The following is a 144,179-nucleotide window of genomic DNA, read 5'->3' on the forward strand; positions in this document are numbered from 1 at the left end:
AGCATTTCCAACTTTGCAGCCTTCTTTGTGGGAGTGGAAAGGGAAGCTCAGGGGATCCTGTCCTCTCATTGTGTAGGACCCAGCAGCATTCAACAGGGCATGCTTTAGATCATGACTGTATGGGTAAGCAGGGTCTGTTGCCTGTTTCTCCGTGACTCAGAGAAGGCATTGCTCTCTGTGCTTAATTCCACTGTTTTACTGGCATAGTCTCCAGACACCAGGTCCAATCAGTGACCTGTTTGTAGGAGGCTCCAGCAGCCCTTTACCAGAATATTTTTTTTCTGTTTGTGATGGAGACCAAAGGGACACTAACTCTGTCCCTGAAGTGAGAAAGGAATGTGCATGTGAAGGGGGAGGGCAGGCAAGCATGGCCAGAGAGGAAGATCAGAGTTCCTTGTCCAAGATAGAAGCTGTAGAGAGGTCATGAATAAAGGCTGCAAGGAAAATGGGCTGTCCATGTCCAAAAGCTGCTCATGCAAAGTCCTAGAAAAGCCATAGAAAATGGTCAGAACAGCTATTGCATCTTCTGCTTTAGGCATTTCAGGAGTTCAGCAGTCTGAGAGCAGAAAAGGCAGGAACTGTAATTCATGTCAGAGAGACACATGTGAGTTGTACAGGCTGGGAGGCTGTGATGGATGCATCAAGAAGGAGTAGCCAAACAATCAGTAGAGGTACTTTTTTTTCCCTTGAAAAATGCCACTTTGTCAAAACTGTGCAAGGGAGAAAGGAAATAGTAATTTCAGAAGAGCGTGTTGTGCAAGGGATTTATTTCAGTGACAAGTTTCATGCCACTGCTCTGCCTACTGCAAAAGCAGAGACTTGGTCTGAACAGTGGTGAGACCACCACTTCTTCCACATCAGTGTGCTTTGCTCTCTTCTGGCATTTCATAGTGAGCTCCAAAAGGTCTCATTTTCCTTTCATGTGGGGAAGAAACATAACTTTGAATGCAAGATTTTCTGCAGAGTAGATTTCTGTTCATCTTAGCTCTAAAACCGACCAGCACTGGGTGAGTGTCAGAAACCAGGCAGAGGGGACTAGTTGTGATTATGAGTCTGGTCTCCACCCTGACTCAAATCAGGACTGCACCAAGCAAGCCCAGTAAGTCCTGTGTGGCAGGCATAATCAATAGGGCAAGAAACCTATAGCTAAGTAGGATTTGGACTAGATGTTAGAAGTAGCCTTTCTCAGCTGATGGTGGTAGAGAGCCACATTTCTAAGGGAGCTGTGAGATGTACAGTGCTGCAGGTGCCTGATCAGAGATCAGAGCATTGGACGAGCCTTGTCAGTGATGATGAAGGTACTGCTGGCTCAGTACATGGGTGACTTCTTCAGGGTCCTTTGTACCCTGTGCCCTGTGATATCAGCTCATCTATTTTTGAAAGAGGTTGGCTCTTAGGGTGAAATGATAGCAAATCCATCACAACTCTTGCCATGTTGTTCTCTTGATGGATTACCTTTGATATTAACAATAAACATGAGCCTTGCCTTGACTTACAGCCTCCAGATTTCACTCTGACTTTGCTGGATTGAGACAGTCCCTCCTTTCAAAAATGTTCTTACTGAGAGGTGAGAGATTTATCAGTCAGGGCTAAGTTTTCGCTGTCATTTTCTTGGATATTGGGGCTCTCAACCATTTGTCTTGTGGCTAGATTTTCAGCAACACCAAACTATTAGCGGCCATGGTATTAAAAGGCTATATATAGGTGAGTACCCAGAGCATTTTCAAGAGTAGCCCCATGTGAATCCCTGTAGATGTGCTATTACTGCAACCAAGAGACCAAACTGCTCATGTCTTTCACTATATTCGCATTCTTTGTAGTCCTCAGACCATCTTTGTTCTGCCACTTCTGAAGTATGGTAACCAGACCTCATGACTTGTGGTACTGGTGTTTGCTGCACTGGTACAAATGTATTTGTACAAATTTGGTAAAATGAGCATTGCTCATTTTTCTCCCTATTGCTCCATCCATGTAAGCATAGGCTTGGGCTCTCCTAGCTGCAGTTCTGTGCAGAAAGCTCCTCTTAGCTGTATCTCTCTCATGGTTCCCAATTCCCAGAGTCACTGCTTTCTGAAGAAAAAAAATTGCCCAGTCTTGAAGTAATACAGACTGCACAATTTATCCCCAGAGATTTGATCTGGCTGTGTTAAAAGGAAACTTTTTTTCTATGAACTCAGTTTCCATGTCAGTTCAGTTTATTCTCTTCACCAGACTTACTGCGATCATTAATTACTACTGCATTAGTCTTTGTATCCTTGGCAAACTTAGATTTTCTTCCAGACCACTGATATCTTTATTGGTGTCTGGATTGCAGCAGCTCTCGGAGACCAGGGAAAGAGGACATGGGATTTCATTTTGCTGGAGAGATAGAGGAGATGATTTATGGCTGGAGAGGGAAATAAATTACAATGCAAATAGCAAGAGGTGTGCTTGTAAGCCAGGGGTTTGTGGGGGAAGCAATGCATTCACCCAGATCCTTTTTACCCAGCACTTTAGGTCATCAGGGGATGAGGGAGTCTTCAAAGCTTGTCCTGGCTGCATGACAGCTATAATCTCACATTTACTTTTAGTGTTGAATATGCTCTTGCAGTATGCAGGAGAAATAAGCAGGTTTTGTTAAGTAAGATACAATCTGAATGCATGTAACTTCAGAGGCATCCTTAGGGCAGGATTAATGTCCCAGCACTCCTGGACTGCAGAGCTGGATGGCAGTGGGAGTACCAGATCTTGCCAGAGTTGCTGCTTTTCTTTCGAGCTGTCCAGTCTGGAAGGATGCTTTGCTGAGCAGTGGGCTGCCCCAGTGAAGCATTGCTCTGCTGACCCAGCAGGATTTGAGATTTGATCTAGCTCAGGCTGCAAATCCTGGGCTTGTGGATTAGGAGGCTGGATGAAGGGACAAGCAAAGTTTGGGTTTAAGGAACTTTCCATGGCTTCTTTAGGTGTGCCAGAATCCATTATGTGCAGATAGACAGATTTACAGGTCTGGAGAAAGTTTGATATTTCTCTTGACAGTTTCTGGCCCTTCCTCCCCCTCTTGACCTATGCCAGTGCTACAAAGGTGTATTAAGGAGGTGGATCTTCAGTCTCCAAGCCTTGACCTGCTGTGGAGCAGATGGTCCCACAGCCCTGCTGGAGGAGCACAATAGGGGTTTCACTCTCCCTCTTTCCTTTTTATCATTCTCAATCACATAATCTGGTTTGTTTGCCTCAGCCAAGATCTAATCAGGAAGGATCTCTTTGACTTTCAGCAAAGTCAGCTTGATGGAAACTTTAAATTGAAAGACTTTTCCTGATACACTTGAAAATGGTTTTGGTTGAAATTGGTGTCTGGCTGCATGGTTACAACATGAAGAGTTTTCCTTTCTCCCAGGGAGAGGGAAAAGTTTGGGCAGCCTCTCAGACCTCCTGAACCTGGGCACCTGGGGGCCCTGGGCCTGGAGCTGCACTCTGGGGTTTCACTCCCCTCTCTACCCACACCACACCTTCATGCAGGCGACATGGAAATCCAGTCACAAGCACGTTCAGTGTCCGTGGGACCTGGGCATCTCCAGCATTATTGAAACTGTAGGCTAAAATGGGCTACAGGTTGTCATCAGATAGGATGTAAAGAGAACAGTGGGGATGGCTGACCTCTCCTCGGGAGAAGAGTGGGAACTGTCTGTTCCTAAAAGCGCCACTATCCTGAGGTGTGGGGACTGAATGTCTGCTCTAGACAGAGGAGCATGATGTGTGTGTATTCAGCCTCAGGCTCACAAGTGGGGTTGTTCAGTGGTGGCTATTCCACCTATTTCACTTCAAGCTTCTGCTCTGCATTGAAAGCATGAGGGATGTGGTCTTTTTCTAACACACTGTGAATGCAGATGCAAGATCTGGAGTGAAACCTCAAGTCCACACTTTCTTTTCTCTTCCGGGTTCCTGTGGCTTAAGGCTATTTGACAGGTAGCCATAGGTGAAAAATCCCCAAGGAAGTGGATGGAGAGAGTTGCTGGGTGTTGGAAGAACCCCAGTGAGGAAGAGGAGGAAGAGGCAGGAAGAAAGGAGGAGAGGCACCTGCTGTCCTGTCTTTTAAATTCTCCAGTACAGGCAAGAAGATACTTGAGTTTTCTTTCCAGATGCATAGGTGGGTGTTTCTAAGCCTGGAGCAGCTGGTGTCTGTGTGCCAATGGCTCAGCAAGGGTGGGCTCTTGGCTCTGCCTTGCACAAGGTGACCTGCAAGCACAGTGTCCATCCTTTCATCACTCCTTGATGATCCTTCAGGGAGGAGATCCTTCAGCAAGGCCTCATTCCTGCACAGCCCTTTTGACTGAAGTGCTGTATGGGAGCTGTCACTGGGCAGGTGTTTGCAGGCCCTTTCTCTTGGACTACTGCCACTTAGGAAGCCACAACTGAAGTGTATCACTGCAAGGACAGCAGCTTTTCATGTCCTGATCCCATTGGGGAAGGCAATGACATCATGGTGGATGAACAGGACTGTTGGGCTGAGGTGATAAAAACAGATTTGTGATGAGCCCACCTTGAACACGCCCCATGTCTGGCTCTGGCATGTGGGACAGGCACTGACCTGTCTGCAGGGAGGTCTCTATTTGTGGGAACAGTTTGAGATGCTCCCTGCTACTGCTCCTTTTCAGGCTTCATTTCAGGGAAATCCCAGCAGGTGCTTTCAGAACCCTGGAGACAAAAGTCTATTCATCCATATAGGAGGCTTCTTGAAGAAAAATGCTTTACAACACTTTAATTTCTAGACAGCCACAGTTCCCTTCAGTGAAGTGAAGGTTTCTTGTGTTGCCCTGCCTGCACCTCACATAGGCAACCAGTCAACAAGGAGAAATAAGAGCTTCTGCTAAGTAGAAAACCTTCTCTTAAGAAGGAAAAAAAAAAGTGAATTTATAAAATCCTAGTAGAATTATTTCTTTTTCTAGCTACAGTTGGTTTTGTCGTGTTGGTACTGCTTGTGGCCTGCTTTTTGCAGTAGTGGTTTCATTCTGCAGCGTGCCAGCTGTGTACCTGCCCCTCGCTTTAACACCTAAACAGGGCCAGCTTCTCCCCAGGCTGGAGCTGGATTGAAAGACACCAGCTAAACTAATAAATACTTCTTGTGATGAGTTGCAAATTTTGTTTAATTGAATCTTTGAAGGCAAAAAAGAGAGTGAAGGGCCCATTAAATGAATTATTTCAATATAGCAATCAGGTGATGCAGGCTTTTTTGTGTTTATTAAAAGGCCAAGTCAGCTCTAAGCTCAGCTGTGCGAGAACAGCCCAGAAAGCTGGCCAGTTCTTGTACTCTGCTGCTGTTTAAGGGCCAGATCTCTCTCCCTGAATAGCATATTTAAAGTGGCCATGTGAATTCTTATTAGGAATCCAAACATAGATACAAACTCATGCATTGTAAACAGAATTACCCTGCACAGAAACCGAGCAAAATGCAGCAAGGTCTTGTCTTTTCTTTATCAGGTTACCCAGGCATGGTTTTTTTCAAAAAGTCCGCCCACGCACAGAGACTGGGGAATGCCAAAGCTGCATGAATTTTAATTATGCTAGACATGCAACAAGGGGCTACCTTGTAAAGAATAAAGTTAATAAAACATGGATATGGGCTTAATTCTGCTTAATAAGCAGCCCTGGCAGTGCACATTTTAGATGTAATTTACACAGCGTGGAAATTTGGTACAATTCTTAAGAGGTGTCTGCATGCAGACTTTCAAACTCAACAGTGCCTTCCTATTGGAAGAGATTTGTTGCTATGCTGCTGTAAAATGGTGAATTAGGCCATTCATAATTATTGGCCAGAGATGGGAGTCTTTCTTTTTTTCCCATTCAACTACAGCAACGTGCACACACATTTTAAAGTGGTATTAAATGTAAATCTCTTCCTTAATTTTCATGTATGCATTTTCAGTAGCTCTGCAGATAAAACAGCAAAAAAACCCTGCATATGTTTGTATCTGTAGTTAGCTCTATATTGTACAGAATTAGTAAAGCAGAGATATGCCTAATGACTGAATCTACAGAACACAGCCCATGGCTTTTGAAGGCTCTATGAAAAATAAACAGGATATTCTGTTAGCAACCCTGCGGGAATTATTGCACTTCACTAAGGAAAGATGCCAATAACCTCCGTTTTGACCTAGATAGATCATTCTGTTTAGGAAGGTAAGGGAATGTAATTCTAGATCTCTTCTCTGCTCAAGTCACCAAAGCCCTGACATTCAGCCAGGTCTTCATTTAAACCTCAGCACTAAGGACAGAAGAGTTTATTTATCAGGAGAGTGAAACCTCAAAAATGGTGTCTTGAAATATTAATATTGGTCATGCAGAGGCTCCTGCATGTTTGGGGTGGCGATATTTAGTGAGCACAGTGAGTCTGATCCTTCAACAGCCACATAGAGTCTAACCCTCTGCCCGTTCCTCTGTGCCAGATGGGGTCTTTCTCCACAAACTGCAGGAGGGGCACTGGCATGTCTCTCCAATGTCATCAAAACAGTCTGTCTTGGTTATTTTATGAATTGGTGCTACTGTTGCATTATATTTTTCATAAGGTGCTCTGTGCAGCTTTGCAGACTGGTACTGAAGTAGGGAGGAAGCCCAAAGAGAAGGGGCATGCCAGAAAAATTGCCATAAATAACTATATAATATTTTACATAAAAATAGGTTTTAAAATTATTTTCCTTAAGGAAAAATGCCATATTGGCCCAGTTTGCTCAAACAATTCAGCTTCCATTGGTAGTAAGGAGAAACAGCCTGTGAATCTTGGAATTGGTTTGGTTTGGAACAGTGTAAGCTGCACAACCCTCAAAGAGGAGTAGCTGATACAGATGAAAATGCAAGATGTTTTGAGACCTGTTTACCCAAATGGAAGGAGAGAACTTTAACTGCTAGGAAGGAAAGCACATGGAGGCTTTTCTGTTTCACTTGGCAGCCCACCAAAGGTAATGTTTCACTGGTGAGAATGACAGCACAGGAGCATGATGACTCTGGCCTTCCATTCTCCAGCTCAAGACCACTCTGGGCTTCCTTGGTGTTTATAAAAGCTTGGGCTCTTCAGAAAGTTTTGTGCAGCTGGGACATGATTTGACCCATGCAGATGTACAGGTCAGTAATGTCACCAGGAGCTCATGGCACTGTGCCTGTGTTCAGAACCAAACCCTGTGGACTCCTTGGCCATCTGTAGATAAAGGCAGACCTGCATGTTGGCAAATGCTACACTACATTCAGTTTCACAAGCTTTGGCTTAATTTAATTCAGTCACTGCAGAAGCAGGAAAGACCTGGAGAAGTCTTTCTTCCTAAGAGTTGCAGCAACTCTCTTTTCAGATCCACAAATCTTCAGGAAAAAAAAATACTGTGACCAATTTTATCACTGATTAGGAGCATTTTTAAGTGCGGAGCTGCTGCTCCAAGTTTACAGCTGCACAACAAAACAAATTAGTCGCACGTCAAAATAACTGGAACTTATCTAATGTGGGGTGGATAAACTGGCATTTTTTCACCAGATTTGAAGACTACGGGCAAAAAAAGTATCTTTATATATAGATGGAAAATCTCTTTCTTGAGAAGATATGAAGATATGCTCACATCCTTTGAAGATGAAGCTTTGGATAATTCACTGGCATTTCAGACAGTGATTCTCTGATTGCAAACAGCTTTCTTTAGGCCATGCCTGTACCTTGTACTGCAATAATTCTTTGATGTCAAGTGAAATAATCCGATAGAGAAAATTAAAATCTGAAGCATTTTAGCTACAGGAAAGGGAAGAAAAACCTTTATTGATTGGGATGATGAAATCTGCTCCAAAAAAGTTGACAATAGTTAAAAAGAGATCAACAGCCTGGAGAACTGATTCCACCTTGTTTTGGTATGCATAGAGACTAAGAGTAAAAATCAGGAAGTAATGCCAGATTTTAGTCAATCATTATGGACATAGTGAGAAGTTGTTTCAGTTGTCTTTTTTCTCCTATACATAAAAATAATTTAGAGCTGAAGTTAGAGGTGAAGAATTCAGAAAATTCTGAGAACTTAGAAGTGAAGTAGTTAAAAAGATTACTTTGCTAAATCTGGTAATTCCTAGGGCATGTCACCAAGTGGTCTAAAATGCTCTTGTCATCTGGAAACATGCATCACCCGTACACCTTCAGGACTGGCTTAATCCTGTCCTGCCACTGTTACTCGCCAAAGTGTAGCAGTGTTCTCTCTTCCCAGCCGAGATCCCCTCTCCCTCCACCCCGACGCCTGTGCGCTCCCCTAGGTAGGTCTTGCTCGCCATCTAACTAACCTGGCAGCTACCATTGCTACCTGTTACTTGAATCTGAAATCTGGAGAGCACCGTCCTTGTGCAGCAGCAATTACTTCTCTGGATAATCAGAGATGTATCTCCACCTTCAGTTTTTTTCGGTGCGGTTTTGTGGCTGGAGATGTGCGGGAGCCGGCCCAGCACCTGCTGATGGCGGTGTGTGGTGGGGACCGCTGTGGCCGGGGGCAGCCAGCGGTGCCCACCGCCGCTGGAGCCGCCCGCACGCCCCCGGCAGAGCAACCCTCGGGGTGCCGGGGCTGTCCCTTCTCTCTGCTTCCACGGAGAAGCAGGGAAAGCCACGGACACGCTCGGCTGCCGAGGCTGGGTGCTCGGGCGTCAACAGCAGTGGCCAGGGAGGCAGCCGGGGTGGCTGCACGAGTGGCAGGCGGCTCTGCCGGGGGGCTGCGGTCCCGGGGAAGCCCGGCTGCCGGCGGGGGCGCGGGTCTGCCCGGGCGGAGGGGCAGAGCCGCCGCGGAGCTGCAATTGCCTCGCTTTGCCTGCGCGATATTTCTCATCCAAACCTCGATCACGTAGGATTGCGTAGAAGAGGGCGAGCGGGAGCAGCTGCAATTCTCTTTGAGCCCGAAGCCCGGAGCCCGGCTCCTGCCCGGCCGCCGCGGGGCTGCGGGGCTCCCCGCCGCCTTGGCAACAGCCCTGCGCAGCGTGGGCGTCCGGGGGGGCTTCCCCGGCCCCTCCCTCCCCTCTCCTCCCCCCTCCTCTCCTCGCCTCCCCCCTCCCGGCTCGGGCAGGAGGATGCAGGCGGGAAGCGGGCGCGGCTCGGCTCCTCCTCGCCCCGCCGCCGTCGGGCGGCACCGCGGAGCATCCTGAGCCCCGCACGGAGCAGCAGCAGCAGTGGCAGCCGCACCCCCCCGCCCTTCTCCTCCTCCACCTCCTCCCCGCCTCGCATCGCTCCTCCCGCCGCCGTCCTCGCCGCGGCAGCCGGGCCCGGGGCCACCCCGGTGCCGAGTGCTCGGCGGCCGCCCGGTCGGCCGGACGATGTGGGTTGCTGCCGTCGAGAAGAGCCGGTGCCGGGGCAGAGGCGGCGAGCAGGGCAGGAGAAGCTGCGCCAGCCATGGCGCTGTGAGCCCGGGGCGCCGAGCTGCGGCGATGTGAGCCCGCACTCGCGGCCGGGCGCTTCTTTTTTTTTTTTTTTTTTTTTTTTTTTTTTTTTTTTTTAAGAATTTAATTTTTTCGCCTTCTTTTTAATTTGTTTGTTGGCCTGCTGCTTTTTCCCGTGGCTGCTTTTTCCTTCCCCTCCCGCCCTCTCTGAGAGCAGAGTGGGTAGGGGGGGAGAGGAGAAAGAGGAGGAGTGCGAACAGAAATGCAGCGCGGCTCTCCCTGAGCCCGGCCGCGGAGCCGCGTCCATGTGCGCGCCCTGCCGCGCAGCGCCTCGGAGCCACCTCGCCGGGGCCGGGGCTGCCCGCGGCCCGAGGGGTCTCTGACTCATCCCACAGCCCCTCGCCGGAGGGCGGCCGGAGGGAGGAAGAGCCGCCGCCTGCGCCCGGGCGGAGCGGAGCGGCACCGCGCCGCAGGGACCCGCGGATCCTCCGCGTCCCCCTATCCTTTGGACACAGCGGACCTTCGCCAGCGGGGCGGCCGCTCCCGGATCTACGCGGCGCTACCAGCCCGGCCGGGGGTCTCGCCGACGGCCGCCCGCGCCGGGATTTGCGCTCCCCGGGGACAGACCCATGGGCGGCGGGGTCCGGCGTCCAGCCATGGTTGTTAGCCCGGGCGCCCTGCTCCGCCTGGCCGGCTGAGCCCTCCCCGGCGGCGGGACTCGGGGCTGCAGCGCGTTTAGCGGGTCGTTCCCGTCCCCGGTCCCCGCGGGGCGCGGCGGCGGCTCGGCCCCAGCGCGCCCGGGCGGCGCACCCCGGAGCGGAGCGGCGCGGGGGGCCCATGAGCGGCGATGGCAGCGGCTATCGCTAGCTCGCTGATCCGGCAGAAGCGGCAAGCGAGGGAGTCCAACAGCGACCGGGTGTCCGCCTCCAAGCGCCGCTCCAGCCCCAGCAAGGACGGGCGCTCCCTATGCGAGAGGCATGTCCTGGGGGTCTTCAGCAAAGTGCGCTTCTGCAGCGGCAGGAAAAGGCCGGTGAGGAGGAGACCGGGTGAGTACGGCGGGCCGGGGCCGTGGGAACCCGCTTCGCGGGGAGGGCAGCCGGGATGGCTGCCCCGGGGCGCTCCCGGCACCTCCGGCTACCGCTGGGGACGAGGCTTGCTCCGAGCTGAACTTTGGCCTGGGTCCTGGCAGCTCTCCTCCCCTGGTCTGATGGGATGGGTGAGCAGTGACCTGCTGCCAGCATCCCTTCACGACTGTCCGGAGTGTGAGCACAGAGGGTCCTCTGGCAAGAGTGGCCCAGCGGTTTCATCTGTGGAAGCTTCACCCAGAATTGTATTTTTCCACTTCCTCGTAGATAAGTTTTTTAAATAGTCTCTCATTTTCTGCATGGAGACAAGAAAATCGATAAACTGAGGATCAGTTAAAATTGCGGACATTTGATTACTAAATCCATCAAGTGCTACTTCAAGAGCTGAGTTGTACAGGGAATTTCATTAGCTTAGAAAGCTTTGTTGATGGCAGCCACACGATGGTTACACCTGATACTGAGTTTGTGAGGACCTAGAAATGCTCTTTGGGGTAGTCCTTTTTGTTTTTTTTCTTTTTCTACTTTTATCCTTGTGTATTCTCAGTCTTGGTTCCTTGTGAAGAGCTTCACCCTAGTGTACACCCTAGTGCTCACATTCCCACGATGAAGTCCCACCACCCACAGTTTCAGTTCTGAGCATTGCTTTGGGCTCTCAGCTGTCCTTGGTAGGCGTGAGAACTCAGCACCTGGCAAGAATAGGCCCTCCATAATTTCTGAGTGGAATTATGATTTATGTCCTGCTTTATTTTTTTTACTGCTATAAGTCACCATAAAGGTAAGAAAACAGAGATTGGTTTGAGAAGCTATGGTGAAGATGTAGTTTTCTCAGATGTTCATCAGTATAATGGTTAAAAAAGGGAATACTCATTCACTTAGCTATTGAGGATGTACCATTAACCTGTGTAACCCTCCTGTGTTTTCCATAAACATTAGTATTATGTTTATTGATCAGTCTCTTCATGAAGCCCCTTCTCCACAGCTGAGGTCTGTTGGTAATGACTCTCCACCAAGGTTTTGGAGGTAGCTAAGGCTGTTGTTCTTGTCTATAGACTGATGTACATGACCTGGACTCATCTGAGCAAGGGAAGGAAATGGGACAAAGACTCTCACCATAGAAGGCCACTTCTGTCAGCAGTGTTGTCAAACCAAGGGGAAAGAATATTTACTCTGTATTGCTGTCAGTGCTCCAGATTCACAGGCTGTGAGGCAGGGACCATACTTAGCTACGGGAATGTTTGAAGACTCAATGCATGGGTTAGGCTGTACAAACCCATTTCTTTAATGGTTTAATGGGTCTGCTTTAAATCAGGTATCACAAGAGGCTGTAAAATACTTAAAACATAGCATGACTTGAAATACTCAAAAGGGAAAAGTTGCCTATTGTTTTTTTCCTACTCAAGTTATGAGGAGTGGTGGCTTGCTGGACTATCCTGTATATTAGTTAATCTGGGAGCCAAGACCAGAACACGGCTCTTGCCCAAAAAATTTTGGCATTTTGTCTCAGGAATCACTCTTTGCAGGATCAAGAATGGTAACTGGGAGTCTTACTGATGTAATTTTTTATATTCCTCTTTCTCTCCATCTTAATCTGCTATTAAGTGCAGTCTCTTAAGGATTGAAAGGCCTGGGAAGTGTAGATCTGTTAGCTAGATTTCAAGATGCTTTGTCTCATGAAACTTTTAGTGACTTTCAGCAGGATGTGGTTGGGAAGGCTTTTATTGGTCCTGCCCCAGTGCTCCCAGCTGGTCCAATTCTGCTTCCCTGGACTCAGTAAATGCCTGTGAATAATCAATGAATTTTAAGAATTCCCTCAACTTTTGTGGCCTTTCATGCTGAGGAATATTTTTGATAACTTACAGACAAGAGTGATTTTAGGGAATCTTTTTATTGACTTAGAAGGAGGATCAGTGCTACTCAGTGTTGTAAAAATAGAGCTGCTCAATCTTCAGAGCTGTCAGTCAATCGCTTGTAACCAGTACTGTATTCATCTTATAAAATCAAAGAACTTGAGGAATGAAGTTGCTATGAGAAAAAATCTCAAGTGTCCTTTCCTAGGCTATGGACTGGGTCTGCTTTAGTTCCCTGCATCCATCTTTTAACTAGGGATTCATTTCACTGATACATTGTATTCCTGGTCTTGAGCGATCAGGAGGCAGCACAGAGTCTGCTTCTCGCATTGTTTATTCAGGGGAGTGTATTGTGCCCAGATAACTTGCTCATTTCAGAACCCAGTTTCTGCACAGAAAATGACATGCAAATGAATTGAAAGTGGTTTAGAGAAATGTGCATACATTGTGCAGTGACCCACAACCCCAGTGATTATTTGTACTTAATGATATGCTGGTTCAGTAGTTTGCAAGTCACTGAGGGGAATGAGAGAAACACCCCTGTTCAAGAGGTACAATTGTATTTGGAGATGATACAGTGCTAGGGGATCTCTCCTTACCTTTTTAAACATGACCTTGTCCTATGACTATGGGGAGTAACTGTCAAAATACTTCGAATTTACAGAGTGGTTTTCATCTACCACACTCAACAAGCTCTACCAAATGGAGAGGATTCTTCCCATTTTACAGAAGTTGAGACCAAGTCCATCTGTGGAGCAGTTACCTGACACAGAAACCTAATTCCCAGTGCTGGGACCAGCAAGCCACACTTAGGGCCCTGCTGCCACTGAGCTCAGGATGTAGCAGCGGTGGAGCTGTAGCTTGCTCATTACACAGATACGACTCTGGTGGAGGTTCATGTTCCCTTTGCTGTTTGCTTCTGCAAAGTAACTGTGTGAGCTTACATTGATTAAGTAAGCTGTTTAATACAGGTTTTAATATGTGGATCAAACAGTGCTGTAACAAAAAGATTCAGTGAAGACGTGGGTGAGCAGTTACTTGGTACTGGTTGGCACCTTGTGCTCCACTTTGCAGCTTGTGTGAAGTGAGAGTGACATACTCCTGCTCTTGTATGGATGGGAAGGGAGAATTTGCACCCTGGAGCAGTTGAGTCTCGCATACTGGGCATGAGTAGTCAGAGGTTTTGGCAAGCTATAGGGAACCAGATCCATGCAGGGATAACTTGTGTAATCAAAGCTATCTGCTTCTGGGGAAAACAGACTGCAGAAACATCTCATTTGTTGGTTGCAATAGACACTGTGTTGTAAAATGAGAACTAATTTTGTCTGTCTTTTCAATGGGTAAAGGCAGCTGTCCCACATGCACACTGTGTTCTTTTAGAGCTCTTGGATGTGTTTTGCTCCAAGATGACTTACTAGTTTAAGATAGGCCAAATAAGGACACTGAGTGCTGTGGACTAAACTGAACATTTGGACACGGGCTTAATCCCATTATTGTGAGTTAATACAGGTCATTTGCTGTGATTGTGCATCTATAAATTATATAGTTTGCTCTGAACCATAGTGACTTGATAGAGGATTCAATAGAAATTGTATGGCATGGCTTGTCAGTGCAGGTTCCAGAGGTGGATTCTTCCTCAGGGACTGATGGATCCAAGAGTTGAATGCAGGAGATGGGACAAGGAGCTCTATCCATATGACTTCCCTGCCAACAAAGAGTTGAACCAAGTACTTTCATCCCCTTTGTGTCTTAATTAAAGCATTCAAGCGTGTCCCTTCTTCAGCTGTTTCATAGCAGTCTGAAAAGCCTGGGCTTGTGGGTCCAGCTGGTTTGTGGAAGCTGTCACTGTTGCTTCACCAGCCATCTTCTCAGACAGAGCTCACCCCAGAGAGCTGGGGTAGAGGTGGCCTTCCATCATGCCGTGGCCACTGAACAGCAAAGCTGAGCAATTTGGCAGCCTTGCACAAAGGGAAACAGGCTAGAGCATCAGGCACAATATCTGTGGGGATTGCTAGAAATTTTATCCAAGTGAAGCCCACTGAAAGGGTGTTATTACTTGGGGAAATCATGTTTGAATTGAGGCAGCTTTGGGTCAGGCAACGCCAGGCACTGTGTAGCATTGTCTCAGTCCCCTCAGTTGTTGCTTTTATAGGTGAGTTACCAGCTCAGAATGCAGAGCTCATTTTCAAACAGGTTTTTCACCCCAGGGGAAAAAAAAAATTGTGGTTTTTTAATTCCTTTTTTTCCCCTGTCTGGTACATAATTTGTGCTCTTCCAGGGAAATATGCTTTTCCTTAAGGATATACAAAGGATTCTTCCAAAGTGAAGGAAATGGCTTGCACATAGGAAAAAAGCAGTAACTTAAACCATGTTTTCCATTTGCCATATTTCTCATTTTGAATAATAAATAGAGATTTGGAACTTAAAATATATGGATATAGATACTTTTGCAGCAGTATAAGTAAAATATAAGGGCAACTTTAGTTGAAGGACATGGAAGGACTTTGTTCATTCAGAGAGTCATTTAAAGCATTTGAAAAGTCTGTCATCTGCAAGCTGTTAAATTCCCCGACTTAAATCCTAAAGTCCTTTCTGATTTCATGCAGGGTGAAAATAATGATTGAAGCTCAGGGTATAAAAACCACCTTTTTAGCTCATAGTCCTTGCCTGCTTTTGTGGAGTGCTGCATCTCAAAACAGCTGTAATACCTGCCCAACCTGTGGAATTGTCCACTTTGTTGCTACTGTCCGAATGCTGGCTGCATTACCCAGGGCATAGCTGCTCCCTGCAGGAGAGAATTCCATCTGGATCCCAGCCCTCCTCTGTGTCCATGCGTGTCTGGGTGTGTGCCCAGCTAAGGGCGGTCCATTGCATTCTTCTGCCTGCTCCCCTGCAGAATTTGGTGCTGTGTTCTCTGTCTAAGAAGTGGCTGACAGGAATGGAAATGGCTGGAAATGTGACATCACCTGGACAGCAAGAGCTCATAGAAGTGCTAGCATGAGATGTGGGCATGGATGTGGGCATGGATGCCAAGTCTCCAGCCAGACATGAGCCTGGATAACACCAAGGGGAAGGGCACAACCCTGAGGGCATACATCCTCCTTGGTCGGGCCACTGCTGTAAGCTCCTTCTGCACCACCCATGCTAATGAATGCCAGCATAGCCAGGAGGGAGGAAGAGGCTCCCTGCCGCTGATGACAGCTCTGCCGATGGGTTTCATTTTACCCAGCTGGTCCCTGGGGTGGTATCGCACACAGTCGTCACTTGCAGATGTGGTGGATGTCACGGTGGGTGGCTGTGCTCCGTTACTGGGGTCAGATAGCAGCTCTGAGCTCTCAGTGCCTAAAATCTGGGGAAGAGCTGCAGGTTCCTGGCTTTCTCCAGAGCATGGAAAGCTGAGCTGCCAGCCTGCTTCCCAGCACAGCTTATGGGCGAGCATTCAGTCAGTAAGCCGCTTCGTACTAGTTCTGGACTGAGTATGGTTGATGCCAAGAAAATCCGTGGAAGTTGTCCAAGCTCTGAGAGGGATGGATATCTTCTGTCCCCATGGCCTCAGGGGTAGCTGTGCTTGTGAGAGCAGTGGAAATTGTTAGCCGGCAGAGGCTCGCCATTAGATCAATACAAGTGATTGATTCCTCCGTCACCAGCCAAATGGGAGAGTCAGGGCAAAAAGTGGTTTGTGAGTGATTATTTCCCTTCACCATAAAAGATCCATATAAATCAATTTATTGTTGACTGATACAACTGTCGGGTTTTTTATTTGGCGTGGGGTAATGGTGCAGTTTCATTTAGAAGATTCTGATATGTGTATTTTTCTTTAACTTTCAGGTATTCTTCTAAATTAAATGTTCCTTTGAAGTATAAACCCAAAAGCTTGAGTTCCAAAAAATACCAAAATGGAGACAAGGTTTTCTTTCTTCCTTACTTGCTTTGCTGAATTCAACACAAATTTAGAATAATTCCAGTAGATCAGATACTTTGTATTTTAACAGATAAATTACCTATTAACCAAACCAATCATCAGCTTGGGCAGTGAGGAGAGCAGAGCTGCTATGGCAGCTGATGAGGCTGTTTGAGAGATGAACATACTCATGGGTCTCACTGTGGTGGGGAGCAAGTTGGGCAAATGCAGTTGGGCTTATCTGCTTTCCTTCCTTCCCCTCCCCGAAAAGGACTACCATGAGCCACAGTGGCCAGGTAGGTGTTTGTTTCATCCCCATTTGTGCCATTTATCTATCCTTCTGAACGGTCATGTGCATATTGCTTCTGAGATTTTTCTGCTCCTGCACAGTTGAAATCAAGCTGTGATTTGGTATTAAAATCAAAGGAAGAATTTTATCAGGCAAAATATGTAAGAGATTGACATCCCTTTCATATTTGCAAGCTCCATGTCTTGGCAGAAGGTGACCAAGAACATAGACAAGAGCAGGTTAGAGAAAGCAGCTCCAAAGAACTAACTTTTAAATAAAGACTGATCATTGAATACAGATACGTTTCCGTGTGTTCTGTCACAGTGTCATTGCCATGACTGCATTATTGTTGTGTCTTGATCTTGGAAATGTCTTGAGAAGTGACCTGTACTGAAGTCATCTACTCCATGCAGTCTGCTGAGGAGCAGTCCCTTCATACTCTGTTTTGTTTAATACGTGCTTCATCTCTATTCCCCAGCTAACACAAGATTCTTCATGTTACTGTATTATCCTTTCTTAGCATAGAGTAAGCTACTACACCTATTTTATCTTCGCCCTCTTCTGACATGTAGCAGAATCCTGAAATAACTTGGCCTTTCCAGAGACTGGTTTTACTTTGCTTCTCCTAAAAGCTGTAGGAGAACCATGGATGCGCTCATGGGTGCCTCTCATCCAGCTTGCAGGAACTGGGGCTTTGTGCTTTGAGGGAGTCAATGCAGAGACTTGAGTTTGTGCAGCATGGTCACAGGGCTGTAGGGCTACAGCTTCTTAACAGTACCTCTGAAAATAGCAGCTACAACACATTTCTAAAATGGTAAAGCAGAAGGCATCTTTCTTGAGAGCTGTGGAACACGACTGTGGGATTCACTGTTCAGGCAGACCACTCACTTTGGCTTTTCCAGCCCCCACGCTGCAGCTCACACAAGTAACTGTGTTCGTTCCTAGCACTAAAATGAGGCTTTCTGACAGTCTGATGGAGCTTATGTGGCTGCTGAGAAAATGCACCTGGATGCAAGCTGGCACTTGTCAAGCACCTCTTCTGTCCTGTGTTCATTCCAGAATGCCCTGGCTAAAGGTGACAGATAGACAAGGCCACGAACCTGGAGGCAGGGTAGTGACCTGAGTCCTGAGCCTTTCCAGTCTTCTGAGAGGAGCTGTGGCTGCTTGCTGGTGTGATGAGGCTCCATGCAGCACCTCCAGGCATTTTTGCTCTCTGCCCTTTCCCTGTGTAGTGGGCTGCCCTGGGAGATGAAGGTTAATGCTGGAAGCAGCAGCCTCACAGAAGGGGTCTGTGCAGCTGTGTTGCTGCATCTGCTCTGTGGCTTTGGGTTGGTCATGAGGAGCTGACTGTTCCTCTGTGCTGGGATACCCACTGAGGAGATGCTGCTTGGGGGTCTGCAGCTCTAGGCAGAGCTCTAAGTTTAGAAGACTGTTGAGCTCTTGTGCTCAATAGCAAAGGGGGAGGTAGCAGTAGCAGCTCCTCTCTTGTCTTGGCAGCATGTGCACCTGTTGTACCTGAAGTTTTGTGTGGGAGGTGGAGTTTTGTGCAATCCCGTCTGACTTGCATCAGTGCCCCCTCCTCCTTCAGTGTTACCAAGCACAAAAACAAACTCGATTTCCAACAGTGCTTGGCTGGCCCTGCTGTGTTCCTGAAGAGGAACCCTCAGCTGCAGACCTCTGACATTTCACTGGCCAGAAGGTGGGCAGCTGTGGTAAAAGGAGAGGAGCAGGTATGCTGTCATCTGTGTGTTCCTTGTCTTTCTTCCTGGGACCTTTTCAGTACGGTAGTCCTTGTTTGGAGTGTGCAACTTCAGAGATAGATGTCAGAAAATGGCTGGTTGCCTCTCGTGGTGGGGCTGTACGTGAGGGTGAAGATCCAGGGCTAGGTACAGCCACTACAGTGGTGGAGGGCACAGAGCTTCTCTCACATCCCACAGCAGCATCCATGGAGTGCTCTATGCACTCCTGTCTCACCTTCCCTCCAGCAGCCTGCTCTGTTAAGGGCATGTGTTACATCCAGTGGACAGCTACATGCTGTGAACTGGCAAAATAACCACAGAGAGGCAATGTAATTCTGTTACTTGTGCCTCTTCTCTGTCTGAAACCTGATTGCAGTTATGATAAAGATAAAATCCCCCTCAAATGTTCCTTTCTTGAGATACTTGAGCATTTTGGATTGGAATGAAGGAAGAAAAGAGAGGTCTTGGGGTTAATAGAACATGCTCACTTAATTGATATTTATCTAGAATAGCATAGTTGGCTGTCTCCTCCCTTGTTGGCTGCACAGATAGTTTCTTTGCTTAGCAGTTGCCACCCATGTTTCCTCAGCTGCCAAATAAATACATTTCATTCATCCCCCAAAGCAAAACTGTTTGCAAAAGGTCAAGTGTATGGGTCTGCTGCAAATGAAGCCAGGCTGCAAAAAGCCAGTCCACATTTTCCAGAACATTGAGAAGCAGTAGAAATTAGCAAAAAGACAGCTGGTTTTGGCTTCCAGCTCCAGCTTAGGGGTGGGTTGCTGAAGGGTTCCCTGGGGTCCCTGGGCTGCAGGAGATGCAGGGATCAGATGCTGGCAGGTGAGGGGCCTGGACCATCCACCTGCTCCGTAGCTGGAGGTTTTCTGGCACAGCTCCTGTAACTGGAGCCGGGGTGAGTCACCGGCTGCCTCTGGTATTGATCTGCAGCCGTCCCTGCAGTCATTCTGTGGTGATCAGCATCATGCTCTGGCGGGGATTGTCTGTTGCTGGGGCTAAAAGGGCTGGCAGAGCGTGTGGTGTAACCAGTAATTCTCTGCTGGCCTTTACAGTTAGGTGTGGTGCTCATCAGTATGGGCTCTGCCTGCTGGCAGGCACACAGCATCAGTACAGAAACATTTCTAAGCGTTTCTTTTGGCTTTCATTTAATTTCATTCTGTGCCACTCCTACCCTCTTTGCTTCCATAATAATTTTTTCTTCTATTTTTCTTCCTTTCTTCTTCTATGCTACTTTCCATTAAATAATTTCTAAGATTTTAGAGCTACAGCCCCATAGCAGCTCTTGATTAGCAAGCACCAAGTGAAGTTTTAGAGCTTTCTGAGTTCTCCTGGGCAGCTGGGGGAGCAGGAGCTTTGTTCAGAGCCCTGTTGGAGAGGCAGATTTTCTGTTTTCACTCCATCTGCACTGTGTCATCCTCAGCACATGCATCCCTGGAGAGGGAGCTCACTGATTTCAGCTCCCTTCTGAGATGGCTGTTGGGTGGCAGGTGAACCTGCCTGTCTCACTGGAGTCCTGAGGACTGCTTGATAGCAGAAACGAGGTGTTTGTGCTGAGCCATGAGCAATAAAACATCATCGTTATTTAAAACAGAGCTTTAGATGGAACAAAGTGGATGATCACTTTCTCACACCTGGAGCGTTTTCATTAGTTTGAAGAAAACCTTTGGCTCTAATGGAAAATTAAAATCATTATGCAGATTAAAAAAAGGTATATTTTCACAAAGCAAAAGGAAAGAACTTCAAGTCATATGGTGGAATTTTGGCCATTTTTAGCATGATCTTGCTCTTTGAAGTATAATGTTTCAGAATGGCACAAGCAGCACATTTTCATTATGCATTTGGGTGTTGTATAAGATTTGTTAAAATTTAGTAACAGCATCGTTTTGAGTTAAAAATGCTTCCAGACTGCTACAGAAATGCTTAAGCTGCACTAGTGCAGTGAGCAAAAAATATTCTTGTAATACAACCTGACTGATTCAAGCTTTAATTTCTTCCACATCACAGGCTCATTACCTGTTAAATAAAGGAGTTTCACGTGCTCATCCCATTGGAAAATGCTGTGAGATTGCTTGAGGAATACTGTAGCAAAAGAGGATGGTATCACTTGGGACTATTTAAAGCTTGCAGAATTACACTGCGACCAAAATTTTTCCCAGAGTTGTTATGCAGTGATTATCCAGGGCACTTCTGTGAGCTGGTATTGGTTGGACCAGGTACCTTCCCTGAGACTGATAGCATCTGAAGTGATTAATTTCTCCTCAGTGCTTGTTGGAAGTATGTTCTGTCCATTTTCTATTTTAATGAATTTACTATTCTAGGCTTTCAGAGCAGAGTGGAAGTTTGATGTGGTTGTTTCTATAGTATGTTTTATTTGTGTGAGGGACTTCTCGGTGTTTCTGCAGTATTTCAGTCTTGCTGGATTGATAGGGGAAGTGGAGAGATTTAGCATCTGAGAATAGCATAAATCCCAGCGCTGTGGCAGGCCTGAACAGCAGGGATGGTGTCTGCCCTGCTCATGTGAGCACTGTTAGGTATGAGGTGCCTTCAAGGTGAGGAAAGATGGGGACTTTATCCTGGAGTTGGTCAAAAACTCGGAGTACAGAATGTGCTAATGCCACCAAGTCATGGTCACCCAGCAGCAGGGCTGAAAAGGACCCTCGTTGATTACTCCAGCTTCAGTCCAATGCTGATTCCAGATGTGCATTCCTTAGAAGGATGTTCTTAAACCTCTTTTTTTGCATCCTCCCACAGAGAAAATTCTGGGTAGAATGTCCTAATATCCAAACCACATCTCTGTAGGAAACCAGGAGGAAATCTGATAAACAGCGAGGAAGTTTTATGTTGCATTTTGGAGTCAAGAGAACAAAATAAAATCTTTCTAACCGTACATGTGTCAGAGCACTGCCACAACATTCCCCAGGACTTCTGAGCCATCAAACAAGTCCTTAGGATGGCTCTGATATGTAGCTCTGTAGGAAACCTTCTCTCTGGGAAGCTGCAGGCCAAGAGGCACTGCTAGCCTGGCAAAGATGGCTTTGCTGCTTTTCAGTTTCTCCTCCTGTCATCTCGAAGCAGCAAAGCAAGGCTTCTCCAGACATCCTCTGAGCTCACCTTTCCACCTCTCTTGGCATAACATATGTGGGAATATACCCCTTCTTCTCTGATATGAGCTTTGGGCTCAGTCATCCTGAAAGCTCTGCAGTGTGGGTGTTCCCATTTGTTAAATCCTCATGCAGCTCTTGAGCTCTCATTGCTGGCATGGGGAAAATCAGGATTTTACTCCCCATGTTTCCCCTCTGGGGTGTTGGCTCAAGAGCTGGCACAGCACAGGGGGCCAGGGGGAACCACGCTTGGTTGGTTCCTGAGACACGTCTGCACCCACATGAAATGTGCTCAGTGGCTGTGGGCTCACACATAATATTTATGCTCTCCTCTGTTTCACTCTCGGTGAATATGCTGTAATTTTGGCTAATTACACAATATGTCAGGAATAATTGCAGGGTGTTCCTCAAAATAAATAATACATTTTGTATGCTCTGCTATCCATACTTATGAGCAAGCTTTAACCTTCAGTAGCCAAGGCACTGACTGTGCGGAAAAATGACAGCTTAGGAACTGTAGCTGCAACTTATTTTGCATTAAATTTCTAATTTTTTGAATTCTTTTACCTGAAAAAGCTTATCCTGCATAAATTCTGGAACAACCCTACATCTCTTCTGTATGCCTTTTGTTCCTGCCTGGCTTTGGTTTTATCATCAGAGCTGGAGTCAATACAGGTGTAGAAAATTGCTCTTGAAAGGAAAATATTTGAAATTTTGTCTGTTGCTAAAACACACTGGATCAACAAAGCAACATAAACCACATCCTGGGGGAGGCAAAGACAAACGTGGCAGTGAACTGTATGAAGAATTGGGTCTTTTTAGTTTTCTGGTCAAATAAAAGAAGTTTCTGGGGAGAAGAGGATTCAGACTCAATGCAGTATTTCATTGTACTTAGAATGAAAGTTTGGATTTAATCTCTGGCTCTGTTAACATTTTTTTCATTACATTTCCAAAGAAAATGTTATGCCAAAAGAAAAAATGAAAACTTGCACTCTTTTCAGGCCTCTCTTTTTTTTTTGTTAGTGAGATGCAATTTGTATATAGCTTTATCTACTCTTACTCTGAACTTTTCAGCAAAATATTCAGCTAGACAGTTTTACTCAGAAGTAGACAGCAATTCTGTGCCAAAATACCTGGTGGCAGGTGGGCCCTCAGTTCTCATCCACTTTTTGTCTCACTGTCTCACCTGCAATGGTCTTTTGGTTCCTCTTTGGCCCTGCAGTGCTCTGATGGCTGTTTTGTCCTTGGTGTTTGCGCAGAGTGGGTAGCTTGTGTGTCATGTACATTAGTTTGGTGTTTGCCTCCTGGGAAAACTCATCCACAACTTCCTACCTCATTATCCTTGAGCTGTTGACCTTAGGTGGCTGTCACATGGGATCCAGATCTTGGAGAGTGGGTGAGCTGCAGGGTGACTTCTTTACTTTCTAACATCCGTAGGCTGTCCTAAGACCATCCACAGAGATGTAGCAGTGATTCCATGTGGCACCCCTAGTTTTCAATGCTTTACATGACTAATTTCTCTGCCCCTTACCTCAGACTTGTATTAACATCCCTGTAAAGCTGATTCCCTGGATATGGGAGGGCCTGCATAAATGCCACGGACGTGCAATCACATCATTTCCACCTACTCTACAAGTGAGAAATAAGACTTCCCTGGAGGGACTCATCTTGGTTAGAGCAAAGCAGGCCTCATGGAGGGGTGCAGGCAGGCAGCTGTGCTCCATGCTGGAGAGATAATTACTATTCCTCCTGGCAGGCCCTAGCACAGGAAAGAAAATCACTTCGCTGGATGCTCTTTTTGCCTACAAGGTGCCATTCTGCTCTAGTGACTCAGTGACAGTGACAGGAGGCAATTGCGCTGATGGGGCTGTCATCAGCTTGAGCCCATCATCCCTCTGAGTTAGGGAAATGTCATTTTTGGAAGCATGTCCTTCAAACAGAGAGGCCATCTCTGCCAGCACAGCACGTTATTACATGTAATGCATTCTGGAAACACCAGTTATTTTCTGTAGTTATTAGCTGTAGGTGGAGATTTGCACTTGAGAGGAGTAAATACTCGAGTGAACCATGCAGCCCTGCTGTCCCAGAGCCATCTTCTTCTCCAGATGAATACTTTGTAATTGGAGGGTGACCCTACCCCTGCAATCACATTAAACTGAAACTGGGTATGGCCTTTGTTCTGCATCATTGGGAAAGGAGCTGGGATTGGCTGTTTGATGCCTCCAAAACCATAGACCTTGTGAGCAAATCTTGATGTCAGTAAGTCTGTTTCCATATCTCCATCCTACTCACAGGCTTAGTGATGTGCCAGTGTGTTGAGCCAAATGGCTGCATCTAAACTAAAGGGCTTCATGTCAGCTTTGCAAGGTGGGGTGGGATGCCCTGGCTTTACTACAGAGCTCCCTCATGTTTGGGCAGCTGTTGTTACCCACCGTGACTGGACCTGTGTGCAGGCAGCCTGAGGAGACATCCAGATAAACACAAATGCTCCCCTGTGTCACTCATTTCCCTTGGCTCTGCAGTTCTTTTGCTCTTTCCCTGCCTGTTACTCAGGATGCTACAGGCAGCATTGCCCAGGTCATCCTGGCCACCTGTTTGTAGGCTTCCTCAAGGAATACACGTCCTTCAGCTCCAAACAATTTTGCTGAGTTTAGTGACAGAAACTGGAAAATACCGTGACACTGGGAAATAAATGTCTTGCCTCTGCCTGTGCACTGAGTGACTCCTGAGGGAGCTGAAAACGCTCAGCACTTTGCAGCAGGATTTCCCAACTCCGCACCTGCGTGACACAGTTGGAGTGTCCTCCAGGATCCCGCGTGTGGCTCACGATGCTCCGACCTGCTCCGTGCGTGACTCGCTGCAGGTGCAGCCACAGCCAGCCATGTGCAGCATCTGCTGAACGCTTACAGCCACAGTCACTGCGTGGCAGAGTTGGTCAGGGTGTTTGGCCAGAGGAAACACTCTGGGTCTTCAAGGGCATTAGCTCCTTTCACAGCTGCAAGTGGTGTTATTCCTGAGCTTCCCAGTTTGGGTGGATTCAGTGAATCATTGTAGTGAGTTGAGCTATTAAACTTATGTCGATAGTGATGCATTTAATTTGAGACAGCCAAATTACTTCATCTTAACTCCAAATACCCTGGAGAATTTGGCAGCTCCTGGCTGGGAAAACAACCCCAACATTTATCTCCCTCAGCTTTTCATCCCTGAGTTCTTTGCTGATGCCTGTCACCATAGTAATCTGCATGGAGCTTGCTGATTCTCGTGCCCATTTATTACAAGCCTTTTTTAATACTGTACTTCTGAAGGAGGGATTTTGGTGCCCTTCTCTGTCTACAAAATTTGTGTTTGCAAAATTTGGCTTATCGAGTATTCTGGAACCCATCCTTTTTTTAGGGGAGGGGAACTGCAGTTTCTGCAGTGGCACTTAAAATGCGGAGTTAATCTAAGTAAATTAGGAGCAGTTTATGCTCTGACTTGCATGCCGGGCTTGGTGTGCTAAGGATTTGAGTGCTGGTTAGGTGAGTCATAAATCAGCCTCCCATTATGACAGCTGCAGCCTGAATGGGGGAAAATAAGAATAATGGAATGTGTAAATTCCAGGCTAAAATGTTTAATTGCAATAAACAAATGTTTGAAGAACATTTAGGTGAAATATGCTCCTGAGATGTATTATGTTTCCCGTGTTTGCAGTCACATCCTCAGCAAAACTGTTGCACAGGCACAGAAGGGAGTCAGCAGCGTGCTGAGGTGGTTCAGAGGAGAGCTGGAGATGCTTTCTCCCTCACCAGACCGGTGTCCTTAGGAGGTGCCAGAGGGACTGTTCTGGGAGCCTGCTGCTGGCATCTCTCACAGCCTTGCTGTGCTCAGACCAGAGGCACTGAGCTGCAGTGAAAGAGAGCAAACAAATGGGCAAGTCTCCTGTGGAAATTCTGCAGTAGGTGCCTTCCTTGTACCTTATTGCAGGTTGCTGGATAGAAAATCGCTGCTTCCCATCTGAGCTTGCAGAGTCATCTGTTGTTTGACAGCTCGTTGTGCAGAGAGCAGTAACCCCATGAGCTTCAGAGTTTATGCCGTAACCCACACTGAGTACCACTGGCACCCGGCACAGTAACTTCTGAAGTAGATTTAGAAGCAGTTCTGCACCAGTAACCTCAAGTGGAGGCTTGCCTGCCAACCAAGAGCATTGCTGTGCGTTGCAAGAATCCTTGGAGCCAGTGGCTCAAATCCCTCAAAGGTCACTGAGCCCTTCATCTTTTTTAAGAGTTCCTTGAAAAGTGGCCCCTCTGAGTTCTGTGCCATTGACTTGGAGAATTCAGATCGAGGTGACTTCTGTGAGTATGGCTGTGTTGAGTCCTTTTATAATCCCAGCCCAAGGCAAAGTGGGGACTGGCTTGCTGCAGCCTCAGGTCATTGTGTTGCTGTAATAAGGGGCATTCTGAGAGCTGAAAGAAATGAGACCATATCAGACTGCCTTCCATAGTGGAGTTGCTGCTGAAGTCAGTGTTGTGCCATGTTCTTTGCTGCTTCAGAGCAGGATTTGGAGCAAACTGAGCTACCCTACAGTGATGATAAGAGAGTAGGGGTCCTCCCCCAGGGGTTTAGTGCTGCCGCTTTGCTGAACAAAATAAGCAGAGGTTGGTGCCTTCAGTGGGGCTTTGCTAAATGCTGCATTGATGCATAACCTCACAGCTCCTCTGCACTAAGGAGAGCTGTTATACTTCTGTGTTCTCCATTTTCCATTTAAGGGGTGAGTTCCTTGTTCACCTTAAACAGGAGAGCTAAATGAAAAGGTCATTAAAGAGCAATATTTCTATCAGTGCTCTTGCTCTTTTCCCCATAGCTCACAGCAGATATCTTCAGCAATGCCTACAGCTTGAGGGTGAGGGACATGACTCTGCAGAGCAGCTGATTCAGCCATGATCCTCTGGCCTTCAGTGAGCATGCCCCTGGAGATCAAACCAAGTGCATGTGAGCACCCTGCAACTATCATGTCCTTGGCAAGCCCCAGGAGGATGAAGATCACTGTGTAGCTGTATAATAAGGCAGGAGGCACAGCAGCTCATGGTGAACTCAGATGACTTTAGGCTCAGCAGCAGGACAGCAGAAGTGAATAATGGCAGCATCACATTACCATTTAAGTAGAGACAGGAAGATTAGCAGTCAGATCATGATTTAGTTAGCCTCAGCTGTGCCAGAGGGCTCAGAAAGTGAAAAGCAGGGCAGGCAGAAGTGGTGAGTTTGGCCTGTGGAAAGGGTAACCAAGCAAGATGCCCTTCAGGGAATGTTCAGTGAGTTGTCAGTGGATGACTGCTCTAAGTAGGGTCATTAGGTGACAACTGTGTCTTCACTGAAGGTAAAGTGCCCAGTCTGACAGATGCTACACGCTAGGAGAGTTACAGCTTAGCTCTTGCTCTGTGTTTTTGTTCTGTTCTGCACTCTGATGTCCCCATTGTGGTGCTTCCTGAGCATGATCTTCCCTTGCATCCTCCAGAATTGCCATGTTGGAAGGAACTGAGCTTACTGCATCTGCATGGAGTCCGCTGAGTTTTCTGCAGTACTCCCCAGCCCTCAACAGCTGCATATGAGCAGCTAAAACAAAATCTTTAAAGTAAACATCCTGAAGTATAGTAGTATTGCTTATAAAGTGGGGATAAAAATATCCCTTTGCATATTGCATAGGGAACCTGGTAGCATGGGGTCTTGGACTGGGAGTAGAAGGTGCATGGAATTCTCTTATGTTCAGTCAGTAGTTCGGGATTAAGGCAGCAAGAACATCTTTCCTAAATCCATTCTGAAGTGCTTGACTTTGTGTTTAGGGAGACTCTAAGTTAGTGCTGAAGTCTTGTCCATGTTAGTTCAGTTCCATTTCTGCAGGGAAAGCTGCTTCTGTAGCAGAAGGGAAGTGCACATGGAAGAGCCTGAGGGGGAGGAATAGCTTTATCCCAAGTGTGTTATGCAGTATTGTACCTTTAAAAGCAAGAGGATTTGAGTCCCATTTGCTTTACAAGGCTGAAGCGAGAGAATAGGTTTAAGTTTGTTTTGTGATAAATTTTAAGAATTATAGAAAAAAATGTTCATAGCAGAGTTTTTGCTTATCTGTGCTGCAGTTTTTTCCTTTATTTTATAGTTTGATTCTTTCTCTTATTGAATATAGCCTGGAACAGTACCATTGAGGGAAATACAGACAAAAGTCTAGAGGTTGTGGGGTTTTATTGTATTTTTCCCCCTGATACTCCAATAAGCACTGTCAATAATATCTGCTGGGAAGGGTGGTTCTCTTTTTATTGCAAACCTGGAAAGTTCTCAGCCTATTTCGTTGTCTTTCTGTTCCAACTTACCAGGGTGTCTCAGCATCCTTAATTGACAAGGAGGCTTACTGGTTTTGAGGGTTTTTTCTATAAACTGAGGTTTTTGGCACAAATGTGCAGCATAAGGCTTAGCAGTGCTGGAAGACTGATAGAATTGCACTGTAGATGGAAAGAAGTGATGTTAAAATATATGATATGACAAAAGTAGGTCCCTTAAAAGTCACATGCAGCATTTTACCTCTGGGCTAGCAGCAAGATTCCTGTCCTGTGATGATACAATTTTCTCTTCTGGTAATAGTTCCACACTGAGAGGGGAAGATGGGTAAATCCTTGCTCCTTGTTAAAAGTTGTCTTCACCTAAATTTTTTTCTGTAGTCTGTCTCCAGCCGTACTGCTTACTGTACAAATGGCAAATCCCAGTACCTCCCTTTATGCCCAGACATAAGACAAGAGGTTCCCTGGTGGGAAGCAGCTACTCCAGCAGCTGTTGTCACCTGTGCACCTGTTTGTGTTTGAGCTGCTTCCTTTGCAGGCGCTGGAGAGATATTGGTGGTTTTGGGACCCTTTGGACCTGGCCTGGCCAGCCTGTGGGGGTTTGGGGATGCAAAGAGAGTCAGTTCAGGTGGAGAGATGGCTGTACTGTGTGAGACAAATCACCTCCCGTGAGCTCAGGTGACTCCCTAGCCCTCCTTGAGTTCCACGAGAGAACTCGGTGCTGGGTGTGCACCTCCCTGCACTGCTTCTGTGTTTACTTCAGGTTGCTAAAGGTACCTGAAAGTGCAGCTTCTCTGCTGTAGAAAGAGACCCAAGGAAATGAAGAAACCAGGGAAAGAGAGACCTGTGTGTCTCCAAAAGGCTCTCTGATCCTTCCGTGTCTGGAAGAGGCGTTTTTTTGCTACAGGGCATCCTAAATGAGTATGGGCAGGGACGTTCCTGCAGAAGAGGATCTGTGCAGTGAGGAGAGACAGGAGCTCTGCTGCTTTCAGACTGTGTTAGGGCCAGGAGGAATGTGGTTTTCTGTATGGCTGAGAACTCTGTGCTTCACTCCCTATGAGTTTTACTTTTGAGTTTGGGTGTGAGCCTCAAAGTTCAGCAAAACCAGGTCATGTAACACAAGATTTCCCCTTTACCTTGTCCCTAGGTAGGCAATGACTTAGAAAAGGCTGGCATTATGAAGAAGACAGTTGTTATAGCTGACCAGGTGTCTGTCAGGTCAGCAGCAGAAAGGAACCTGAAAGGGTTTACCCTGTATTTGCTATGGTGATACAGCCTTCTGGTGCAAGTGTTTGCATCTCTAGAAAGGATGCAAGGAAGCACCAGGGGATCTTGAGTGCTATTCTGATAAACTCTGAAAATGTCATCAGTTATTAATAACAAGCAGATTTGGTCAGTGTTTTACATGGTAGGCTATTTAGTAGAAGTGGGGGAGATTTTCCTGTTCCAAAATTATTTGCATGGTTGAAATATAGTTTGCATCCCTAAGAAGGAGGAAAAGGTGCTGTTCTAATTCTATCCTGTAGCTAAGTCATCTTCCAAAGAAAAGAGATAGGGTCAGGATTGTTTTCTCTCCCCACTTCTCTTCAGAGAGCTTTAAGACAAGATCTCCCCACTTCTTCAGCACACAGAAAACCTGGGACTGCAGGAGCATCTTCTAAATCTCTCCTTCTGGGAACTCTTCCATTTCATGCAAAGTACTTCAACATTAAAATTTAACCAGTGAGTAAAATTAAGGCTAAAATTCATTCAGGGACTCACTCATATCAGAGTGCCTATTAGTGCCTTTACTATTGTGGTATTAGATAAAAGGGAGGAAGGGGACAGACTTGAGGAGGATGATGCAGGCATCTGTGCCTGAGAATGCAGCTTTTAATTTCCTCTAGCTTTGATGTGCTTTTCTAATGAAAAGCAAGTTAAATCAAGCTTCTACATCCCACAAAATAGGTAATTCATTTAGATAAGAAGAATGAGCTAAGTGTTTTGCTAGGTGTCATTTTGACGTGTGTTGGCTTGATCAACTAGCTCTTAGTAGATGACCAGTACAATTGCACTTATTTACTGTCCCAGCATTGAGAGTTGCTGGGAGAAAGCCTGACTGCAGCCTACAGCACTCACTGCGCTGAAATCACTTCTTCTTTAAGGCAGCATAGAAACCATCTGATCTGATTTATTCAGTGGCTTTTGTAGCTGTGAGAAAGTACCTGACTCTCCCCTGGCTAGGGTAGGGATTGCTGAAACTGAAATCCTTTGCACCTGCAGCCTGTCTTCATGTGAGATGCCTGCTGCTGCTGCTGTCAGTGCAGGAGAGCAGGGTGAGGGTTCCCCAAAGGGGAGTCGTGCAGCGGGAGCGGGGCTCGGGATGGGAACATCAACGCACAACGTGACCACGGTTATGTAACCACCATGGCTTATTAAACAGCCTCACCAGAGGCATGAAAGGCAGGAGCCTGACGAGATTTTGGTATGCTACACTGGATTCTTCCTGTCCATTGAGCCAGCAATAATTGGGTCTTATTTATTTACTTTTGGAGGGTGGTCACATAAAACCACAAGGTCCTGTCACATGAGGAGGATCTCCTCCATGCAGTGAGTGTGTCTGCTCACAAGCAGTCAGCTCACTTGTGTTCCAGCAGTAATGCCTCTGACAAATTTTGAAACTTACATGATTACAACTGAATTGTTGTTGTAATCATGTTTTTGACCACTTTGTTTGTGTTTGATTGGTAGGGTGATGTGGAGACAGGTGGTAAAGCTGCGCACCTTTGTCATGTGAAGTTCAAGTTGGTTTTGCTTTTGTTCATGTTTTCCTTTTACCCTTCAGCAGGAAGGTATAAAATGTTGTAGAGGCAATAGTGAAGAGCCAGCCAGGGCATGGCTGGCTTGTGATACACAGGGACTGGGAAAGGTCCCTGTTGGAGACAAAGATTCTAATCTGCCAGAGTATGTGACATGTGTTTTAAGAGGGGGAAAACATGCAGGATTTTAAAACAGAGGTGGTCTGAGGTGCCCATAAATGCCTCAGAGGTCAGTTTTGGGAATGTCTTGTGTTTGTCCCTTTCTGAATTTTTCTCTCCAAATCCCAGAGTTGCATTCACATGCAGCCCTGATTCAGCACTCAGTTGCTCTGGGTTTACACCACTGTAATACCAGTGATTTAAGTAGCTTTTCGTTGGCATAAAACTGGCACTGCCTGATAGTGACTCAAGCATACAAAAAGCAAGGTGGTTGGCTTCACAAGCAGCATAAGAAACAATGGGCACATTCTTTGCAACAGTGCTAGCAAATTCTCTTCTGAACAAGTGGCATATTCTAAATACATCCACTATCTAAATACTTCCATTTGGTAGGTAACTTTCGGAGAATTGATGTTCCATAATCTGCTTCTACTGCACCAAGTATGCATTTCATTTTACCTGCTCATCTGATCTCAATTGTATTTGCCTGTCTGTGTATTATATGTGAATATTTTACAGGCATGCTTGAAAGGAATCACTGAAAGCAGTCTTACCTGCCAAGCACTTCTACATTTACTCAGGGCTTCATGGGGGACAAGCAAATTGGGTCTTGTGCTACTCAGTATATCTGATAATAATTATTATTTTTATTTTGCAGAACCCCAGCTGAAAGGAATTGTGACAAGGTTATTCAGCCAGCAGGAATACTTCCTGCAGATGCACCCAGATGGTACAATTGATGGGACCAAGGACGAAAACAGTGACTACAGTAAGAAAAATTAGCCTGTTTTGCAACCCAATTACAATCAAATGCATCACCTAGTGGGTCTCACTTGTGCAACTTCATTTTTGAAAGGATCAAATTAGGAGGAAGACAGCTGTTTTCTGCATATTTTTTCTATCTATCCGTCCCCTTTAAATCTTGCCAGTATAATTTCATATGTTTCCTCTCCGATCTTCTTCCCTCCTGCCCCGATTCTGTAACTGCCATCTGGGTGGGGTGGAGAATAAAACCCATGATTTGAATTGCTGCCAGAAGAGAAAGGAGATTATATTTATACACATGCCACGTGGGTAAAGGATACGGGGAATTCTCTCTCCAAGGAGAAGAGGAGAAAATCGTTTTCACTATTTTAGCCTCAAAAATTCAGCAAGCATCAGGAATTTCTAGGCTGGAGAAAAGCAGCTGTTCACTGAAGTCTCGTGCTTTGAGGCTGGTGTAAGGGCTGAGGGTATCAAATGACCTTGTCAAAGGAGGTCATCTTCCAAAACCCTGTTTAAAAGGATTGAGTTTGTGCTGGACAACAAAGGGCAGCAGAGCCCATGGCCGTGTGCAGGAGCCATACTGGTTTAAATACATGTAAAGCAGGAATCAATCTTCCTTTTGAAGAGGAAGTTGTTTTGTCAATGCCAAAGGTCTTCAAAAGGTTTAAAAGGGTGTAGAATGTGTTCTGCAGCATCTCTGCATTTCATAGGCATCAGAGTGCTGTCCCTGAGTGGGCAGTTAAGCTCAGATCCTTGCTGCCACAAATTGCATCAACAGGGTAGGAGTCAAGTCTTGCTTTTTATTATCTATGTATATGGTTTGGAGCTGCCTGTACTATTGCTAAAGGGGTATTTAACTTGGCCAGCTTGGAATTTGGCTTCCCAGTCATTATTAGAGGTGAATAAATGTTAATCTCTGTGGTAGGGTGGATGGAAGCAAACTTCATGTACTTTGTGAAAGGAGGAGCCTGCTTGATTTGCAGACAAATTTTGGTCTAATTTAAAGAAGCTCCTGGCTGGATTGAAGGTGGCATTCCTCCAGGAAGGCAGGGCCTGGGCTGCAGGTGAGGGGTGACAGTAGGGGTGCACCCTGACATTGTCCTGTGAAGGTGCACTTGGACAGAGGTGCAGGGTGGCTGCAGCCCCCATCCCTGGTGTGTACCCCATCCCCAGGAAGCTGCAGGGTGCTGTAGCAGGAGCATGCTGGGTTCTGGGGCTGCCCTGCTGCAGGCAGCTCAGGGCTGGGGATCCATACAGGAGAGAGGAGCTGTGGGAAGATGGTAACTGAAATTGCAGCTGGCTGGCAAAGCCCTTGTGGAACGACCCAAGAGGCTGCATCTGCCTGTACGTGGCCTGTATCAAATGCAAATGTCAGGTTTTAGTCCTTTTTCATACACTCATATTGAACAAATTAAATACTGCAAACTGCAGTAAGACAATTTCTGATTTATGTGTGGAGCAGGAGAATCTGTGGACAGACACACACAGCTATGCTCAGAGACTCAGGAGGTCTCCTTCAAAAGAGTCTGGCCTTGAGATGCTCTCAGACAGACACCAACACATGGGGTGAGTTCAGTGAGCTGTATTAGCTGCTTTTTCTTACAGGAGGAATACCTGGGGTGTTCTTAAACTGCAGAAAATCCCATTGGAGGCCTATTTGTCAAAAATATGGGAAGATATGCTAGAGATGACAGGGATTCATTGCCCTCATCTATCATGGAGGACTGAACAACAAAGTAATGGGCTTAAATGGGAGCAGGGATGAATTAAGGTAAACAGCAGAGAAATGCAAGAGCAGTTCTGCAATATTTCAGAGTGACAGGGGAGATGAGGGAAGCTGCTGCACTCTCAGTGGTTGCAGGGGAACCTCCTGAGTTCCTGTGGCTGAGGTTGAGCCCCATTGCCCAAAGTGCTGTGATTTATTTATCCCCCCCCAGAAATGTCAGAGAGGAGTTTGGCCAGGTGCTGAGTACTTGAGAGCTGCTTCCACCCAGTGTTCTTAACTGGAAATAGATGGGCTGAAGTACAGTTCTAGAGTGTAAATTTATCTGGTGAGATGGCAGCTCTGCCTCAGCAGCTTGGTGGGACAGGAGGCATCTCACTGAAGTGTGCCAAGCCACTGGCTCAAAGTCAGGGACTATGCTGGAAAGTTTAGGCAAGTTTTTGAGAGAAGACTGAAGCCAAAGAATTCCCCATCTTCTGATCTCAGAGGATCTCAAAAGAGGGAAAGAATCCAACCTGATAATATTTGGCTCCTGAAAATGAAATTAGGACTGTGCTTTATTCAATTTTACATAGCTTTTTACCACATGGTCTCAACAATAAATCTTCAGTGTGAATGAACATCTTAGAATACATAAAGTTCCAGTTACAGCTTCGAAATGAAATCACATTTTGCACTTTGGAAGTGCCAAAATAAAGCTGATTGCTTTTTTTCCTTTCTCTTTCTCCAAAAAAAAAGTCAAATTTTGACCAGAAAAAAGTCAAAAGTTACTTGTCTAAGTGAACAGTTTACAGATTTGCTTCTCTGCAGTTTTCTGTTTTGAAGTGCTTCTGCAGAAGATTCCTGACCAGCCAGTCAGAAGTGTGTGCAAGAGCAAAACTCATCAAAGACTAGATAAATAATATTTTCCCATCCCTGAAGAGTGGTTGGTTAACTTGCATCCACAGCAGGGAAGGACACTCTAGAAGGCCACAAGAGGATCCTTCCCACCCTAGATGACCATCTACTCTCCACACAGAAGTCATCTTAGCACAGTTAAACAGCTGGTGAACACCGTGTTCCATACATTGCTTTGTGTTCTGTATCCCCATACTGATTATTCAAATTAGCATTGTGAAAGGATGCATAATTTTCATGGAATACATTAGGTTGGTTTACTCTGACAAAATAAATGTTTAAAATGAGACACGCCATGTCCCTCAGATACATCTGATGGAATTAAAAGTTCTAATAAAAACCCAGTTATTTATACTAGAGGAACTGCTAATATTTAAGCAATTTTAAAATTAATTATCTGTTGCCCATTTTATGTATGTTCTTGAAGCTGATGGCATTTATTTTCCACCTCCTCTCACTTAAAGAAAAAAAACCCAGAAGCCAAATTCTAATGGCATTTGAATGGGCATCCAGCCAGCTTCCCAGGAGCCAGCACTTGGGACATCTGTTCCTTCTGCCATGCTGTTAGAGACGTGTCATCTCAATGTAAGCAAGGGGGCACATTCCCTGGCTACTGGCACTGGCATATGTGAAGAGTTCTCTTCCCACTGGAGTGCATTTCCATGGTGTATGGCCCCTGTTTGTGTTCCTCCTCTGATGTATGGCCCCCAACTTGGGGCAGTATCTTTTCCTTCCAGCTCCAGTGATCTCAAATGGCCTTTCAGGGCTCACTGCTGCTGACAGTGCTTGCATTGGCACTGCTCTCCCCTGGGCTGAGCAGGGTCATGCCCCTTCATAAGAGCAAGTGCACTTCCTTGTCTGCCCACACAATCCTGCTGGATGTCTGAAAAGCTTTGGCAAATGGGCAGTACAGAAAGGATAGGTGAACTGGACTGACCAGGGGGAAACAGCCCAGCATATCTAGGATATTTTTTGAGGCTTTCCAGCCAGAAACACCAAAAGATTAAAGAGGCTTGCATTCCAGCATCCCACCCATTGGGTTATCTTCAGCTGTACAGAGCCTTGTTGAGTTCTTTGAAACATTTCTAGGAATTAGCTATTCCCTAACCTCTCATAACCTCTCAGGTTCCAGTGCTGCACTATTTTCCTTGTAGAGAATTTTCTTCATATCCAGTCCTCATTTCTATTTGAGGCTTTTGTCTACTGTCTCGTCCTTTCATTGTGTTCCTCTGAGAAGAATGTGTCTGTGGCTTTGCCTTCTTTGAGTTAAGCAAATGCAGTCCCCTCTGCTTCTTCTTTCATTATGTCTTGTACCAGAGCCTCTTGATCATCTCAGCAGCCTTCCTCACTCCTCTCAGGAACTTAATCCTCACCACCTCATGCACTGAGGCTGCTCTGGCCTATTGCATCCTCCATCAGTTCTTTGTTATTCACGTGCAGCACAAATATCTTGCTCAAGAACAAATCATCTCTTATAAATTGCTTTAGCTTCTCTGACTTGCTGCTGTTTAAAGCTGAGCATAAGGAGCACACCTTGTGTATGGCAGGTCCTGCCTCACTCTTCCATTTCTGTAGATAACTTAGACCCATAAGGAAACAAACATTCAGAATTTAGCTGGTAAATTACCATAACATAACAGTGAAAATGTACTCATGCATTTAGGACTGGAGTGTGCTAGAAGTAGTAGGGTCAGGTGTAAATACCACTGGTTGAAGATGGTAAGATGTAATGAAAGAAAAGGGGCACAAATATTAAACATATTCAAGTTTTTTCCCTTTTGCCCATGAAGTAAAGGAGCATATTCCTTCCATGAAGCTGCAGATGGCATAGAATATGTTCCATTTGCAGTAGAGAAACAGTTTTAAAAGCATTTTTTAAAATTTCTCTTTCTCACATCAGCACACCCAGTGTCCAGTTCTATTCTACCACAGCTAGTCCTCTTTACCATTTTCAAGTCTGCTATTTCAAATAAATCAGATTTTATTTTGTGAGACAAAAAATGAGACATCTTGCTTTTGAGGTTGATTGAGGAGTTTCCCTCCATTTTTACATTCTTACTTTTAAGCTTATGAGCTTTTAAATGTGTTCAAAATATGAAATATTTATTTGGAAGCGTGATAGTAAAAGGCATCAACTTCTACAAAGGTATTTCTAGATCTGAGTGCAGACATTGCTTTGAGAATTGACAGAATCTTGATTGACCCAAACGACTGTTTTTTTAATAGAGGAAGATATTTGTTTCCTAACACTTCTTTTGACTGCCAGTTACCTCTGCCAGCGTTGTGTCCTTATGCTTGCCTGCCCACTTGCTCCCCTGCATCAGAGGAGGAGATGCTCTGCCATGATCATGGGTGCAGCAGGGTCCCAGGGAATTGGGAACTGGCACTGGTCTTCCTACTGTAGCACAGCACAGTAGGATTGTTCCTTTGCTCCCTTTGCACGTAGAGGTGGAAAGAGATTTGGAAACACGTGGGTGCTTCCAAGTGGAACTTCTCAACCACTAATTCTGGGTGTTATCACCTTGCTGCCTAATGAATGCTTTGAATGGTCTGTCACAAGTTTCCTGTGCAAGACAAATTGGCTGTAGGAAATGAATGATGATGCCCATTTTGTTTCATTATTAGCAGTAATATGCTCCATTTTTCAGTAGGAGGAAGAAATAGGGAAGGGGAATTGCTTATAGACTTGTTAATTGCAGAAGGTTTTAGACCTTCATGGTAGGGAGAAAGGGATAGGCAACACTTCTCATGCTGAGTAGTTACTCTGGGATGTGTTTGTCTTGTCTAGGGACAGTACCAAAGTAGCACTGTCCTTGACTCCAGTTATTCACAGACCAGTACCCAGCCTGGACTGCTTTTTCCATATACATCTGTTGACATTCTCTCCCAAAAACACACATACAGGCACTGGATTTGGTAAGACTTCAGCACATGCTTTGGTGTTTGGTGCATAAAAGCACAAGAAGAGGCTGAGATGAGGGGTTTTTCACTAGACTTGAGGTGTCTCCATTTTAGGCAGCTCATTGAGGGGAGTCATCCAGTCTTCCTTGGGAAATAAGTGAAGAAAAAATTATATTCAGGTGCACTGGAATTTATTGATCCTCTTTTGGAGGCAATCCTGAAACCACAGGGCCAAGACGCCTGGTAGATGTCCTGAGCAAAGTGGCATTGCATATTCTTGTTCCAGAGCTGTTGTGTAGGAACAGACCTTGAGTGAAGTATTTCCACTGTGTTTGTACTTTTATTTCTGCCTGACCCTGTGCCCATCTTTCCCTATCTTCAGCTTCCTGGGATGAGTTCTAATTAGCTCTTTGTAAGCTGAAGCACAAGGGATCCTGCAACATCTAAATACTCATGTCCTATAAAGCTCAGTGGAAACAAAGCCATGCTAATGTTTCAGTGCTCAGTCTATCAGTGCTGATAATAGTCTCCTCTTTGAGCCCATGCTGTTAGAAATGTAGCAAAAGCCTGACAGTACATTAATGTATATACTCATGGGAAGAGTCTTTCAATGAGATACAGGGTCTGCTGGGTGGGAATCGAGCAATAAAGTAATTAACTGAGAGGAAGTGGTTGCAATGCTTTAATCAATAAGACTGCAGTAAAACTGAATAATGGAAGATCTTGTCCTCTTCTGTCCTCTCTAGTGCTGGTCTTGAATGGGGAGCAGTGCTGATGTCCCAGAGTGAAGCACTGTCTCTTCTTGAGTTTCTCCATTCTCTTGACAGCCCAGGATCACATGGGCAAACACACAGTCGAGTTAATTTGCATTCTTCTGGCCATGGTTGCTGTCTGTGTACTCTTTTAGCATATGGCAAATGCAGGAAAGTGTGACTAGGCTTAAATGTGTTTCAGGGGGAGCTAAACTGAGTTGTGTTGTTGCATTTGCCGCAGGCAAAGTCTGTATATGTGCAGTTGCCCTGGCTCAGCTGGCCCTCAGAAAGCCATCATGGGGCTCTTGCTTGGGAGCACAGATGAGCCCTTGGCATTGCAAAGGCAGTGATCAGACAGACTGATGAGTGTGTTAAGGCATTTGGGAGGCAGCCAAATTTTTAAAAATTTCCTTTCACCATCAGCTCCATGGCTGCAGTCCTTCCCTGTAGCTGGAATCAGGATGCTTGATCCTAGTGCAGTCACTTTTGTGAAGAGGCAGGAGTGGGGTGGCCTGGCCCTGGGGCAAAAGCAGCAGTGGCCATGTAGGGCGACGTGTCCATAACATTTGCTTTTCTTTTCCTTTCACAGCCCTTTTCAATCTAATTCCTGTGGGCCTTCGTGTGGTGGCAATCCAAGGGGTGAAGGCAGGTCTGTACGTTGCCATGAACGCTGAGGGATATCTCTACAGCTCAGTGAGTACTTTGCACTGTTGGGCTCCTGGAGTTTTGTAGGTGGGAGGAAGCAGACTGCGCCGGGACTTCCAGCTTTTCCTGGAAACAGTCACGTATCAGCAAACCTTTAAAATCAGGAGCGGGGGGAGCTGCTGCAAGGCCATACAATATTCACTTAATAGTGTCTCCATGGAGATTCATGGCAATATTTCCTGACCTGTGAAGATACACTTTCGGTTCCTTTAAGGATGTACTTAACGTAGGTCATGTTGTTGAGGCGTTTGTAGAGCTGGCTGGTCATATCCTGATTTCTCGTTTGTGAAATAGCATGGACTCACTGGCATTGCTTCTGAATTGCACCCAGATAACTGATCATAGGTGGTACCCCAATGGGTCATACTCTGCTTTTGACTAGAGTGTAAATCCACAGCAATATCCTGACTGTCTTAAAAGGGTTCTGGACTATTCTGTTGGCAGAAATTCCCTGTATTTGTGTGGTCTTTTTAATGCACATAAAAGATAAGTGCGGCAATTTTTGCCGACTAATTCCCTTATAACTTTCTTAGATGGCATGAAAGGGCATGAGGTTATTCATGAGATTCTCATTTAAAGTAAGTAATTGATTTTCACAGTGAATAATTGATTCAGTGATTTATTAAATATGGCAACCCTTTGCCAGAATTTTTATGCTTCAAATAACTTTGTTCTAGTTCTACATAGTAAAAAGGGATAGTTAATAATGCACTTCTCATTTCTGTAGTTATGATAGCTTTACAGTGTATAGCCAGATTCTAATCTCATCTGCCTTTGTGTAAATTTACAGTGCAGTGATTCTGCTCTTCTCTGGGCACTTACTTTTGCTTCAGAAGTGTTATGAGCATGATGATGGGACCACTGAAAGGACAGCAGTTTGGGTTGCTCTATGCAATTTTTCCTAACTTTTATCTTCATCTTCCATCTTCCTGGTCAGTTTTATACTGGTCACATTACTGAGATTTCCCCTTTTCCCTTGGGATGTGACAAGGCTCTGTCTCCCCAGCAGCTCAGGGTAGGAAGCAAGTGGAGGTGTTAGTATGCTTGGCGAGGTAGATCTCAAAACTGGCTGCTTGTCAAGAAGAGACAGATCAGTCTGGATCTCTGTGGATGCCAGACGCTTCCTGTTCTTTCATAGCCCAGTAAACATAATTGACTGCTTCTAAATAAATTAAATTGGTTTACTAACAATGAAAACTTCCTCTCTTTGTAAAGCTATCAGAGTCCTAAAGGTAATACCAAGCACAGTGTGGTACTGCATTATTGCGTGTCCTTCTGGGCACATTGTCAGGGGCTCAGGACTGATGCTTTGCCCTGTTTGTGCAGTGCAGAACACAGTTCTGGCCCAATGCTGAGGCTCTTTGTACCATCAGTATCCTGTAAATACAGGATTGCAGGAAATAAGAGTGTATCATAGGGCCACAGCCAGCCAACGGGGTCCTCTTGGGCCAATGAGTGGTCATCATTTTCTGAATAAGTAGTGCAGGGGAGGGAAAGGTGTGGGTCTTGGGAAACAGAAGAAATAGAGTGCTGAAAAAATGATGTTTGACAGCTGAGAGACTAGAGGAGACGCAGAGAAAAATCTTCTCTCTCTAGTAGTAGTGAGATAAAGGGTGGGAGGGACACACCAAGAGGTGGTAGACAGCAGGAGGACCACGCTGTCCAGGAAACACATCTGTTAGTCATTTCCAGTATCCTAAAAGACACCAGATCACACATGTATTCAAATGAGGGAGATTTAATGGGCCTGCTTGTTTCCAACAAGTGTGCCTGTCTTGAGTAGGAAGGTTAATCAGGGAAGGCTGATGGGGAAGGATGCACTGTGATGGCCGGTGGTTAATGAAGTGAACCTCATTACATGCCACAGCCTGATGGCATTGAGCTCTGTCTGAGCTAATAAGAGTGAAACTGTTCATTTTATCAATGTGATCCAAGGTTTCTGTTTGCAGTAAATGTGTGATGCTCTGCTCCAGGGTGATGGACCTTTCTGGATCCGTTCCTTGTGATGACTGGTGGCTCTTTGTCTTAGAGCAGTAACTTAATGAATTCATTGTGCTTGGGAGCAAACCCCAAGGCAAGAAAATAGAAAATTTGTGGATAAAGTGTTAAGAACTGGGAGCGTGGGTCAAGCTCATTGTGAAGGACAAGGGATGAGATCAGGATGCCGTGAAAGAACTGGATATGTCTGAGAAGAGCTTAGAACCTGTTTAGGCAGTCTCTTTTGGATGCTGTAGGCTTCCTTGTGGGGTGAGGGTCCCCAGGCCATGCTACCTGGACTTCATTGCTGACCACACCAAGGGACACATTGTCCCTGGTCTTTGCTTATCAGACCCTAAACTACAGCTTTGTTCTCTCTGTGTATGTACCTGACTTTTTTTCAATAGCCTTTTTGGGGGATTTCTGAAAAAAATGGGTCAACATTCCCCAGTTGGCTCATGTGAGTGAACAGATATTGTTTGCTCACATGAGCCAATTGATAAATTAGTTGCTTGGCTGCCTTCCATGCTGCGTGGAAGCTCTGTAAGGACTTCTTAGAACACCCTCAAGTCCAGGACTATTTTCAAATAAAATTGTCCAGGGTAATGGTTTTTTTCTGTTTGTTTGTTTTTTGGTTTGGGTTGGGTTTTTTCCCCTCCTTTTGAAGCCAGATTGATGCTGTGACTGAACATGTCATCACTGTGGGTTTGTTTTGGTTTTGTTTTGTGAAGTTTTTGGTGATGTCTAATCTCTGTGTGACAGCTGAGGTCTTGGCTGACATCCTCTGTCCTGGATCAAGCCAGAGGCTGTGATCAGCCTGGTCTTAGGGATGGTTTGTGCCAGCTCCTTCTGAGTTTAGGCCAATGGGCTCTTGAATGAATGGGCTTAGAATAACCAGCCCCTGGAAAAAGTCTTCCTTGTGTTGATTAACACAAAAGTAGGGCTGAGTAGAGTCCTCTAAAGCCAAATGTGGTGAGACAGCATTTCCTAGAAACTTGCAAGACCTTCTGATGGCTCAGCCACATCACTGCCTTCAGGAATGAGCTTCCTCATCCCTGCCTCATCTGTTCAGGCAGGGATAGTGTCAGGCTGGGTTGAAGCCAACCATATATTCCTAGCCAGCTTTAGGGGCCTAAATTTATTAGATGCTACAACTTCTTTGCTTGGGAAGCAGCTGTTTGGGACTTGTTCATTGCTTACTCACACTAGATATCTGATTTAGTTTCTCCCAGACTAGGTTATTGCTATCCCTGAGGTCGACATGGGAATTAGGTGATAAGCAGACTAGAAAATCAGGCTTTGGTTGGAGGTATCCTGCTTTGCAGAAAGTAGCATGCAAGCCACTGTCTGCATAGCAAGCTTGCAGAGTCATTGGTGTGTTCTGTAATGTAATGTACAGCCTGTAATGTACAGCAGCTGTAAACTCCCTGAGGGTGCACTAAGGTTTCTATCAGCACCTGGGGAGGGGCTTCACTCTCCTGAAGATCCACTGTTAGCATTTGATGCCAAAGTAAAAATGCACAGAAGGAATGAAGGGCAGTGGGTATAACTTAGAGTACCTCAGCACTTGGGAAGAATCTGAGACCACAGGCTGGTTGTTGCACAGGATTCAGAAACATGGAATAAAGAAGTCTGTCCTGCTCCAGTGAGTTTACAGCCTAATCAATCCTGAGGGGAGAAGACTCAGAACATGCTCTTCTGTCTGTCTGGAGGTAATAGTTCCAACACCAAATTAATTTCCTCTCCTGTGTAACTTTGTGAAGTTTCTCCCCTCGGTTCCCAGCTTTCCCTCTGTTACTCCTGCAGCACCTCACAGGGGCATGGGAAAGGGAGTGCTTGTGAAATATTTTGCCTGGGAGGCAAACCTGGTTTTCCTGGAGCAGATCTTCATCATGGGGGTGTAGAGTCTCCACAGGTCCACCCAGTCACTGCAAGTATCCTGAAAGTGCATCTCTCAATATGATGATATCTATAATTCAGTGGCATTGCAGCTGGGATTGGTATTGCCCCAAGTGCAAAACACTTCTCTTCTAAAATGTATTGCTCTCAGATATTCCTTGTTGTTTAACTTGGAGTTCTAATTATTTTTGAAATGGCAAATTGTGATACATAATTTATTGGGAAGACGTAGAAAACCCTAGCAGAGATAGAGAATACACAGGAAAAAAATGGGTTGCTTACAGGAGCTCACTATGGTTTTTCAGTACAAACCTATGAGTTTGAAATGCTGAAATTAGAGCCTGAATCACTTCAAAGATTCCTGCTAATAAGGCAATGATTATGCACAATAAAAAAAAAAACTCTAAGCAGCATTGAGAAAACCCCAGTCATGCTAAAAGCTCAGTGTGTCTTTGCATTTTCTTTTCCTCTCTTTTTTTCTGCTTTATCATTTTGAATAATAAACATGTCTTGAATAATAATGAACAAGCATCGGGGAAAGTATGTATATTAACTGTATTTTTAATCTGCTTGCAATGCTATAACTATTTTGCTACAACTCCTCTAGGGTTGCTGCACTCCTGTTTACATCACTCCAAGGTCAGGAGCTGGAATCAACAATAGTGCATTCTCTCCCCTAATAGGCTTGGGGTGTTAAACCTGCTCCTGCCAATGCCATTTCTTTAATTCCTGTTTGATCTCCAGTGGTACTAGTTGATTTGGTCAGAAGTACTGATATGCCAGGCAGGTATCCTGGACATTTTGCAAACCTTGAAGAAAGCACACTTGTTGGGGGGATCCCCTAGTTTACAGGCCTCATTAGGAAGCCAGGTCAGTGGAGGGGGGAGAGAAATGTCTCAAAGGCAAAGCACAGCATGACACCAATGTAATGTGGCTTAAATTTCTCTTCAGAGTGCCTGCTCTTCTTCACTGGCTATTTCAAGGGGCTCACTGAAGGAAGGCATTAACTGGGAGATAAAAAGCTCCTCCTGTCCCCTGACTTTTTTCATAAATACGGGAACAAAAGGAATATTCAAGGGAGCAGCAGTCCTGAGAAGAGCCAGCCCCTGGGAACAGATTCCTGCCCTGCATCAAATGTTCCTAAAATACAGCTCCTGGCAGGCACCCTGGCCATGCCATCCTTGTAGCATGGAAACTTGTAAACAGACCTCTCATAAATAAAGTGGGCCCTTTTGCCCTGGTCAGATGCTGCCATCCATGTTGTTCAGCTTGTCAGGTGGAGGAGAGCAGCATGGTGCATTTCTGTGGCTCTTTGGGGGCAGGTTTCTCCTCTGACATCCTGCTTAGGGACTGTATTCCCTGAACTTCCCAGCCCAGCACTGTGGTACAGCTCCCAAAGGGAGGATGGGGCTTTGCACCTTGAATTCACATCTGGAATGAGTTAAATCAGACTTTGCTGTTCAAGCAAGAGACCTTCAGAGGAAAAAATCAGTAACTGCAGGGCATAATCCTGCTTTCCTAGCTGCTGTTGCCTTGTCTTATGTGATAGCAATACAAATTATAAAGGATAAGTAAGCTTCAATAAAAATATTCTTCTCTTAGCCTTAGTTGTGCAGGATATTTAGGAACAAGCTATGGTCTACCTAACACCAGCTGGAGGAGCAGGGATGGGCCATTCCCCTCATGAGCAGTGGTCTGTCAGTGTTGGAATGAATTATGATCTTTTGTTGAAATTTCATTTTGGAAGAAGACTGGGGGAAAATGCTCCAGAGGTGCTGACTCATCTCATTTTGATCCTTCCCCAAAGAAACATTACAGATTCCCATTTTGAAAGAACTTTAGAGTGGTTTATATTGCCTTATCATTCCTAATAAAATCAGAACAAAATGTTTAGATTTTGGTGGAGCATTTTGATCCCACATGATTCCCTTGAAATGTGGAGGGAAGGTAAAACACCATCAGGGAGGGGTTGCTGTAAATTGAAGTGAAGGCAAGAGTAGAAATCAGAGAGATGGATCACTGGAGGCTGGCATCTCCTGCACAGTGCTTGTTTTGCTGATTTCCTTGAGGCCAGGCAGGCCTGGCCCTGGACAAGCAGGTAGGCAAAGCCTTTGGAGCAGGTACAGAGCAGCAGTAGCCTTGCAGAGAGCTTACCTGCTTTTGTCCTGTGTCTTGTGTGTGATCAATTAATCACTGTAGGGGAAATTCTGAGATTAAATCAGAACAGTCAATGGCAATACAATGTCTGAGTTGGGTTTTGGAAGGAAACTCCTAACACATGTCTAGACTGAGGACAGGATAGTGTGCAGGGAAGCCCCTGTTTAGCAGAAATTATGTGCAGGTGGAGCATTCATCCCAGCAGGCAAAAACCAAAAGACCACTGTCAAAATGTCCTTCTGGAGAGGTATTTACAGTAGAAGTCCCTTTTGTTGCCATTCTTTTGCTAGTTGGGGGATGCAAGACTGGCTGGTAACTGAGCTCCTTTCTCCACTGGCTAATATTTGGCTTTTCCTAAAACTCTCTGGCCTGCTTTGCTTGTTTTTAATGCCATTTATCTAGTGTCTATTTTGACAATAAATTATTATGAAGTAATTTGTCTATTATCTGCTTTCCAGAAGTGAAACCTAGACAAAACTCCACGATATCCTGGGTTACAGTGAGATCATCATTAACATTTTATTTTGTCGTGGAGGGAGGACAAATATTGTCCTTCCTGAGTCCAGGACACTGATATGAAAAGAAGCAAGGAAAGTTTTGAGTGAGGATATGCTTGACTGAGGTCAGGTGTGTGTTAATGAAATGATTTAGATCTCTTTCCTAATAATACCAAACTCAAATACAGAATGGATAAAACTAGGAAATTGTGTGCCTTTTCCAAACAGTGACTAACAGTTCTGGAAGTGAAAGTGGGAGAGGCTAAAAAATCCAAGGAAAAAACTTTACTGATTGTGTGCATGTAATTATAACAGTGAGCCAAGTGACAGAAAACTTCAAAAATGGGGCACATTGAATTGTAGTGCTGTTTTCCAAGGAAAAGGAAGAGAGGCTAAGTCCCTGGGCTATTTCAAGACAGACTGGCTGAAACAGTGGGGAATGTAGGGTACTGTAGCAGAAAGGCCTGGATGGGAACCTGGACTATCCCTGCTTTGCTGTCAAAGGCTAATGTCCTGACTAAGCATCTGCAAAACAAAAATAATTTCATTGAGGTCTCTGGATCACTGGAACTCAGTTCAGGTGCTAGAGGCTTTTGTTACCATGGGTCCCAAGATACAGGGCTGGCTCCTGGCACAGGAACCTCCTGGAATTGTTGAAGTAGACGTGTGCAGCAGGAGTTAGGAACCTGGCCTGAAATGTATGTGTACAATTCAGTGAAGTGGTAGAATTGCACCTTAGTGCTTTTGTGTTCCCTGGTCACCCCTGTGGCAGAGACACAGGCTGTGGGGAACACCAGCCTCTTCCAAATGCTCCTCCTGGCATCTTTCTGAATGTGACACCATGCTGCAAGGAAAACTCCAAATCTCCCCATCTTCTCTTGCAGTGCATGCATCCTTGAAAAGGAGCATGATGTGGTAGGGGTCTGTGTGTGCTGCTGTCCCTGCTGCCATGTGTTGTCAGGTGCTGTGTGTTGACAGTGTGCTGGGCTCTGCAGAGGCACAGGACAGCAGCGAGCTGTGTGCCAGCAGGGAGGAGCTCAGGGGCACCTTGCCAGCAGCACTGCCCAAAGGCAGCCTGGCAGCAGAGCAGGCAGGACACAGCTCTGTGTCTGCTCCAGGGCCTCCTGAGCCTTGCCTGCTCCTTGCATCTGGCCTCGTGGCACCTGAGGTGTGCCAGAGCAGCACTTCAGAGGCTGTGTCCTGTGCATGCAGGTCCTGTGATAAGGCTTGGAGGGCACAGCCTGCAGCAGAGGCAGAGCCTGTCCTGCTCACCCAGCACAGCCACTGCCACAGGGACTGACTTTTGTAAAAAATATGCCCAACCCTCCTGGGAGACTGAAAATGTCAGCCTCGAGGAGAAATGGCTGAGTGTGTCAGATCTGCTGGTTGTTTATTTCTAGGGCATTTAATTGCATTAGTCAACTTGTAAATTTTGAATGAATTAATATCTGCTGAAACACTTGGGGTTTTTTGAAACACATGGTATTTTTTTGCCTCTGGAATGGTTCTAGGGTGTGGCCCACAAGGTTTTGAGATTGTCATCCAACACCATGGGGACAGGCACATTCAGAGATCCTTGGTTTTTCAGGGCAGAAAGGTGACACAGGACCGTCATTATTACAATGGAGGCTTTGCTTCACCCTGGACCTTCTGCAGAGCAGGTCAGTTTAGCACTCATCCCAAACCCTCTGCAGCCAGTTAGTTCAACCAACATTCTGCCGAGCAGATTGTTTCACACATTAACCTTAATGTGAGCTCAAACACACACAAAGCTCCTTCATCCCACCTGCTGGTCCTTGTCCTGCCCTGGAAGTTGTGACAGTGCAGGGTATTGAGCAGGGCACTGCATGTGCTTGCACATTCCTGTCTGTGCTGTCAGGAATTCTCATGAGCTTGTGTGCTCAGGACCCCTTCAGAGAAGTGCCTAGTGACCCAATGGCCATGGCTGATGGCCACCAGCCCCACACAGTGGTGCAGTGCAGGAGGGTGTAATCATAAAGATGAAGGATTATGAGAAATTTGGGGTTTAGAGAATTCCAGTACTAAAGTCATGGCCTCTTCAGCATCATGAATAGGAGGAGAAAATCCTCACTTCACTGGAGGCTGAGCCCAGACAGGATGATTCAGAACAGAGTGTGGACTTGCAGCTTGGTCCTTCTTTACCAAACTGAAATGAAACACTCTCTGCTGCACCAGCAGTTGTTTTTAGACTGCTTGCAGAACTGGAGAACCAAGTAATCATAGCTGGACCAGTACCCATTAGGCCCTTTATGGTGTATCATCACCTTTCTGCCTGCAATTAGGTTATATGCTTAATCTTTCGTGACTAATTTCATTTGCTTGCAGCGGTTTTGCTGTTCTTTAGTTACACTTCCCAGCAGCTTCTGCTGCTCACCTTAGTTCTGTCATCCTCACTCCTGTTCCTTTACCACTTCTTACTCTCATATCAGTGTGTTTTGGACAACGTACCCAAACCAGCAGATTTATCTTAGCAGATAAAAACTGCTAAATTCTTATGCCTGTGGCCTTCTCAACAGCTTTTGCTTGATTAACAAAAGGAACCTTCTTCACTGCTGATGAACTAAGGATTGCATACTTTGTTGTGAGGTTTCTGCTCTTCTGTGGAAAAGCCTGACAAGCCCTTAAGTGTTTAAATGATACTAAATTAATCTTTCCTCTGTGAAATCAATAAATCCCTCACACACACACATAAGTCACAGGTTAATACAGTGTTTCCACATCTCAGCCGTTGAGAAGGCAGAAAAGAGACTATGAGGGTGCCCTGCCACCTGCCACATACTGATGGTATCTGAGGTGCAGAGGAGCTGTGCTTGTGGAGCAGTGGTAGCCTTTCGTGTAGCTCTTCCCTACAAGTTAGGGGATTGCAGAAAGCTGAAAGTATCTTGGTATTCACAATGTGCTCCCTAATCCTCCAAATACATACCTATGCACCAGCCCCTTGCTAAAAGCTTTCTGAAACATGAACAACCTCTTGACGTAAATTAGACACGGCACAATGATGGTAAGTCTTTGTCTCCTCACCACTCTCCTCCTGAGAAGACCAAAGGATTTCCTTCTCTGTATAAGATGTTTCCTTGGTCAGCTGCTGAAGGCTGCACATCAAATGCATTATTGATAACAGCCCTTGAAAGTTGCATGCACACCTTACAGACTCCCAGATGCTGTCTAGAACACTGCAGAGGAATGAATGCAGCTGGACAAAGATCAGCTGCTTCTTTCTAAAACCCCCTGAGATAGAAATCATTATGAATCTCCTGCACAGCCTTTTCTCTCCACCGCTAAATCATTGGAAGCATGAAGTAGAAGAGAAGAAAATAGAACCTCAGGATTTTGAACAAGGCTTTTGAGGGAGGAGGCACCAAAAAATGTAATGTCCAACTTTCTAGACACATTCAGAGTGAGATGAGGAGAGAGATTTAGCTTTATTCTGACATTCCCTCAAGCACAGTGGCTGTGCTGGGTGTTGCTTCCCACACCAGGAATCTGAAGCAAGCAGAGGTTGAGAAGGGCAGCTCTTGGTATTCCTGCTCAGTGTTCAAAGCCAATGCACTCATGCCAGACATGCCTTTAAAGTGACTTTTCTGCTTCTGGTGGCTTGAGTCCCCACATTGTCCCATATTGCTCTAAGTTGATTCATGTGCACTGCAGTGAGGTTCCCCTTTTCCTCCTGAGGCTGGATAACTGCTGGTGGTGGAGCTGGGGCAGCTGAGGTGTTTAGAGCATTGGACTGTACTTAGTGCCAAGGGGAATCATCACCCTCTGCAGCTGGTGCCTTCTGCCTGTTCCCTGCAGCCCAGTCCTCTGTACTGTGTCTGTTTCCATGCCAGTCAGGGGGCTGCACAGAGCCCCTTCCTTCCCAGCAGGGCAGGGCACACTGCTGGAAGCAGGACCTTTGCCAGGGATCCAGCCAACTCCGGAGGAGAGTGCTGTGCACGTGTACAACCAGTGGGTTCCAAATGTTGGTTACCTCCCTCCTAGTTCTTAGGATAAAAGGTCTCACAGCTGTTACACGGCTTGTCCAAAGCAACTTCTGTCTTCTTACACCTCTTCCTACTGCTCTGGGCACTTCTCCTTGATTCTCCTGACATGCTGCAGAAGCTGTTCCTAAACAGCACTGCCTATGCTGTCCCTAGAGATACCTTGTGTCTTTTTTACCTCCTGCTTGTCTGTCTTCATAGAGGCTCACCACAATCTTGTCCACAGGAAATGTTTGTGGATGTCCTGTCAGCTCCTCGTGGGCTCTCCCATGCTCTCTGATAATTTTCCACTCAAACTGGCAAACTTCATCCCGTAGCCAAGGAAACTTAGTGTAGAGTGGTGATGTGTTTTGCCCAAGGTCGTGTAGAGACTGGATTAGGCCTTCTGTTCTCCCTGATCCTAATACTTTGCCTTAATCACAAGCTTTCTTTTGTATCACTGTCATCATTTAAGGAGCTGGTGCATCGGCAGCAGCACAACTTGTTTGTGTAGTATCTCGTGTCTGAAAAAATCCGTTTGCTTTCAAAGCTGTGCACTGTGTAGGCTGGGATTGCTTTTCCCTCTGTCTTCCCATTGCACTTCTTTTCTGGCTCCTCAGCATTTATGTCCCTAGCAATCATCATTGAGGATAATGGGAGCAGGCAAAAGAACCACAGGAGAGTCGTGCTTTGCCAGCCATCTTCCCTTGCACATCTTAATACCATATGTCAAGTGCAGTTGCTCAGGGCTCCACAGATATCTCTTTTTCAGCCACCCGAGGAGCTGGGGCTGTTTACAGTGTCGGCTTCACAAGATGGCAGGTGGAGAATTAGAAACTGCTCCTGAGAAGCTCAGGATTGCAGCAGCGCTCTGAAAAGAAGCGCTTGGTAATTGCTGATGCCCCCAGGAGCTGAACAGCTGGGTCTTGCAAGAAAAGTGCAGTAACAAAAGCAGGCATGGGTTTTCAGACAGCTTAAAGCCCTGCCTTCATAGGTATTGAGCACCCAGTACATCCCCTTGCTCTCCTTGAGATGAATGTCAGGGTGGCCCTTGTGGGTGCATTTAACTCAGTGTCCACTCCAGTAAGTGCCACTCACAGTGACAGCTGGAAGAAACCAGTAACAGAGACAGTAGCAGGCTGAGCTCTCTGACCACTGAGAAAACATCCTGGACTGTGCAGGAAAACTTGGTTTTTCAGAGCTAGGTTGAGTTCTAGAAACCATCCAGGTAGATTGCTGAGCAGTCTGTCTGGAATTCACAGAGCATCAGTAGTGCTTTGCAGTGCTGGTATAGTGCCATGCACTGTGTCATCCCCTCTCCAGGACATCTCGTGCCATCCAGGCATGACCAGAGACTTAATGAGAGCTGTGGGACAGCTCTAAACTGGTGGTTTTGTTTGGAGATGGGCTGGGTGGGACTCAAGAGAAAATTCTATTCCATAGGGTTTTTTTCAGTAGTGGAAGCATGGCTGTAAAGCATCACATTTCAAGGCAATCAGTGGTGGAAGGACCAGTACAATTTCTGTGGTATTGAAGGATGTATTTTAGTGTCTGCTGCTGCTACCACTGGGTTGTACCAGGAACTAACCAACTTGTATTCATGGTATTCATTAGAAAACTGAGATGAGTGTATTTATTCCAGCATCCTTGAGACTCCTGCTCAGTCTTTGGGTAATGTCCAGTGAATGGATGCATGTTCATGTCACTGCATGTATGGAAGACCAACTCCTTTTAGAGGCATTGGAGTATGAATTTTCTGTGAATGTTCTTTGTTAATAGTGATTGATGATTTTGGTGAAAAAAATGGTAATTCATTAGAAGTAGTGTCTGGTTTGGAAACTGGAAATTATCATGTCTTTCTGGGATGTGATAGCAAGATTGGCCTGTCTACCAGAAAGCTCAAAGTGATTGCCAGAAGTAGGAGAGAATTTTTCACCTTTTACACAAGAAAGGAGAGTGTAGAAAAGGGAAAGGTGCCTGTTGGCCACTCTTACCTTTGGTTTGTAACTCCTTAGTGGCAAAGCATCCAGGCTCCCATAGCCTCAGCTTATTGCATGACACAGGCTAACTTCAATTAGTTTGTAAAATATTTCTGCATCCCCATAGAAGCCTTTCCCTCTGGATTCCAAGTGTGAATGTCTCAAAGTTGTGCTGTGCAACAATCTCTGTTTTTGTAAGGAGCTCTGAGAGACAATTTATTAAAGGTTTAGCAGAGTATTTTATAGTTTCTTGCATCTCCAGGAGTTTTGTGCAAAGAAGGTCTTTGTGAAAGTTTATTATTCAAATTTGGAGGGATGGAAGGAAATCAATTTCCTTCTTCAAAACTGCATTTTTTCACCTACTACATTTGCTTATCACTCTCTGCCTTGCAGGATTATTCTAATCAGATTTTACATACAAAAAAATAATAACATAAAAGTAATTCTCCTCTTTCAAGTCTTTGTGAGGCTTAAGTAAATTAAGACATTGATCAGATTCTGCTCACTGTTGAAGCTATGAATACAATGGAGGGTACCTGTTGTGGCTGGGGATTGTGGCTCATGTGTGTTTTTTTATCTTCAGAGGGAGGGCCAGAAGGAAGGATTGAAATCAGACTCATCTCTGGGGGTTACTTGGTTAAACCTGTGTTTCAGGTAGCGGCTGGGATGTGGGCCTGCAAGGCACGTGGCCACAGTCCAACCCAAGGGGGACAAATGGCAGAGAAGGGATGCCTGTGTGGCTGCAGGAAGCTGCTCCAGCAAGCAGGGCTGCCAGGCTGTGCTTCATCGCCACCTCGTGCACTGAGCTGCTGCAAAGGGGAGCCCAGTGGCCAAACTGCTGGGGTGCTTTTGCAAGTCTGTCCTCAGCCTAATGCACCAAAATGCCAGCCTGTAGCAAGGCCAGCACAGCTTCTCTGCATACAGCTTATTTCTGCTTTGGCACGTGGTTGGGAACCTTACTTGCTGTTCATGTCAAGACCAATAGCGCTCCTATGGGTGCTGCGACCTTGAGCATCCTTTCATTCTTCCTCAATAAGCTCATTATGAGCTCCTAAATCGTCATCAGGGATTTGCCATGAGCTCAAATCAAAGTGTCTTTCTGTAAATACTGCCACAATGAAGTATGTTCACCTCCCAGCATGAGGTCTGGGCTTGTGGGCTTGGTGGATGAAGGCCACTCTGGTACTGATTCTGGCCCCTTGTATGGCAATCTGTGTTTTTATTGAGTTTGACAAAGAATAACTTCATATTCCATAGATCCATAGAGATTTTCTTGATAGAGGCTAAAAGGTGTGGGTGGGTGTTCATACTCAGCCCAGAAGACAATTCACAGGCTCCTGACAGCAGTAGTTTTTTTTGAAGTCCCAAGCACACAAAGCTTGGTAGTACTATTTAGTAATAAAACAGGCCTGCAGGTCAACATTTTTAAAAAATGCTGTGTCCCTCTTTGCAGATGGGAGTTTTGTACTTAGGGTGCTCTTAGGACAATTTGTGAGGTTTAGCTCCCTGCTCTCACAGAAATGCCTTGCCTTGATTCGATGATTCAGTTCAGCTGCCTAAACTGGACATTCCTCTCTCTCTGCAATGTGCCAGCATCCCCTGCCTGGCTTCCACAGGACCATTGACCCCTCTTAGGACCTGTATCGTACCTGCCAGCACTGTGCATGTCTTGCATGCCCCAGGACATCTTAGATGGCCCTGGAAGCCTATGCTGAGGTAACCAGATTGAGCCCTTAATCTCTGCCTCAGCTGCTCATCTATGTGGTGGAGATAAGGTTCCTTTCTTGCTGCCACGGAGACAGTGTGGAGATAAGCATGCTGGTGATTGACAGGCACTCGGATGCTGTGGTAAGGGCACTGTGCAAGAGCTTGAGTAGATAAGAGAGTGACTACATGACAGCATGAGGTTTTTTCTCGTTGTTCTTTACCAAAGAAGATTTTCTCCTTCACATGTCCTTTTCCTATCAGGTTGTTAGTGCTCTGAAAGAGATGAGCTCACATGAGTCTCTCACACCTTCATTGACATTGCTCCAAACCTAGCTAGGTTTCTCTGAGTTCAGCCATCCTGTCCCTATTTGACCTATTTGCCCCACATTGCTCAACTAAAGAAGTGTTCCGATACCTCAGCAGTGTTTGGAGGCAGCTTCTATTTGAGATAGCTCTATTATTCATTAAAAGAAATGGCAAAAAGAATCACTTGGTTTTCAGGTTTGTCAAGTTGGAATGATGCAGGGAAGTAGGGAAATCACTGTCTGACTTCAAAATGGAATAAATTGGCCTGACACCTCCTGAAAGAATAAACCCAGAAGCTAGATACCATCTTTTTCAGCTAAATCACTGTTGTGACACCTAGTTACTTCATTACCAGTGGTGCTGTATATACATGCAGCTCCCTGTGGTTTCAGTGGGATTTCAAAGTAATCATGAGCCCTGCAGTTCTTTCCCCTTTTATTTACAGACTTCAAAAGCTCAGTTTTCTGCTCATCATTTAGGACTCTTTCTTGTCGTTTGTTGGGAGACTGCCTGAAAGAAATTTTCTATAGCCAGGAGACGTTTTCAAAGTTTTCTCTAAAGGTATTGAATGCTGTAAGTCTCTAGAACCAAGATAGTCAAGCTATAAGACCCCATTAAAATCTGTGGCAGGGCATGAGCTCAACTGCCTCCTAGGGTCTTCTCTGGTAAAGAACAAACCAGTATCCTCTACAGCAGATGACTGCCATGCTCAGCAGGGGTGGTGGGTGCTGAGGGCAGCAAGAGGAAGCTGTGAAGGGCTGTGTGCTCTGCAACAAAAGCTTCAGCCACAGTTCTCAGAGGAGCCTGTGCATCTTTCCAAAGACCCCACAAGAGAGTCTGTAGCATGCACTTCTTAGGTCATTATGTCCTTTTATTTATCTTCACTTTCACATGTCCCCTTTCTTTGTGCCTGTAGTCATCAATCATCTCTTCAAATACTTGGGTATAATCTGCTCACAGTAGTGTCACTTCAAATTGTAAAATACTTCATGGTGAACAGTTTCACAGTTTCTGTGAGCATTGATGTAACTATCAATGGAGGGCTTTCCCTCCGGCACTCCTGAATCTTGAGTCACTGAAACCTACATGAAGTGAGCAAAAGCTGACAGGCATTCTGAGCGTGTTTTAAAGTTGGTGGCCTTGCATAGATTCTCCGTTCACTTTTACTCTTGGGGATTTTTACTGAAAATGCTCCTAAGAGAAGGCTGCAGTGGCTGTTGCTGTATTTCCATGCATTGCTAGCACTGGGAGCCAGGAGCTGTTCATATCCATCTCGTGCAAGCTGGTTATCTCCGGGGCTTATACGTAACTAAGTCATAAGGGACACGAGCATATCCTCAATTCAACAGGAAATCTTGTATCTGTGGTTATCCTGGGGGACTAGCATTTGATCTAGACCTCAGGGCACCTCTTGTGCTGTGCAAAACTTGGCAGCATCCATGTGGTGAAAATATCCCTCCCTGCATCTTTCTAACTCATGTCTCTGTAGGAGCCATCTGTCTGTCTAATCTTCCCAGGGCTAACGGATGGCTGTGCTTAAGAGTTTGACCATCCAAATAGAGTCCTCGAGTGATGGAGCCAATGATGCAATGACTGCTGGGGCATGGTGAGCTCTGTGCAGCCTGGCTGCAGCCGCTTCCTTGCTTCCTTTCCACCGCTGAAATCTCCAGTGGGATTTTTAAAACTGCCATCGCAGGTGACCCTAGTCTTGTGGTTCTAATGCAAATATTGACCACATTTCCTTTCAAAAATGTTTGGATGAAGGAAGGAGGAATAGCTCAGAGGAACTACATTGTCATCTGTACAAACCTGAATCCACACTGAGTAGGACAAAGACGAATTTCCATACTCAGAATGTGTAATTGCATAGCAAGTACAGTGTGCATGCTTGGTAGGTAAATTGTAACACTCTGAGGCTGTCATAACAAAAATGTTGAGGGCACAAAACAGATTTACATATTTGAAAAAGTGGGCTTACATATGACTCTTGTCCATTCAGATAAATCAGCTAAAGTATTAATGTATTAGCTTAATACATGACGGACACAATAGCCTTGACTTCTCAAATATACATATCCAGAGAAAAATAAAGATTTAGCATCAATTTTTTTCAGTAAATAGGGGGATTGATCACAAATCCAATAAAAAATTGCAGTTTTTACTTCCCCTTCTACAGTCTTTAATGGTTTGAAAGCATCTGAAATTATGCTGTTTCCTGATTAGATACCTTTTTTAAATTTCCTACCAGTCATTTTCGTGGGGTTTTTTTTGTGTGTGTGTGTGTTTCTTTTCTGTTTTTTCTGCAATAAAAGCCACCGAATAGTTCTTTAGTGTGTGACAGCAGAGTCAGCAGAACGTAACTGTCCAAACTGCAAAAGAGGACTTATTTAACTTGGTCTTTAGATTACAGTGACTAAATGAGAAGGAGAAATGTGTTTCTGGATGTTTTCAGCCTTCAGCAATTCAGTGACCATGCCCTTTTCAACCTCAGCTAAATAAAATATACACTCCTAATGAAGTTCTGGCATTCAATTCTTTTCATGTTTTCATGGGTTTTTTGGTTTTTTTAGATCACCTTCATTGCCCAGAGAAATGGCACCTCTGTAGCTTTGTCAGTCTGTCCCTTTTCTCCTAAGGATATTCCATCACCTTTAGCGTTGGAATACCTGCAGATGTATTTGAGAAAGCAGTTGCAAGATGGAAAGTGTGACTGAACCCTCCTATTCTGTGGAAAGCAAGCTGTGAGATCCCTGTCAAAATTAGTTGAGTCATTTTTACCCAGAGCAATATTTTAATGAAGTGATTGAGCCAGGACTGGACTGGAGGGTTTTCATCCATCCTGTACGGAGGATGGTGGATTGAGTGACTGCTTATCCTCTCACAGCCATTTGGAAGGGACCTGCAAAGTTTCATGTGATGTGACAGAGCAGAGCAAATAGGGAACTAATTAGGTGTAGGCACATAGTGGGACAAAGCAGGTCCTGGAGACAGTGAAAGTGTCATAAAGGTTGGTGTGCAGACAAGAGAGAGGAGATGAGGAGATCAGCTCAAGCATCAAGGTGAGTCCTTGGAATCACAGCCCCACTGACAAGTCTCACAGGAGGGTGAACCTCACTGTCTGAGTATCTCTGACATTCTCCAGGAGAATATTAGCAAGTTTAAAACAGAGAAAAAAAGTATTCTTCACATAATATATGATGGCTGTAAAGGATACCACAGATTGCTGGAGATTCAGGGCTGCCAGCAGTGTTCTTAAACTTCACACCAGTATAGCCAGTACTGATCCCTACCAGCAACTAAATACTCTAGATGGACCCCCAGCAGAAGGAAACCCGTATTCAAGATCGTCTAGGAGCAGTGGGATAGAAAAGGTCTTTGGAAGACCTGAGAATTTACTTTGAATCATGGTGAAAACTCACTGCTCTCCTGCCTTAGCTATTGCACTCTCTTTCCTATCTCATCATGTTTCTTACAGATTTTTCTCTCAATGGCACATGTGCTTGGGGCATTAGCCCAGTGGCCTGGGAAACGGTGGGGTAAATTTTATGGGCAGAGCTGGATTTTTCAGCTGGCTCCAGGTCTGGAGGCAGTGGGCACAAAATTAAACACAGGAGATTCTGTCTGAACACCAGGAAATGTTATTTTATTCTGAGGGTGGCTGAGCACAGACACAGGCTGCTCAGACAGGTTGTGGAGTTTTCCATCCAGGAGGTTGGAGGGATTTCCTCCTCTTTTGATTCCTGGCATCCCTGGTAGTCTCTGGTGGTCTCTGCAGATGTCTCTGGAGATAGTTTGGAAGACTCAGCTGAAGTGGCTTCCTGGCTCTGGAAGGTAGGGGGCCGTGGAGTAGAATAAAGCCATCCAATGTCTTTAGATGTCTTTAAAGTGCAAATGCAAATGTGTTGCAGAGATCAGACCTGGGGAAAGAAGTGCAGCAGCAGAGCAACCTGCTACAATAAGCTAGTGCATAAATATTCCAGCAGAAAGGTTCAGAGCCATCTGCAAAGACTACTAAAACTTAGCAGGGAAGCCAGAAATCAAAAAGAGAGTTAATAATCAGCCCTCAATGTCTCAGGAGCATACGGGCCTCTTTGCGCATTATGCTACATGAATGTCTTTTGTATTGCAGTATCAGCCTTTAGGTGAAAAAAAGAGGGAGGCACAGCAATTTTAATAAAGCACTCAGATATAGACTGGAGCGATTAACTTGCTGGAAGTCCTGGTTGTTTTGAAGGAACAATCTGCTTGCCATTAAAAGACAACAATAAAAAAATCTCCTGCCCCCCAAAATTTTGCATGCTTGCATTTGTGTTAATAGTTTCCTCTCTGAGAAGTAGGAGGAAAGTGAGAGGAAGGACAGAGAAGACTTGGGCATGAGAAAGTGGGTTGTGGGAGAGATTTGTTATGTCATGCAAAACCTATCACCTCCACGTCCAGATTCCTTTCTGTCCAACTCAATACCACCCTAATAAATCTCCACCTCTTGGCTGATGTCTGCATCCAGGACATGTTATCAGTCACTGCTGACAAGGACTATTAGTCATTATTGCCAGCATAGAAACTCAGTCTGAACAGACTGAATGGGAGAGAAACCAGTTTCTTTGTGCTAAGAAATGTTTGCTGCCAGGGGTGTGTGGCCTAGGAGTTAGTACAGCTCCTGCTGCCCAACGCAGTCCATGCAGCATTCCCATTTCTAGGACAATACTCTCTGTTTTAGTGAGTAACATCTTCCTTTGCGCATTGCTTCCCCTGGTATGCACCAGCCCTCCTCCCCGGCACTCCAGAAGCTCGGAGACGATCCTGCAATCATGAATAATAAAAGTGTTGCCACTTAATTTGCACTCTTGTTTCAGAAGGAGGTGATAACATTCCCGATGATCTGCCTTTAAAGGGAGCTCATTTGTTGCTCTTACTCAGTGAGAAGGGAGAGTGATTGTCTTGTTCATTTGGAAACTGCAGTGTTAATTAAAAGGTTTCCAGAAAGCATCTGTGAGTTTTTATTACAACTTGAGGTTTGTTCCCACTTGTTCACGTAGTTGGAGGGGAGCAGGGGTCACAGATATAGACCTGTGACCACATACAGAGCAAACGTTATTAAAGGCAGCAGTGCTGTCTCCCTGCTTTTCCTCTGACAAGTTCCCCCAGTCACCCAAGTTCTCTGTATGGGTGATGCCTCTCGTTTTGTGTCTGACATTTTTGCTACTGTGCGTTTTTTCTGCAGAATTCTTCCAGACGTGCTGTCATGGATTGTTCCAAGCCACAATCCAACAGGACAGAAGGTGCCTGAGTTAGCTTCAGCAGTGAAATTATACAGCAGAAGGCATTATTAAAAGTGGATCTTTTGTCCAATCAACCCTCCTTTATGACTCAGAGATTGGAAGGAATTCAGAGAAGGGCAACAGAAACAGTTCTGGGGCTGAGGTTGAGTTAGAGGGGATATGTTAAGAGAGGAAAAGGTAATGACATTTGTTAAGGGAGAAAATTGAGCATGTAATGTGCTGTGCTAGCTTAGAAGAGGGATGTTTTCAGGAAAGCAGCAATGAACACAAAACCTTGCAGATTACATAGGAAGTTCCAACCTGGTGATGGAAGTGCCCTGGTTCAGTGACTTAAGCTGGCAAATGGAGCTTTCCAGGTGTGTAGTGAATGTAAATACAGGTAGGTGATGGAAATCACGGTCCTTACACTGCTAGGGATGTGTCCCTTGGACCTGGCCCATAACCAAGAGTGGGAAGACAGGGCTTAGTAGTACCCTCTCTTTTGACACCCCTGTAAAAGGGACATTTTTGCTGTGACAGAAGAAAAAGCCCTCTCATTTGCAAAGAACAAGTAATTTGGAGGCTGGGGAAAGCTTTTATTATCCACCGAGTGTGTGTTAATTAACTGTCTCACAAATTAACTATTAGTAGGAGGTGCTTAAGTTAAATGCCCTGAAGCTTCTTAAGCATCTTCTCTGGAAAAAGATGTTGGGATTTGCTGTAAAGTCCAGTCACAGATCTGAGGAGAGCCTGCAGCAATCCTGCAAGAAGGATGCTGGCAGCATTTCCATCTTAGCTCCATTCTCTGATCTCTTGGCAGCTTTTCATTTCAGCAATGACAGTACTCTTTTAACCCAGCTCTTTTACCTGTTGGCTTTTCCTGGAAGCACTGTCTGTGGTTTGTGCTGCATGTATTCTAGTCTGCTGGATTTTGGATTAATTGTAGATGTCTAAGACAGGTGCATCTGATCTTAAAATCTACTAGTTAAAGGAGCTTGTAGACGAGCCATGTTTGGCTTTTCCCAGCTCATTAGAGGAACAGCATGTGCTGTATTCCTGATTTTGACACTTGGACTTCATTGTGGGAGGGAGGGGAATGTGGTTCTTTTCCTTTTGCTCTGTTTGTGGCTGGAGGTCATGAGCATCTCCTTGTGCCCACTCTGTGTGCAGGCTCTGTGGCCTCCATTTATTAGGGTTTTTAACTCTTCCCCTCGGTTCTTGTCTGTTACTTGCCTCTTGTGCCACTTCTTTTCTTAGGAAAGCATCATGGTGCTTGAGGCAGCAGTGACTGCTCTCTGAACACCCCCTGCTCCCCTTTGGGGGACAGGACTTCTCTGTTCAGGGCACATGGGAACCTGAAAAAAGCAGCAGGGATGTGCACAAGGATTTGTCCCAGCCTGTCAGCAGCCCATCAGCACAGATGCAGCAGCGTGTTTCAGGCTGATGCCTCAGCACCTCCTTTCTTCATCTCCCTGGGAAGGCAGAACGGACAAGCCCAGCTCTATTTTCACCAGGGAAAAGTGAGAATTACTCACCACAGCTCCGGGCGAGGCAGTCTGAATCTCCGTCGGCGTGATGGGAGTGGGCTGTGCAGAACATGGGGGAGAAGGGGATGCTGCATTGCTTTGCTCCAGCATCAGTGCCCTGCCGTGGAGCAGGAATCCTTGCCCTGAGCCTCAGAGCAGGTTTCCAGCAGCAGGAGCACACAGGGTTTGGTTTTGGTCTGTCCCAGGTGGGCATCTCTCCCTCTGCTCCTGTCAGCGCTGTTCCGTTCCCAGTTTTAGCTGCCAAAGGTACCAGTAACACTTCTGCATACAGAACTTTGCTAGGGCACAACAGCTTGCATGATTTAATTATTTTAATTGGAATTAACTGGAAAAATAATTCCCTCTTTCAGCAGGAATAAGCAGGATACAGCCTGTCAGAATTTTTTCAAATGAGCTCTGCTGAAGGCAGAGGTGCAGAGATACGTAGTCAGCCTGCTTTAATGAGATTTGGCTGTAATTTTGTGATGAAATTATTCTAGGTTAAACTCAATCACACGCACAAAAAAGTGTTTCATTGTAATAAGGCATATTTGAGACCCACAAATCTCAGTCACATTATTGGTGAGATAAAAACTATCAGAAATTATGTCATTTTGAAAGATTTTCATTTTCTGAATAGATGTTGGAGAACAAATACTGCTCATAATGCTAGCACAGATTTACCAGGATGTGATAATTCATGGATTTCTTTCCCAAATAGTTATTAAACTAAGAAAAAGCAGTGCAGATTTGCAAAATATTGAGATTATTATAGAAGTCTTAGACATAGAAAGTGACCTTCAGCTGAGGCACGATGAGTTGTTTCAATTTAAATTAGATGGAAGGCTAAACATTCAACTGTAACTAAGATTTATCATTTTATAAAAGTGAAGAAAACCAGTTATACAGGCAAACTAGGCTGTAAAACTCTGAACTTGAACACAAAAGTGGCCTGGATGGTTGTTTTCTTTTCTTTGTGAGAGAGGTAAAAAGCTGTATATTTAATATACCCGACCTAGGAAAAGTCTGCTAGGGAAGGACATTTAGCTTAAGAGATTTTAAAAAAAAGCAACAGCCCCTAATAATAACAATAACAAGGCAGGAAGTCCATGAAAATGCAAAATGTGATTCAGTGAGGAAAGGTATTACTCTTTGGTAATAAACAGCACCGGGGAGAAATGAGAATTACCATATGGAGAGGAGTGAGATGACCATCAAAAACAAAAGTGAAAGAAAAAAGAACAAAGAAAGGAAAACAATTAGTGGAATGCTGTTTAGCCACTAGGATATAAAGAGAAGGAATGGTGCTCTTCATCACTTAATCTGTTGCCAGAGAGGATGGAGAAAGTGAGTGTTTAGGAAGCAGAATGAAGCAATTGCAATCTAAGTAGGAAATGGTGCTCCAGACTGCTGAAGGATGTGACATCCCAAATCATGAGTCTGTTGACACACAGACATCTGCTCATTTTATGAAGGCTATGTGGAAAAGTCCTTCATACTGGGGAATATGGGAAATTTTGTTTAAAAATGAGCAAAATAAACATTATTATCATGTAGAGGCTCATCCTTTTGGCTTCAGTGTAATCTAGAAAGGGAAGAATCCTTTCAAATGATGGAGATAATGAGATAAAACGTAACCTGAGTTTAATAAAGGTAGATTGTGCAGATTATTCTGTTTCTGGTCTCCTAGACAGGGGGAATGCAGTAAATCTGATTTGTCTGGATTTCAGTGAGCATTTGCTGTCATGCCACACGTGTTACTACTGCAGTTGGGAAGGGCAGGATTAGCAGAAGAGAGGACTGCAAAGAGAGGGAGGATCCCTGCAGTGGAGCTGACAACAGGTTGTGCTGCAGGGTGAACCTGTCCTGGCTGCAAAGCTGCTGAAGTTTAACTGAGGGAAGCACATGGAAAGCCAGGTCTGGGAGATGCTGTCACTGCAGTGGGCAGCTGGAGCATTGTGTAGGAAACAGTGGAGTAATTCTGGGGTGCTGGAGTTGTTGAAGCATCAGTGACACAAGAAGTTGTTGTGTTATATAAATATTAAAGAATTTGGCCTAGTAATAAGAATTTGCAGTCTTAAGTTTGCTGTAAAACTGTGAACCAGCAAGGGAATGCAACCCAGAAAATGCCAAATAGCCACACAAGTTGTAATAGACACAGATCAGCCATAGAGAGTTGAACACATACTGAAATGCTAAAAAGTCACCACAGACGCTCAGTCTTTTTTGTGTGTGAATTAGGTGTATTAAAACAGGTTGAGCTGAACAAGTTCAGAGAGAGTCTTTTCATATGTTCTGCTTTCAACTGATTTGTTTAGTCCCCAGCAAAATGGAAGATGAAAATGCATTATAATTACTGTGTAAATTACCACGAGGGGATAAATACCAGCAGTGTTTATGCTGAAGGCCAAAGCTGGCACAAGAACAAATGGTCACTGCCTGGCAGTGAATCCAATCCAATAACTCATTTAAAAGTGAAACTTGATGAACTTGTGAAAGAGATCATGAGATATTGCCAGGAATGGGGCAGTGGTGAACTAGGAGGGTACTTTCCCTCTAGTAATTTACCTCTGTCTTAGAACAGTCATTTTTTATTGCCAAAAGTCCAGTTATGGTGAGATTGGTTTTTAAATGGAAGTAATTTCTTAATGACATTGAGAGAAGCAAATTATAAATGACCAAAACCCTCGAAGTATTCCCTTGGAAAATTGCAGAAGTGTTTATAAATGTGCCTCTATAGGACGCTGCCTGTGAATTAGAACAGGCAAAAGCAAGGAAATGATAAACCATGGATCATGGTGCTACCAAAGGCTGCTGCAATGGAAGCCTCTGTAAATGGCTGAAGTTGTTTTCCTGTGGTTAAACACATGTATCACTAAGGGGCTTTTTCCAGCCATGCCCTGACTGTCTCCTGGACACACCCGGGTGCCCAGCGAGTGCCCTTTGTGCCCCTGGCACACCTTTGCCAAGAGCAGCACTTAATTTTTCCCAAAGCTAAATGTAGTTAATCGCCTGCTCATCTCTTTGCATCTTCTGTGGCTGCCTCACTCTTTGCTGAGAAATGCAGATGTTTATGATGTTTTTGTCTCACTTGTGGCTTGGTGATTAATATTCTGCAAGTTGCTCAGCTTATGGGTACCGATTTCCTGCTCTACTTACTGTACTTAAGTCAGCTTGGTTTGTTTTTCTTCCTCTTGCTAATATATCCACCTGGTGAGTTAATTGTGTAGGAAAAGAGCCAGGGAAGACAGAAAATGCAGAAAACATGATGTCGAGCTCAGCTGGGCGTTTTCTGCAGTTCATTTCTGTGTCGGGAGTGTGTAAGGGGTTGGATGGCAAAATTTGCTGTGCCAGAGGAAGCTGTTTGTAGTGATGTTCCCTTGGTAAGGTCCTGAATTGTGAGCAGGAGTGATGGGCTCCGTCCTGGCTTGGTGTTATGGGTGGGCAAACAATGTGTGGATTCTGGATTTCCTCCCCAGAAGCTTGTGTAAGGGTTCACTGTCATTCTTGTAGGCGAATAGATATTAATTTTAAAGATGTGTTGCTTTTGTCTTTGATATCTGTTGCTGTTCTGTGAATTGATGAGAATTCACACTGCATTTCTTATTTTACCTGACATGGAAAAAGATTTTACAAGGCTAGATTAAAGCTAAAATCTTGAGGAGAAGCATATGAGAGTCTTCCCCTATTTGCTGGGTTGCTCATTACCAGGATAATGTAGATCCTTGTTTACTGAGAGCATCAAGACTTGCATCTCCAAGCTGATCCTGTGAAACAGCAGAGTTTGGGACTTTGTACCTTGTAATGTGCATGCTTCCACTTTATGTAAATAAATATCCAGTGGATCGTGAGTTGGAACAAGTCCCCAGGACCACCAGGCAGAAAGAATGGTATATTGGGAGGGGGTTGTTCGGGTGTCCCCTGGGGAAAGCGCTCCAGTTCATGGAAAGCATCAGTGGTCCATGGAGTAAGGGAGACAGTGGTCTTCCCTTCCAGCACAGCCCTGCCTGCCCACTGGTCTGGTGTCTTGTCTTTAGGAGTCTGTACTAATTCTTCCTTCATCTTAATCTCTGAAATTGATTAATCTTAGTCTCCTTTTATTGATCCATGCCCACTGAGTCCCAGCTTGCCTCCTGCCTTATTCCTTTTCCCACATTTCCTTTTGTCTCTCTGGTTGGTGGTCCAACTTTCTCTCATTTGTATTCAAATTGGCCAACTCATCCATTTTGTCAGGATCCAGCAGAGAAGATAGATGAAAAGAAATCTCTCTGCTGTCAATTCAAAGCAGTCCTGGCACAGCCTGTAACCATCCAGAGTTGAAATTGCCAGGAATTTGTTCACTGGAATGCATTCAGTTTGGACAGAATCAGTAGGAAATAACAGCTCTTGAACTATAGCACATCTCCCCTGTACTCATGTGTGAACTGCTCATTTTCACAGATCATCAGCTTAGCTAAAGCTTGAGTGAATATTCTTTACTCTGAAGAATGGGGATGAGGGATGTTTCTGCGGGAAAACTTCACCAGAATTAACATATTTTTCTTATATTTTTCCCATAAATGTCTGAGCTGTCATCGCTGAAAGTTTCCAGGTGAATTCATCTTGAAATAGTTGAAATTATCAGTTTAATGGTTAAAACTTGGCAAAGTTAGAAGCGTGTGAAAACGGTGTTATCACGGGATTTGTCAGACAACCTTAATAATAGTTTCACCTACAACAGCAAAATTCAGTAATGCAATGTAATTCTGAGGCATCAGCACTGCACGGATGAACACCATTAGATAAATGGGACCTAAGAGAGTGCAGAACACCAGGAGTACCCTGGTACTTCATGCCCTGGGTCTGTTCTGTATTCAGAAGGGTCTGAATGTAATCACAGAGTGGAAAGCAGCTCCCAAGATGTGTGTGCAGCAAAACCCGTGCTGTGTGCGGGAAGTCCCAGCACTGTCACACCTCAGCCTCGTCACCTGGCCCACTCTTCCACCTCCCAGCTCGGATTTGAGCAAAATTTGTGGCAGTGCCAAACTGATGGATCACCATCCCATTTTCTAAAATGTCCTCCCTGACAGCATAGGCTGTGCCAGCAAATCTAACTGAGAGCATTCACGATAGCAACTCCAGGCCATTTATCAAGTCCATCTAAGGCTTGCAAGATGGAATTTCTCACTTTTCTCAGTGATGGTGAAGAAATTCATCCCCAACAGGTGTCCTCCTGCATACCTATGTCCTCTTCACAAGTGTATTGAACCAATCAGTCTTGGAGCCCATATGTCAGTTTAGTCTATCCTTGCACAACAGATGGAAGAGAAAGTATGGGACAAAACAAGTTTATCCCTCCTAGTCATGTACAACCTTCCTTGCTCAGTTTCTTGACAGTTTATTGAGTTGCCTTTGTTCTACCTTGATATAGGAAACATTGGCTTAATGGGAGTTTTGGTGTTCCAACAGGATCTGTGTGAAAATGTGATAGTAGAAGAGGGGCAATGGCTGTAGCAAAGAGAAGGGACTGTGAGTTTTCAGCAGTTGAGGAGCTGTCTAAGGCTTCAGGGAGAATGGTTCAGGCTCTTCTGCAAGTCCATCTTCAGCTTATGAGCTGGAGTAAGAAAGAACTGTGGACTCCTCAGTGACTTATCACGAGATACTATGAAAACAATTTGAGCTTTAAGGCATTTACTAACTGCTACAGATCAGGATGAGACCTTATATAGGATACTTCCCCATTTCCAATTACTGTCGAGAGACCTTGGTCCTGGCTTGCTCCCATACGTTCCAAAACATTCTGCAAGAAGGAGATTCCATGAGTCATCCTGGTCATGGTGATAAGCTGTACTAAGGCTGCACAAAAGCGTTGGAAGTGCTTTGCTGTGACAGTAGCTCATGATTTGCTTCTTGCCACAGGGACCCAGTGTTGCAGTGGGGTAACATCAGTGGGAAAAGCAGAGCTGTTTCCACTCACTTTCCTTGTTAAATGGGCTGAGGTGTGCAGGTCATTTTGGGAAGTTCAGCCTGGGCTCTCCTTCCTTCTTGGTCTCCACTTTGGGAACATCGCTGCCAAGACAACCAGACAGCTTCTGCATATGTCTGATAGTTTGGGCAGGCAGTTGTCATGGTTATGAGTGCTGCATAAGAACCAAAATAGATGTATAGAAAGATGGTGATGGAAGCTGGCACATATCCTGTCTTTTCTGTACATGAGCTGACAGGATGTGGCATGGAGGAACCACCTGTGCCCTGGCTCCCTCCTGCTCCCTCAGAGTCAGGTCTAGCCATGCATTTGGCCTTCCTTGCTGCAGGTGGCAAAAGGAGCTGTCTGAAAAAGGCAAAGTGAAGTTTTTCTGGGGGAAAAATAGGTAAGTGAAGATGTTAATTTGTGAGAAGAAGCTCATTTCTTGAGTTTTAGATTGCAGAGTATGAAAAATCTCAGGTCTGAGTGTCAAGCTTTCTCTCTCCTTATTTCTTTCTTCCCTCTTCAAGGGAAATATCACTCAAGCCATAACACTTGTCTATCGTCCTCTAAAACTGATTGTCAAATGCTAATTTTTTTTTAGCAGTATCTTTTTTACTGCTTCTCATCTTCACAAAACTCTTCCTTGGGTTTTGCTGTACAAATGTATCAAAATTGAATGGCATGGGGAGTTCCACTGAAGAACAGTGAGCTGCTCCTCCATGGATATCTGCTTCTGGTGGCCAGCTGAGCACACAGGAGAAGCAAGTTCTTCCTTTGCTCCTGCTGCAGAGGTCCATCAGGCCCCTGGAGAAACAAGCCCAGCCTGTGTAGCTGCACCACTTTGTGAATCTCAGCCACAAGCCCCTGAGAACTACAAGGCAGAGTGGTTTATCTGTGCAGCAGGCAGGTGAACAGCAGAGAGGCTGCCTAAGTCCATTTTCTGCTCTGGGTTTGCAATTGGCCTAGAGGTCAGGGGAAGTCAGAAGACACAAAACAAAAGCATTGGGAGGAGGTGGTGGAGAGCTTTAATCCAAGATGTTGCAGGGTTTTGGAAAGAACCTTGGTCAAACTCTGCAGCCAGGTCCTCACAGGATCCTGAGCAACAGAATTTTGATTGAATTCAGGCTGCCAGCATCAGGGCCTGCATTAATATACCTTGTTTTACTGCCTTTCCTCTGCCCTCTTTCTGCTGCAGAACCTAAAGCTACCTGGACTCTGTTTGTAACACATGGGATGAAGGGTGAAAGCAGAGGGGTTGTTCTGAATGCTTTTTAGCCCAGATCTCCGTTTTGAAAGCCTCTTATGGCAAGGTTTTAAATTAGTTTAGGGACAGAGCCTGAGTGTGATAAGATGTTAGTTAACACGATGGGATAATCAAGTCACTTTGATTTCTCCCCAGGCAAACCTCTCTGCAGTCTATTAAAATGAAATATGATGCCACTGCTGTTTCCCTCAGCTGTAGTCAAGGAGATATTTGTTTTAATTCAGTACAAGATTGCCCCACAGGCTCCGATTTCTACTATCCATATTGATGTTTGTAATTTATTGCCCTTTTACAATACACACTAAAAGGATGCTGTATTTGCCAGACTGGCTTTTGAGAACTTTATCTCCGAATCAGTCTGTATAGGATACAGAGAAATCATTCTCTCTGTTGTTAATGTTCTGTGTCATACAATATTAACACAGGCTCCATTCGTTTTACAGGCAGCCTTGGGTTTACTAAGGGACACAAATAGAATACAGCATATTCACAGAATATAATTCTATTATCCTGGGTAAGATGACAACAGACGCCCTGTTGTCCCAGCTTACATAAACATTCAAAATATTTCTGATCAGCTGGCACTTCAACTGCAAATAGCCTGAGAGGGTACAAGTGACCACACCATAGATGAAAGTATGTGTTTCTGTCGTGTTCCATCCAGCAGGGATGCATTTCAGTGTGTAATTTATGAGGAATGTTGGGACAAAAGATGCTGCAAAAGTGCAAGCGCCTGTTTTAAGCTCGCAGTTTAAGAATGTCCATGGGAACTGAAACAATCTGGAGGTTATGAGCACCAGTGCCGTGTGAAGCTGTGCTCAGGGAAGCCACAGGTCTGAGCAGTGGTGCAGGCAGCTACTTCAACACTTTTATCTAATACATTTTCTAGTTGGCACATCTGAGTTTCATAGAACCAGAGTTTTTCAAAGGGAGAATGACAAATTGATGAGATGTTACAATATTTCAATTAGATTAAGTGAAACAAAGTTTTCATTTTGACATTGGTATGTCATAACATTATGATTTGATTGAAAATGTCCTTTCTGCTATGACAGATTCCACTTTCATTTCTCCCCTTCCTGATTTTTTTTTTGACTGCTTAATACATCAATATCTCACCCTGCTTTGAACTGAGAACATTCCAGACATTTCCAGAAGAAGAAACTTTTCCTAGCAAGGCTGTTGGTTCAGTCCCACTGTCTTGTGTCTTGATTGTTTAGCATCCGCCGCCTCTTTGGATCCAAAGAATCACTGCAACTAAATCTTGTGCAACATTTAATTTTTGTTAAGGCTGAAGAGAAAGGTTAAAGAAAGGTAGAAGCAAATTTTTTGGATGGAAAAAGAGCTGCTAAACTAATTTAGATCATACTCCTTTGAGATGTTGCTGAGGATTTATAGTTGGATCTCATTGTACCTCAGTTTGTTTGAGATACTTTAGTGAAGCATTTGAAGCATAAAACTCCTTCATCTTTCCCATCCATCACATCTTCCTCTTGCTGGACTCACCGGCCTAGCTTATTAGAAAAACACAATAAAAGACCAATTGCAATGAACAGGAGATTTTAATTACTTCATTTACATATAGAGAATTAGTCTAAAATCAATTTTGGCTGTCAGTAAAGAAAACTAGCTCAACGGGTTTTTTCTGGGTTTTCATGTCAAGGAAATGTAAGTTTAAACAATGCAGTTTGGAATACTCTTTGGGATTACTTTCCTCTTCTTCCCTTAGCTACTTATCCTTGGCTATTTCAAGACTTTTTTTTCCCCCCATGAAAACTGAAGAATAAAGGGAACTTCCTATATTTTCATTGCACTTGTGAAAAAAAGATAGCCAGTTTTATCTGCAGATCCAATTGTCAGATGGTATTAGGAAGGGACAGTGTTGTGCACTGAGACTCTAAAGTCAAGGCTGAGATAGAAACACTGAAAAACAAAAACATGTTGACTGCTCTGGAGGAACAATGTTGTCTTCCCTAGTTATGGCCCTTCCTGGTGCCTGGAGACGCAAATAGACACATCCTGAAGTCTGGCCTCAATAAACTGGAGCTGTTAATCTTTCATCCCCCTGTGAGCAATACCTGGTGCAAATAACCAAGCAGAGCGTCACTGAAGTGGCACACAATTTCTAGATATTATTTATTATTTGAAATTACCTTTCTTTACTGCAGAAGCTGTTGCAATAGACTTTTCTCTCTTTAACATGGGGCTCCCTCTCCCTCCAAGGTTAAACCAAGCAGCAGAGTGAAGTGCTGTCCCGGCTGCAGGACACTTGCCGTGTCCTGGGGTGGTGGGCTGGCCACGCCTTTGGCACACAGCAAGTGTTGGCAAGGGTCTACACCACCCCACCAGTCCCTCTTGCTGAGCCTGGAGGGCAGGCAGCCCCTCTCCCTGCCTCAGGGCAGGATAAAGTAGATTGGGTCCTGTGTATCTTTGTATGTATGTGTAATGCCATACATGTTAATGCCACTGCCCAAATAACACGACATTCCTGTAATTTTCATAGACGTCTCAGGAGACATTTTACTGCTCCTGGAAGTCCCCAGAACTGGATTTCCAGTGATTGATCCTTTGGGATGGGACATGTGTTTGCTCCCTGCATTGCCATCTTACCAGCCCCTCTGGGTGCTCTATTCCTTCTCATCCACTGCTAGCCAAGAATCCCACTTCTCCAGTAATACTACTTTCCTATTTAAAATACAAGATTAAAAAGAAGTCATAAAGAGCCTAGAACTCCCACTTGGTGAAAATGAGAGTTATATAAAACATTCAAGTGAATGGACAAAATGGAAGAGAAAAAAGGTTTGATGACCTCAAATGGGTAAAAGAAGTTACTTTGGATCATCAGTGATTCAGTTCTCATCCTGAGGCTTGATCCAGTCCTTGGATTTAGAGTCTCCTTGTTAAAGGAGATGTTCAGAGCACAACGAGCGTATCAAACTGTTATGGACTTTTGGATGAAGAGGTGTGAAGAGCTTGTTTTACTTAATATGTGAGAAAAATCTTAACCCAAATGATCTTAGTAGGGACCCACTACCTGTCCTGGTTGTGTCTCTGCTCTGTGCTGTACCTGACTCCACTTGCCCTTCACACCATCTCTGTCCCCCAGCACATGGGGTGGGGCCTCCTGTGGAGCTACTGTGGCTTTTGCACTGTGGTCAGATGGGAAGGGCCCTCCTGCTTCCCCCTTTGGTGTGAGCTCCACTTGCACTTCCGAGAGATGGAAATTCACATTTCACTGGGTCATCCTTCAACACCCCCCAAAACTGGAGCAGCTGGCTTGCACACATCCATCTGTACTCAGCTCATGCTCCTGGATTTGAAGTCTTAGTGGGAAGTGAGCAGACAGGAGTGAATTGTGAGTTCTTGGAGAATCTAAAGGCTGTTTAAAGAGTTGCCATTCCATTATAGTGATAGTGATCAAGTGTAAACTGAGAGAGATGCTTTGGTTCTGCTATACAGAATTTGTATAGTTCTCATTTGTAGTATGTGAATGTGAATATACTGAACCCTGAGATTTCTGCAGCATTTTGACCCAGGTGTGTAGCACCTGTTTTTGCAGGTCTCTCTTGAAGCCACCCCTAAAATTCTGGCAATTTGACATGCACAATGTTGTTTTAGATTCATCACGCATTGCAGGAACATTTTCTAGTCGTGCTACGCTCTGGCTAGCTTTAAATTGTCCAAGCTTAAAGGCATAAAGAAAACAAAAAGTTTTTAAACACAAAGATATTTATTTAGTCAAGAAGAATAATTTTTCATCCTACATTTTCCCCTCATACATAATAAAGGTCAGCAAAACAGAACAGTATTTCTTTTCATGGCTGATTCATCACTGACATGAACATTGTTCCTCTTCCTGCCCAGGGAGGAGATAGCTCAGCCTTTGATCTTCAGAGTGGCTGGGGATGGAAAAGCCCTCAGAAGTCCATAATCTCTCTTATTTTTAGCCCTGTGTGCATTGTGAGAAGGGTCCTGCAGGTTTTTCTGTACCAGGCTGCCTGTTAAGCTTGGTTGAAGGTCGTGATTTCTGTCCCATTTCTCCTAGAGGCCTTTCTGTTCTGTGGTGGATCTACACCTATCTGCATACAGGTGTTGGTGTTCCCTGCCTGGGTGAAACTTGACATGTGTGAAGTTTTCAAGAATGATAGCCACAAATCTAAGAAAAGCCATCTGGTTTCCCTTGCCATCTGACCTGTGGTTGATGGAGGCTGTGGATTTCCCACACACCACCACAGTGGTTTAACTGGGCAGAAGTGAGTAAGAAGGAGTGTGTCTCAGAGTGGGGAATGCAGACATAATGTGCTTTGATCTCACCTCTAATGAAGCATCAGTGTATTAGAAACAAATGGTGGGTTAGGGTACACATCATGTTCTTCATGTCTGCTTTTCTTGATTACAAATAACTATGTCATTGACTTTTATTAGATACAGATTCAAAGAATATCCGCTCAGAGTCCCACAAAATGTTTCTGTAAAAGATGAAACTTAAAGGACATAATAGAAGATGCCAAAGGCCCAATAACAGTGTTAATTTTATGACTGCAGAGGATAGAAATGAGACATCACGTTCAAACTTTGCATAAAGAAACAATATTTTTATATAAATGCAAACCAAAGCTGAGAACATTTTGACTGAATATTATTTAGTGGCTCTTGTTCTCTCCCAAAAAGGATGTTCCAAACACAGACAGATCCTTTATCTCGAAAAATACATCCGCCTCTTCTGTTCATAAAATACACAATTCCTCAGTCACCATTCACATGCGTTCTATATTGCATTGATTTCCTTGTCTGTGGTTGATGAAAATGGTTCCATTCAGGCTATATTTGAGAGGAGAAACAAGGACAGGCATATGCAAGTGAACAGAACTGGGCTCATATAGCGAGCCATAATCCACACTAATGCCCAGAATTTTGTAGAAGTGCAGCTCAACTATGTGTATGTGGACCAACACAATACCAGTAGTTTTCTTAATCAAACCAATGACAGCCTCCTGTTGTTGCAGTATTTATTAATCCCTAATAAAATATAGCTGAATGTATCCAGACGCTGCAAACATTTTTATGAATTGTGAAATAATTAACTCTCAACCTACCCTATAGTGCTGGAGGGAAATGGGAAATGATTACTTCATCTATTCTATATCACATATGTTTTGAGTCCTGGTCTTCCTGAGCGTCAGTGGGCAGGTAACCATTCCTTATTTGCTGCTGACAGGTTTATAATAGAACATGAAAGGGTAAGTAAAGCTGGAAAAAGCCTCTTAATAGGTACTGCCAGCAGCTGTTTGCTAAGTGGAAAAAAAATAAGGAAAAGTAACCAAAAACACCATCTCAATTAACAGTCTGTGTTGAGAAGGAGCTGTGTGATACATTAGGACAATCCTTTGGGACTGATTTCCAGTTACTCTCATGGTCAGGACTGTTTTAATCTCCCATTTTTCTCTCCCCATCTTCCAGGCTGTAGGTCAGCTTAGGTCTTTGCCCAGAGCATCTCCATAGTCTCCTTCCTGTGTGGGGTTGTCCTGCTTGTCATAGAGCTGATTTCCAGACTTCAAATTGCAATGTGATGAGGGGAGGCAGGAGAATCATTCTGGTCCATGGAGCTCTTGGTGTCACATGAGCATGAGAGTTTGGGGACAGCTGATGAGATTGGGGTGGCCAGTCTCTGCTGGAGAACACAAACCTGGGGAGTGCATGGAGGCCCAGACCCAGACATCCCACCAGAACCCTGCACAACACAGATATTTTCATTTTCATTAAGCACTTCTCAATGGTAGAAATTCCTTTTAAGCTTTGGAATTTTTTTAGGCTATGCTACACTTTGCTTATTTATCATTCTTTCAATTCACCAAAGAACTATTTGAGAACATGAGGTGTAAATCTGCTGTGTAGGTCCCCAAATCAGACACAAATTCTCCTTTCTCAGGCAGGCAGGGTAGCTGTGGTGAGGATGGGGACAGGAGGGCAGGTGCACAGTCACAGAGAATGCACTTCAGGCCTTCCCACGTATGACCTCCCTCCTTGGCAAGTTAATTCCAACCTAGAGAGCACATCTGGGGACCTGCCCTTGGCCTGTCCTCAACTGCTGATGGAAAGGCTGAAAAGGAATGAAGAATGTTCCCTGCACAGCCCCTGTGCGACTCATGGAAGGCCAGAGGGGGAGAGTTGAAGGCACTGTGAATAAACACGGTGCCCTGCTAGTGTGTGTAGGTGTTTTCCAGGGAGCATTTTGGAAGATTTCTCATGGGAGACATCCAGCCACCTGTGTAGGCTGTGATTCTGAAACCCTTCCTATTAGCCCTCAGATGGGAGAGATCACAGCCAGTTCATTTGATGTTAGAATCAAATGAAACTACATTTAATAAAGCAGATTCAGGGAGAGTTGCAGGCCCCCTTCTGCTGCTGCCTCTGGGTTTGTTGTCAAGGTTGTTTAACAACCTTGACAAATGTTCTTAATAAGTGACAGGCTGCCTTGGCAGGGTTTCCATGCACATCAAACGTGCTGCTCGAGGTTAATCCAGCCGTCCCACTCCTGCTCGGGAGAACCTCCCAGACACAGCCTCATGTTTGCAGGATCAGGGCTGCCTTGCAAGGGGGATATCCACATGGAGCCATGTCACAGTCCTGTGGACACAAATGGCAGGCTCTGATGGAGTGGTAACATTTCTTCACTTTTTTTTTGTTTGTTTTTTTTTGTCCTTGCAGCTGCAACATGTCAGGTCAGACATGCCAGTGTCATTTTCCATCCTTAATCAGTGTGTGACATTTTTTATGATGGCCCTTTATAGGCGACGTTATCTTCCCTTCTATTACTTAAAAGTCTATTACCTTTTTATGCATCAATTCAATCTCCTTTTCTGCAATGAACTGCTTTGTGGTAGGACATGGAGGTTCCAAAATGCTGCAGCTGTCGATTTGGCTTCCCAAGGAGGTGAATTGATTCAGCGACTTTTTGTTTAATCCAACCTTTAAATTTTGGGGCTACAGAGGTAATTTTCATCGAGGCAAGTTACACCTTTAATGCCTTGGTGGGAGCACTTACTCTCTGAAGCAGCTTGTGCTGCTCTTAGAGGGAAGATTTTATTGGAAACCCCTCGGTCATATCTGATGTGGCAACTCAGTAATGTATTATAAAAGATGTATAGTAAAAGAACTTGCATGCAAAAAAATAATCTGTATCTAGACTTGTCTGTATCCAATACAGATATTAACTGGGAATTCCTGTCGGCAAATAAAAATGGGGAAATACAGTCTGAAGAAGTCCTTGATGGTTTTGACAGTTTGTGCCCTTTTAGACATGAAAAGGATTTTCTGATCTGTCAGGATCAATACTGAGCTGAGCTCTGCACGGCTGGTTGCACCATCTTTCATTAGCACAGCTCCCAGTGGAAGTGATTTGAAATTATCATGTCACTAGATTTTTGAAATTATTTTTCCCTTTCTCTCCTGCCCTGGATTCAGTAATCAATATCCTCTTGATCTCAACAGAGCCCAAATATTAGTTGCAGATAATGATAAAAATCATCAAAAGCTCAAAGAGCATGCTTTTCCTTCTGTTCTGCCCAGACAGTCAGTGCCTGGCACCAGGCACTGTTGGCCCATCTGAAGACTGAGATTGGTGGAAGGTGAGAAGCAGGATCCCTGCTCTCCTCTCTGACTGCAGGGCCCTCAGTTTGCAGCACTGCCATCTTAGGTTTATTGGTGTAATTCGTCTACTGCTTAAGTCTGCAAGACTTCTGTTGAGCAAAGACATTGTAATACGTGCAAGCCCATATTTTAGTGCATTTACAAAGGGAAAATTCTAGTGGCTGAAGTTGTTTTGGTCAATTAATTGGATTTACAGCCCTTGTGACTAATAGGTTACTCACTGTGTGAGAGCGCTTGTGAGCACCGTGTAGCACCTGTATGTGTTTCCCTGACTTCCACAGAGCCTGTCCACTTGCATGCCAGTGATAGTTCCTGTTGCAGTCTCAAAATGAGGATTTAGCAGCCATAGCAGAGAAGCAGTGAGGATTCCTGTTACTGAGAATTAAATTACTTTCCAGAATGAGCTGTGGTGAAATGATCCCCAGCACCCTGTGAGGCAGTGGCATGCATAATTAAAAACCAAACTACTCGTGGCAAGTAAATGAACAGAGCATGTCTTGTCAGCTTCCTCTTTTGTCTTTTTATTTTTTGTTACTGTATATCAATCTTTGCTTTGGAGTTCACAAAACTCAGTCATTTGTGATGCCTCTCTCATCATTAGTATGGCAAACACAGCCAGAATCAGCTTTCTTGTGTTAGTTAAAAACCAAAGCACAGCAACTTCCAGACTGGGTCAACTCCCAGTATTCCCATCTCATCTCGTATCTTGTCCTTTCAGAGTAGACAAAAAAATACTCTCCAGCAGGTAGGATTGAGGTAATCTGCCAACCCTTCCCTTTTGTGTGTTGTTGAATTTTGCTCTCTGTGGCATTCCCTGTCCCAGTTTCCCCAGCTGTTTGCACTGGATGCATGGTAACTTACTGCCAGGCTGTTTTCTGGAGTCAATCTGATTCTCCTGAGGTTGTTAGGGTAGTGACAGCTCTCCAGGTGGCAGAACGAAGACCAAGACAGGTGTGGTTTCTTTCAATCCTTGTGCAGTCCTCCAAAATTATCCTGGCAGGCCTTGTATCTTCTTAAATCCCACTGATCTATAAGCCAGGGCAGTCAGTGCTTGATCCCATGCGCTAAAGCCATCCCCACTGGGCTTCACCGCGACACTCGGGTTATTTCAAGGACTGTGACCTGAAGGAACACACAGCTAATTGTGATGGTGTGACAGAGCCACAGGAACACCTTTCACAGCCCAGGACAGGGGACAGGGGCTCTGCAGGCTCAGCAGCCTGACTGTGCTGCAGCAATTTGGACACGGGTCCATCTACAGACCTGGATGGACTGGGCACAGGAACATCCTGCCTGTTGCACGGGCTCAAAACTCACCCAGACTCCTCTTACACAGCTCTCAAGAGCACAGTCTCTCTCTGCTGTCTCCAGTCATTCTGCTTGCTACCTGTGCCTTCAGCTCTGCAAAAATGTGACACTTGAGCCAAGGAGAGAAAAAAAATGCAAATAGAGGAATCTTAGGTGATGGGTGGGGAAGAATCCAAATTTCTCATCAGTCTAGCGTGTCCCCTAAAATTTCTCAGAATCTCATAGAAATTTTTCTTATCCTGAAAATCAATAGAAGCTAATTAAGTAGAGGTGAGAAAGGGTCCTTGCTGATAAGCCAAATAGGCTTTTGGCTCCTTCCATTTACCTGCCAGGCTCATTAACAAAATCTGAACTGGTTCCAAAGACCTGCTTGCTGCTTCCCCTGGGGGCTTGCCCTTCCTCCCAGCTCTCCTAGCCCACCTCTGTCAAACAGAGCTCTTTGAGCAAATCACTTAGCTAGGCAGCTTTCAAACCTTCTCTCAAAGGAGAGCTGAATTGGGAAGATTTAACTGAAGATGAGTTAGAAAAAAACAAGAGAAAGCAAGGACACAAAGGGTCTGTTCCAAAGGGAAATAGCAGCAGCTGAAAAAAGCACTGTATAAAGAATTAGCTGCCTGAAAGTCTATCCAATTTTATAGACTTACCCTGATTTTTGCACATTCCAGTTACCATTATTAACTACCTAACCTGTATTTCTGAACAGAAAGGAGTTCTATATCTGAAAAGCATGTAAGTTTGGAAAACCCTGGCCTTAGGCTCTCTTGGACCCGCTGCATCTATGCAGTGACTGCTGTCAGGGTGCAGGATGATGATGCTTCTTCCAGGACTGTGGTCTTGCATTAGTAAAACATGGGAGATGCTACAGCATTTCATTCCAAACCTGCCTTCTGAGCAAGAGCAGCTGTCTGACTGACAGGGCAGAGTGAAGGAATGGCAATGCAATGGCCTGTGGTATCAGTGAACCTTGTGAGACTTCTCCACAAGGGACTCCTACCCCTCCTACCCCTGGACCAGGGGGGGCTGGATTAACTTAACATAAGGTGGGAGGACACATAGTTAATTAATAATTAAAGAAGTTGCTCTGCACAGAAGTGTGTTGCAGTTAAATGGGGGACAGACTCTGAGGAGTCTTGAGCAGTTTGTGTTGAGTTTGATTAAAGCCAACATTTTCATTCATGGTGTATGCGATAGGAGACTCTACTCCTAGAAAAAATATGTGGTTTGTGCCAAATTGGGATTCACTTTGAAGGATATAGCCTGAATTAAAGTATCATCTTGATACATTGGAGAAGTACTCAAAATCAATAGAGCAGAATTCAGTAAAGAGAAGTTTCTTATGAGTTACACTCTAGAAAGAAGACCTAAGTGCACAGATAAAGCATGAAAAATACGGAAGGCAGCAACACTGCAGGAAAGAAACAGGAACTTACAGCGGACCACAAATTGGACATGAATCAAGATTGCTTGGGAGTCTTTTTATAAAAAAGTGCTTTTCAGTCTGGCTCTGAATGGATGTCATTGGGAGGAAGGGCTGGTGAAAGACTGGAGCCAGTTCTGGGTACTGTGCTTGGGAAAATGACAGGAAAGCTTGAAAAAAAAAAAAGGCTAGGAGGAAAAAAGAGATAGGAGTAAAACAATATTGTTTACAGGCAAAAAATATTAAATACTGGGAGGATGGGGTGCATTTACTTTAGTTTTCTTGTAGAAGAGAGAAGGTTAAGTGTGGCACAGAGGCATCAAGACCATGTCAGGCAAGTATCTTTAAGTGTTGGGTTTGGTATATATGCTGCTAGCTCAGAGCAGATCAAGAGATTTGAGATCTCTGGAGATACTCCTGGCCCTGAAGTCAGTGATTTGTATGACAGCAGTATTTCCACATTAAAATGATGCTTGACTGCTTGAGTGTCTTCTAAGCAAAGACATTTGGAATGGCATTCCATCCTCATCTTGTGCATCTGCAGTCAGTGAATTAATTTCTATATATACATAGCAGGCTGTAGGCGCAGGCATGTCACTGACCTGGGATGGCAGGCTTTAGGCACTCTGTGTATTTTAATTCTGTTCAGTTCCTCTTCTTCCACTTTTTGAGACCTGTTTGATTACCGATGGCATTACAAGTCATTGAGCACTGTTAATAACCCCAGTTAATCACAGCAGTACATTTCCCCTTGAAAGAGTTCAAATGGTGAGAGCGAGCACAGCCAAGTTTAATGTCTCCACTGCAGAGATGATGTGCTCCCAGCTCTTACTGCAGGGCCATCAGGACCAGGCAAAAAGAGAGCTGCAAATGTTTACTGCTACTGTGAGCTGCCTCTCCTGAGTCTCATTGGTTTCTCAGGTGAGGCTGAAGATTTTCCTATGGTTTGGGCCAGGATAATAATTACAATCCAGTTTTGCACACAGAAATTTGTTTGCTGTATGTTTTTTTGTTGCATTAGAACTCAAGCCCCATCCCATTATTTTTAATGAGCCCAGTGTATAGAACAGCATAGCCACTTGTAAGTCTTAATAGCACTAATAGGAGTACTTATAGATATTTATGCATCCTCTACTTTGCATCTACTTTCCAATAATATTTGGATGGGGAAAGATGCTTACAGAAGCTTTGTAGGATTTACAGACATGCTTAAATGACTTAGGTGCCTAATTCCCTTTTGATGCTCAGCTGGAGCTAAGGTGCCAGAGCTGTTTCATCTCCGGAGCAAGTGAGTGAACTGCATGTTGAAACTGCTAAATATCTACTTTGGGAGATGGGCATCCAAGCATGTACTGTGCTCTGGTACAGTCTGGCTGTGACAGTAATTAAAGTACAAAAGACAGATGATTTTAAGTTTAAAAAGGCAGGGCCAAGTTTCCACTTGTGACTGTCCACTGTGATGCGACACATACAGATCTGAAGCCATTAAACTTCAGGGTTATTACCAATGTCAAAATTATAAGGGCCACTCAAAGTCAATTAATTTTAATGTAAAAGGCCTCTGACCCTCAAACCTGAAAGCACATCTGGCACAGAAAAGGGCATTCATTGGTTTGAGGCCAACCTTAGAAAGGATTAAGCTGCTCTGCAAAGCATCTGTGAAGCAAAAGAAACAAAAATGTTATGTAAAAAATGAAATTATTAATATTCATGCAGGTGCTAAGGAATGACATTTTGATTTCCTAACACCAGTATTAGCATTTTGCTTTTTGTCAGCAAACCTGAATTGATTTTTGCCTCAGTTTTGCCCTTTGAGGTAAATCCGTGGTAATAAAGTTGTACTTTCATAGCTTACTGAGTGTGCATGCATGCGTTGGAAAGGTGGCTGTTTCGATGTAAAATGAGAGTCTGTAGAAGAAGTAATGTAGCAAGAAACCTTTTAGTAATAACCATTTCTGTTAGCCACTGGTTTGTATTTTCATGGTGGCTGGATAGCCTGGAGCCAAGAACATGCAGGATAAAGAAAAGTCCATCTTCCCAAATCTGGATGAAACTCAGACGGGTGGAGGTACCCTGGAAAGTAGCTGGAAGGAGCAGCAGGATACTCAGACAGGCAGTGCCAGGCTCCATCCCTCAGGAGAAACCAGCTGCAAGGGCTGTGCCTGAGCGGGGCTGTCACAGCACTAAGGTCCCTGGAGTAATTACTACAGAGCCACAGTTGTGAGAGGTTTTTTGACCTGCTGTTGAGGTTATTTGTCTCAGCTTAAAGAGCCACACAGTGGAAATATTGTTGCTGGCAGAAGATCCTGGAGGAATGAAAATCTTGCAGTGCAGCTGGGCGTTCACTGCCTGCTGAGCAGTGGTGGGACCTTTGCGCTCTGATTAGAAGCTGAGTGTGACACCTTTTGTTTTCAGAAACTCTCAATTTAAATTAATCAAGCACCAGAGCACATTTGGGCTGGCAGGACACTCAGAAAATCAGCTGGGAGCCAGGCTGATATCTCCAGCTCTCATCTTGTTTCACTCTTACTGCCATTGCTTGGTGACTCTCAATTTGAAAAATATTGGCTTAGGAGAAATGGGCTTGTCATCTGTTCAAACAGCCAGTCTCCAATCCTCTGAATGCCTAAAGGATTTTCACTAGGTGGAAGGGTTCATCAATATAAAAGCAGCATTTAAAATACAGAGCAAAGTTTCATCAAGGGATCTTAAAGGTCAGAGGAGATCAGAAAAGTTTTAGCAATCTGTGGGTGGTGTATTTGTCTTCTTTGAAGACACAGAAGATTGAAATTAATATTATATCTGTATTGACAGAACAGCAGGGAAATCCTGCTGCCAGGCACAACCAGTCCTCTCCCTGGTAGAAGTGAAAGCCTTCCAAGAAAACCTCTGGTGTCTTCATCCAACACCAAAGAGACTGCAACTTTGCGTAGGCATCATCAGACCAAGCGAACATTCCAAATCCCATGTGGTCCCTGATGGTCCTTCCAATTCACATCAGTGTTCTTTTCCGTGACATGAATAAAATATTCAGACCCTGGATCATTGCCCTAAATACTGCCTCACATGCAGGAGGGATGGCTGACACTGTAAATTCCTGGCGAGTCTGGTCCTGGTTTCTGTGCCTCCTAGTGACGAGGAGCCAAGCGCACTGCTATGAAATCTCACAGGCAGAGCAAGCTGCAGCACTGCTTTAGTCCTTTCAATGAGTATATGGATTTGGACAAAATCAAACCTAGAAAGCACAAACCATGTAACCCACTGACACCAAATTGCTGTCTGTGCAGATAGCCTCTTTTAAAAACATGCCTTTCTCCCTGAGCTGTCAGGGCCCCTGTTTTGTCACAGAGCCACTCTGCTGTGACATGAGGCTCTCTACCCGCCAAACTCCTTCCTCTTTTGTGTATTCCAGGCTCTGCCCAGATTTTTTTTTCCCCACTATATGGCTATATCTGTTTTAATAGAGAGGACAGATGTCAAACAAGAATCTGAATGCATTTACTGGACCCCAACCTCTGTTAGGGGCTTTTTCTCTCTTCCTTTCTCTCAACAGTGGTAATGTTGTTGTTGTTGAGGCCAAGGTCTAGTCTCAGTGTGGCTGTCTTGGGAAGACTGCTGTTTGGATAAGGTAGGGATTGATGAGCAGAAGTTATTGAAATTCTCTGGTGACCTGCTCTTAAACAGGAGAGATAAACAGGAGGGAGGAGATACCTCTGCTGCCTAGAGCATTTCAAGCACATTTTGTGTATGTTGTTGCATTTTTAGGCTAAAGACATCATAAAGCCAGTAGCTGAGGGAGTGATTATATGACAGCAGTTTCCTACTAAGAGAAAAAAATGCTTTGGCTGCTCCCTGTGTACACTTGCTGTGGGGTCATGTATGCAATTCCACATGGCCAAACCAGAGGGATTTTCTTCTAGCAGAAGGGAGGCTCGAGGTTTGTTTGTGTTTCAGTTTCTGATTGTCTTCTCCTTGTGAGCATGAGACTGCCCACAGCACTCTCCCAGCTCCGGGACTGCCCTCAGTGCACGCTGCAAAGGACAGCAGCCAGGCCACAGCATGTGAGCTCTGCTCTCCTCTTTCCTTTTCTCCTCATGGCAGTGACAGCTCCTTGCACTGGGGCAGTTCTGTGCAAACCCCTGCCAGTCCTCATGACACACTTGGGGGATGAATTTCTGCCTATGGCTGCTCCCAACCATCAGTCGCTGAGTGCTGCCTCTACTCCTTCCTTGGAAACAGCTTTTTCATGGAAATGAACCTGTTTGGCCAAGGTTGCTTGCTGTTGCTGTTTGGATTATTTTCAAGTGTGAGTTGACAGCAACAGCAATAAACTGTCGTGTGTTTGGGCAAGAGCCACATCTCTGCACCACTTCCCAGCTGCTGCAAGGGTTGCATACCAGAGGTTTGGAAAAGTTGAGGGGTAGACCCAGAGGTTCTTGGATGCAGAAATGAGGCAGCAGGACAAGACACGCCTTTTCTGCACTAAAATTTCTCCCAGGCAGAAGCAGAGAGGTTTGACCAATGCTGAGGTTTCATCCAGGGTAGCAGAACTCCCACGCAAGCAGCAGCTGCACATGTGCAGGCAGCACAATATATACAAATCACCTTAGAATATTTAAAATACAGCATGTGTTGAACTCATGGAGCCTTTTTCTGCAGCACCTGTACAGTACTGATGCACTGGGACATGCTGAGTATCTGTGCCTGCTGTGTGTGTTCCTGTTTCCCGTGGGGGAGTGACAGGAATGGATAAGCCTTAGCACAGTGTGACAAGCACTCCCACATCCCGCAGGGCAGCCGGGATGGCATCGCTGCAGGGCCACCCTGCTTGCCTGCAGGGGGTTCAGGGCTGTGGAAGATCCCCAGGAGGATTCCTGCTGGCTCTCAAGGTGGCTTGAGCAGAGCCTGAATATCAGTTTCTGCAGAGGCTCTGTCCCAGATTTCTGCTATTATCACAAATAATTTCACAGTAAGGTGTGGAGATAAGGTCTGTTTATATACCATGAACTGCACATGTGAGAGCAAGGGATAGATGGGAGACCTGAGCTCTAGTTCTAGTGCTGTGATGTGGGATTAGGCTGCCAGCCAAAGGGCCGTTTTCTGTCATTGCTCTGTGCCATGATTCAGGATTGCAGCAGAGAGGGCAGTCAATGTGCTGAAATCAGTTGCGTGGAACTTGAATTTCAAGTGTGCAGTACCTCAAGATGGCTCACTGACTGCTGGGCTCAGGCTCTCTGTGTTGGGTTGAGATGCTGACAGAGGCCTTGGTGCTGTTGTGTTTTTGCTCTATCATGCCAGCAATGTTTCCCATGGGAGAACAATATGTCTCTTTCTCATTATGCTTGAAAAGCCCTTTTCCTATCTCACATTTCTGTAGCTTGGAAGTTGCCAAAAAGAAGTTGCTTCTTTCAGTCAATTGAAGTCGAAATGGAGGGGCAGAGTGTCTAAATGTTTATAGGGCATAGTGCCTGTGACTTGTGCCTGAAACACCCATCAGAGTAGCTGGATTTCTAGATTATCTCAGTTATCTAAAACTGCGTCTCAGAAACAAAAGCTTACTGTGGTGAAATAACGCAACAGAGAATAAAGAAGGAGGAATGGGAAGAGGAAGAAAAATATTTTAAGTTATGAATTAAAGGAAAGGGAAGAAGTAGGTATGATGTGGCATTGCCCATATAGTGAGACTAAAGGAGACAAGTTGTTTGGGGATTTAAGAGTAAACTGGCATCCTGAAAAGCATGGGAGAGAGCACATCCCTTTCTCAATCCAAACTGCCCTAGGAAACACTCTGCAGGGTCATTCCTGAAAGGGCTGTTGTCAGGTATGATGAAGATGAAATCCCTGTGCTTCCCTGCTGTCCCCAGCATATTTCTCCTAAAAGTGCAGACAGTGCAGTTGTTCTGCATGGCCTGTGAATGCCAACACATCTTCCCAGTGTTCTGTCCCTGAGTGCACACCTTCAGCTTTCAAATGGCTTCTGGAGCTGAGGGATTGCCTGATACACTTCAGCAATCCCCAGCTTCTCCCTGGTCATCAGATTTGCATCAATTCTTTGCTTTCAGCAATTTCTGAGTATCTGGCCACAAATTTTCCTAATCCCACAGTATTCTAGTCACTATCTGCACAGATTTGACCTTTGTCCTAGCAGTGCAAAGGAGTGGCGAGCAGTTTAGTACTGGGGGAATTTGCTTCATGAATGATTCATGCTGGGATGGCCCTGATCCTATTCAATTCAAAATAAGCAGTGAGAAATTGCACAACTAGAACTCTTTAAGTGGAAGAGCCCCTTGAAGCACTGCGGCCACCCCACCTGTCATCACTTTTTCTGGTTTCTTCACATGCAGTCAGTGTGTGTCACAGCATCCCATCTCAGGGCCTTTTGAGGATCCACAGGTTAGAGGGATTGTGCTGGTGGAGCTGTGAGCTGCATCTGGCTCTGTTTTGGCTTTTGATCACCAGGAGAAGCATGTGTCAGAGTGCAGCAGCAAGCGTGGCCCTGTGCTTCATTGTGTTGCCTACAGGGACAGCAGCCCACTGCTCGGAGCACACGGTGTTCAGGAGTTTGCCACAGTGATAAAGGGAAAGCATATCAGGCTTTGACAAGTTACACTGGAGGCTGAACATTGTCAGCTGGAGAGTACATGCCAGCACATATACTGCATGCATAAAAAGCTATTTATCTTTGCAAAGGGAGAAGCTGCTGCTGCTGCTGATAGGGAATTCATTTCCAGAGACCTTTTGGGGCTTTTTGATGTGCGTGTGCCCAGCATCACTGCTGAGTGCCTTTCACTTTCCCAAACATTGTGCTACTCCTGCTAGAGAGAGAGAAAAGATGGGGCACAGGGATCTTGGGCTGAGAAGGTGATGTGGAGTGGAGCTTTTGGGTACTGGATCCTGCTCTGTCTGGCACACCAGTATCCCCCTGTTCAGTCCTGAGTCCAGTAGGGGAAAGCTTTTTCAGTGAAAGCTAGGATTCAGAAAATTCAGATCTGACTCTGACACAGCTTTTTCAAGGATCTTATGTAAGTGACCTCATTTCTCATAGTCCATTACCTCCTCACCATGGTGGGACTTTCTTGTTGGATCCTTGGGTGAGTGGGATAAATGGAAATACTCAGTTGCTCTGCTTCTAGGCACCATTTTTTTACCTACAGGGATAGACCTCCACTCTTGCTTGTAACATTATGGATTTTATCCTTCTTCTGTGACCTGCCTGTGTAAATGTGAGTATGGCATGACACAGACAACTATGAGGGTCAGAATTAGATTTGGCAGTTTCTGATCTCCTTAAAATATCAGGTTTTCTTTTGCCATTTCCTCCCAAACACTTTGAAATCTTAACAATGGTGAGTTCTCCATGGGCTTAGACTGACACTGAGCTGGGCAGCAAAGTGCAATCCTAGAGCTGCTCTTCCAAGCTGAGCCCCACCAGGAATCTTCCATCCTCTGGTGTTTCACTGAAGCCTCTCCTGGCTCAGGCCCTTCTTGTCTCTCCTTGGAGATCTACATCAGCTCCCACACCCAGCTCTGAACACAGAGTGCCTGCCACACTTCTGCAGTCCCACAGAGGCTGGGTGCTTTGCCTAAGCACCAGGACACCCTTGCTGGACCCAGCAGGCACAAACTCCCCACTGCCAAGAGCAAGGAGGAGCTTTCACTGCGTTTTCCCTGTTCTAACACCTTTCCCTTGGTGCTATTGCTGGCCACTGCCAGACTGCCAATCTGGCAGTGGGCAGCAGTGCAGCAGTTCTTTAGTCAGTTTTAATAAGTGTGCTTGAAAGGGGCTGCTGGCTGCAGAGGTGTGGAGGCCTGTCACACAGCGTGCCTGTCGTGAGCGTATGGCTGGTGTCAGGATGAAACCACGGCTCTGGCTGTGAGGCTGCAGCACACAGGAGCGTTTCAGCTGCCCATTAAAAGCAGCTGATGGATCAGTGTTGCCAGCAGACATTGTCCCCTGCATCAGGACCAGTAATTAGTACATGGGGCTGTGCTGTCCTCTGACAATAATCTCTTCTTTCATCGCCCTCTTCAAAGGTGGCTTTGCATACAAGACCAAAAGTGAAACCATAGCTCATTACTTGATTGCATAATTACATTCTGCTACAGTGAAATTTGGTTATGGATGTAATTAAATGGATCAAGGTCAGCAGTAGGGCTCAGGACATAAGTGGGGGTGGAAAAAGGCCGAGAACTTCTTTAGCACAGAGTACCACCTTGTTGGCAACTTTAGCAGCTCAGGTCGGTGTTTTTGTGGCCCTTCTGCTTGTCCCTCTGCCCTCACAAGATGTAGGCAACGCTTTTCAGGCGGCTTTTCCCGTGGTTGTGAGGTAGCCAGCAGTGAGGCTGTGGCTGGCTGGAGGGCTGCAGGCACTTGGATCATTTGAAGAGCCCCCTTGCCTTCCTGGCAGAGCTTTTCCACAGGAGTCTCTCGAGACCCCTGAACCTGATGGCCTGTGTCCATAGGCACTTTGGGCTAGGTTTTGGCTGGAAAACAGAAAGTCACAACTATTGAAGCAGGTATATTTCAAAACAGCTTTGTAGTATTTTTTGGATCACACAATTTGTGAGGGAAAGAAATGGGAAGGTCGTAGATGGAGCTTTGTTAAGAGCTGTTGTTTTATAGTAAGGAGAGGAACAATTCAGGGAGCCTCTTCTACACTGCATTCTCTCTGTCTTGCTGCATTGGAGCATGGATTGTGCTGCACTATGGCATCTGCTTCCTGGATATGGACATTTCTTGGTGCACAGACTTTTCTCCCCATTCACAAAATCAAGGAAAGAAGGAACCAAGGCATTAATGTGTGCCAAGACTTGTAATAATGAATTTATGTTCCTGAAAAAGGTAACTGTAAGTCATGCAACAAAGTTTATGGGAGTTGAGCCCTTCAGAGCAACCTAGTCTATCTACTGCCTTCCAGAGCCTGATATGAATAAATAATTTAATGGCTATTAATGTGAATGCTGCTGATTTTGAGTCTCAGTTCTTACAATATTAAACCCTACAGCCAGTTCTGCCCTTAAGGAACATTCTTTCTGCAAAGGCTTTGTATCCATGCAAATGTTATCTGCACCCTCTGAAGAGGCTGCAGCTAAAGAATTGCTTTTGAAAATGTGTAGCACCAGGATTATCACGCCTTGGTTTTTTATCAAATGTATGCTAACGAAAAAAACAAAAGAACAAAACCCAAGACTTTTCAATATTGAGGTTAAATTTAGAAAGCAGACTTTTTAAAGCATCTTTGTCAGTTGAAAGTTTATTTTTTAATGACCAGCTTAAAAAGAAAAGTCTCATAACTCATTATTTTCCTTTTGTGCCTTAGTTGCCTCATATTTTTTACCGCCCTCTTCTAAGTAAAATGATCCCCATGGTGCTCTTACTTTCTGTGTGTTCCTCTTAGTGCAGTTCCATGTATTTGTGAATTAGCAGTTTGCTAATACGCTTTGCTTAGGTCAGTTAAGATACAGTGTTGTGGGACTAGTAAATAAAACTCAGTGATTTGATAAGCATTCTACCACTTGCCTGGTTGAATTTTTGCTTCACAGGTTTTCACCTTCCAGATCCTTTCTTGTTGTGCTGTGACGGTTCATGGCTGTTTGTGACAGGACAGGCCAGGACACCTTTTCTGTTGCTGACCCCAAGTGCCATAGATTGTGTGGGCAGAAGTGACTGTTCAGGTCCATCAGTATGAACAGATTGTCATAGTTTTGCCAGATTATTCTGCTTGCATGAAGTCCCTGCCTTTGGCTGAGTTAAATCAGACACTTGACACAGGTTATCTTTGTGGGTTTCTGTCAGCACCACAGGTTGTTTCCACAGGACTTCTCAACTTCACCTTCATCTCCATTGTTAATGAAGTGATCATATCAATTTTAATACAAACATTCATGAATCAGTACTTATTCCTAGAACAGAATATTTAGTCCAGCTTTAGTAATTCTTAGAGGATTCAATTGTGCTCGTGTTGCTGTACTAATGATTCAGGACTTAGTACTGATGAAAACAGATGGAAACTAAGAAATATTGCAAATGGTAAGAAAGGACTGTAGGACTGTTATGCCTGTGGTTTCTCTTTTGTGGAGCTTTTTTGGTTCAGTGGGACTTTTTCTCCTCCCCCAGTTCTGTAATAGCAGAGAAGAAAACAGGAATAACATGTTTCTTCTCTAGTGATATAGTCAGAACAGCTCTGAGATTTCCTTCCCCTTCAGCATGTTTGCTAAAACATATAAATAAGATTTCTTTAAAATTTATCATGCTAAGGAAAATCTTTTCACACCTCAGAAGAGTCCAGCTGTGACATGTAATAAACTCCAGGCTTTCTGCAAGCCAGGTACTGATTTCAGATAGGCAGGTTTAGCAACTGCTTTGTTGGTACTGTGGCCATTGTAGCTCTTTGTGGGTGTTGGTGGTAAGTGCTGTTTGGAAGGCTTTGTGTTACTACATCCAGTGTGGCTGAGGCATTTGAGATCATAAAGGAGCAATCTGAAATGTCCACAGGGCAGAAGAGGACTTTGTGTACAGCCCCCACCAGGTTACAGCAGGCTGCTCACATCTCTGTTTTCCAGAGGGCATACAGGGTCCTCAGCCCCTTTTAGGAGAACTGACATTTCACATCATCACATGCCTACTTTATTATACCCCACTGCAGTAAGCCAACTATCCCAGCTATCTCTGGGATTAGTGCTTCAGTTAGACCAGGATTGCACTTTTGGAAAAATCCCTCCAGTCACCTTCACATGCAGCTCTTCAGTTTGCACTGCCGAGTGGTTCAGGCTGTGCCAACTAGCTTCCCTTCTAGGTGAAACTAAACTAAACTAGCTTCACTTTTAGGGGAAACTAAACGGAAGGGCTGTCTTTGGTAGTGTCCCTAAAATACTAGATAGTCAGACCATGGGACCAGGTGGCAGCTAGAGCAGACTGAACCCATCCTGAAATGTCTACAGCGCCGGCATCCAGCCCTTGGCACCAACAGTTTCACTCTGTGCATTTGGTCCTGCTGTGTAAACACAGTCTATGTAAAACATAATCAGATGCCTTCAGATCTAAGTGTAAAACCTGAATCTCACTGAAACTGTACGGTGCAATAAGTAGCTACACAGAAAAAGCAGTAATTTTTAACTCTGGATTGCTCTGTTGATTTTGGGTCATATAATTTAAAGACATTTGCACAGTCTTCTGTATACTAGTCCCACAATAAAATGGTCTCCTGTTTTAGTGTGCATTGTGCCAAATAGAGTTAGTGTGTTATATTACTCTCTCTAGAGTGACTATATTATCTTAGTTTGGAAGCTGAAGTCATTAGTTGGCTTCTGAACAGGATCAGATGCCAAAGCTAATCTGTGTTCTCTAGCAAAGTGTGCAACAGAGTGAAAAATTTCACTATAGCCACTGCTGCAAAATCCCTTATGATATACTTCCATCTGTCTGATTCCTGGGAAGCAGAGCATCAGCTATGATGGGTCAGCTGGCTGCATACACTGGAACAGGCAGATCTGAGCCGTGGCATAGTGTGGGTCCATTCAAAATGTTTGTGCATTGTCCACGGGTTATTTCACATCAAAAGGAAACTAACAGAAAAAGAACAAGTCAGGTTGTCAGCACATACATACCATGGAAATCCATTCAAGGTACTAATAAGCCCAGTATTGTCTGTGAAGTTGTTTTGGGCTGTGAGATTTGTCAGCTCATTGTAGCTGTGCATAGATACTGTGGTCAATATGTGGATGGAAATTCCGTCACAGCAGAGTTGGTTGATTTTCTTATTTCTCAGAAAACCAGTGAATAAATGTCTAAAAGCTACAGAAATGTGCCTGCACACTCTCCTCAGTCTTCCTTTATAGCACCTACCTACCTACCTACCTACCTACCTACCTACCTACCTACCTACCTACATACCTTTACTGGGGGTTGGGATGATAAGCAGAGAGGTGTGATGTGTCACCTGAGTGTCACCCTGGCAGATATTAAGGGAGCACCCTGGACCATTTTTGCTGGCTTTGTCAGCAGAAATATTGCTGGGGCCCAGGCTTCGAGGCACAGATGTCAGAGAGTTCCCTTTGGCTCTCCCAGTGGGCAGCAGAGCTGGCCTCCTCCCAAGAATATTCTGTGAACCTTTCCTTCTCACTGTGTAGGCGCTGCAGCAGTGGGTACAGGGGGTGGGAAAAGCCACATAAATTGTCACACTTCCTAACATTTCATCTTGGTTGTAAGAACCTGCTGGTCCAACACCAGCTCACCCCAGCCTCAGCTGGTGCTACAGACCACAGAACTTCCTGTTAACTGCCCAGTTGTAAGTAATCTGTCAGTAAGCTGTCAAAATATTAATAATCTAGCGCCACTCATTTTCAAAATGGATGTTTCAACAACAAAGAAATTGAATTTCCAGCTCTGGTCTTGACAGCTCTGGAACTGGTTTAATCTTTCCAGCATTAACAGAGATAGAGTGTGTTTCCAGTGAGTCTCACAGTTTGAATTTAAGAGTCAAAGCAGAGAGGCTATCTCAGCACATCAGCATCTCAGAGCTGTAATAGGCCTGGTGAGCTCCTTGGCTAGTCCTCTTATCTTCTGCCCACATGACGATGAATTACACAGGAAAAATGAGATACACAGAAAATTGGGTTGAGGCCATTTTCTTCCCTCAGACCTTCACTCTGTGCAGGCTCTACCATAAGGTGAAACAGGGCAGTTTTGTCTGTGTGTTAAAAACCCTAAAACATTTCTAAGACTATTCTTTACAAAGGCTGGGGCTCATTCTCAGTCCTTTTCTTGCTGCCATTGTTATAATTGCATTATTTCATTTATGTCAGAAAGGGAAGGTGTTTGCCTAAGAAATTGAACTGGAACTTGGTTGAAATTTGTTTCTCCACTCACTGACACCTCCTGTTTGCAGACCACGAAGTCAGCTGTCTGGTCTTTCAGTGCTCAGGACCTCAGCACAAAAATGTAGGAATGTTGAGGTTTGCCCTGTCCTCCTGTCATTGTGAGGGCATTTTATTGAATGCCTGAGTCATTTATACTCTGTTGTAAACCCTTGAGGATGATTTTCATATCAACAATAATATGATAAACCCAATATTGACGGCTTATTTTCCACTAAAAGGTTTCCTTTGACTATCAGAAGAAAATAATCTCATGTTTATAAATGCATAACCAATACTTTAGTTTATCCATTGTAATTATTATCAACAATAATAAAAATAGCAGGATCACAAACATAACCAAAGGCAACAAATCAATTTATTCTGCCCTGTGCTCAGACTCAGATGGATGCCAAGAAACAGAGATCATGGGTTCAGAGCATCCCATCTGGCTGTGTTTCTAGGGTTCTTGCATTATTATTTTTCTTTATAGTTATTTCAGGCTGTAGCAGATGAGGCAGTACGATGCTAATTTAGGAAATCTGTTCTTCTTGTATGCAACTAACATATCTTCATCTAGTGCCATCTTGTCTCATGATCATTATGTCTGAAAGCAAAAATGTATTTCTGGATGGTGTTTTGGAGTAAGCAAAGTTGATAACATTGTTAGCAATTTCAGACACTTTGTCAGGAAAACAGAATGTAGAGAAGACAATAGATGAGTTGGGATTCCCCAGTTAGAAATTATCCTGGGGTATCACCAGATCCCCAGGCTGCCAGGAATGCAATACCAGGGACAGTGGTGTTAGGAAACACCCCTTTTGTGGGAAGCAGTTGCTTTCCTGGAAGAGCAGTGCTGCACTGGATGGGCCAAGTGCCACACGAGTAAGCTGTGCTGTGATCACTACTCCAGTTCATAGCAGTCCAAACTTTCAGAGGCTTTAAAATTCCAGCTTGAAATAAGATCCAAAATTAAAAACCAAATCAATCAATCAAGTAAATTCCAAATACACCTTGTATTTTAAAAGGAAGGGATGAAAATTTAGTCTGTCCAACCATGAATTTGAATTTGGGGTCCATCGTTAAGAAAAAGTGAAGCAAGGGGCAGAATATGTGCCTTGCTCAGTGCGCCACATGGGTGAGCAGCTCCATGTGCTGGCTTCTGCAGGTGACACTGCCCACGGAGCTGTGCAGTCATTGGTACCCAGAGCTGACTGACAGAGCCTGTTCTCTCTTCCAGTCCCCCTGGGCTCTCCAGGGACGGATGGAAGCGAGCAGCCTGCCTGGAAGAGTCATCCCCAGTTATGTTCATGTCAGCAGTCATTAAGCTGAAAGCTGTGTTCCTGTGAGGATTGCGTGAGCAGCTCACCAAAGGCCAATGCAGTGAATTTGGGCACTTTATGAGGTATTTGGTGAAAATGTGCCTGCACAATGGGCAGGCCAGGAGCTGAAAGCAAAAGAACACAATACTGAGCTGTGGTGGGATGGACAGGTCTGGATTAGGATCCCCAAAACTCATTTGCTTTGTAGCCAGAGGGAGACCGTGGCTTGTGTGGATCTGTGTGTGCTCAGTGGTCGAGGTAACTGGTTTATCTGGGGTGAAGCAGAGCTCTGTGTCTGGCAGAACCTACCACGGGCTTTGGTCAGTACTCTGCTGTGTGCTCTGCTCTGTGGGCAGATGTCCTTGCTGCCGCAGGACACCTTGGGCATGTCCATGCGGCAATCACACCTCTGTCTCCAGCATTCCTCGGTGGTGGTGACGTGAATCATTTAATCAGTCCTTGAACACTAAAAGGTGCTTGAGGACAACCTTTGTCTGCATATAAAGACCAGCAGCCTGATTCCAGAGGCTTGTCCAGCACTTGGGTTTTTTGCCTGTCTAGGAATATTGGCTCAGCTCACAAGACAAAGATCTGCACTCCACTTCTTGTGTGGGTGTTTTAAAGGGAAGTCAGCTGAACAATTATTTACCTTGAGCACAGAGAGTTCCCACAAAAGTGAGAGCAGATAGCCCTCTAGTTAAATTTTCAGAGGCAGTAAGTTAGGTGACTTGCTAATGCTGCTTCCCAGCTCCAAGAGCTAAAGAACAGACCTGCATGGATGATGATTTATTTGAAAATGTGTTCCCTCCAGCCCACAGATGGTCCAGGCGGAGTCAGAATGCTTTCAGATACCATATTGCTTCACTGTACACTCCCATGTAGCAGCTTGTTATTTTAAAATGTATCTGCTCTCTCCTACTTCTAAAAGGCCACCAAGAAGACTTGTCACCAATCTCTAACAGAGCTAGAAGGGGGAGGAAGAGTGGAGTGTGAAGAGTAGAATATCACCTGCCATCTGGACAAAGATGTGATGAGATGTAAAGTTTGGATGCACATTTGCGGTTCTTGATCACATGCCAAGAGAGAGCTCAGCTACAATTATTTTAAAGCATTTCCAGACAGATGCAACCCTAGGTCAGGGGAGAAGCTACACAGAGGCAGGTGGGCACTGAACTGCATTGGACTCTGTGCAAGGCATCTCTGCCTGTGGCAGTGCTGCTGGGGTCTGCACAGGGCTTATCCTGCAAATGGAACCTCTGTGGTTAAAGACCTGTCCTGGCAATAAGAGTATCAAGTGCTGTCGTATGAGGTTTGTGGTCACAAATTCCCAGATATTCAAGAATATAGTCTCTGAGCTTTCAGGGGTTTAAATGGGAGTTGGGCATTTGCATTTCATCTGGAATCCCAAATGTCTTCAAGAATCCGGTGTCTTGCACATCCATATTGATTTCGGTGCTGAATTTCTCAGTGCTGTTATCATCAGAGGAGTGTTGATGAAACCCTGCCTTAACTCAGGTCGGGTGGGGAATGTATAATGGGCTTTACTGGGTAAAGAGCGCCATAAAACAGATGCTCTCCTCTAGTGCCATCTTTTTCCCTGGAATGGAACAGTGCTTACACAGACAAGTGAATACAATCCAATCATTCCATGCTCTGCCTCTGCAACAGTGCCACTGCTGATAGCTGTGCTGATATTTATGATTCCTACTTAATATGTTTTAAATGAGTTGATGACCTCTTAAGTATTAACACTAACATCAGTAAGTATCCTGAGCCAGATTCTCTGGGAGGGAAGCCTTGCCACGCTATAGACCATTGGTGCAGTTTAGTGCTTTTATCCCATCTGAAGGTCTGGCTCAGTAATTGTGCAAAATGTAAAAGAGAAACCCATAAGTGCTGTAAACAAAGGAAAACTGTTATTCTGGGAGTGTGTTAGTTAGATATTCCAACACTCATAATTAACATCCCTTTCCTAAACTGTGGCACAAACTACTTGCAGAATGGGTTTCTTCTTTTATTGCTGCTAGTTTCAGTGACTAAATTTATTAAGTCATTAGGTTTGCTTGTGGATGTGTGTATTTGCTGTTCTCCTTTGGGTTATAATAAAAGGAGATCTTAAAAAAAAAAAGATATCTTTATTTATCTGGCAATTTTGGGAATGTTTGTAGGGAGATGGTGAGCAGTATGAACAAAGCTGCCCAGTCTGGGGGGACACTGAGTGAGCAGCTGGGTTTGAATACAGCAGCAGCCTGTGACAGTTTCCTGCTGGCTTTCCCTGAGCATTGCATATGGAAACCTGTCACCATTTCTGCCATGATCTGGAGGCACCAGGGGCTTCTGGAGAGCAGATTGCTGGCTCTTGTGATCAAAACCCAGAGACACCTTGCTGTTGCTCACTGGGGACCCTTTTTATTTGCCCCTCCTGGCTGAGGATGCTCAGTGCCAGGGAAGCTCCCAGGCTGGTATGGCAGGGGCTGGCACTGTTGGCTTGGCATTTTTTGAAGAAGCTGAGATCTCTGAGGCTGTCAGTGCATCGTTAAATGCCCTGCAGCTTTGCGCCCACAGGTCTGACAGCTGTGCTTCTGCACTCATGTCTGTGGAACTTCTCCAGCTTTACAGAAATGCAAAGGAGGGTCCAGTCAAACTTACTGTGTTCAAAGAGTTTGGGTTAGATCAACCTGACCAAGACAGGTGAAAGCTGCGGTGGATTAGAAAAAAAATCTGCCCTCTCACAAACCACCACCAGTCTGTGCTGTGGTGAAGGATAGATGGGCCCAGACATTCCCAACGTCTCCCAGAAGAACCAAACTGGCTCAAGTGATGCAGGGATTGGCTTGTGCCTGGAAGTCACGTCCATATTTCCATCTACCGATGGCAGGAGACCCTACTGGGATAAATGAAACATCTTGGTTTTCTAACCCAGAAATAACTTCTGGGGCAATCCATGGTACCTCAGACCCTCCCTGAGCAGCTCTGGCACCCCGAATCACCCCAATGGCAGATGCATCCATTTAGCTCCTCTCGGCTCCAGCTGTCATTGAATGTGATCTCCCTTTTTTCCCTGTGTGATACCTACTGTGTTGGGGTTTTTTTTAAGACTGTGAAATTTCCAGTAAAACTACAGTTATCACAAACCAGAACTATGTTTGTTTTTTCAAAGCAAATCTAATTACTCTTCTTAATACAATTGCCTTTTGTTCAAAGAGACTGGATTGAGATGCAAAATACAAGTTGCAAGTAGATGCTAATTATTTTGCATGTAAATTACTAATGGTTTTTTTTACAAATATTTCATACGAGTTTTTAATTTAATAATTTAAAAAAGAACTGCTTTTCCAAGCCACTTTCAGTAATATCTGTAGACACTTAACAAAATACCTCAGGCTCTAAATCTCCAACTGGTAAACAAATAAATGTATTTATTTTACTTTATATGCAAAAATAATTCAGTCAAAGACATATTTCACATTTAATTAAATTGAGAGAATCTTTTTTTTTCTGCAAATCACAAGCATACTCTTTAATGAGAGGAAGTGATGGGCTTTCTGAATGAGCTGAGTTCATGACAGTCCTGACAGGGGACCTCTGTGGACTTTGTGCAGAAAATGGAATCACTGTTTATTTTGGACTCAATGTTTAAAGAAAATGACTGGTGACTAAAAGATAGAAGCCATCTGTCCTCTCACTGTCTTATACCTGGTCAGGCTATTTCAGTCAAGGAGAAAGTTGGAAAAATAATTGAGTGGGACTCGTTATAACCCTGTTTCCAAAGGTCCCTGCAGCAAGTGAGGAAGTGAGGTGGTGCTCATGACCCCAGGGCTTTACCATAGCATTGCCCCTGGGGCAGGATGCCCTTATGTCCTGTCAAAAGCACATGGGGGGCACAGCCTGAGGATCCCTTCGTTGTGTTTACCCCCTCTTTATCTGAGATGAAGAGAAGCTATTGGACTCCAGGTCTACCCATCTTGCATATATATTATAAACAAAAACAAACAAATTAAAAAACCCTAAATCATGCAGCCCAGAGATTTGGTGAATAGATCGGTGATTTTTTAAGAATACCTTTTGTTATCTCAGATTTCTGTCGGTGCAGCAGTGGCTGCTACAAACTGCTTTGTTATTGTGCAATCTGTTGTGCTCACCTGCACTTCTGTCTTTCTTCCCAGCTCATCTCAGCCTAAGACAATTGAAACAGTAGTTCCCACCTGATTCAGCATAATTGACAAATAATTTTGACAGTGAAGCTTGTAGAGAGGTTCTGCCATTAATATCCCAATAGCCTTTTGTCATTGGTAGCCTCAAAGCTGACAGCAAAAGGTGTGTGATGAAACTAAATGATGCAGTGTAACTGAAGGCTGGCCATGGGGCACCAAGAAGACACCAGTGAAGAAAAACATAAGGGTTTGCATGTTAATGAGATTTAGAGGACACTGTAAAAATCCTCAGGCAGTTCTTGGGAGAGTGGCCTGAGTCCTGCTCCTCTGCCCCATCTCCTCTCCAGTCATCTGGTTCTTTCTTCATCCTCTTGCTCTTTGTGTCAAGTCCACGGTAATGCCCACAGAGGTTTCTGCTGCTCAGACCTGTGAGGACCCTGGGACATGTCAGTTTGGTGGCAGGATGAGCAGTGTCCCATGGGTGTCTGTCTCCACATGGCACAGTTGCTGCAGGTGAGATGATGTACGTAAGAGGAAGGGTAACAGTGGACAAACCCAGTATGATTTAACTGGAACTCAGCAGTCAAGTCTGTGGGTTTTCTAGGCTGCTGAATGGACAGAGCTGGGGTGTTTCATAGTAGTGTTGCCATGGTTCAAATCCTGAAGTTCTGTTTCCACTGACTTATGGGAGATGAGGAATCAACCAGCCAGCTCACAAAACAAATGGAATGCTTTTGTTTGCTTGTGGGGGAGCGTAAACATTTAAAGGAAATCAATAGATTTTTCTTTATTTTCTTAAAATCTTTATTACTTTGATTTCTTTACATGCATTTGCTTTAAAATAATATAAGAATTCTGTGAGGTAATTGGTACAAGTGGGTATAGAATACAGCATCTGCTTTTAGGAACTACTGCTGCATGTCATAAAATATTACACTGCAGTAATTTTAAAATAGATATTGAGCTGAAAACTTAGCTTGCAATAACTTCTAATTAAAATATCTTTTTTCCTTTGTGAAATTACATTTTTAAAATGCATTAGCTTTTATATTTCTTCTTCATTGAAAATAGTCTTAGTTCCATGTTTTAAGTCAAGTTGGGAGCTATCTTTCACAGCCCACCAACTTTTTAGTCCCCCTAAAGGGAATTTTTGTGATCAGCTTTTACTGATGGGGTAATGAAGGCATGGGAAAGGGGATTGAGTTGTCCAGTTTGGTTTGAGAGCTGCTGCCTGGCTGGGCCTGGTGCCAGGGAGTGCCCCCGAGCCAGCAGTTCAGAGGCAGCTCCTGCAAACCCAGCTCCCAGGTGAGCTGTGCCTTCCCAGGCAAGCCAAAGCCTGGAGATAAAGGGCAGATTAAGGAACACTTAAGCACTGTTCTTTTGGGAAGCTACTTCAAACACCATTTCATAGTGCTCTAAGTCATCTAGATCTCTCTTAACTTGTTTCACTCTCTTTTAAAAATATTTATTTCTCTGGCACGAAGGACTCCCTCAGATAAGGCAAAATGGCCCATTTTGCTGATGGTATTTTTACCTGTGTGGTGCTAATGATTGATGCAAAATTCACGTGTGCAGCACAGCTCTGTGCTTTCTGCTGTGCTTTATCTTCTGTAGCTTCAAGCCTGCCAGTCTCTGCGGGTCTGTTGCACACTGGATTTATTGTCACACCAGCAACACTTTATATAACCCCCAGATTGCTTGGGAACACGCTCCTGAGGTTTGCTGAATGTTCAGAATGTTGTCTCTTAAACAAGGTCTGCAGTAAACACGTGGCATTACTCCAGATGCTTTGCTCGATGTTGGTCATGGGTTTTGCATTGGCAAGGCTGGAGAAGCTCCCAAAGACTTGGGAGTGGCTCAGGTTTGGGAGGGAGCATCACTTGCCTGTAGAAGCATCTCTCTGAAATGCCTTGTCTGGGACCTGTAAGAAGGGATTTTTTTGCTGAAACAGTTTTGATTCAGAAAATGAATTTTCATTGTGGCTTGAACTTTTTTTGCAAGAATAGTTTTTAGAAAATTAATTTGTTTGGCTAGGATAGGTTTTCTGCTCAATCTCAAAGTCTGGGAACAAAACCCAACCCACTAACAACCACATATGACTCACTGAAGGTTGGGGAGCCCACTGTTACAGAATCCCCTGGCCAACCAGATCTTTTGGAAGAGATTTAATGTTTCTCTGTTCTGAAAATCTTGAACACTGGGGACATAACAAGTACTAGTCCATAGCTGAGTGTAGTTTCATCCTGGAGACTTCATGCAAAGCCTGGGCAAGTGGCAATGGCACAGCCGCTCCCACATTCCTTACAGGCTTAGGGGATGTCCTGGACAGATCCATATGTGCTCTGCTCCAGGGCAGGTGTGGAAATGCTTCTCAGTACCTGCAGAAATACTTATGCCAGAAATCTTGAAAATTACTTCTTTCTCGTTAGTGAAAGATTTCTAGGCTTTGTGCCAGCATTTCCTCATACTGCTTTTGAAATTAAATGGTTTACTTGCTTTTGTACTCTGATTTCTTTGAATCCTTTTAAATGGTTCAATAAACTGCCTTTTGCCTCTAAGAATCTGAAGAAACCTCAATATCTTAGACAACAAGCATGGAACATTTGCCCATCATAGGGAAGGTATGAGCAAAGCCAGGGGAAGGCATCAGGAACAGCGAGGCTGTCTCTGCTTCTCAGCTCTCTTTTTCTTTTTTTGCTTAGTATTAAAGTCTAAACCCTGAGTTTTCTTGCACATTTTTCATGCCTGTTCATTGTAGGTTGTTTTGCAAGCCACAGCTCTGCCAGGGAAGGACAGCCTTGCCTTTCAGCTGGGAATTGTCTGGATGGGTGTTACTGCTGGGAGCCGGCATTGCTGATGCCTGTTGTTTTCTGTTGCTAACTGCAATGCGTGACTGTTGTGTATCACTCAGTGATGCCTAATTTAGAAGATCAGTGATTATTAATTCTTCCATTGCTTTTTCTTCTTCTCTCTCTCTCTCTCTTACTGCAGGATGTTTTCACACCAGAGTGCAAATTTAAAGAATCTGTCTTTGAAAACTACTACGTTATTTATTCTTCCACGCTGTACCGGCAGCAAGAATCGGGACGAGCGTGGTTCCTGGGACTCAATAAAGAAGGTCAAATTATGAAGGGAAACCGAGTGAAAAAAACCAAACCCTCATCACATTTTGTACCCAAACCCATTGAAGGTATGGAATCTGCCCACTTTCTCCCTCAGTGGGGTTTGGGTAGGGGGAGGTTAACAGCTTCAGAGTTGGGGTTTCCTGGGTGAGGGTGTTGGGCTTCAAGACCAAAAAGCAAGAAGAAATGTTTGTAGCACTTCAGGTAAGTGCTGGGCTGCACTGTTAGCATTTCCTCTGCTTTCTTTCTAGCCTCAAAGGGGGTTCTTAACTTTGGGGTGCTAAAAGATGAATTTAAAAGCCCAGCAACACAAGAAATTACTGGTAAAGAAAAGCAGCCAGCAGTTCCAAAGGAATGTGATGCAGCAGTGGTCATAATGTTGTCTTCCCAGAGGATTTTGCCAATGTATTTCAGTAGATTTCCAGTCCCAGATAGAGTCGGTAGAGACAGGATTCATCTCACCTGATTTTAGACTTTGGCACTCCGTTCATAGTAACAGAAGAAAAATGGGTCCTACCAGCACAGCTGTGGATGTTCTTTATTGTCTACCCTGAGATTAAATCTGTTTTTCCTCATCTGTAAAGACATCCTAGTTAGTCACTGGGGGGTAGAGTTGTTGTCCAGAATTGGATGGGATGCTGTCATGCCATATGTCTTCATCACAGTGTGAGGCTTCAGTGAAAGTCATGGAGCTGAAGTTCTGCCCTCCTGCAGATGCCTGTGCACTCTCTGAAGGGTGCCTCAGGTTCCTGCCAGGACATTTTGCTTTTTGTGGGATGACCCCTAATAAATGGAGAGATAGTGTGGTAAGCCTAGTACTTAACAGGTACTAAGTTGATTCTGGAAATGTCACTTCTTATCCTTTCTTGGGAAAAGCTCTACTTTTTGATTCCCAAAGTAGATATGCTTTTCTGACCCCATCTTTGTCCTGCCATTTGTCTCCTTCAGGGACACAGTAGCCTGGAGCTAGCCTTGGCTGAACATCTCTGTGCTCCCTCTCACTACCTCATGTTGGCTGTGGGAGAAGGCTTGAACTGATGCTCCCCTAACAGGTACCACTCACAAGTGGTGGAGGCCACAGCTCACTCCACACAGCAGTGGCCTTTTTAAAAGCTTCCCAGCTCAGGGGTGAGAAGTTGTGAGCGTAAGGAAAAGGCCATCTGAAGCAAAGCATTAGAGAAATTCAGTGCAGCATTCCCAGAGTACCTGTGGGCTTTGCACAGGAAATGGAAATGTTGTAAGAACAGAGAATGGCCTGGAGGTGCTTGTCCCGTGCTTGTTTTCAACAGCTTCTCTGCAGCCAGGAGCCCTTTGTTGTTTATCTGAGGCATTAGTGGGATTGGTACCCTAAGCCCTCCTGTGTTGCTAAGGAACAGGGCCTGCTTTAGGCATGGGGTTGGTCACCCGCTTCTCTCTTGCCTTGACCATGAGGAGAGTCTTTACAAGCACCAGCTTTCACAGCTGGGTTTCCACCTCCTGGTATTTCTTCACTGCCTGGCTGGGCGTTGGCACTGATCAGTGGGATCTTTTGAATCCAGGCTTCTTTTTTAATCTGGCATCCATGGTGTCTGCTGAACAGCTCAATAGTTTCCTTCTGCATTCATTAAACTAGGCCATTCCTGTGGCTGTCCTCGTGGAAAGCCTTGCCTTAACAGAGCTGCCTGACCCACAGCAGAGATCTCATTTCAGCAAATGCCGCTCTGGCTTTCATTTTGAATAACCCAGCCCAGCCCGAGAGCTTCCCTTTCCCGCAGTTGCCTCCACCCACACTTGCCTCAATCACAGCTGTCACATAACCTCCTGAGCAGTGAGCGCTTTGGAAGTTGGCAGCCAAATTAAGGGCTCCTCCACTCCTTCCCTCCTCCTCATGCTTTGCAGTCAGGCTTTGTGAGCGCTGCTGCATCAAAGAGCTGGCAGTCTCCCAAGCCAAGGCACGTGTCAGCTTCCCAAAGCATTCAGCTGTCTGGGACTGTGACTCCAGACGGAGGACTCTGTTCCCAAGCCTAAGATGCATTGTAGGTAGCAGAGGCTTGTGGGGAGGGTTGGAGTAAAACCTGCTCATCTCCACGTGACTTCTCTGCACCGCTTCCATCAAAGTCCCCCTGAGCAGAGCTTGCAAGCAGAGATGTCACAGAAAAGGGGCAATTTCTACCCTGTTTTAACAGCTTCTTTCTCTTTGTTATGACTCCAAGGAAATACTCAAAGCACTCTCCTGCTGTATTCGCATGTCGGTTCTGCAGAATGCTGTGGCTTGCCCCAGTGTGTGGGCTTTGCTGCTTATTCAGGGCACAGCTTCCATCCACAGGAACTTTGCAGCTTCCATCCACAGTCCCACCCCCAGGTTTCCTGTTGCTGGATACCACCACCAGCATTAGCCCTGTCCCGTGATGGCTGACACAGGAATGTGCGAGGAGGAATCTGCACCCCTGGGAAGGAGAAGTGCCACATCCATTGCTAGGAATCACTTCACCTACCACTCAATAGCAGTTATATCTGAGATGAAACTTCCCTGTTGTTTCTCATATACAGAAAAATTATGCAGCAGTTTAGTGAAGAAAGGGTTCACAGGGTAGGGAAAAAAAAAAAGCCCAGATTGCTCCCTAAGCTTATTTGATTTCCATTACTTCATCCTGCTCTCTGAATTCAGAAGTCTTCTTGAAATTGCAAGTGGACAGTAAACTCATACATAAATAAGAAATATCCTCCCAGATAATTTCTATATACTCATAGGAGCACATACACATACATACACAATGGTATCTATGTATGGATGTGTGTTATCTATGGCTTTTAGCAGCTACAGCTTTCTGCTGTGCTAAACACTCAGAGTGTTTTGACTCACGTAGATTGGCAGGATGCTGGAGGTATTTTGTACAAAATTCAATAGATACCAACTGGAAAAGTTCTGGGTTTTGGTTGGTAGGAGTTTTTTTTAGTTTAGTGTAGGTAGGATTTGTTTGTTTTTGGAAATAAGATGGAGCTTAATCAATATGAAAGCACAAAAAACTTACTAAGTAATAACAGGGGAGACGTTAAGTTCTTCTCCCATCTGTGCACAGGCAAAGCCAAGGCAAACAGCCTGGTAGGCAGCAGTTGATGTACTGTGTGGTGCCAGTTTTGCTTCAAAACACACATACGCAACACATTTCTTTTGATATTTTTATTTCTGATCACTGATTATTCAAGCTAAATGGACCCTTAAGGGAAGACATCAAGATTGAACTAGACTGCACAAGAAATGAGCTTGAGTATAATTGTCATTTGGACAACAAGCAATCTTTCAGAGAAATTTCAGTCTCTTTAAGTGTCTGTAATGATTAGTGCTGGAACAATCCTACCATCCATAGTGCCTTTTGTTCTTCTAAATATCCAAATCCATCTCAGTGTGAGAAGTTTCCAGTCATTTAAGTAGGAATATTATCAGATGCTTACTGTGGGTGTGCTCTGTTATTCATATTTCCTTCTTTTTGAAGACATAATTTCCAAATGTAATTCTCCCAAAGAGTTACGTTTTCTCTCTCTCCTGGCCCAAACTAGAAAACATTTAGGGTGGCAAGTCTCGCCACAGAAGCAGAAAACTTCCTCCAAGTCAGCAGAGCAGTCCCTAACTCTGAATTTACGTGCTTCAGCCCTCATGATGTGAGAATGTCTTAGATACAAAGGTGACCTGTTAAGGACTAGTCTGGATCCATTTATTAGCACTGATGAGTATCCAAGCAGCCAGATCTTTCCCAGTGTCATTCCTCAGGGAAATAACATCCAAGTTTTGTTAAGGCAGAGTTGTAAAGAAGTACAAGACTGTTGACTAGGAAAATGCAGTAGGCCTTGTGAAAATGCTTCAAAGGTATCACCTTAATACATAAAGCATAGAGACATAGGACCTCTCGAGTGGGAAGGGACCTTCAACAACATCTAGTCCCAACCCCCTGCCATGGGGAGAGATGCCACCCTCCCCAGATCAGGCTGTTCAGGACCTCATCCAGCCTTGCCTTGGGCACTACCAGGGATGGGGCATCAACAGCTTCTCTGGGCAACCTGTGGGAGTGCCTCGCTGCCCTCACAGAGAAGAATTTCTTCCTAATGTCTAACCTAAATCTCTCCTTTTTTAGTTTAAAATTGTTCTCCCTTGTCCTGTTACTACCTGCCCATTTAAAATGTTACTTTCCCGACATTCTAAGAAGTATTCTTAAAAAATCAAACCTCAAAATCTCCACACTCTGTAAGTCTTTGCTAACACAGCTCCTCTCTTGGGTCTGTCTTCCAGGTGGGCAGGCTTTGGTGTGTTTTCTATGCCACACTAACTCACTTGTTCATCTATCAGACTCTTGATCATCTTATTAGATGGCAAATGTGATGTATTTTAACCATGATTTTCCTTGGCTTTTTGCCATCCCGTGCTGCCTTTCTTATCTGAACAGAATGTGATTCCACCTGGCAACATCCTTCACATTTTACATGTCTGTCTTCATACCAGATAGATACGAGCTCACATGCCTCTGAAATGCATCAGCTGGGATTTAGAATGCATTAATTAGAGGCAGAAAACGAGGGTGCCTAATCACTCACTCCCTGATGCCCCTGAATACTGCTGCTCAGGCAATTAATTCCCTGCACCAAAGCATTGGCAAATACAGCCACTCGGGCAGATACCAGCACCCAGAGCTGTGGTATCTGTGCAGGCAAGGAGCCTGCTCTGGGCTGCTACCAGAGGATGTGCTTCCATCCCTGCCCAGATCCAGCCTGGCATCATTGGGCACATGGTGACCCTGCAGGGCTGCCCATCTGCTGAACAGCAGCTTAGAAAATTCTGGTTCCTCCTGACTCGCAAGGGTCTGAGACAAGGAAAGATACCAAGTGAAGATGGAGAGATGGGAAGTATCTAATGTGCTTAATAAGCTTTTTGCCATATTCTAGAGAAAGGAAAGGGAGTTTGTTGCATCCCCTGAACCTCCTCAGCTTGCAGTGATGCCAAGTGAGAAATGCTGGGGTCAGGACGCAAAACGATGCTTCCCAAACTCAGGCAGTCCCTGATGCCCAGGGTGATTTCAGTGTCATCATGTGGGTGATGTGCCAGTGCCGTGTCTGGGAAGCAGAAATGAGAGTGTGATCCTGTGCCAGCATGTAGGCAAGAGTTTGAGCTGTTCTGGGTGACAGGCAGCCCCTTCCACGCCTTTGCCTTCAGGAAGTATGGTCCCTGCCACCCCCGTCCTCCTCACTTGTACCCTCAGTCTCCTTCCTAATTTTGGTTTGATCTTTGTGCAAATTTTTCCCTTGTGCCTGTGAGTGGCAGGCGCAGCTATTTCACAGGGGAGCAGGGAATCGAAAGCCACAAGAACCAGACATGGGCACAGCTCCACTTTGTTCACCCCCTTCCATTAAAGCCTGCAGCTCTTCAGCAGATCAAGCTAACAGCACTTTCCAATTAAAGCATGAATATGGATGTGTTGATTGGAATCTGGGGCATAGGAGCTGATTATCTGATTGAAACTCCAAAGCATTAGCTTGGTTTCTAGACATTAAGGGCTGTATTTGGCTTGGTGTGTGGGTGTGGGTGGGTGGGAGAAGCAAGGCAAAGCAGGGAGGGGACTCCTGTTCTAGCTGAATTGCTCATCCTTCCAAAGCTCCTTGTGCTGTGTGCTCCAGCAGACCTCCCAGGTGTCCGGGCATGACTGTCACACTGCTGCTGCTTTACCTCAGGGCAGGTGACAGGGAAGTGTGTCTTCACACACATACAAACAGAGGGATCCCAAAGAGACCTGCCAGTGAGTGCTGCAAGTCCTGGAGCCCGGTGATGTACTTTCAAAGCTGTGAAGATCTGGGCACTCACACGGGTCCGTTTGCAAACACCCCCTCCCCAGTCCATGACTAACATCTCCCTGTGTGAGTCACGCTCAGACTTCCTCAGCACAAAGAGGAACAAGCTGCAGTCCAAGGGCCTGTGTTGCACAACACGTTGGGCTGTCCTTGAAGCCCTGTGCCTGTGCTGGTGTAGGTGTACACACCTGTGTGCCACAGTGCAGGGGGTTTACAGCCCCTGCTGAGCCATGGCCACAGCTCAGCACCTGTGCGCAAGCCCCTTGGGTAGGAGAATGTCCAGACGTCTCTTGTGCATGATGCCATGTAAGTACTGCATGCACTGATCCTGTAGGTGTATCTAAATACTGAAAATATGCTTCTCCTATACTGCTGCAGATTTTCTGGCATGGGCTGTTGGCACAGCCTGTCTGGTACAGAGGCTTTGACAGCTCTGTCTGAAAAGCTCAGTGTGAGCAGTCTCCACATGATGCCCCTCATCAGTATTTGTATCCTGCACTAGATTGGAAGATAAAACTTATAATTCCTGTCCTATTTGCTTGTCAGGTACAGGGTTTCCTTCATTTGTAGCTGCAAATGATGTTTACTTCAGTAGCCTGGTTTATATTCTTTACTCTGTGGGCCTTGTTGGCAGCTCAAGGTGAGAGGCAGGGAGTTGAGGAAAGGCAGCAATGCCGTGGTGCTGCTGCAGCATTCACCTGGGCTCAGTCCTTGTGGTTAAGCATCTGACCCAGCCTGATGGGTTACTGGGGATGGGTGTGAGTGAGATGAGCTTGGTTCTGGGGGAAGAACTCATGGAGGTCCCTCCAGCTCCAGTTTGGGACTAGAGAGGTCAGGATGAAGTGCACTTGAGACAAAACTTTGTTTGTGGAATGTCAGGGGCACTGGGACAACACTGGCACAAATACATAATTCTGCTGGGCAAACATCACATCCGAGAATAAGGTGAGTCACAGAAGTGAAGCACACCCTCAGTGCCATCCAAAGACTCTGCAGCTCAGGGTAAGAAATCACAAGGGCATGGGTTTTCCTCTGTTGTTAACCGTTTCATACTTTCTTTAGCATTTTATTGCCTACTTCACCACAGCAGGCAAATTCACCATCACCATGTTGTTGAGCGACACTCCCCAAGCTGTGAGGGGCAGCTCAGGACTGAACGGGGATGTGAGAGCCCTTTTCCATCTGTTGCTGCATGCTACACATTGTCCTTGCAGCATGCATGCAGACAGCATTCATTGTCTGGACCTGATGGGCAGTCCTGGCACAGCTCATCCTGCTCCAGATCCATGGGACAACTCCTTCATTTTCTCTTTTTTTTCCCTCTAATTTTCATGAAAAAAAATGGCTCCAGTAGCAGTGACAGTTTGCAGAGCAATGCCTTCTTTCAGCCTTGCTAGGAGGACCAGTGTGTGTGTGTGTGTGTGTCTTTAAACTGCTCTGAAAGCCTTGCATGAAGAATACACTATGGGAAAAGTAATATTTTTTCACTGCTCATATATTCAATTCAATATCCCTCCTATTAATACACAGTTGGCTGCACTTTATCTTTGTCCTGTATTGTTGCACAGTGTTGTTACTGTTTATCTAGTCAGGAGTAAAAGCACTGAGCAATAATGTCGTTTTCAGCCTGCCTCTAATTGCTGGGATTTATTTGCAAATCAAGGGAGATTATAGATACACTTACATTGCCTTTTCATACATGGGATGTTTTTTTTTTTTTCATTTCTTTAGATAATTTTTAAAGCTTTGTTTTTGTTGATTACCAGAACCAAACTGTGATAGGCTCTATCCTGTGTTGGAGCTCTGTGCCATTGTTTGTGATGTGACAACTTCACAAAATGAAGCAGTACACAATCATTTCTTCATTTCCTAATTTTTGCAAAGATCTGGACATGACATTTGCAGTCTGGACCTGCCTTATGTTCTCAGCTCCACTCTGCCTGCCCTTGAGATGCCTCACTCTTTCAATCTCATTTGCACCCTGCCACATTTGCAGTGAGCTCATCAGAGATGCTCTCCTTGGTGTGAGCAGCTCGTGCCCCTGCTCTGGCACACCTCACATGGCACGAGGACAGCCGTGAGGACTTAGTCCATGTGCTGAGCAGGATAAATGCTTTGTCCTGCCCAGGACGTGGGGATGAGCCATGCCTTGGGCAGACGTTGCCTTCTCCGGCTGTCTGGGCTCCAGCAAGTGCATTTTTATAGGACACACACTGCATAGCCAGGGTCTAGAGAGAAGGTGCCCTCCAGCCACCCTGCTCTCAGGTGCTGCCAGACAACCACAGAAAGCTGGGACAGCTCCTGACTGGCTATCACTGAACTCATCCTGTGTGTCTGCTCACAGCCCTGACCTTGGCTGGCTGGCTTGATTTACAGAGGAATAAATAGGAAGTGCCGAGAGCAGACCTCGGCTCTTGGCCGACGGAGCCAAATGGGCTTGAGTCACCACTTCAGATCCACAGCTCAACACCCAGAAAGCCTTCATGGCTCAGCTGCAGGTGTAGTTTTGATTCAGATCTCTCAAGGGCTTTGGTTGCAGGTCAAGGGCTGGGAACCGGGTCATTCTTGAACCTGTTGTTAGATGATAATCAGCGTCTCGAGGCAGTACATGGCTCTGTGAGCAAAAATGTTTATTTTATATATATGAATATAAGATGAAAAAGCTATAAAGCACATAAAACCTAGAAAGATTTATCTGTGAGCAGTCAATCTGCTGTTTCTCTCTGCCTTTGAAAGAATACAGAGACAGAAGCAAATGGCAGCGAGGGCAAGTAAACAGATCCTGCTTGATAACACGATCTGCTGCTGGGTCAATTGGGGTTTTGTAAGTGTGGGTGTGTGTGTGTGATTGCAATGGGGCTGGAACTCAGCATCATGTACAAAGAAATAATTTGTTATGGTCATGACTGTCTATGACTTCAGGGCTGTTAACGGGTGTCTCTTCTGTTTGCAGTGTGCATGTACAGAGAGCCATCGCTGCATGAAATTGGAGAAAAACAAGGACGCTCAAGGAAAAGTTCAGGGACACCAACCATGAATGGAGGCAAAGTTGTTAACCAAGACTCGACATAGCTGACAAATACCCTCCCTTCTTCCAACTCCTCCCCTCCCACCCACCTACCCACCCCACCTGGCGAAACCACACTGAGATGATGACAACTGGGCAAGGCAGGACCTACCGGTAGTGGCTTGGAGTGTGAACTCCAGAATCTTTCTTTGTGTAGGACGAGAAAATCGAAACCCAGATCCTGCCTGTTGCAACGTTTTAAAAAACAACAACAACAAAAAAAAAAAGTGAAGAAAAAATGTTTTAAATCAGGACTCCATTAACATTTTCAAAAGCAAACTGTTTGCTCTGTGATCAAAGGGGGAAAAATCTCATCTCTGCATAATAATAATAATAATAACAACAAATAAATATAATAATAATAATAATAATAAAGATGTTACCTTTAAAAATAAAACAAAGCTTTTGGAAAATTGAACTTAGCATATGATATGCAACAAACACATGGGAATTGGATCCTCTGACTGTGCTTTCTGTCTTATCCTTTCACCTCACGTTCACACCACTGTTTTTTACATCCTTGCTTCCCTGGGGATGGATGGGATTTTTCACAAAGAAGGAAAGGTAGGGGGTACATTATGACTGTGTTTGCTCTGCTATCAGTAAAATATGGCCTGCCCAAATTAGGAGCCTGGCAGTTATGGGCAATGAAGTAGCTACTCTTTATTCAGCCTTTTCCATCTACATTCAAACCCTGCACAGTTATTTGTTGCTAATGTCACTCCATGAGTATATTTGACCCAAGTCTGGCATTTTATGCCTTTTTATCATAATTATTTATATGCTTGTTTTACTGTATTAGTTGCCAGGAGAATTTCAGGTCTCACAGGATGAAGCAATCATATTTATTAGGGTAGAGTTAGGAGATAAAGGGCAGAGGAATAGCTGCTTGCTTTAAAATATGAAACAGATCAAGAAATGCTGCTGAAATCCTTGCTGTTGGATGGAAACACTAAGGCATGTGCTGTATGAGAGGGTAACAGGACTTCAGCAATGGCAAGAGGGATGTGGGGATGGGGTGTGCCTAGGAGGGAGCAGGTGTAGAGAAGCACGGGTGGTTGTACCTGTCCAGTTGTGCCCGGGTGAGGATATTTCCTTCTAGCAGCTAGGGTCTCCTGAAATGTTCTGGCTCCACACACACCACACATGTTCAAAGCAGAGGCTGCAAACCCCTCCAATCCCCTGCCTTACCCCTGTGAAGGTCTGAGGCCCCTGAGGTGCTGCAGCAGCCGGGATTTGGGTGTGGGCACGAGTCGTGCCAGGGCTGCAGGTGCTGGAGCAGCACTTCAGAGGTAACGAGTTCCCAAGTGGGAAAAGGCCAGGAGGAGGGCAGTGGGGTGAGGGATGCCCCGTGCTGAGCCCACCTGCAGCAACCAGGGCTTCAGTGGGGACTGGCAGGGCTCTCCCTGTCTGGTGCTTTCTCTCCCTGTGGGTGGGGATCAGCAGTGAACCCTTGCTGCTGGGTGGGACTGAAGCAGGGCAGGGTGGGCTGGTGCCCTGGTACAGATCACACACTTGACCCATCTCTGGCCACTCTGAGCAGCCAGGCCCTGCAGGCACAAGCAGCAGCAGCAGTGCTGGAGCTGCTGTGACAAAAAAAGGCACTGCCCTGGATGAAGGGCTTGGGAAGCCTTTGCTGCTCAGCTATGGGCACAGGTCCTGTGAGGGGCAAAAACAAAAGGAAAAAGCAATCACCCAAGGGCCTGGAGAGGGAACAGAACAGTTCTTTACACACAGGGAACCAGCCTAAAGCCTTGCAGTTACAGGCTGGGTGGGCGTTTGCATCGCTCATAATGGGCACCTGTGAAATTCCAAATACCACCTGAATTGTGGAGACACCTGTGCCATCCCAGCCAGTGCCTCAGCAGGCTGGCAGCCACACAGGCAGAGCCTCAGCTGGCAGTGCCAGGGAGAGGGGTGTGCCAGGCTGTGCCAGGGCTGGCCATGGTGCTGCAAAGCCACTTCTGCCCCGGAGCCTCCCTCCCTCCCCACACACCAGGGGATGTTGGGCGCGTCAGGGCTCAGTGAGCAAAGAGACAGCCAAAGCTCAAGGTTATGGAAGATAACCAGGATCAGCACGAAGGAATGAATTTCAAGCATGTCCTTTTGTGTTTTGGAAAAGCTGAAACCTTGGAATAAAAGCCTCTTCCCACAGCTCTGCCACCCAATGCTGCACCTGCAGCAGGCACTCCGAGTCCCTGTGCTACACATCACATCAGAGGGAGTTACTGCTGCCCTCCTCCAGCCCCAGGACACTGGAGCAAGGTCACTAACACGTGTTAGCTTGGGAGCACACACTCAGCCTTCTGATGTAATTCACTGCCTACATTTCATCTCCCTCACAAACTAGAGAGCACCCCAAATTAAAGGATCGCTGGAGACATGTACACCCAAAGAAATGGAGTCTCAAGGCCAATATGGTGAGCCAGCAGGTTCCTGAACTGTGCAAGTCACCCAACACTAGGCCATGGTTTAGGCACTGAGCCACAGGTTTTCCAGCTGCCCTAGTGGAGGGAAAGCCCAGCACCAGCAGAGAATAGAACACCCCCAACACACCGTGATACCACCAGCCTCTTCTGGACCTCGTCATGGCAGCTAACCAAGGGCACTGATGTCATCTAGAGCAGCTCCAGCATGAGACTAAAAATTGCTGTGGCCTTATGTGCAGGACACCCTTTGCCTAAGCCCAAAAATCTGCAGGCAACAGCAGACCCAGTCCTACCACGTGCTAATTTTTCCATTGTAGGACTCTCTTACTTCCCCCACTGGGCTTTTTTCCTTGTTAACAGTCTTTGGCCAAATCATTACAAGAATCCCTGGAAATGCCATATTCAGGCCTAAATGTCAAAATAATCTGCTCCTTTGTTCCATGGTGTTTGAGCTAATCCCTTTCAGGTGACACTCACTGAGTTTGCCCACAGGGAGAGCCAATTGCTCCTGCTCTCCCCCAGTGTCTGCACCACCTCGGCGCAGGTGTTCTGCCATGTACTGAAATTAAGGGCTGGCTCTCCTTGCTCCCTTCTTAACCATGAGCCACATACCATGGCATAAACCATGACAAAAACCCTGAGGAAATACTGGGGTTTTTCCTGACCTCTAGGAAGCTGCAAAAGTCAGCTCATGGTGTAATGCAGGGACTCCTGACATCACGATAGCCCAAGCACCAGTGAGGCTGCACAGCTCAGCTGCACAGTGTCCACCTGCACCAGCTGCTGGCTGGGAACTGCTTGCCTCTAACACCCTCCAGGTGCTCTAACACCCTCCAGGTGCTCTAACACACTCCAGGTGCCTGGGAAAACCCCGGGGATCCACAGCTTGTAGATACCATGTAGACCTTCATGCATTTTTTTTACTCAAGTGCCTTGCAAGCTCTGTCCCCAGGCCTTGTCTCAAGGAGGTGATGCGGGTTTTGTTGATTATCCATCTGCTGCTTCCCAGTTTTCAGGGAAAAAGGGAATCCACAGAGAATTTTTTTGCTTACTTTGAAGTTCCTACAGTCTTTTCATGGCTTCTCACTCTTCTTGCTTGGTGTTAAACTCTTGATGAGTGATGTTTCTTTTTTTTCTTTCTTTAGCCACACATACAGCAACCATTTAGGAAGCTTTGTGACTCAGTTTAACATTACAGTGACCACAATCCTTGTCAGGCTGCATGTGACACTAGCAGGACAAATTTCCTTGCCATGATGGCATGGCTTTGGGCAAACACCTAGCACAGAAAAGTAAATGATAAAAAAGAAGGATGCTTTCGTCTAACCTGGCCCATAGCTACTGTTAAGTTTGGCAAGACTGCAGGAAAACTTTGCTCTCTGAGTAACAGATGCTCCTATAAAAGATTTTGAGCATTAGAAGTCCAGCAGCAGAAAATACATCAAAGATATGAATACACTTAAAGCGTTCATTTTGTTTCACCCCATTTTTAATTGTGATGTTGGCATGGGTCTGGCTGCACATACTGTACAAAACATCCCCCCTCACCCATACATCAAGGACAAAACCTGATAAAAAGGCTCCAGTTTGGACCAGAAGGATTTTCCTAGGAACAAACTGCAGAAAAAGCTACAGACAAGCATGCCATACTGCGCCAGCAAGTTCTGCCACAAGTGTCAGCACTGGCATGTGACAATGTGCTATGAAGTGAAGCTGACACTCAACAAAGCAATTTATGAAAGTTGTCTGTCAACAACATTTCTGTGTTTGCGCTCAGAGAGGTTCTGGCTGATAAAGGCCCACGCAATCCCTCAAGCTGTCACGGGCTTCACTTTATACCTCTATACCTTAAACTGCACTGGCTGTGCACCAGGAGAGCTCCTGCCCCAGACAGGTATCATTGCCACACCCTGAGCAACGCTGGGGAGGAGATGGTGTGAGCACCCAGGGCTGAGCAGGACTAGCAGGAAACAAAGAGTGCCACCCTGCCTGGTTGCACGCCAGCCAGGCTGCAGCCTGGGTGCATGATAGGCATGAAAAAACATCTTGAGGGTGATACTTCCTAAAACAAAGAAGGCATAGAATTCTCAGTATTTAAAGCACACAAACCCAACCTTTACTAGTGGGTGTGCAATAAAATAAATTACTTTTAATATGGGAGAGATGTTGGCCCCAAATCAAGTCCAGCACTAAAACTCTATTAATTGGGGCATGGTGTAGCCCTGGTCATAGATGGCAAGGATCAGTTTGTATGTCACTGCATCAACGAAATAAAAACCAAGAAAAGACACAAGTGAATGTCTTCAGGAAGAGATTTCTCTCCCAAAACTGAAACAAAATGTTTAGTTGCTGCTGTGGGATGACCCACTGCACACACCTAGGAGTAAAACCAAAAGAAACAGAACTGCACTTCCTTGGTGAAGCAGAGATGTTTCCATGGCATTCCTGTTTTCCCTCTCCCACCAGCAATGCTTCAGCCTTCAAGTGGATGGAAGGCTGTTTCCATGGAGCAGAAGGCAGTAAGGTTCACATCCTTCCCACCTGCACCGAGTTAAACTTGACTGCTCTGCTTCAGCTGCTGAGCTACAGTCATGGGCATCCTGCAATTTCCCCATGTTCTTCTTACACACCTTTATTAGGGGAAAAAATCCCCCCAAAAATTCCATAGCCAGGCTGATACATTTTTAGCATCATACTTAAGAGCATGAAGATCTCAAAACTGCTGATACATTTGTGACCCCAAAGTTAAAGCTTAATAACTCCCATTCCAGGACAGAGGACTTCTATTCATGGCAGTTGCATAATGAAGTGCTGCATGCACAAAAGTTGGACATCTTCCCAGCCTGCCTCCCTCTTGGACTTCAGGGACCTTCTCTATGGTAGAGGAGGTCTAGGCCAGCACGGCTCCATCTCACCATAGCATTCACCAGAATTGTGGGGATGACACAGGGAGCTCACAGACCCCAGAGCATTCCCAGCTGACACAACTGCAGTTTCAGTGCAGAAAAATTTGACTTTCTGTGGTCAAGTGTCCTTTCTGAAAAGGACAGGCTCTCTCATCAAACAATTGCTTGAAAAGAAAGAAGGGGGTTAGTTTTATTTAAAATACTCTGGTGCAGGCACTGGGATAATCCATCTGTGGAATATGCCATTAATGTTTACTGAGCAATACAAATGAAAAAAACAAGGCATTATCAATTATTAAAAAAAAATAATTCTGTATATGGGATCAGAGGAATAGCAGAGGATAACCCTCCCAAGAGTCTATTAGGAATAGGTTATATACTGCTCCATTTTCCATGCTCATTACAATCACTGCCCCAATAATAGCTGCGTGCTGTGCCTTCCTCTATTCTAGTACAATTCTCCCGTGGGAACTAAATAACTCTGTTTAAATACTGAGCAGAGCTTGTAGAAGAAAGCAGGATGGTTCTGCTGTGCTACCCTTGTGTGCAATCTGCATCTCAGGGAGCTGCTTACAGCCCTTCCTTCTCACAGCTTGATACAAGAATAGAGGGGCAGCACTGGGGAGGAGGAACATGTTGGTCAGTCCAGCTAAATGACATTGTCAAGGAAAAATTATGCCAGACTTAATAATTTTCAGAAATTAAGGCTTTGGTGAATTTTAATTCCTTGAGCTCTAAAAAAATTGCAGGGAGGAAAGCAACCAGTGGGTCCATGTAAGTGCCAGTCCCTAAGCAAGGACTTTGGTGGCATTTAAGTCTCTATATCCAGCTCCTGGCTTGTCTCCTACACACAGTGATGCCTCCTTCTTTCATTTCCCAGAGCTCTGAGTTTTCCTGGGGGATCCTCCTCACTGAGTCCTTGGATCAAAGAGGGCAGAGCAGTTCCTGCTGGGGCAGCAGTGGGAACCCAAACTGGGAGTCCTGCTCAGGCTTTCAGCTGGGGTCCCAAGCCAGAGGGCTCCTCACAGAGCCCTCCCCAGGGCACCCCTGCCTCCTCCAAACATGCCAGGAAAACAGAGCTCATTGTCCTGAGCAATTCTGCTCCCCTGGACCCTGATTTGTGCAGAGCCCAAAGCAAGAACCCCAAAATCTGAGAGGCACAGATGTCACTCCCTGCTGTGCTGTGCCCAGCCCGGGCTGTGGTGCCAGGAGCAGCCCTGAGCAGGGGTTTTGGGGATCACAGAGCTCATGAAGGGATCTGATCACATGATAACAGGACACTGCAGAGGTGAAGAGCTTCTGGTTTGACTGAGCCTCACGAGGGTCACTTACACGCTGGGACTCTGACACTGCCACTTTTTAATTTTATTTTCCAACTTACTGCACAAGCTGGTAATTCAAATAGTTTCACTCAATTCACCATTAAACAAAGAAGCAAGACAGTGCATAGGGAATAAGCTTTACTTGACATCAACTCAATTTGAAGATCAAAAAGAGGTGTGTTTAACTTTGCATTATCTTCATTTTTTAATTTTCACTGGGTTTTGTTCTTCCTGCTATCAGACAGCACAGAAAGCAGAACTAATAGGAAAAACTGACTTCTGCTGTGGGAGCAGAAAATGTTATCTCACAAACAGATGGGATACTCTGGTGACTCCCAGCTCAGTTCCTTTGGGCTTCAGATGAGGAGTTTTCACATGAGAATGTAATGAATTTTCACAAGGTCCCAGTTAGGGCACTGTGAGACTTGTCCTTCACTGGCAAGTTCATATGATTCTCCCAGCAAGGTCAATGGGCTGCCAGGTTGGACCTAAATCTGAATTCAAGCTGTGCATTCAGGGTGTGGAACTAAAACTTCCCAGGAAAAGCTCCCTGTGGGTACATAGAGACCTAAATTTGCCATGGAAAAAGATCCAGTTCAAATTACCATCTTTGGATTCCACTTTCATACTTGTCCCTGTAAAACCAAACTCAAGTTCCAAATTCTAGGCTCACCTCTGTATTCTTGAATCTCCAAATTCAAGCACTAGACTATTTCAGAATTTTATTCCATCTGTAGGATTGAATAGGCCTTGTATAAATTGGTAGCATTTAAAATAAGAAAAGCACTCAGTATTGACAATATTTAATGGCCAAGGAACACAATAATCTAGCTCTAGACATACCCAAACTGTGGAGTCCACATCCATGTAGAAATTTAACTTGAACTGCTGCAGTTTGATCCCACTTTTTATTAATTCAGTAAAATCAGTTTTCTGTTTAGAAATATGTTCTTCTGGACAAGCTACTGCAAACACCTCAGCAGGTGGTGCCTTCAGAGAGACAGAATGGCTGCAGTCCTGAGAGGCAAAGCTGGGGGCACTTTAAACAGAAAGACACGTTCATCAATAAAAGGAAATCTTTCTAAAGTCAACATGAGCTGGTTCCAGGTTAAGGCTTTATCTTTTCTTTGTAAAATAGTTGCCTGCTCCTGCAGATTTGCAGGAATAATGGTACATCATGTGTAGCTTGTACTAAAACAACTGACCAAAAATAAACCCCAAAAGCCAAACAAAAACCCCATCAGTTCCATGCTGCCACCCGCCTGGATTCTGCTTTGTTTTGGAAACTTCAAGGAGTTGAGAATCAAGCTCACCCCCAGGGCAACTCCAATGAAATCAATGTGCAACCCTGGGAATTAATCTGGCCCAAGCCTCATTTTCTCTTTAACTGCAGGAATCAAGGTCATTTTCCCATCTGGATTTTGCAGAGGCTTCTGCCCATACTGATGAGTTATACCTTTTATCAAACCTTGACCATCATTTTCAGCCCTAGAAAATGATTGCACAGTGTCAGAGGATCAGAGGAAATAAGATGAAGACTCTTGGTGTTAACATCCAGACCTCATATTTGCTATGTGCCGCCTCTCCTGCGTCCCCCAAAGTCACATGCAGTATCTTTGCAGAGTTCACTGCAGGAATCTGTCCTCCTTCCTCTCCAAAATCTCACACTTAATGCCAGGTGACACCACTCATCCTCTATCTTAACTTCAAGGCAGTTACTCTTTTGCACATCTGTAGGTTTTATGCAACAGTGTGAGCAGCATTTTTCTGCTGGCTGAAGGACTACAAAACCAAACTGTGAGTTTTTGATTTTGGAGGGGAAGTGGGTCTATCTGTCTGTCTGTCCATCTATGCCTATAGGCCTGTACCCTCTTCCCTCCCCAGTAATCCCCTCTGTGCCAGCACCTGGGATGTCTGGGTGGGTCTGGCCTGCAGGACCCTCTGATGACAGCAGAACATCGTGCAGGCAGCCTGCCTTAGATCCTGACTCGGTCAGCACCTCAAAAACCGCCTGTGAGAATCTGAGGGCAAAGACCTCATGGGAGAAAACAATTAGAGTAATTATTGCAAGTGCCAAGAATGGCAGGTGGGTCAATAAATGAGTAAAGGACTGGCTGCAGACACCCTCTCCCTCACAAGGTGGTCTGTGTAGGGCCAAGGCTCCACCTGACACATCCAGCCCCATCCTGGGAACAAAACACGCCTTTCAAAGGTGGCAGTGCCTGTAAGACAATGTACTGGAGATAAAGGGTCTGCAGAAGCAGCTCCTGACTAGAAGCAGACTGCACAAGGCTATCTGAACATCCCCTTTCAATCCAGACTTGATATGAGCACATCACCTCCTTGCTCTATAGACTGGCGTGCCAGATGTCTGCTACAAAATAATAACACTGAGAAATTTGTGGTTTGGGATATTTTAATATCCTGAGCAGAGGATTATTTGCTGTTTAGTGTGCTTTAAAATGTTTTCCTTCTGTGCAATTGATAGCTTTACTGCTCCTGGACAGAATAACAAACAGCTGTGCTGCTAAATAAAAGAGATCTTTTGGATCATCTCAGAGCACCATCTTGGCAGCCTTGGAGCCCCAGTGACTTGCAGAAAGGGTGAGTGGTCATGGGGCAGGTTTGCCAGCTGGTGCAGGCACTTGCAGCTGCTTAGAGTTCACAGATAAAAGTTCATGTATAAAAGATTTCATCACAGATTATTAAAGGCAGAAAGGACAGTTGTAAATCAAAGAGTCTGACCTCTCGTGTAACACAGGCTGGTGATTTCAGAGCAGAAGTCAGAGATTAGCCTGACCAGAGGTACCCAGCTGGGCAATGGAAACTCTGCTCTGAGTTCACTGGAATCTCACATGTTGTAATTCCATAATGCAGCAGAGAGTTCATTCAGAGGCTGCAGACCAGGTAATCAGATTCTGTGCAGGTTTACTTCTTGATTATTTATTCAATAAGGATCACATTAAAAGCCCACTGGAGGCAGTGAGAGACTCCTGTTGACTTTGCAGCAGCCTAAATCAGACCTGAAGCGTTCAGAGTTTTAATATGCACAATTGGAATTTGGTAGCTTCCAGAGGTCTGTATCAAATTATGAGCTCCCTTTGGGGTGATGTGCTCATCACACATCCTTGCTTGCCCAAGGGTAACCTCTCACAACTTGCTCCAAACAGCTTTGCTGCCTGGAGTGACACTTCCTCGGACGACCTCCGAACTCGGATCACCTACTGACCTCCTTCCATGCAGAAATGATTTCTTGGCCAAGATGAAGGAAAGTGTGGCTGATGAGAACGGCAGAGAGACAGAGCCAAAGCTCAGGAGTTAGGAGCAGCTGAGGCAGAGCTGTGGAAAGGACTCCAAACAGTTTTGTGTGAAGCCTCAGCTAATGTTGCCTGATCCCTCTATTTTATTTCCCCTTCAAAACAGGGCACCACAGGCACTCCTTCCTCCCTTTCTCCTGCACCACCATGCTTCTCCAGCAAAACCTGAATGCTGTCTTTTGTCAGAGCTTCTGGGGTTCCTGCAGAGCACAACAGACCACAGAAACTGCCCATATTGGTGGATTCTGGGGTAAAATCTTTCTGGGTGCAGGGTCACATAAGCCAAATAAAAATGTGGTCCTTGATAACCCTTGCTACGTGTAAAAGCACCAAAAAGAATGATTTGTCAATATCTGGGTACGTCAGATGTGGAGCCAGATGTGGTATATTGTCTGTTGACCACTTTATTATCTTCTATCCCATCTGTAGAAGATTAAAAACCTACGTAATATTTTTTTGTGGTGGAACAGTATTTTTCCAATGAGAAAAAACACAGCCTCTGATTTGTATTCCTCTGACTTGAAATCATTCATTTTAAATGACTGTTTGTTCTGCTAATTTAGAATCCAGGCAGGCATGGAAACAATTTATTTTGGTTTGCAAAAGGAGCTGAGCTTGGGTTTGTTAAGTGTGTGTGTCCTTTGTTGCTTTGGGATGCAGCACAGCTCCCTGCTGGAATTAGAGCTCTCCAGGGGCAGGAGCTCCACAGTGAGCTCCAGGATGACACCCTCAGAGAGGAACCTGTCCTTGACTGAATATCAGACCTGCTGCATTTCCCTTGTCTCCTCCACAAGAGTTTTTCCTAAGAGTCACTTGATGAACTAAATCCTCCATGGCCACCCCCAGGTGGTGCAGCCCAGAAAAGGGAGAAGTGTTCCCTCAGGAGCCCAGTCTGACACAGATCCTCTGGCCAAACTCAAAGGGGGGCTGCTCCACTCCAAAATCCAGCGTGACTTGAGTTCCCTGCTCTCATGGAAAAGTCCTTGTACTTCTTACAGCCTCATTCAAAACTTGGAGTTTCCTACTGCTGGAAGCATGGAAACCCATTCAAAAAAACAGCTTCTTCAGATAAAAAAAAAAAAAAACAGATAAAAAGGGATTTTGACATCTCTAACAAGGGCATTATCCCAGTAAATAAATTATCGGCACTCACTTATAATTACTTTTGTTATACTTGTACCTGCTTTGCAGCAAATTTCCCAAGACAGAGTTCTGATGTCTGCTAATTTTATTTTCTGTAATGTCTAAGAAAAACCAATTTTTTTGAAAAATGCTTCTTGATATTTGAAGCAGAAAAGTAATTGGTATTGAACCAATTCAAAAGCTGGATAATATTGTCTTTCATGATATGTTGGGCAATGATGTGGACTACAGCTACATTACATGAAGCAAGGGTTTTTTTAAAATAGCTTTCATTCTGGTTTGCCACTAAACCTCAGTAACAGCACATTAAAGACATGTATTTCAGTACCCCAGCAGAGGCATTTTGTTCTGTAACTCATCTTATTGCTCTGAGGACTCCTGCCAGTTGGCACATTTGCACATGTGCTAAGTTGCTAAATTTCTAATATTCCCCCCTCACCTGGTTTGACCCTGCATCCCTACGTGAGGCAGAGGGAATCAGCCCTGGGAGTGTGGGCTCTGCATTTTGGGTTGTCAGCCCTTACATGGTCACCCTGGAGTCAGACAGCACAGCAATGGGCTCCTTCCAGAAACTGATAAACAACAAAACATGTTAGAAGCTGTATGAATTGAAACCAAAGCCCTGTAACAGCAAAGTGATTTCCAACAGAGGTGGCACCACCAGGAAGAGAAGAAGCCAAACCCAGCAGATCTCCTGCAGAAGATCAGCTCTCCTGAGCTCATCCCCTCATCCGTGGGAGCCCTTCCACCACCTTGGCCACAGAGCCAGGCCACGGCCTCAGTGCCTGCTGCCCTCACCCCTCTCACAGCTCCTGGCTGTGGGAGATCCCTCGCCCCTGTCAGATTAATGAGAGTCTCACAGTCCCAGGGGGGCTTTTGCTCTGAGCATTCTTTAATGAATGGTACGAAATTAATGAAAATTAACAACAGCCCACGAACAGGAGCACATACAAGTCATACAGCTGCTATAAACACACAGAGCCAGGGTCATGTCTCCACAGATGGCTGCTCTAAGCATTTCTAGCACTGCTGCTGTCTAATCCTATCAGAGAGAGCCAGCACTGTCCGAGATTTGCCAGCCATGTGTCCAGAGGCAATGTGCAGGCAGAAATGCATGGCAGACCCCAGGATCCCCTGGCCACGTGTCCACAGGCAGTGTGCAGACAGAATTGCATGGCAGCAGCTGCTGACAGCCTGCCTGGCCCTCAGCTGCCTGAATTTCATAGCAGTGTTGAGCTAAACTGCCAGCTGTGCCCAGCTCTGTTCTGGGTTCACCAGGGATCCTGTTCCAACCACATCTGTCCTGCCAGGTTGGTGCCAGAGCAGGGAGTCAGTTCTGTCCAGAGAGGCCCTGAGTATCCAAGGCAGGCAGCACAGACTCAGCTGTCTACAGAGAGAGGAAAATTGGCTTCTAGAGCCCCTTGCAAAAATAAATAAATAAATACAGCTCTTAATTCAAAAGTGAGAGAGGCTTGTGGCCAAAATTTCACATTTTGCAGTATTTCAGAGAGCTCTGGTCTTTGTTCCAGGCTGAAACTCCAGTCCAGCTGGCACAAGTCCCATGGGTTTCAGAGCAGCTCAGATTTCATTCTCTAACACACACTGCTGGAAGCACTGGCTTACAAAAGGTGAACAACTTCCAAGAAATGGGCTAGGGCCACACCTGGCCTTCCTTATCACTGTCTGCTGGTGTTTTTGTGTGAATAGCAGGCAGGGAGCTGGTGGTGAAAAGAATCCCCAGTAACAGCAGAGACAATCCCCAGGACTGTTGGAGACAAAAGCTCCAGCCCATCTCCTGGCTGAGCTGCACAACAACATTGCAGTCAGGCTGCCCATAAGATGCTTTACAGGGAAGGAATGGAGCTGCACCTTTCTGCTGAGCTCCTTACCTTTGTGACAATCCAGGAGAGTGAGTTTGAAAAGAACTGGTGATGCTCCCTGTGTGCCAGACACCATGGCTCCTTCCCCCTGGGGTGAACATCAGCCTGCTGAGGATGTCAAATGTCAATTCTGCTGCTGCCTCATTACCTGAGGGGAAACAAACCATTGCTAACAAATGTGTTTTTCTGAATGTCCCCATCTACAGGTGTTTGAATGTTGGAATGAAAATGCCACCTGGTTCTGGGAGTCTGCTCCCACCAGAGCACCAGGTCTGCCTGCTCCTGCTCTCTGCTCCCACCACCCTTGGGGCAGTGATTTGGGCAGGTCTTGGCTCCAGACCAGGGTCAGCTGGGCTCTATTCCCAGCCCTCCTCCCCCTGCTTCCCTGTGCTGTGCAGCTCAGATCCCTTCTGTGAGCCTCAGGCTCTCTTTCTGTAGCAAAAGGGTGAGCCATAGTTTGTTTTTGGAAGCTCCAGACAAGCAGAACAACAGGAGAGAGAGAAGTATTGGGACTCTCCAAGCTGCTCCTGTCTGTGCAATGGCCTGAGCTCAAGAGTTGGTGGCAACTGGGGCCCAGCAACCTCCAGCTCTGGGTTTGGAAGTGAACCTCCACATTGATGAAGAGGCACAAATCTAAATCTCCTTCCTCCTGTACTCCTGCCCATTCTCTGTGGTGCCTCTGAAAATTACAGTTTTGCCACTTGAAAACAAAAGTGCTTAGCTGGCAAGAAAGACTCCATAAAGAAAGCAATGGAGGCTGCCACATCTGTACTGTCTGAACACCATCTGTCTCCCAAGTTTACTCTGAAACAAAGAAAATCCCATCCAGTCCTCCTGCAATATATCAGTAAATTGCTTAGCAGTGGCACTTGGAGAAGGAATGAACACATTTCAATTAGACAATGGCATCATTAAACACCAGCTCAGTAAATAAAAACCTGGAGGTTAACATTTGTAGAGATTAAGCAATCTGTTAAGTAAAGTTTACTATGGCATGTTAGGGTTTATGTTATACAGCTATATACATGTAGCATCCAAAACAGCCTCCTCAGCTTACATTTAAGATTGTTGGTTTTGCTTTAAGCATGTGTGATTACCTGAGAGTTACCTGAAGTCCCAAGACTGGATTGGAACTGGAGATACCTGCAGAAATAGGTGTATCACTTGTGGTAGAGAAAGAAAGGACAGCACAGTGATGGAGAGGAAAAGCAAAATCACAGAATTATTTGGTTTGGAAGAGACCTGCAAAGATCAAAAAGACAAAATCAAAAAGATCAAAGCGAATAAAAAAGATTGCTTTAGGGACTGATGACAAATGCTGAAAATGGGAGGTAACTGCTGCAAACAGGCTAGTTTACCTTCAGAAAATCCTAATTCCAGGTTAGGTAGAATTGAAACCTGGGATAACACCGAGCTGGAAAATATGTATCACCTCTGATTTCCAAGCCTTTGCAGCCACTATGGTTATGACATTTTAATTTACTCCTTTCTACCCTGCAAATCTCAAAAGAGCCTCACACATGTTTGGTCCTGGAAGGACTGTATGCACTGCAAGCTTAAGCTAAGAGGAGGATCCACTGTTTCTTGGCTGATTTTACAAACAGTCTTTGTATCCAAAGCAGAGTAAACCTGGGCAGGCTTCAACTTTTTCCAAACTCAGATAAATGTTTTTGATTAAGATGAAGCAGCGCAAATCCTTAAGAAGGCTGCTCTGCAGAGTGCTCCTGCAGGTGCCTGCGTGCACAGGGAGATCTCTCTGTGCTTTTCAGGAGTGGCTTCTCTGCCAGCTTCAAGGAGTGGCTGCTCACAGCTGCCAGCACCGTGACCCTCCCTTAACTCTATGAACAAGACTTGGGGCAGAATTTGTTTTCCAAGGACCTTGCAAATATTCAGTGTAAAAAGTGACCAGCACATTTGCACTGCAGGGGGTTGTGCCTCACAAACAGCCAAAACCAGTGTTTATTACAGCAGTGTTTATTACAGCAGTGTTTATATTGCATATCACAATCCCATGTTGGACAGGGGTAAAGGAGCCTCAGGCAAACACAGCCTGTGATGATGCACCTTCCACTGCATCCCCGAGTGCTGCACCAGACCCACCAGGCACCAGCACCCCAGAGAGCTGCTGAAAGCTGCTGGCTGCTGAAATGCCCCTGGACTGCAGCACTCCTGTGCTGCCAGCTCTCCTTCACTGCCACTTCCCCCTCTCCTCCAGCAGCACTGCCCCCCACACGAGCTGGGAGATTATCCCAATTATTCCAGCTGTTGTGCTCCACCACACTGAACATAATTAAAGCTAACAAAGCATGCCTCACTGGCTCTCTTGTCATCTGGCACTGAAGGCTGAGGATCCAAATGAGCAGGGCTCAGGCTGATGTCATACTTGAGAGAGTTTGGCAGGGGAGAGGGGGGAGAAAACAAAAAAAGGTGTGGATCTTGCATGGCTGTTTTTATCATTAGAAAACTCCAGTGAAGTATTGATAGGGTGGGGTGATTCTTGGGGTTATTGGTTTTGATATCTTTCTGAAATGCAGACTTTTTAGACAAATATTTCTAGGTATGCCTTAGATTACCAATGTAGATTTACCTGCAGCTGTGCTCATACAAGGTCCTGGATAGTCTTTCAAATCCCATCACTTGTGCTGATACAGGCAAGATGCAGTCTTCTGCTTTTACACCTTGATTAACACAGTGGCATCATCAATGCATCCCCCTGGCACAAAATGGAAAGAATAAGAAAGAAAAGACTGCAGCAGAGCCCATATTATACACACTTCCAGCTCATTTCCCTAAGCAGAGAACTCCAGACTCACCAGCACCAGGGTGGATGACAAACAAGAGCCATGGCCCTTGGCAAAGAGAAGTCCATTTGCTCACCCAGCTCCATCCAAATTTGCAGTAATCAGTGCACAAAGATGCTCAAGTAGGAAAGAGGAATGGAAATAATTCGCCAATAACAGTTGGGACTGACCCTGGATCCTAACCCAGTGCCTGAATGGTGAGAACAAGCAGAGGTTAGGCAGGACCAGCAGCTGAAGATGATCTCTCCCCCAGGCCTTGCTTATCTAACCAGGCAGAGCTCCGAGAGCCCCTGCCAGTGGCTTACAGGGTATGGTCCCAATCCCCTTCTGCCTTTTTGGCTGCCAAGTTTCACTGCAAACAACTGAGAATGCACCAGATGCCCATAAAATGGCACTTCCCTCCCATTGCTGGTTTTTCAGGAGCTGCTGGGCTCCACATCCCAGCAGCTGAGAGCAGCTCTTGAGTGAGAAGCGCTAAAAGGGGATCCTGAGGTCATCTCCAAGGACTAAGCAACAATTTCCAAACCACAAAGGATTGAAACTCTTCACACATGGCCCCGCTCCTACAGACTTCTAAGCCGCTTAGTTGTTTTTAAAAATGAATGATGACATTCACATTTCCTCTCCCAATGCCAGGAAGGCCAGAAACTTTGCAAGTTTTCATGTGATGGCACTTCAGCAGGCTGAGAAGCATTTCTGGGCTTCTCATCATGTGAACTGCAGCAAACCTCTCTCTGTTTTCATCTTTAGTATCATTATCAACTTCTCTCCATTATTTCATCTCTAGGGATGTGCATTCCGGAGGCTTTCAGAGCTTCCTGAAAAGCACAGAATAATTTCCAAAATCCAGGTTTATGCTGAATGAAAGAAGGGACTCCCTGTCCCTCTGGTACACAATCGAAGAGGCCAGCCTCCATCTCATACAGAGCACCACTGAACATCCACAGAGCAAGATTCATATCCTGAATACACAAACTTCTCCGAGATACCGTCCAAAAGTGATAACCACATGCAGAGCTCCCGTGACACGCGGCACCTAAAGTGTTAACACAGCCCGGAGGAAACCATGTAATCCCTGAAATGAGGACAGTGCTCCAGGAACGGATCGATCCGGGGCTGCCCTTCAGTACCCAGCTGCTGACAGACAGCAAATCGATCCGTGTGGTTTGAATTCCTCTGCTGACAATCCGGGCAGGAGAGGGCCAGGAGCTGTAAATGCATAATCTGTGCCTGGCACTCGCTCCCTGCGTACTGAACCACGGTAAAACCTTCGGAGCAAGCTGCTTCCCCTCCAGTTGGTTAACATTTGTATCCAGCTGAACTCCTGGGGTGATAACTACAGCAAACCTCCTCCTCTGAGGCGGATAAATAAAACATAGCGTGGAGAAAAGTGCAGGCTATTGGCACGTCTCTGCCCCAGGCTGTAAGCGGCTGAATGCCGCATGCAGCCAAGGCGAGGAAGGAGCGGGGCTGGTCCCGGGGAGGCTCTGCTCCCTCTCTGCCTTCCCCCCAGTGACCGATCCATTGTTCTGCTCCTGGCTGGGGCACGGAGCCGTGCCCCGGCACAGGACACAGCAGCATCTTTGCTAATTCTGCAAGTGCCACCTACAGTTTGTGCGAGTGCATGTGTGTGAGCAAACACAGTCCCAGGCACAGAGGGAGACATCCCACAAACGATAGATATATATTTATATCTCTGAGTACTGAGACATGATCAAACCAGCCCGTAGCTCTCACATGAGAGGACAGAAATAAGCCTGGAAGTGTTTCTGTTCTGGGAGCAGGTCCTCTGCCTGCGGGGGACGGCAGGCACTGAGCTGTGTACAAACTCTGCGGGGCACAGCGAGCCCTGCAGGGAAAGAAGCAGGGTCTGACTGCTCCTGGGATGCTCTCTGAGCAGTCCTCCATTCTGAGCTCAGCAGCATTGCCACAAAGCCAGAACAGGGATGCAGGACCTGTTTTCCCCCTGATGAAATACACCAGTGGATGTGGCAGTACCAGCTCCTCAGGGGTGCCACAAAAATGATGGTGAGTGGGGCAGGGCAGTGGCCTTCACAGTCCCAGTGGTTCAGCAGTCCCCAGCAGCACTGCCAGCCACTCCCCAGCCCTGGCAAAAGGGCCCTACACAGGGCAGAAGTTTTTTTAGATTGTAAAGAAGGCAAACAGGGCCAAGGAAATGAACACAACAGCTGAGAGGCTTAGGGTTTAATCAGAGCTGGCTTTCACTGCTTGCTTGCTTTCATCACTGATTTTCAAAGGAAAATGCCCATGTCTATAGAAAACCCCCAAGCCCAAACAACCATTCCCTGCTCCCACTGTGCAATTGAAATGGGGATGGGGGGGTGGGGGGGAAGTGTTTGTTTATTTTTTATTAATTTTCTTGCAGAGGTAATTTAAAAGAAATAAGAGAGGACTTCACTGGTCCTGTGTTGTCTTACAGCAGTCAGGCTGGCTGGGGAGCTCACAGAATCCATGCCTAGATCCACAGGAAAAACCATGGCCAAACACACTCTCAGCTGGAAGCTTTTCTTGGGGTTTGCCTCCCTCACCTGTTTTGTTTGGGGGCTTTTGACAGTTCTGTGCAATATCTTTGCCTTTTCCTCGGGGTTTCATCCAGCCCATAGCAGTCTGTGATGGACTGCCACCCTCAGGGGAGTCCCCTGACCAGATTTATGTGTTATGTGCAGAGCCCAGACAAACTCCCATGGTTTGTTGAAGAGCCTGATCCTGGCTGGAAAAACCCCTTCTCAGGCTTGAGCAGATGTTTGAAGGAGAAGGAAAGGATGGAGTGCTCTGCTCTGGAGCTCCTCATCCTTTCTGCCCCCTGCCCCAGCCAACCCCAGCAACAGCCTCTGTTTGGACACGGGCACTCTTTAAAATGGTTGTTTACTGTGATTTCACTGGGACTGACAGGAAAACAGGAACACAGAATGGCTTTTAAATACACCCTGTGGCTAAAAGCCTGGAAGCAGCTGGCCTCTGGCCAGGCTGTGAGAATGAACAATGATATTTTGGGGCAGAGACGGAGGCGAGCCCAGATTCTTCCTGCTATAATTTGACTTTTTTGAATGTACTTAAATGGAGAGGTTGTTAACTAATCGGATGTCTTTCAGTTTGACTCTTAGCTTTGGCTCATGATGGAGCAGATACACAAAGAGCACATTCCCTACACACCCTTCAGCCATCAGTTACTCCTCTCACCCATCAGCTTTCTTTCTTTTATATTGTTTTTAATGTTTCTTTGCTGTACATTTAGGCCTTTTGTGAGAAAAAGAACATGGAAAAACTTTTCTTCCTGTCTCTTCTTAATAAACACTTTTATTCTGCATGTTAACTGATTTCTTGGCTTCTGAAGAAGTAAATAAAATGTTAGGAAGCCAAAATCTAAGATGAAATATTGAGGTTATTCAGACTTCTTTTTTCCTTTACAGCTCTGCCATCAACCATTTGAGATTTTAATTTCTGTTCCAAAAGAGCAAGCAAGAAAACAGTTTACAGATTCTTCAGAACTCCCACAGAAATGGGAAAAACAGACTTACTGAACCATCTAGACAACTCCTGTGTCTGCTGCAGCTCCTGGCTGTCAGACCCCAATCTTCTCATCAGGGGTAGCAGCAGCCACCTCCATCCACAGGTGATGGGGCCACGCTGACTGCACAGGAGGCTGTGCTGCTGTGAGCCTTGTCTGCACCACCCTGTGTGACAGGGGACACTGAGTCACTGAGGGCTGGCCCAACACCATTCCAAGGGCATGGAAAGCTCCTTCAGGATGGGTCTAGCAGGATTTAGGGTCGAAGGAGGGCTTGAATCACTGCTGCTGAGGCAGGCTCTCAGCTCTTTTTACCAATACAAGAATAACTAAACAGGCCTATGATTATTTTTAGGGTTTTTTGATCAGCAGCTGGTCACTCATCTGTCTGATGTGAGGTACACTACTCTCCTGGTCTTTTCTGCCAGAGAGAGATGTTTGTTGGGGGTGGAGAGTAGGAAACTGAAAATGCAAAAGGAAAACTTGACCAGACTACTCCCACTCTTTGAAAACCCAAAATCCATGTGCTCATGCATGAGCTGCTAGATGGGAGATAAATCCCAGCTGTATGTGGAGTCACCCAGCAATATCCTTGATTTACTCTTGCTTCTTCCCTCCACTGAATTCTGTTGCTTGGAGCCTTGCAGTGGGTTGAGAAGAGCCCCAGAGAACAGGGGAACTGCCTGGGGATGGTCCCAGAGCCCCACACTTGTCTGCAGGACCCTGCTGCCATCAGGAGCTACCCCAGGGCTGGCAGCAGCCGCAGGTGAGGACAAGCGCTGGCAGCTGAAGGTCCCCTCAATTAATTACATTGGGTGGGGAGCCTGCTTGTTGCCCAAGGGATGAAAGACAGAAAGACAGAAAACCAGTCCTGTGCCAAGCTTGGCTGCCCTTTGCATGGGGAAAACACAATTTTGGCAGTCCTGCTGCAATCCTGTACCATCTTGTTGAAGCCAGTGCTGCGCTATGACCAAGTATGTTTGAGTGGCAGAGGACAGGCAGATAAGCCTGAAAACAACTCTCTGGGTGTGAGAGACCACAAAAGTCCTTCAAGCAGGGGACACACTGCAGAGATGTCAGAAATGGGACACTGGGACAGACAACCATCAAAATGCAGAGTTTTCCCCTTAGAGACCACAGTCAGCCAGCTGTGGCAAACCAGTGCAGAGGAAACTACACCCCATGAATTCCAGCTCTCATGCAGGGACTCCTCATGCTCTACCCTTTTCTATAGGTCTGAAACACCCATGCAAAGGAGCAGGCTCAGGGGGTGAGGTTGGGAATAAGGTGTGGCAGCACTGCAGCAGCTTGATCAAGAGAAAGCAGGGCTCCAGTGAGGGCAGTGACCTGGACCCACACCTCTCATGGCCATGGAGCTGGTGGGGTTTGCAGACCCTCCTCCTCCAGGCTGCCAGCTCACACCTTACCTCTGACTGACAGGGATGCAGTGCTAGCTGTGCCTTGCACAAGAGAGTCCTCTTAGACAATACCACCAGAACACTGCTGAAATGGGAGCAGAACCACAGGGCAAACAGGGGGACAAGGTAATGGTTAAAGGGACACATGTTGCATCAAGAGGCAGCAGGCTCCATGCACTGCCTGCTGGGCCACCCAAGCTGGCTTTCCTTGGCAGACATCAGCCTGGCTCCCTCGTGGAAATGGCTCTCTGTGTGCTCCTGTCCAAGCAGCTGGCAGGGCTGAGACCCTCTCCCTGGCTCCTAAGACATTACTGAGCAGGGGGAGCTGTGCAGATAAACAATGCACAAGAATGTGTGTGAGGAGGAGTGTGCAAGACAGGGGGAGAGAAGAAAGGAGAATATGAGAAACCAGACATCTAACAAAGAAGGAGGAAAGATGATCAGGCAAAGCAGTGAGATGAGAGAGAGAGTTGTTATTAGAGGCAAGAAGTGAAAAGAGGCAAATTAAACACTGGTTCAAACCAGAGTAAAAATAGCACAGGAGGAAAAGGAAAAAGAAAAGCCTGCAAAGGAATACAACTGATGTCTTTAGTAGGTGCTATCACACTCATGTACCTGCTCTGCCAGCTCTGCAGAGGAGTACACCCTGAAATTAACTGCAGGGCAGCAGGATGGCCCTGGGAACAGCTCTGGCTGCAGCCCTCGTGCCCTCCAGCTGGACCAGCTGAGATAACAAACTTGGGCACTGCTGCTGGGTCACTGCAGTTAGTTATTTCCATCAAGTATGGACCAGTCACTGCAAAAGAACTTGGCTCTTGGCTGCTTTTTGAGACATCTGCATCTCCCTTCACGCACAAAAGCAGATGGGGTCTGGTCCATGGAGCTAAATCGAGCTAAAAGCCAAAGTTACATCCAGATACAAAATTAATTGGTGCAGAATTCTTCACGTTGCAGTGTCAAGAAGGATGTCACTGTAAAGATATGTCAGAGAGTTAAGACAGACTCAAGGTCCATACATTTATACTTGATTTCCATTCTGGTCACAAAATTAAAACTAGGGATGAGGTCAAGATCAAAACTTAATCTCAGGCCATGACCTCCCTCCTGTGCCCCATATCCAGCTGGATCCTCACAATGAGCTGCATTAATCTCTGGGGACAGCAAAGAAAACTGAAAGCAAAGCAAAGCAGGAATTTATGTGTAAGAAAGAACCGTATGACAGGGTCCAAAGCAATGATAATGTGCCACTGAAAAAGTCTCAGCTGATAAGAAGCATCTTGGGGTTGTCTCCCTGGCCCCTTCCCAAAGCAGGCTTTGTCCTTATCCTGGATGCCCAAATTCACCCCCAAGGGTCACCAATAAGCATCCCAAGAATGCAGCTGGTGCCCCAGTACCTGCTGCTGCCACTCAGACTGCTGAGGAGGTGTAGGGCACTGGAAAATTAAAAGTGAGTAACTCCACACCCGTGTGCCTGCCCTGCTCAATCCTCATTTTCCCCAGGAGCAGCCTCCAGGACAGGAATGCCTCTAAGGTTTTAAGGAAGCTGTCCTGCTCCCTTTCCTGCCTTCAGTTTTCCTGCCTGACCTTCCCCAGGTGACTCTGCACTTCAGCTCCCTCCCTGCAAAAGAAGGATCACAGAACCACCTTGCTCCAAGACAGCATTGCAAGAATAAATGCTTTAACAGCTGTATTAGGCACAAAAGCAAAGAGAGGTTGGATGAATATGAAAGATTATTGCACATTCGATTTCTAATGTTACATCCCTGACTTTATCTGAGTGCCACTCCTGCTGACAGCCTCTGGAGAGCAGACAAGGCAGCATCCTCTGAATAATCTCAAAACTTGAGGGGAAAGACCAGCCCTGGCCACTCTTTGGTTCTGCTGTCACTTCTCTTACAGTGTTTCCCCACATTTCCAGGGGTGCACACGCTCAGAGAGCTGGAGATCTGAGCAGAATGAAATACCAAGAGGAAAGAAAGCCCTAGGGCACATATTTAGATGCAGTCATAAAAACACAATTCTTGCTTTGATTGTGTATAATCCTGACAATCTCCAAGTGTATGTACACGCTTCTCCAACTAATCTGAGGTGAATACCAATGTTAGTGCACCATTTATTCGCTTTAATATGAACATAGGTCTTTGGAGAAAAGAGAAGCTGTGTTTGTGCGATAGACAGGCGGGTTTGAAACGTTGACTAAACATTTTTGAGCTGTAGTGTTATAGGTGGGATTCATGCTATGAACTCTTTAACAGTTTCACTCCAAGCCCCTTGCCCTCCCCTCCGTCTCAGCGCTGCTGCTTGCTTTGGGAGCAGATTTCCTGACTGAGAGAGGGAGCAGCTGAAACAGTCAGGGAGCAGGGGAAGGTCGAGCTGACCTTGTGCTGCAGGCGCCGTCTGGGCAGAGCCCGCCGGGGCCATCCCTGCCTGCTGACACGGCCTCCCAAGGAAACTGCTGCTGCTGCTGGAGTTAATATTCACACCCACTCCGTGCAGGGCTTGCAGGTACCCACGGAGCAATTAACCTGCCACAAATGCTTGTTTAGTCATTTTTAATCCAAGGCATTGACAGGAAAACATAATGTTTTTTCCTGCTTGGCTTAGAGTAAGAAGCAATGATGTCTACAGATTCACTGATGAAGAGCTTCCTAAAAGGAATTGTCAAACAATGAGCCCTCCAAACAGCCTCTCTTCACCCTCTGATTTTCATGCAATGACAAATCTAGATTTCCTATGACTTATAGCTGCTTTTGTGAGGGAAATGTCCTTTTAAAACATGCCAGTGCCTCTTTACTGGCGCAGCTGCCTTGCACTTAGAAAGAAACAGTTAAAAGAAATACATTAAATCTTATGCCAGAGCCAGACCTGCTGTCTCAATTCCTTTGAGTCAATCAGCACATTGGTGGTGCTGTAAATCAAAGGCAATTCTGCAGTACAACACCATTTTGTAAGGCAGGTACTGCCCTGCAAGGGTAAATGCATATGCATATTAACTATCAGAATTTATTCAAAGTTCATAATATCTCTGTTTTGCTTATAGTCTAAATATTCAAAGACATCATTTTAACTGACATAGTTAAGTGAAGTGCCAAAGGCATATGTACAGGGCATATACTATAGATGTGTAGATACATCACACATACATATTTATTTCACTACACAAGAAGATGGAATCATTGCTATATCTCATGTAAGGCTGGGTGCTGTTTTCTGTAGATCATGATGACAGCCTCAGTTGGAAAACTACAGGAAATTAGCCTTGAATACTCTGCATAAATTCTCAGCTTTTGAGGAGCTGCAAGAAATCAACTTATATTCAAGTTAAAACTGTTCCTCAAGAAACATGCACATTCTGAAAAATGTGATTTTTCAAGCCTTTAACTAAAGACTGTGAAGCAGAGGAAATGAATGTGCAAAAGAAAAGGCTTGAGAGCACCCTGAGAATATTTATATTGTTAATTACCAAATACGAACAAAATATTAGTGTGTCTTGTTATCACTGTGTGTTTCAATATCATAACAAAAATGAAACAAGGCTTAAAATTGTAGAATGTTTTCTCTACAAACCAGCAGTTTACTGTGAATTTGTTACCACAGTTCTTGTCCTTTAACTAGTAAAAGGACAGTCAGCTTTTCTGGAATGCCAGAACATGACTGAGATACATTTTATGGTTTAGGATTTCAAATGTTTTAAGAACTAGGTCCAATCCATCTCCCACTTTTCTGCAGTACAGGCATGTGAATGCATTACTTGAAGCTCTGCACACTCTGGGCACCAGCATCCACAGAAATTCCTGCAGGGAGTATGAGATGGCTCACCCAAAATGAAAGTGGGCTCAGCTGCTGCCGTCTTGATGGAACAGCACAATCCTCACTCTCTCAACTTTATCATCTCCCAGGTCCTTCATGTGTTGATGAGCAGGAATAAGCAGAGCCATAGAGATGGAATAAGCTGTGACCAAGAGATGGCTCTCAGAGCACCTCTCACTGGGCAGAGCAGTGAAGTTCAGCCAGACAAGCCAAAGCTTATGGCACCAAGGATGGAGCAGGGCGCTTGCCAGCTTCCCCCTCAGTCAGTGCCTCGGGTGCTGCACTGATTCCTTGTACCTGTCACAGGAGGCACCTTGGCTGCCAGGAGCAGAGGCAGCTGGCAATAAATCTCTATTACAGGGGCTGTCTGAGGCAATTGGCAGGTTTGAAAGCACAGTGACTTGCATGTATGTGCTCTGTGCACCTGCACTGGGTGTGCACATAGCCAGTGAATTCCACACTGGATGTTTATATAGACATACATCCAGTACATAAACAGACCCAAAAGATGCAATTTTCAATATAACCCAAGGCCATCCCATGTGACCTAAATAATTCAAGGGCAGGAAAGCTACATAACATAGTATCTTTGTTGAAAACAAAGCAATAATCCCCTTTCCGTGAGGAAATGACAGGTTTGAAATTGCCTTGTGTTCCCAGACTTTAAACTTGGCAGCATGTCGCTTCTTGTAAATGTTTCACTCCAGAAGAGTCTGGTGATCCATTATTAGCAGCTAATTCACTGTCAAGCATGTGGGCAACAACATTTGGACAGGAGCGATGAAGCATCAGCTGTTAGTCTGCTGCAGCTCCCCTCGTGTTAGAGATGGGGAGATTTCTGACACAGGAATATATTTCATGTGTTGGGGGTCACTCTTCTGGTGAGAACAGCAATTCAGACAAAGTCTGGGCTTTGCAGAATCTCTTCTCCCTGTCTGAGGCAAAGTCCTGCAGTCCCCTGTCCCACGGGCAGAGGGAAAGGAAGCTGTTTGCAATAAAAAGAAGAACATGATGAAAATAAAAATGTGAGTGCTCAAAATTCATGTCAGCCTGAAAAATCACTGTTGGTTAAAAGTACATGTGTCTGCTGCCTCGACAATGATCCCTGGCAGGCAGCTTGCAGGGGGCATTCTGATTGATGATAATTTCCAATATAGTTCAATTCTTTCATAATGCTGTCTCTTCTTTAAAAAAAAAACCAAGTAATTAACAGTAATGAACAATTAAAAATAGCTTTACAAATATCACCATGCTCTTACACAGGAAATTACTAAACTCATTGTACGCTTATCTGCCACAAAAAAGATTCAGTCAGCTCTTCTATTTATAACAGCATCTCCCCCAACTCATTAGCAGCATTAGCATTCACAGGCTGCTCACCAGGAGGATCCAAAGACCCTTGTCTCCTGGTCTGGCCTGGATACTTTGCATCACATTCCCATTAGCTCGTGGGGACTTTCCAGTACCTGTGTCCTCAATGAGTCAGGATCTTCTCATGTCCTGTCTGTACTGTTGTCACAGCCGAAGCATATCCTGCCAGGCAGCCACAGCTCTGCCCCTGGGCACAATGGCACACAGCACAAAATTCTGGCTGAACTCACCACTGTCCCCAAGCTCTCAGTGCTGGGGGCTGCATTATCCCCAAGTCCTTTGCAGAGCCATCACAGCAGGAAAGAGCTGTTCAGCAGGAATAATAATATTAGATTTTTGCCTATGCCTGAGTGACAAAGAGAAAAGAAAAATCTTTCCAGAGCACAGGGGAGAAGTCAAATTATCCTGAATATTTGTGAAGAGCGGGAGAGATGCTTTTAAAAGGGGTTTTGATACCAGACTGAAGCAAAGAAAGAAAATAAGGAGGAATATGCCCTAAAATACTTCCCCCTTATTGGGCTGTTTGTCTTCTAGGAAATAACAGACTGAGATTGCACTGGGAACCCAGCTCAGACTGCAAGGGGAAAAGTTGTGAAGTGAGAAAGGTTGGCTTGGGGAGAGATCAGACACTCTGGAGCTGGCAGTGATGCAGTAAAGGGTGGGGGGAGGAGTGGGGGTGGAAATCCCATCCTAGATTTGACACTTAGGGAACTGCAAAGCTGTGCATGGAATAGAAGTCAGGCAGCTCTTCAAAAATAGGCTGGGAAATCCAGCAAAGAGACAAGCTGTGCTGGTGGCTGCTTGTGAAGCCAGGACCTGTGAGGAAAGGGCTGTGAGCATTTGCATTGCCGGGAGGTGTGCAGAAAGCACTGCACTGTGCTCAGACTATTTACACCATGATTTTCCTGCCTTTGGGAGGTGCTCAGACTGCCCCTTTGAGAAACTCATTTTGTATTTATAAGGCTTTATGAGCTTGCAAAATCTTTCAGAACTTCTGATCTGTGTGTAATTTCCCATGCTTTTCTTCAAGTGCTTTTCTTCTCCATAACAATGTGTTATTAACTTTCAAAATCTTATTGCATGGCTATAAAATTCATGTGAGGTTTCAGAGCATTGAGTTTCAATGGTGCAAACTGATCCATCAGAACCAAAGGAAAACATGTCCTGGGAAACAAGAGAGGGCAGGAGGGCTACAATAATTCTTCATATGAAGAAAAGAAAGTTGGAGTTGTTTAATAAAGGAAGCACACAGCTATGTTCTTTACTCACAGGGGGAAGGTAAAGAGAAAGAGAAAGGTACAGTGAATGTGAAGATCAAAAAGGGGAGGAAAACAATTTTGGCCTTCTCCAAATTGTCCTTCACACTGCAGACTGGGTGCTGTGAAACCCATCCATGCATGTCCTCAGGACATGTTGTTTCATGGCCAAAACTTCATCTGCCAAACAAATGCACACAAGCATCCAGACTTTCCTTAACGTGTTGGTAGGTTCCCAGTAAGAAGGTTTGTCACACATCTTGAAATGCAGCCCACAAACCCACTTCTCAGACATGCCATGCTCCAAAGATTTGTGGATGCCAAAGGCAGAACAAAGCATTCACATTTTCTGTGTGATACAGACCACAAGATACCAGTTAGCACATTTTAGATCAGTAAAATAGTTCTCATTAGTATCAGGTTATCAGAAGGAAAGTCATGTAGTTGTAAGAAAAAGAAAAAAATTAGGCTATGGAGAATCTATTCTGTCTCATCTGTCTCTGTATTAATGACCTTTTGCTGAACAGTTCAGCTCTGACTTTAGATTCAATTTTTCTAGATTTGGAAATTGTCAAACTGCCTGGGTGAGACTCTCCAACCTTTGTGATAGAAAGGAGCTGACATTAGCTGATTATAACAGCATTTCTAGCTCAAGCATATCTGCATCTCTGAAAATACTATGAATTTTGACAGGTTTTCAATACATTTGTCCACCCACAGAGCTGATGTCATCTCACTTGCTGGAGGAAACCATAAAGGATAGATTTCCTTTGGCTCAAAAGAGATGTCTGAGTAGTGGCAAAGTCTGTTCTTCCACAGTCATTTCAATTAGCAGGGAATAGCCTGAGAATCCACGGGCTGTTACAGTCAGTCAGTGGCCAGAAACAATTAGAGAGCCTGGCTGGGTGTTTCTGCATCCTGCATCCCTCAGACAGCCCAGCTCCCACGGTGGGAAGAGCCAGAGCTGCCTCTTGCTGAGGTACACGATTCAAAGGCATCCTCTCTTCGCTGGCACGAGGTCATCCCTGCCTGGGAGCAGGATGACAATGCAGACCTGGTGGTCCAGAGGGGCTGGGGGCACTGATGGAGCCCAGGTCGGTGAGGTGAGCCACCCCTGCCCACAGAGCACTGCCCAGCTCAGTCCCACTGCTGTTCCCAGCTCCTTCTCCTCTCATCACATCCTTTCCCCTGTGGAGGGACACCCTGACAGAGGTGGCTCTGACACCACGTGTGTCTGTCAGTCTGTCCCTTGTGGCACTGGGTGCTGGGGCTCTGCATCTCAAAACAAACTCCTGCCTTCATCCCCACACTGCATCCTCCCACGCTCCTCACCTCAGAAAGAATGGCAATACTGGGGCATCTCACTTTTTGTGGCATTACTCATGGAACAAGGGAGAAACCCCAGCACTGCCCCACACCTCAGGCAGGCAGCCCTGGCCCCAGGCTCCCAGGAGCCCTGCTGGAAGGCAGCTGTCCCAACTTCCCTGCAGATAACTCTTCCAGCCACTCTTCCCTTCCAGTTTGGAAAGGGAGGGAGGAAAGCAGGGAGATCTGATATTGGTCCTTCCTCCTTGCAGCTTAGAAATATAAGAGCTGTAAAACTAATCAGTTGGTGAAATTTTCCTCTGCAGGAGTCACAGCCAGTGGAATAAGCATTAGAAAAAGATGGATGTGGCAGGTCTGATTAATCCAGGTGCTTTTCCTGAATAACGATAATTGGGGTTTAGCGTGGCTATACGTATAAAATCAAATTTAATCAGCAAATGGACTGCCTCCAAACTCACTGCCAACCCACCCTCACATTTATCTAGGTCTACTGCTATAATTTCATTGAAATTGAAGTTTTCACCCTGAAAATTTATTCTTTCACCTTTGATGGCATTTTAATCCTTTCCTTTGCGAAATACAAATTCGGCCTTTCACTCTAAGAAGTGGAGCTGCATGTTCATGTGCCTGGTCCTGTCAAGAGGCATGAAAGATCAGTGAACTCTACCTCACCTATGGCCACAGGACTCAGTTAATTCACAGCTTAGAAGGAGGAAACAGCAGGGCAATGCACTGAGTGTCAGAAGGAGCTGCCAGCAGGAAAATTTACCAGAATAGCCAAACCAGAGGAATAAACTACACCAGCTCCAGGAGCAGCCCTGTGAGCTGTTAATTGTGGTTGGCCTTTATCTCCATTGGCTTTCTTAGCTACAGCAAATGCAATATGGCTCGTTAGTACTGCAGCACACAGAGACAAGTGTAATTACAGTAATTAATTCTCTCAACTATCCCAATCATAAGTGTCTGAGCACCATCCCTTTGGATAGTCAGAGGACCTGAAGAGGACACTTGAAATGCATCCTGCTCTTGTGATGACATGGAAGATCCTCAGAGATTCTCCAAGTGGTTGTGAGGCACCTTCAAGGCATTTAGTATTACCTTGTAATTTATCTGATGTATGAGGTGCCATGGGTTAATAACTTCTGCCTCACAGCACCAGTGCAACCCAGACTGTGCTCCAGTCTTTGTGGCTGTGCTTGGTTATCCCCAAAGAGACAGCCCAGCAAACCAGAGCTCAAACCTCCCTGGCTGGTGGTTGTGGTTGGACTCCAGCTCCCAGATCTGCCCAACAATCCCTGGCATCCCAATGTGCCTGGCTTGGCTCTGCTCACAGACAACAGACAGAGCTTCTTGACCTCCAGCCAAGCCAAGTTATTGCCTGGATTGCCTGGCTGGGATCAGCAGTTCTGAACTCTTTGAATTGTTGCCTGCCGAGGGAAATGCTTATCCATGTACATACATGTGTACATATATGAACACATGCTTGGACATGTACAAACTGCTTCTCTCAGCTTCAATGCAAACCCCACTGAAGCCCATGGCTAAGTGACAGGGAGGGACTGGATGCATTAGGAAAAATGAATAAGAAGAGTGGCTGGAGCAGTTTGTCTCATCATTTCCAGCAGAAAACAAAACCAGTGCCTGCACAGTCCTGGAAAGTGGCAACAATGCTCCTGGCTTGTAAATCAGGGGCTGAATTAAAAGGGAATTGATGGAGTTTGGTCACTGTGCATTCCTACAGATGTGGCGCTATGAGGGAGAAGAAAACAAGCTGTGTGTATGTACAGACACTGAATTTCAGTGTAGCCCAGTTTGAGCTCAGCCTTCTTTATCCTACAATCAGCCTTGGAGTGGCATCCCAGGCTACATCCCTCTCCTGTGGGCTCTTCTGCCTGTGAGGACTCAGCACAAACACTTAACAAGCCAAGAGCTGGCTCCAAAATCATGAAGCAAACTGGGGAAGCAGCCACTGCCCCAGGGGGACAAGATACAGATGCTTGGGGTCATCAGTCCTGGGGATGCATGTTCTTATTGACCAGGACCCAAGGCAGATGCTTCTTTCTCTCTCCTTCTCTTTCTTGTTGCCTTTTAAAGTAGGCTCTTGACTGTTTCTGGGGTGAGCACAGCCATAGGGAAGAAAAGAAGAAATACATGCCCTGCCAGTTCCTGAACATTTTCCAATGAGCAGCTTCTGGAATTTGTTGATCTTCAGCCATTCCCCAGCAGAGGTGAGGAATATGATCAGAAATGCAAGACTGACAGGAAGAAAGTCCTGTCCTTAGTCCCATTTGTGCATCCCTTAGGACTAGTCAGTCACATGAGGGATCCCTGGGACCTGTAGGCCCAAGTACAATGGCCAGCACTCTAGAGTCACATCTCCTCTCACGGGTCTCTGCAAAACCTTTATAGTCCTCTGCCTTTTACAATGTTTTCCAGCTCTGTGTTAAGCCAAACTTTGTATTTGTCTGATTACTAGTTGCAGGGAAGGGATGATTCTCCACTCTGTTGTTCCTTTTCACTGTAGTAAGTTGCTGAGCTAATGTGTCCATGTTCATTGTCCAGTCAGCCAAAACCTTTTTCTCTATTTCACAAGACACTCTGAACTAATTTTTCTGAGCATTTGTAAAGAAAAAAGGAAAAAGGACCAATATTTACTTCTAAAAAAACTACTGCTCAAATGATATTGTTATTATTTAAGAGAATCAGTTTCAAATATCACCATAGGTGAAATTAAACAAGCTGATATTGTCCCTTTACTTCCAGCTTGTGAAGAGCACAAGAGATGCTGCTGTTACCCTGCTCTGTCAGAGCCCAGCCCTGTGGTCCTGGGCCTGCTCCTCCCCCTGCCCCACCTGCAGGGGCTGGCACCAGGGATGATGGAGCACTCCCTCCCTGGCTCACTCTGAAAAGCTGCCCGTGCCAAGCACGTGGACAGGGCTGCTGGACTCATGGGACATGTGACAGACAGCAGACTACACCTGCAGATGTTTGCTGAGTGGAAGAGGTCATGGGGACAGGCAGAGGCTTCCCTGGATGGCATCTGGGTTTGGCACGCAGTGTGGGAGCAGTTCTGCAGCAGGTACACTGCATGGTGGCTGTGCACTGGCACAGGGGCACACACTGATGTAGCACAGCTCCAACACTGCTTTGGCACAAGAAAAACCCAGTTCATGCTAGGGTTTCTACCCTAAATCAGAAACAGCATCTCTTCCACCCAAACAGGATATAAAATTCCAAACTACATAAGGGGAGAAAACGCCCAAGGTGTTCCTCAAGCTCACCAGACATTAATTGTATCAAGTACAAGCTGAACACCCTTTCCTGGGGCTTACAACGTCCACAGAGCCATTCCCTTGCTTCATTACAGATTGGCCTCTATAATCATGCTAAAGATCAAACCACAAAATCTGCATTTCCCTTTAAGCAAATTGCATTTCTGTTGAGGGGTCTGGAAGAGAGGAGAGCTGGCAGCACTGGAGGGCTGCATCATTTCCTGAAGCTTCTGCTGGGGGCTGCAAAGCATTTAGTGCTGGTTGTGTTCCAAGAGATTGACTTGTGCAACACCCTGCCCGGGGCAAAAGGCTGGGAGTCTGTGCTCTCTGAAGGGCTTTAAAGCAAGAGCAATCCTTTATCATCTGCCCTCAGGGAAAGCTTCTTTATCAGGGCTTCAGGGCTTGAGTCAGCTGTGAGAGCAGAGGTGGTGGCAGTGCCTGGGACTGGAGTCACAGCCCCCATCAGGGAAAGCCTGTGGCAGCAGGGATTCCTTCATGGGAATGCTGTGCCCAGTCCAATGGAAAATAACCCCATGACAGTAAGGATTCCTTCATGGGAATGCTGTGCCCAGTCCAATGGAAAATGCTGCTTTGGGCTGGTTACCTGCTCTACTTTGTAAAGTGTGTCCTGAGCTGGCACCAGTGAGTGATGCTCAACTCAGCCCATTGGCTCTGCAGTTCAGAACAAACCTCCTAAGATTCCAGCTGAGTTTAAATCTAAGAGAAACAAAAGCATCTGATGATGGCACAAGCAGAGCCTGCCTAACAGCTGAGAGAAGCCAGGATAAAATGTTCTTGCTTTGGTTATTGGGAGAAACTGGCCCTGTCTGTGAGGCAGCTCAGCCACAGCTGATGATACAGAAGGATCACTTGACAGTACTTTAACTTTTTGAACCTGAACTAAAACTGGAGAAATAATAGTCAGAGGAAGGAAGCACAGGCTTGAATGATGTATGTTCAGATGATAAAGTGCATCACAGAAGGCAACAGGCATTTCTCTCTATCAAAATGTCCACTTCGATGGAAAACAATCATAAAACTGCACAATGTAGCATTGCTGAAAGAGTCCCCAAAAACCTTTAAATGCAGCTGAAATTTGACTTGACACTTTTGACTTGAGCTCAGACCACAGCTTCTCAGAAGCACTTTGCAGAGTTTTTGTTTATTAATGGCTGGAGATGCTGCTTTCCCCTTCTAGTGTTTTTTTTTCCTTCTTTGTTTCTTTTCATATTATATGTACATATATACATATACATACATATATATATATTACAAAACCCAGCATCCCTGCCTTCCTGGATGAATGATGGGATGCCTGTGATTACAGCAAGAATCATGCACCCTGGCAAAGCCTTGTGACCTGGAGGTCCAGAGGCACCCATCATGCTCTGAGGCACCACATAAAGCTTCTCAGTGTCACAGAAAACTGCCAGTGGAGAGGAAAGCTCTTGTGATATGGTCCCTTCCCTGCTAGGAATCAGGCTGAGATAAAATCACCCTGAAAATTAATCTCTAAAGTTCACTTAAATTAAATAATTATCTGTGCTAAATTAGAACACTTGAAACAGTATAGCATTATAATTTTCCCTCAACTTGAGAATGAATATTCACCTTTCCAAGATCTACAGAACACTTCTCCAAAGGTGCTATCCCCATATTTTAGCTTCAACTGCTGCAAAATGCATTTATTTCTTATTATATTAAAAAATACATGTTTTATAAAGCAAAACCCACTGGATAAATACATTTTTTGATGTTTTGTAAACCAAAACAGTTTTCTTCTGGCCTCACAGATCTTCCCCAGGACTCATTTAATTGTAAACCTGGACTTGTACAGCCCTTATTAAATCAACAGTGTTAAAGGACATGTTATTTGATTATATAGTTTGCTCTTCAGTGGCACAACACTCAGCCATTATACAAATAGACAGAGATAAGTTATAATCAGAGACTTCAGGAATGTTCTGAAGATCACTTATAATTGGCAACAGCAATAAAAAATATCCTAATTTATTTAATTAGGCATGTGATAGATATTATGACTTGTACAACCTATCTAAGCTTATTGATAAGAAATAATTATTAGAAGTGGCTTCTGTTTACAGAAGGAGCAGCAGCAGATGCATTATAAGCAGTGTTAGATCTGCAGGGCTCTCATTAGTGTGGGCATTGTCATTTCTGCTCTTTGTTCTGCTGTAGCACTCGGAAGGGGCTGCAGTGCAAGGGTAACACTGGACTTCTGCACAGATTATTATGGGCTGCTCAAGACAAATGAGCTGAAGATCAGGTCCAAAAGCTCTGTTGTCAGTCCTGTGCCACAGTAACACCCACAGGCTGAAAAGACAAATCAATGTATGAAAGCCCCCTGAAGAGAGTTACCCCAAAGTGCCAGGTATGATGACCTGAGCGTTCCTATTTCAAGTTACTGAAGGATATTATCATTTGCACAAGGTCTGGAAATTGGTCTCACACTGTGCCTTTAATGACAAGGGAATATCATGATTTGGAAATCTAAGCAACTCATCAGGAGGTTGGGCTCTTAAATGACGTTTAAATTGAATGGTGGGTAAGATGTTCTCCAGAGCATCCTCTATCAGCTTTATGTTTTGAGTTTTGCCAATCTCAGGGTAAAAACTATAATTAATTTCTCCTTTTCAAACATTTAAATTATAATTAAAGACAACATACATAATAAGAAAGTTTTCTCTTGATATTACATGCAATGTTGGAGTTAATTATTATAATTTTAGCTCATGGTTTTTATAATTCAGAATGTTAATCTCCCTGTTACTCTGAGAGATTGAAGAAAAACTGGGGAAAAATTTGTAATTGGTTTTTCCAAAAAAAAAAAAAAAAAAAGCTTCTGTGCACAAGTTGAATGTAGCATGCATCTAATTATGATGAAAATATTTAATTGGCAATGGCTACAAAATAAACTTTGTTCTTGTTCTCAAGAGGTTTCCTCCCTTTTTAAGAAGTACTTTTGGTAATTAAACAAAGGTGAAAGAATATCATACACAAAATTGCATTAGCTCATTAACTGAGCTGTACAGATTCAGCTGGATTCAGCTTTGCTGGATTTTAGCCTTGATCAAAGAATCACAGAATCTGCTGAGTTGGAAGGGACCACAAGGATCACCAAGCCCAGCTCCTGTCCCTGCCCAGCACCATCCCCAAGAGTCCCACCTTGTGCCTGAGAGCATCGCCCAAACTCTTCTTGAGCTCTGCCAGGCTGGTGCTGTGCCCCTTCCCTGGGGAGCCTGCTCCAGCCCAGCCACCCTCTGGGGGCAGAACCTTTCCCAACATCCAACCTAAACCTCTCCTGACACAGCTTCAGGCCATCCCTCAGGTCCTGTCCCTGCTCAGCACAGGGAGCAGATCAGTGCCTGCCCCTGCTCTCCACAAGCATTAATGCTCCCTCTGCAGCTTCCTGCAAGGGAGCAGCTGCCCAGCCAGGGAGAGCCTCTGGGAGGCTCAGGTTAAACCAGTTTTCCAGGTTTTCAGAATGGGGGCCATGGTTGCTCTCTGGGAGCCACTAAATCACAAGGATTCAAGAGAAGCAGGCCAGGTTTTGCCCTCTGGGCACCCTGGGCATGGCTCTGGGTGTCTGGGCACTGTTGGAGCCTGCACTCTGTGCTGGTACCTGCAGAGGGGGGACAGACAGGGCTGTGATGCTGGGTGAAAACACCCAGGCTCCTGCTCTGCAGTGGGAGCACAGATCCCCTCCAGGGTGTGTGCAAGTCTTTTCCTCCCTCACCTTGCTGACTGACCTGAGCTGGCTCTGCCCTGGCACTGACCCACCACAGCCCCCAGCTGTGACAGGGAACTCCTGCGTGCCAGCAAGGGGCAGGCAGAGGGCTCAGAGCTGCCCACTGCTCCAGGCTTGGCTCCTGTGCTTCTGTGCAGTCCAGGAGTGCTCACAGAGAAAATTATAAAGGCACAGAACAATCTCAACCCATCCTTGGAGAAACAGCTTGTTTCTCCATTGTCACACACACATTATCATGCACAACACAGGAAGCCTATCAACAAGCAGGAACAAATCCCATATGTTGTTTTATTCTAGCATGGAATATTATTCATCTTTTTTCCTTTTCTGTGTGAGTACATCTTTGTCAGGAAAAACACTGTTGCAGTGTCTGTGCTGCAAATGTCCACATGACCTGGGTTGTGGAAGGAAGTTGCACTGTTGCAGAGTCTAAAATCACAATTCAGAGATCTTTTTTAAGTCCTTCCCGTGCAGAAAAAGTAAAGCTTCTCCAGACAGAGGCAGGCATATTTACTACACCACATTGACTACATCACAAGCAGCAATGACTTAAATCTTCACACACACCCAGGTTCTGCAAAGTCTCCCAGGATGTGAACCTGAACCAAAAGGATGGATATCAAGCTCTGGTGTAAAGACATGAGAGATAACGCTTAGGAAGAGAAAAATGACTTGAAAAGAGAACAGTGAAATATTGTCTTGAACACAAGAGAACAACAACTTGCAATTCAAACCAATTACTTTTTCCAGCACTTAAAGAAAAATTGCTTTGGCAGTGTACAGTGCTGAGAAAATGATTGACACAATCTAGCATTTCAGGGACATAACCTGGCCCAAAATTCTTACTTTTTGTTTTTTTAGCGAATACCTATAAATCTACACAACTATACTTTGCTCTATTCCATCCTATCCAAAGAAGTCCTGTTAAAGAGGAATACGAGTTCACAACTACCATAATTTACACCTTTGTTCTAGAAAAAAACTTGCCTCAACTCTACTGGAATTTGTGCAAAACCCCAGATTTCCTTAGATTTTGGTGCTGAGCATGTGCTTAAACCTATTTGAGGTTCTTGTCCAGTAGGTGAGCCACAATCAGCTTGCTT

General features: G+C 45.3%; 1 protein-coding gene across 1 annotated transcript; it reads left to right on the top strand.

The window, feature by feature from the left end:
* Positions 1-10,192: 10,192 nt before the first annotated feature.
* On the top strand, positions 10,193-107,532 carry FGF12 (fibroblast growth factor 12; the record flags this gene model as incomplete). Its single annotated transcript, XM_084212134.1, has 5 exons — positions 10,193-10,391; positions 31,240-31,350; positions 38,209-38,312; positions 98,516-98,714; positions 107,414-107,532. The coding sequence occupies 5 exons, from the start codon at positions 10,193-10,195 to the stop codon at positions 107,530-107,532; spliced, it is 732 nt and encodes a 243-aa protein (XP_084068260.1).
* Positions 107,533-144,179: the final 36,647 nt, after the last annotated feature.

Source organism: Fringilla coelebs (genome assembly GCF_963513975.1).
Source record: "Fringilla coelebs genome assembly, chromosome: 10".
Classification (NCBI taxonomy): Eukaryota; Metazoa; Chordata; class Aves; order Passeriformes; family Fringillidae; genus Fringilla; species Fringilla coelebs.